The following is a 144179-nucleotide window of genomic DNA, read 5'->3' as shown; positions in this document are numbered from 1 at the left end:
AGTGATGAGAACAAGATTAGCCACTATGCTAAATACCCAAGTCTTTCTATAGTTAAAACCAGCACCTCAGAAAGGCACCTGAAGTCTTTTGGATTTTACTAGCAATTGAAACTCTAAATTGTCCTTGGGGTCCTTTAAAATGCTTAGCCCAAACCCCAAAGCCAGGAGAAGGCTTGAGGTGCTGTGGTGTTGTAATTCCCCAGCAGGAAGACCCTGAGGCTCCCAGGCACAGCAGGCAGGGTCTGGGCTGCGAAAGAGCATTCATAGAAGTTGTGCTTCCCAGTTTTAGTTGAATGGGTTGTCTTGTTCAGTGAGGGAAACTTGGGAAGTGTCAGCACAAAATTTCTTGATAACTTGGTAACTGGAAACATTTGAACTCTGATTGCTTGCCAGTGAGTATGACAGTTATCAAAGAAAGACAGAAAGAAAGTGAATATCAGATAACTGTAAACAAGTAAGTGGGGTTTCTCAATTCCGTGTGATGTGGGCAGGTTTTTCATTTCTGTTGAAGACTAAAAAGAAATATAAACAGGGCTCAGCAGAAAGCATCACTGTTGATTTTCTTGCATGATAGATTAATTGAATATTTAGAGCCACAGTCCTGCAACAGCATGACTTGTGTGACTCATCCCATGAAGTCACCTGAATTTCTCCCAGGGCAAACCTGGAAGTCTTTCCAAGACAAGTGTTTTTGATTGACTTTGAGAGCACTTCTAAAAAATCTCTTCTTTTTAACATTCCTACTGTAAGGAGAACAGGTGGTAAAATATTCTGACCCTACAGTTGATCTCTACATTCATTCAGATTATTTTAATAAACTGAAGAAATGATGTCTTAAGAAAATAACACCAGACAGTATGAGGTTTTTTGTTTGGGGGATGATTTTTTTTCATAAAAAGCAGAACAACTTACCTTATGACAGAAAGAGGACAGCTAATTACAATCTGGACAGATAATCTCATTCTTTTTGAAGAACTGCTTGGTAAAGCGCAACACCATAATTAGATTGTTCCACCAAGTTTAATGAAGTGGGTCAGTTAAACCAGTGTCTCTCTGTCTGTTACAAAATATAGTGAATATCTGGAGTGACTTTTGGAAGGAAATAGTGTTCGAAATTTAATTTTTAATAAATATTATCTAACTGTGGGACAAAAAGACTGAAAGAGGTTGATAATATTTTTGATAATTTGAAAATATTTCTTAAATCCTCACTCGGGAAAAGAGCACCATCTACTGATCATCACTCTGAAATTCCAGTATGATGTTTCATTTACATGGGTTTTACTTATATACAATATCATAATCTTAATTCCAGAAGCTCTGGATGAGTCTTGAACACGTGTGAAAGATGGCTTACATATCTTCAGCTACCAGATAATATCACTGTGACGTTTTATTGGTTTAGAAGCCAGCCACACCTTAGCAGCAGAAAGCATGCTTAAGAACTTCAGAACCTATGGTGATATTAAATAAACCCACATTATCACTAAAAGAATAGCACATGCTTTCTTAGTTCAGTTGCTTGTTTCAGATGCCTGCTTCTTGCTGGCACTTTTTAGTCATGTGAAGAACTAACGTAAGCAGGAGAAAGGTTGTTTTTTTTAAGTAGGACCTGTTTTTCAGCTGCCCCAACAGGGAGAGGACAAGGACAGTCCTTTCTAGTCCCAGCACAGATTTATGCCAAATTACAGTATTGTTTAGCATCACCTTAAAAAACATGCAGCTCTTCTGCACTAAAGAGAATAGTGAGTTCTTGAGTTCACCTTCAAAGCTGCTTTTGAGCTTGTTTTTCTGCCAGAGAACCAGCTATGACAAAGAACGTCACACTGAGGAGTATTCACCAGAGAGAGCAACACTCATCCAATGCCATAAACACTCTCCCAACTCACACCCAGAAGATGCAGCTATACTTAAATCTCAGGCCATTACTCAGGTGTTCTGCCACACACATTCTAATTATATTCTTTTAATTATATGACGTGTGTCTTCTTTTTATAGCTGTTCTGAAGGCACTGTCTTTTCTTCCACAAAGGTTGCTCAGCCAAGTTCCTTTATTTTCTTTCTCTCTTAGGAATAAGTGTTTGCACTCTGGCTAGTGAGAACAAAGTAGTGCTCCAGGAGCAGCGGTGTGGGCTGCCCAGCGGTTGTGGGAAGGCTGCCAGGCACTAAGGGTAGTGGTCCAGCAGGCCCTAGTGGGGCAGAGATCTGTCTGACCAGGCAGCTGGGCTGTGACAGTGACCAAGACAGCTGCAGCCTTGCTTTGGACAGAACTGAGGACTGGAGTGCCCGTCCAGCCTCAGACCCAAGGCACAAAGGCCCCCAGTGAGGTTTCTCCCAGCTCTGTCTCACAATCCCAGGGGTGGCAGCAGAGACTGCAGAGCCTGCTGGTGCATTCAGGGCCCTAACAGCAGCAAGCAAGCTTAAGGTATAATGTTTTTTTTCTTTGCTCATTTTCCTGCATATTTGATAGGACTTGAATTCTTAAAAAGGTCTAGTGCTGTTCTGAAAAGTAATTTCAGAAAATTGGTGTGCTAGTGATTGCTGTCATCCTATGAGTGACAGGGTTACTTTCCCAGTGTCCCACATCGGATTTGATTGTGACAATTGTCTCTAAACCAGAACGTGAGGAGCTGAACCAGGAGCTCCCACAGCTGCATGCACAGCTACAGCTTGAAACTGCCAGCTAAATCTCCATGGCTGGCACTCAAGCCCTCTGCAGGTCTGGCACAGAGAGGAATTCATTACATATCTATTATCTGCTCATGCAATTATGCCTCTCTGTGAACCACAGGAGAATTAAGGTCCTTTTCATACTACTGCCCTTGTCAGGCCGCAGCCCAGCAGCTAGAGTAGAAATGTATCATTGCTCAATAATTTCTTGCTTGACTTCAGCTTTCAGTGTTCTTGAATTCCTTGTCCCAGGGGCATGTGATCATGGGAACATCTCAGTTGGCTGGGGGAGGAGTTGTTTAGAGAACACTTCTAGATCTTGTAGCTTCAGGGTAAAAACTTAAAACCATGACTCATTCGCATTCAAGATACTCCATTGCCCTGCCTAAATATAAAATTATCAGTCTTTTGGGTTTGAGGTTTTTCTTTCTTTATACACTGGAACTTTTATTGGACAGGTTTCTACTTTGCCTGGAAGGGTAGATGGCTATTTCATGATTTTTGGATGCAAGGCTTGGTAAGACTGAAAAATCTGTTTCCTCCATTAAAAGGAAGAAGAAATGAATGAGTGGATACAAACAGAAAGCATGGTAAAATCATAGGTTAGGATAATTCAAGTGGGAAGTGACCTCAGAAGGTCTCTAGTCCAACCTCCACTTCCAAGCAGCAGCTCTGAGCTTAGACCAGGTTGCTGAGGGCTTCATGCAGTTGAGTCTTGAAAACATCTAAGGATGGAGGTGACATAGCCTCTCTGGCCAACTTACTCCACTGACTGACCTCATGGTAAAACAGTTGAAAGCTAAGTGAGTCCAAGTTGAAATATAAGTTGCCTATACATATGTATTGAAGGAATGGAGAGAAAAGAATAAAGTAGAGCCATTTACTTGGGGGAAACCAGAGCCACTACGGTGTGTAGTCAGATATTAAGCAGGTAAGTAAGAATCACCTGTAGGCTGTGTATATCCTAACTACAATTAGGTAATGTAATTCTAAGGTATATGATAATTTCATAGATAGAGCTTGCAGATGTCCTTTTGTGGAAATGTAGAATTAAGTTGCAATACTAGGGTGAAATGAATGGCTGAACTGGTCAGGAAACGCATTTTCAAGCATCTACAAGAATAAAAAAGTGACGTTGAATTCTATTTTTTTTTTTAAATTCAAAGTATTTCTCTGAATTCACATGGTTGGTTTGTTGTAGGAGCATCTCATTATTATTACTTTGCATATAAAGAAAATTCAGCTGGCATTTCGGGTTTTCTAGCTATTTCTCAAGTCCCTGTGAGTCCCTTCCTTTGTGCCAAGCAACTTGTGGTGTTAGTCTAAAGAGGAACAACTCATAGATTTTTAGGTTCACAGGTTGAATTAGGACATCCAACATCAGACCATGCCACAAGAATACAGACCAATTTCTCATTTTCTTGGAAAATGCAGAAACAACTTTCAGTAAAGCTAGGCCAGGCTCCTGCGTTGTTGTGTCATCCCAGGACTGTGACAGCACCTCAACTCCATCATGTAAGTCATGATGCCCTTCAGCCCTGCTGCTCAGAGACCTTCTGTAAGTTCTCTCTTCTGTTTCTCCTGGGGCTCATACTCCTCATGCTCTAAAGTTTCCCTTTTTCTGGAAAAGAGAACTTTTAGGAGAAGGGAGAGCTCTGGAGTTCACTATGGAGACCCCTGGGCCAGGTGATGTCTGACAGAGTCTCCCCGTTCCAGCTGTGGCTTTGGTGATGGACCACTGCCACCAGGGCAGGAGAGAGGAGCAAACACTTGCAGGTTGTCTGAGGGCTGATAGGACGAGCTAAGCTGCTCTCTCTGCCCCTGACAAATGATTCACACAGAGCTGCGCAGACTCAAGTGTACAGCTAACACAAGGAAGACTTTAATACTTTCACATACATTATAAGGAAAATGTAATTTTGTTTTTTCAGAAAAAAAACATTTTTATTAAGTAAATGGTTTGATGCTTTTTTTTTTACTTTTTTTTTTTCTGCAGTAAACTACGTCAACTGTCCATGTTTTGTGGTGTCAGGAATTATCTTTGAATCTCATAGTGCTCTGTGTAAAAATTACACTTTAAAAGGGTCAATATGAACCACCATGAAACGACTATCTCTTCTAGTCAGTAACTACACTCAAAAACTTGGCCTTAAACAACTTATATACTGATATACTAGGCTATTGATTGGAGAACTCCAGGGAATCTCTGGGATACAGCATCTAAGAGGAGAGAGGAGGGAGTAGAAGGTATTTTGAAAAAAATGTTTTCAACAGGTTTAAATTAACAATGAACTGCACCTCCACCTGAAAAGATTTGAGGAGATGCAAACTGAAAGGCTATTTAGTTTTTTTCAGGCAGGCAATTACACTTGGAATATTTAAAGGTGGTAAGTTCGGATAAGTTTTTGATAAGCTGATTCCCCTGAAATTACAATTTCTTGTTTCATATTGTTCTATACATATCATGTGTTTAATACATTCTGTATCTATTGCGTACCAAAATGGTGCATGTCTCCATGGCAAGACAAAAAAACGTCCTGGATAAGTACAGCTCCTCAGAAACTATTCAACCACACCACAGATTATAAAAGATATTTTACTAAGGCCAAGAAAAGAAAATGTGCAGAATTGAAACTAAAATCTAAGGATTAAACATAATAAAAAGTAAACAGAATTTTTAATATATGGTTTTCTGGCTCCATCTGGTGTTTATTTTACAGAATTTCTAGCTCAAGGAAATCTGATTTCCACTCTTCAGCTATACATTGCAAATGAAGAGTGGTACTAAAAGGACACTTAAATTTATGCATCCTGAAGGCTTATATTCAAAGTTGTACATTACCTACTGTGAAGGTACAAGAATACTTTTTTTAAATTTTAAGTATTTATATCCTGTGACTTAAATCATATTCAGATCTAAGAAAGGGCTTCTATGGTTGACAGCTTGTCATTTTCCCTCAGAATATCAGTTATACTGATAGAACACCATTCCTCCCTATGAATCTCGCCTCGCTTACATCCTCATCATGGCTAAATCATCAATACTACTGCTTTATTCAAACTAACTCTCAAACATTTGCAACACAATTATCACAAGTATTCATCAAATCTTTTATTGTTGCTGCTTTCAGGTCAGAGAACAACATATTTGTACAGAAAATGCAAGTGGGAAAGAAGAATGAGAAGATCACCTCTTGACCACTCACTGGGTCAAATGTTTGTGGAGAAAGTACCCATATAGTCTGGGACATAAGTCACTTTTAGTATCATAGAATCATAGAACAGCCCAGGTTGGAAGGGACCTCAAAAGATCATCTGGTTCAACATTTTTTGGGAAAGAGAGCCTAGATAAGATTATCTAGTACCCTGTAGTCCAAGTAAATAACATCCACGGCTCTCCCCATGTCAACAGAAAACGTTATTTTGTTGTAGAAGATGATCAGGTTTGTCAGGCATGATTTGCCTTTGGTAAATCTGCGCTGTTTTTTCCCAATCACCTGCTTCATTTGGTTTGTAATAGTTTCTAGGAGTATTCATTCCATTACTTTCCCAGGGAGTGAGGTAAGACTAATGAGCCTGTGGTTTGCTAGGCTCTCTTTTGGGCCCTTCTTGTAGATGGGTATGACTTTTGCCCTCTTCCAGTCATCAGGGATATCCCCTGATTTCCATGACTTTTCAAATATTATAAACAGTGGCCTTGCAACATCAGCCACTTCTCTTAACACTCAGGGGTGGATTCTGTCCAGGCCCATAGATTTATGTGGATATAAGAGTATAAACTCTTCTGTGTTAGCACTTCTCATGATATAATGGCATAACACCCTTCTTTTTATGCTGGGCCTAACATACAGAACTGTCTTGTCCCGGTATGTTCATACACCCTCAAACGTATTGTAAAAACTGAGTAAATTAAATACTATCCTTTAAGAAAGGGATTCTCATGTTCCATAGAGTGGAGTATACATATACCTGCACATGCAGGTTGAAAACAACATGAAATCAACATGAATGCATTTTCAAATATGATTTAGCAATTGAGAATAATGCAGAATAGCCAGTACTTCCTGACAAACAAGCTTTCTGCATGCCTCATGGGCTTGACTATACTTGTAGAGCACCTGAGTAAACTAGATAACATTGAGAAAGTCTTCTCCAGCAGCAAATGTATTAAAAATTATACCTCTTTTGTCCCTGTCTCAGTTAGAAAGATGAGTTTTCCAACCTTACTCATTTTAAGTAGCTTACTCTTCAAATTCTTGGTTACAAGGGACAATTTGTTTTCAAAGATGTTGTTCATTATATGTATGGGTATTACTGCGGCTTTTACAACTTGCCTGTACATACCTATTTGTTCAAAATTATCAGACTATCTGTATGTCTTGTCTGCAGGTAACTGAAGAACTCACTGTACTTGATACTCAGCATTTCAACTTTGGTTTTGACTGAATGCAAGCAGTAGCTCCTTGGATCTCATGGGTGCTCCGACTTTTATATTCTTCTTTACGCTGCAGATATTCACACTTCCGGATTCAGACCTGTTGTTTTCCCACACAAAAAGACTCCATTTCCTAAAACGTGTGTGTGATGGTAAGGCAAAGATGCTGTGAATCAGTTGTCAGTCTCACTGAGCCCAGGTTTTCCTGGGGTAGTCAGCCGAGTGCAGCCAGCTCGGTATCACACAAGCTCAATGCACTCCTGTTTGGGCTGCTGCTCCTCATCCCATCCTTATTCTCCACACACTGTGACCCATCTCTATGGTAACAGCTGGTAGCTACAAGAGAAGAAGCTGCAAAAGCTACCTTAAAGAAAGACCCAGACAGCCTTGAGCCCCTGGTCTGAGAATGAATATGACTTCTATCATCCTCTGGCAGGACAAGCAGGGAATGAAAAAAGCAAAGCAAATGCAAAGCAGGCCATGTGACCAACCCATCCCCAAGCAGGCAAAACAAAACTGCTGCCATGTAGGACAATGGACTCTTTCCACACCCTGAACATCGCCCAGAATAGTATCAGTGGTGTTAGAGGCAGGGAGTCTTGTGTGCCTCTTTCTAATTCCTTCTCTTTGTCAAGATCAAATAAATGCACTCCAACCAAGTCACAGCCAATTCCCGGGCTGGAGTAAGTGCTGCCTGCTTATGAGACTCTCTGGTTTGAGGTGAAGGAATATTTGGGGAAGCTCAAAAAAAAGAAGGGCTGTTTTTCTTTTTTTTTTTTCCCCCAGCTATAAAAGTATGATAGTGGCATTTATAGCTGTCAGGCCAAGCTCTTCCTTCCAATAACATATGCCATCCACCATACTCATCCTCTACAGTCTCTAACTCAAAATGATTCAGTGCTGGATGATGCAAATGGAATGGATTTACTTTAACGGAAAAAACGATTTTTGACTGCCCATTAAATGTCACAGAGGAAATTCATGGCATGTAGGAAAACAACTGTCTACAGTACTGTTGAGCCAAGACTGTCTAACAGATGTTGTACTCATTACAGTCTAAGAATAATAACATTTTTAATGAGCAGAAAACAGGAAAATCCTTATCTCCCTGTGGTGATACCATGGAGGCATTATTATTACTAAAAGCCTTGTTTCCTCCTGATTTCTGACATGTGCTCACACTGGAGTCCATAATATTATCTCAGTGCTCTGATCCTGCACATGTTTAGAAGGCCTCAGCATTAAGAAAAGGGTTATTACCAGGTGATTTGTTCCTGTTTCCAGAACAAAGCTCATTTCCAAGACTCCTTGGAGTGCCATTCCAGAAAGCAAGGAATCCTAACCCTGGCTTTTGTGCCACATCCATCCAAACCTCTGCATGCCATTTCCAGATGTCAGCTCTGGCCCAGGGAGGGAAGCACAATAGAGAAGCTTTGGGATAGCCTGAATTCAGGAGAAGGTACCTCAAGTCCAGCTCCTCACTACAGTATCACCAGGACCAAAAAAAGAAGTTACTCAGTATCTTTCTGTGCTTCCTTTCCTAAAATGTTTAGAAGATACTTTTTTACCTCATCAAGGTACCTGCACCAGAAAGGCAGGAAGCTACATGTTTTCTATTATATGGAGCATTTGAGCTTTCTGAAAACAGAGGCTTGGTTTGAGTGAATTTGGTTTCAGGGTAGAGTTGCCTAATAGTTCCACAATAGCCATGTGTTTTTGTTTTTTTTTTTTAAATCTGAAATGGTATGTGAAAAAGAGATTTGTAATGCATTGCAACAGTCTCCAATCTCTTAATGACTTTCAGCAGGAGAAATCTCCCTCATATTTACTGCTCAAATCTCAATTCATTAAGTATAGCCATTAAAAGAAACTAAACCCAGTGTTTCACAAAGCACAATTACTCTTAATTTTCTAATCATGCTAGTAATAAAAGAAAAAAGGGAACACAGGTTTTTTGAAAGCTCTTGTGGGATTGTAGAAGAACAGATGAATAGAATCATAGAATAACTTCGTTTGGAAAGGACCTTTAAGATCATCAAGTCCAACCATTAACCTAGCACTGCCAAGCCCACCACTAAACCATGTCCCTAAACACCACATCTACAGGTCTTTTAAATACCTCCAGGGATGGTGACTCTACCACTTCCCTGGGCATCCTGTTCCAATGCTTCACAACCTTTTTGGTGAAGAAATTTTTCCTAATACCCAATTGAAACCTCTCCTGGCACAACTTGAGGCTATTTCCTCTTGTCCTATCGCTTGTTACTTGGGGGAAGAGACTGACACCCACCTCACTACAACCTCCTTCACGTAGTTGTAGAGAGCAATAAGGTTTCCCCTCAGCCTCCTTTTCTTCAGGCTAAACAACCTCAGTTCCCTCAGCCACTCCTTGTAAAACTTGTGCTGTAGAATCATAGAATGATTCAGCTGGGAGGGGGCCTCAGGAAGTCCCTAGTTCAACCTCCTACTCAGGGCAGGGCCAGCTCTGAGCTTAGAATGGGTTGCTCAGGGTTTGACCCAGCTGGGTCTTGAAAACCTCCAAAGGTGGAGACAGCACAATCTCTCTGGGCAATCTGGGCCAACTGCCTGCCTGCCTCCCCTAAGTGACAAAACAGTCTGTCCTTAAATCCAACCCAATTCTCTCATTTCATCTTGTCCCTGCTGCCTCTCATCCTCCCATTGTGCACAACTATGAAGAGCCTGGCTCCACCTGACCAATACCCTCCTCGTAGGCCCTGGGGGGTGCTGTTAGGTCCCCCTGCATGGCTGAGCAAGTCCCGCTCCTTCAGCCTCTCCTCGCAAGGAGATCTCCAGCACTGACGAGCTCCAGGGCCCTCTGCTGAGCTTCCTCCAGCTTGTTCAAGTCTTTCCTACTCTGAGGCCCCAAACCTGGCCATGGGTACCCTAGATGTGGGGTTGGCATGGGAAGCTGAGATTTTCCATGCACTGAGGCAGGGGACACCCAAATCATACAGGATTTTGCCCGCATCTAGATGTCTAGTTCCCCTGATCCTTCCTGACCCCAGCTTGAAATTACTCGTTACTTTAACTGCCCGGCACCCCCCCTGCAGCCCCTTGTGAACGGCAGGCTCAATGGCCGGCCCCAGACACCTCCCTGTGCAGCGGGAAGGAGGCCTTAAAAGACGGCCCGTAGCCCTCTTTGTGCGGTGCCTTATCCCCCAAAGCGGCAGGGAGCGGCCGTCCCAAGCGTCGCCCTCCGAGGGGGATGGTCCCAGGCCCGGGCCCTGGCGGGGCACAGGCCACGGGGCCGCCCAAAGGGTGCGGGCGGGCGGCGCTGGGTGCACCCCTCCCCGCGGCGGCGGTGAGGGCGGGCCGGCACCCGGAAGAGGAGCCGCCGCCGCCCGCCTGACTTCCCCGGCAGGCAGGCAGGCAGGCAGGGAAGGAGGCAGGCGGGCGCCATGCTGCAGTTCTTGGTAAGGCTCCGCGGGGCGGTGGCGCCGCCATTTCGCAGCGGGGCGGGGCTGGGCTGAGCGAGGCGGGCGGGGGCGGCGGGGCCGCTCCTCGGCAAGGGGAAGAAAGCCGCTGTGTGCGGTCACCGCCCGCACCCGCGCCCCGCCGGCGGCTCCGGGGAGGCCCGGCGGGCGGCCTTCCCCTGCCTGAGGGGCTGGCGGCAGCTTCTCCCCTCAGCCCCACGCTCGCCTCGGGTGCTCCTGCCCCGGGGCGTGGCTCTGCCCCGTGGCCGTGAAGGTGCTTAAACGGGACGACTGCACCCAGTTTCGGCTCCGCGGCGGCGCAGCATCCTTGTGGGTGCGGCTTCAGGGGGTTTCCCTTCTCCGGCTCCCCCAGACCCGCCCTGACCTTTCGAGTCCCCTCGCCCCGCGTTTTGGTGCAGCGCTTCGTGGCTGTCCAGCCTCGTGTGCTGCCGGGCTTGTCCCTGCTCCCCGCAGAACAGTGCCTTAAAACTGCTTGGAAAATGAAGTCCCTGCCTTTTTTTTTTTTTTTTTTTCTCCCAAGTCGTGCCCTTAATTTGCTTTGGAGATTCAGCAGATTTTGCTTGCTCACGGTGATGGCCTCCTGCTGCTCAAATTTCTTTGTATTAGCATGTGTACCTCCCTCTTCAGTGAGAGCAAGGACTTCAGCCCTTGCCATTTTGCTCGCCTTTAAAGATTTATCACTGGAGATGGGGATTTTTATATATAGAAGTTAAGGCAAGGCCTCATGTTTCATTAGCGCCTTTCATTAAATCCCCTTAACAACAGCAGAATTAGACTAAATGGTTTTGTACTTTTCTCATTTTAATATTCCTTTCTGTATTTTTGTATGTTCCCCTAAACTCTTCTGGGTGTCTGAGGTTAGATGCCTGGCTACTCTTCATTAAATACTTATTTGATGCTGGTATTTTTACTGCCAAGTGTGGAAATAAATTACCTGACCAAAGAAGATGCTGGTTTCTGCTGTAGCAAAGCATGGAAACAGTCCCCTGTTTTTCATTCTAGTGATGTGAAGGATACTCTAGGGTTTTAGTTGTGTTCAGATATGTCCCAGTAAGTACAAACAGCAAGTGATATTCTTTCATCTTTTATTGGGTGAAGAGTAATTTAGTTGGCTAATAAGTTTCATACCAAGTGTTCATAGAGAGCAAGAAGAGGTGGCCTGTTGTAAGTTGGGAGAATCTTGTGTGTTTTTATGAAATGAATAAATAAGGCCTATTTCTTATCTCAACTTCAAAATAAAATGTATGAAAGCCTCAGTCATTTCTGTAGCTGTCTTCTGTAGTCTCTCTCCACTCCACTGAAAGCACTCGGTACACTGAGTAAACACGCTTAGACACTCTCAAAGTTTCTGTGTTTATCAACTCTACTGCTTCTTGCTAAAGTTTTTTTGTTACAGTTCCTTCATGAAAACCTCTTATTAATTATGACTTCTTGATTAGGGCCTGAAGGTTAGAAAAAAGATATACTTATTCTGGGTTTCTTCCCTCTTTGGGTGTAGACTGGGTATTTGACTCGTGTTCTCCCTTGTTAGGGCTGTAACAGAGAGATAAAGGGATAATCTTGCAAACCGTGTATTTTTGCTGTCCAGAGTTAAGCATAAAATAAACATTTGTTTAAAATGCAACTTGAAATGCTGAATAGAAATTGGAAGACCCTGAACTCTCATCAGCCCTGTTGTCCTTAATTAACATGCACATTTTAATTGGCTATATGTTTTGCTATCTACATAACTGAAGTCTAAACAGTGAAATGTTTCCCTCTGCTTGAATTATCAACCATAAAAGTAAACGTAGCTGGGTGAATTGCTCTTGAATGCAGTGCTAGACTTTTCAATAAAGGAGTACACTTAAAGGGAGTACTGATGCCAGTACTATCTGTACTGAATAAGTCTTACCACACAGCAGAGTATGATAGTTGTCTCAACTTTGGAAATATTCTAAGGTGAAAGCCTAGAAAACTGCTCATGAACAAGGACCGGGTTTGTGTTTTCAAGTGAGTTCTCGGACAATGCTAAAGATACGGGAAATTCTCTGCTAGACTGATGCTCTGCATTAAGAGGAATCACAAGCCTGGTTTACGTCAGTGCAATATTTGTTAATATCTCCCAGAGTGCTTCTTTAACTGATAATTAAAACCACAGGAGCAATTCATAACCAGTGCAGTACGCACAAAAAGAACTCTACTTTTTCTTAAATTGTTAAAGCTAAGCTCCCTAAGAAGTAATAATAAACAAAAAATAAGACCAAAAATCTGTTTAAGAAAATACCGAAGTAACTTGCAGTCATGGTTCATTTGGCAGTTTTCAACCAATTTTAGTTTTCTATAGCTAGTGATGCTTACGGAGTCTGAATCACTGAAAAGATGAGCTGTACTGTATCCTGCTTTAGGCATAGAAAAGATGTCTAGTCAGTATGTGATGGCAAAATTGTTATTGTGGACAGTGGTTTTATTTTGCTTAAAATATCTTTATTTTGACAGCAGTAACCATAAGCAATAACAAATTTCTTAAATAGAACTGGCATCAGCTGTCATACAGAGTGATTTGTTTACTGACAATGAATGAAGGCACAATATTAGTAGTGTCCACTTCCAAAATAGTCAGATGAGGTTTCATAATATAGGACATACTTATTATGAAACTAACAATAAAAATAAAGTCTAGGATCTTGGGGAGCTGCTGAATGAAAATCTCATCACCTGTCTTTGAAGAGAGGAATCTCTTTCACTTCAAAAGTGTTGTTACGCTTGAGGATTTTCCTCAGCTGGCAAACAGGATCTGGGCCAGGAATTATCCTTCTGTTTTGCTCTTGCTCTCCTTCGAGGGTGCATTTTCACAGACACCCTTCAACAACCATGAGTTTGCACAGTTGTAAAAAGAGGTTGTGCCCTGCTTCCAACCAACAGTGTTTTCCTGCCTTAGAGGAGCCCCTAGATCAGAGTGGATTTGGCTGAAGACTAATCTCTTGGCGTCAAAGGAGTCTGGAAGTTGTTAGTTGTTGCAGAAGAGAAGTAACAGGTTTACATCAGTTTAAGTTGATGGCAGAGCTTTACTCTTAAACCTTTTAAGGTGAGACTGGGATCTTCTTGCAGTTAGAGCCCCTGTTCTGACTTTCAAGCATGTGAACCTTTTTTTTTTTTTTACTGTATATTACTGTGCCATATCTTTGTACATGGGTGTCCCTCTCCAGCCTTGAGCATCATTTTAGTGGGGTGTTGCTTTAGGCTTTCCAGGCATGGACCAAGAGCTCTGTGATATGTAGGTCCCTGCTGCTATCTTCCCCATTTTTGTAGGAGTTACTGCCTTTGTGGATGTGCAAAGAATTCTACAGAAACGATCATAGCCTGATCCAAATAGTCTTGGAGAGGTGTATTGAAAATACAACTGTACTGTGTTTTGGAAATGATGGTAAGGCTTTCCTGATGAGGAAGATGGGTAAAATTGCACCTCTCTGGAAGAAAGGTGAGAAATTAAGTAGGAGTGCAATTGAAACTCTTTAGTCTTCACATGACTTGTAATATTCCTTTTTTTTTTTTAATTTTAACCAATATGTGTTTGATGGAAGAATGTTAACTACTCTTTTCTCCCTTTCTTCCTTTTCAGCTTGGTTTTACTCTTGGCAATGTGGTCGGGATGTATCTGGCTCAGAACTATGATGTGAGTATCTTTGTATTCTCAGAGTTAAACCTGTTCTGAACTGAAAATATAAGGCTGTTTTACCTCAGTCAGAACTGAATCAGTCTTTATTTTGATGGTTTATTTTATTTAAACAGAATGCAGATCGTACTGACTTTAGTTACAGATGAACTCGAATGTAAATGGAACCAAAACATCTACCTCTGACATCTTCTCTGTGATAGAGTAATGCTTAGAGCCTCAACTGGTGTTGGGGCCCTAGAGCACAGGTATGGTAAACAGGCATCTACATAGACAGAGACAGGGGAAACACACAAGATTTAGCAGCTGCTCAGGGATTGTACTGGCATTAAAATACTGGTTTCCTGACTGATGGTCTGCTTACAGTGTTTTCCATTCAGTATACCTGTTTGTTACTTAAAAATCCTTCAGAGCATCTGAAATTTCTGTCTTCTGTACAATAATGAAAATAAGCTTTGCCAGCTTTTATTGAAAATTCAGCACCTGCTCCTACTTCAAGCAGTATATTGTCCTGCAGGCTTTTTTTTCCTTTTCTCACATCGAGAAAGGAAAGAAAGTGAACTTTCCTCAGCTCTCACAGTGAACGGAGATTTTTCACTGTGAGAGTTAGCACAGAAGAAGAAGATTTAGAGCCAAGTCAAACATTGGAACAGGCTGCCCAGGGAAGTGGTGAAGTCACCATCACCGAAGGTATTTAAAAGACCTGTAGATGTGGTGCTTAGGGACATGGTTTAATGGTAGACCTGGCAGTGCTAGGTTAACAGTTGGACTTGATGATCTTAAAGGTTCTTTCCAACCAAAATGATTCTATGATTCAATACAAGCTTTTAATTTCTGCAGAGTCAGCAGAATCCCTTGTAAGAGCAGTGCCACTTAGCTGTTTACAGGCTAGAGGAGTTAATGAAATTTAGTATAAATTTTTTTCCTTTCTCATGCAATCTGTATTAGCCTAGTTTTAAAAAAAAAAGCTGTTGAGGCTCAAATCTCTGATGACATTTATGTTTTGCTTTCCTCTCATCTTCAATATTGAAGTCATCTTGCTTGCAGAATTCTTTTTTTTTTTTTTTTTCTCCTTGCTCATGCTCAAACTTTTGTGATGCTTCCTGTCCAGTCACTCCAGTAAGAATACTAATAAAAGGCTGTTTTTTCTTTCCAATGTATGTTTTACGGTGTTATGAAAATGTAGTCATAAGAACATATTTGGGTGTATCAATATGTTATCGTAAGCGTGGTATAGTGCTTTTCTGGCAGCACTAATAAAGTCTTGCCACAAGAGGGGGACGTACGCTTTTGATTTGCAGGAAATAGTTCCCTGGAAATGTAACACTGACTTGCAGGACGAACATGGTAATTTTATTGCTGAAGTTGAAGATGATTTGTTTTAGATGAAAGGGAAGGTAAGAGAGAAACTTATGATATTACCTGTACTATGAGCCTCAAACCATCCAATGAGAGAACTGCAGCATGTTTGGATTAACTTTCCTTCTGCTCTGTGGCCACGTTACATATGAAGTAAAAGCCCATGATTCTTTTCACAACTACCAGTGGGAACTTTGTTTTACTTTCACTTTAATCAGTTAGCTTGTAAAATCCTGTGTTGTCAATTCCCAGTTTGAGCTAGAGTCATGAGATAATCTATTCCCTGCCCTTAGAAGTCACTTCTTTTTTTTTAAAAAAGTTGTCAAAATTTACTGTTGGAATACTTTATCAAAATGCTTTTATTTGCAAAAAAAAGCTGAAGTTTTGAAGTTCACAAGCGGTAAATTGAATTTTCATTCAAGTGTGAAACTTCAAAAGGTTGCCAATTTGCAATACAGTAGAATTCCCCAGTGGGGAATTTTGGTTCGCACAAAATGGACTAGAAGTATTTCTTCATAAATTTTTTGAGAACATATTTGCTACTCTTGAAAATCTCTTTTCTCTTGGTTTGTGACCACTATAGTGCAATCTAATTTCCCCTCTGAAAGTCATTATTAAAGTCTGTGCATCAGTGCTTAAATCGGATAATTCTTGGCAGTTTGTCCTCTTTCAGTGAGGAAGCCAGACTGGTCTTATTAAATTTCCTGTGAAGTGATCTTTTTCCTCCCTCCTGTTCCCATCACCACTGGCTAACTTTTAGTCTTAACAATCTAAAATATTTCCTGAAGCCTCTGATGAGGTGCTTTCATCTGCTGTTTGCTTGATGTTGCTTTGTTTTTAACCTCTCTGCAAGGTAGCAGACCCTGAAAGCAATCTTATCTTTTAGAAACCAGTTTAAACTTCATAGAATTTCTTGCTGTGTTTATGGTACTGTCTTTCCTGCTGAGGCTCATGTAGCTCAGGTTTTTTGTTAATTTGTGTGGGGTTTGTTTGTTTTTTGGTTTTGTCTTTAAAGATTCCTAACATTGCAAAGAAGCTTGAAGATTTTAAGAAGGATGTGGAAGCTAAGAAGAAACCTCCCAGCGACAAGTCCTAAGAGAGCAATGTTGCCCAGGTCACCTCTGTGCATGCATCAAGGATGCAATTTACCTTTCAGGCAACAAAGATCGAGTAGAGGGTTGGCGTGGGAGGTTCCTCCACTTTTAGTCTCCTAGAACTGGAACGTCCTTCTTTTGAAAGAGCAGCAGTGAACCTGTCCTGGGACTGATTTTCAAGGGTTTCAGAATTTGGATTTGCAGCTGATGTGTGACTGGATAAGATCGTTTGTATTTTTTGTTACCACTTTTCCTGATATTTTGTAACCCATTTTTACCTGATCCAACTGGAGTCCTGTTAGTCCTGTTACTATGTGTACCTCACACTTTGTAATACGATAGTTCTTAGAACATTGCAAAAGAAATTAAATGCATCAAGAAGTAACTTTCAGGGTTTCTTGTCATTTGTTGTGAGCAGCGGTACTTAACTATCCTTAAGGTCTACATGCCATTACTGGAGATGGGAAAGTTCATTTGTCAAAGTATGAACCTGGGGGACGGGGGGAGTTCCTGCTTTTTCCATTATGTTAAATGATCACTTCCAGCAGTGTAAACTTTGCACAAACATGACTGATTTCAAAAAGTGTAAAAGGCCATCAACTTTAACCTACGTTTCAAATTCATTGTTTCTTCTGTTATTGTCTCTTCCTCTTCTTTCCTTTCTGCTGGGTTGCTTGAGTATGTTCTGGAGTAATGGGGGTGATGGGAGAAGAGTTATCTTCCATAAATGGTAATTGGGGCATGTGGAGGTCAGCAGTTATGTTGTGAATCCAAACCATTCACTCCACATACTTAATGGTCCAGTTTCTGTAATTGTTGTAAGTATGCCTTTTTACTGCCTCTTGGTGTGGAGCAAGGGCTAGAGCTCAGTGTTTCTGTCAAATATGTCTGGTATTCCCATTACTTCTTCATTCCTCTGCATGATCTTCAGCCTGTTGCCTTTGCATTTGGTTCAGTGGTCTACCATGCATTCTGTTAGGATTAGAACCATTTATCTGCTGTCCTCCTTATTGTCTGTCCAGTATAATCCTCTTCATCCATTGCTGCCACTGAAAACCCTGGTGTGTGAGAAAATACACATCGTATTGCAGCCCTGTCCTCTTCTGTTTGAATGGAAAGCAAATTCTGCATTTGGAAACCATAGTTTTGCACAAATTCTGTTGTAAATTCTGAAGAAGATATTGCAGTAGTTTGAATAGATGTAAGTTTCATTTGAGATTGTTGAATTAAGATAATTTACCTAACTTTTTTTCCTGTAAAATAAGAGAGTCCTATGAACTCTGTAAGGTGACTTAAATCACTGAGTCCTCTTGACAGTCTTTTGCAGAATGTGAAGGACAAATTTTCTATCTTCGCTACTAAATACACCAGTCACAGTAAAGTTACTATGGACTCTCTGATTTCATCTGCTCTACTGAAATTGAATTATTCTCCTTCTTGTCATTGCTAATTTTGAGGAAGGTACCAGAAAGATATTCTCCTTGCTTTTAGTAACAATGCCTGGTGATGGACTTTTGCAGACAAGTAGGAGGAACAAGCACAGAGAACGACCTCCTCCACTCTTTCAGGCTCTTGATTAAAGCATACCTAGAGTGCTTCTACATCCGTGTTTTAGTTAGAATAAGGAGTGTGGCTTCAAAGTGAATTGTCCTTTTACCATGTTTTCATTCTCATCACAGTAAAACTGTAGAGCACGTGCATTGGATTCCTTTCAGAAGAGACTAAACCAGAAGATGTGCTTTGATCTTTAATGGGTGTTTAGTCCATGAGGCAGGCCTAAAGATATTCAGAGGGAAAATATCCCAAGCTTTGGGCACTGTTTTGCTCTGTAGACCCAGTGGACTGCACTGTTTGAAATAAACATAGCCTGAAAGCTTTTAAGTACAGGACTCCTCGTGTACCTGCTGTAATTTTCACCCTCTACCCCAAAGCCTTTGAATCGGACATATCTGGGTGGATTCCAAGCTCAGAAGTTTGCACTGAATCAGCAAAGACACATTTACAGATTATGTTATGCCAAACTTTTTCTTCCTTTTCTGAAGTTTAGTGAAGGCAGAGTTCTTCTGCAATGCGCTCCTGCAATTGAGGAAAATATTTCTCATCTAAAGATTCTCCTTCTTAAAGAATATATATATATATACACATGAGAAATATTTCATCTGTAATTTCCCATCCTTCCTTTCACCATCTGCCCTGAAATGTGTAGCTGACATAAAAGCTTTCTGTCTTCACTAATAAATATTTGACAAGTTTAAAAGCCACCTCAAGTCAGACAATCTTAGTACCAACTCTCCCTATAGTAAACACTCAAAAAACTCGAACAAGGAGAAATTATTTTGACAACCTACCACTAGTTGTCAGAAACCTTATGGTAGCAGTATGTGTTAAAGATAGATACCAAGAACGTGCTTGGTGAAGGGAGTTCACAAAAAAAGTACAGCCATGTTTAGCTATTACTGCAGTAGTAGGGTACACTCTGGTCTTTGAAAGGGTTTTCCACTGGCTTTCATGGACTTCAGACCAGACTGAAGGAACTGTCTTCCACACACAAAAACTTTTCCATAGAGTGAGACAGCACTGCACAGCTGTTCTAATGCTGTCATGAATGTGATGAACTTAGTTTTCCCCCGCTACCCCCCCCCGCCTCCTCCTTTCTTTCCTATTCTTGAGCAGAGTATTGAAAAATACTGGCTCTTACCCAGTCATATTTCTTTGCTTGTCATATAAAATTATGTTAGTGTTTAAAATTGGATTATTTCTTTCCTCAAACATGCTTTATGTTCTTCCTTTTCTTTTCAAACAGGCCTGCGTTACTCTAAAAGTGTAAATTGGAGCTGAAACTTTCAGCTGAGCATTCCAAGCAGATGTTGGGATTTTTTTTTCCTATCGGATTATGAAGTGAGCCAGCTACAGCTGTAGTGCTGTAGAAAGAAGATATGCTTGTTGATATTAAACACAGGACTTCTTAAGTGTTTCACACTGTTTGCAATACTTTCCATTTTAGCTCAGGCTGTCTTTTTTGTCCCACATGGTAAGCTGGAGAGCTGGATAACATTGTAACACTTTGTCTACTTTGCAACTACTGTATAACACTTTTTGCCTAACTGATTCAGCCTGAGGCTATCCTAGATCATACTAAAGGTTAGCCTTATATTTCAGAGGGCAGAGAGTACACACAGATAATACTGCTTGATACAGATCTTGCATCTGAGGGCTCAGAGGGACTATGGATGCAGTGGTGTCATAGCAGGTCACACAAGATGAATGCACCTTCAAGACACTTAGGAGCAAGTTTCCCACTTAACATGGGTAACGTGAATTTCCACACCTTCAAAATGCATATGCAGATAGCTGGAATTGGCAGATAAAATATACAGTCTTCCTTACTTTGGTAAAAGCTCTTAGGATAAATGCAGTCATATCCATTTTCATGTATTTGAATCTTTTTGAGACATGTCCTAAGAGCTAAAGGCTTAAGGCAAAATGGGAGGAAAGCAATATATGAGCTACTAACAGACTTCTAAAATACTTACTGTGGATTGAGACTGTTATCTTGTGATGGAAAATGCTGCCCTAGCGCTCTTGTAGACCATCTTCCATTGAATACAGTAGAGTTAATAACTGAAAATATACAGAATGCCAGATAGCAAAGCTAATTATTGGCTTACTGGGCACCAGAGCTCAAATAAAGGTGGTGTATTTACTTCACAGAACTTCACTAACATGAATGCTCAGTGCTGCCATTTTATGTCACATAACCACAGCCCTTTGTCTCATGATGTGTGCTCCATCCCTTGATCTTTGTGGCCTCTGGGTAGGACTCGCTCCAGTGTGCCCATGTGCCTCTTGTACTGGAGAGCCCAGAACTGGACATAGCAGTTCAGATGTGTTTCACCAGGGCTAAGAAGAGGGGAAGGATTACCTCCTCTCTAACCTGTGAAGGATACTCTGCATAATGCAGCTCAGGCCTTCTTTGCCTCAAGGTCACGTTGCTGACTCAGGTTCAACTTGTCTGCCAGGACCCCCAGGTTCTTTTCTACAAAGTTTCTTTCCAGCTAGCTGGCTCCAGCTTGTACTGGTGTGTGGGATTATTACTGCCCAAATACAAGAATTTGCATTTCCCGTTGTTGAACTTCATGAGATTTGTGTCAGTCCATTTCTCTGGCCTGTTGCAGTCCTTCTGGATGACAGCACAGCCATCTTGTGCATCAACCACTCCTTTCAATTTTGTATTGTCTACAAACTTGACAAGGATGCACTCTGTTCTGTTGTCCAGGCCATTAATAAATATGCCAGTGTTCAATAATTCAATATTGGGCCTGGTATTTTCCCCTGGGGTACACCACTAGAGATGGGCCTCCAGCTGGACTTTGTGGTGCTGACCACAACCCTTTAAAGCCAGCACTTCAGCCAGTTTTTGATCCACCTTACCGTTCACTTATCTAGTCCATGCTTCCTCAATTTGTCTGTGAGGTTGTTGTGGAAGGCCATGTCAAAAGCCTTGCCAAACAACATACCTTGCTCTCCCCTTGTCCACCAAGCTAGTCATTTTTTTGTACAAGTGCCAGGCTGGTCAGGCATCATTTTCCCTTCACAAATCCATGTTGATCACTCCCAATCAGTTTCTTGACCTTCGTATGTTTGAAAACAAATTCCAGAAGGATTTGCTCCATCACCGTCCCAAGGATTGATGTGTGAGTGACCAGCCTGTAGTTCCCCAAATTTTCATTCTTGAAGACAGGCGTGACAGTTGCTTTCTTCCACTCCTCAGGGGCCTCCCTGGATCACCATAACCTTTCAAAGACAATATAGAATGGCCTCACAATGACATTGGCCAGCTCCCTTAACATTTCTTTAGATTTCCTTTTGCAGCTGGTGTGCCTATAGAGGCCCTTGGCTCCCAATTTTGTAACAAGGAGCACCTCTAATAGGCCTCCCAGGTGAGGCTGGCCAGGGCCATTAAGGCACTCGTGGCCCTGGCGTTGTCTTTCCTAACCCCATTGAGTCAGTTAAATCACTAATACCTCCAGCTGCCTTCTATAAAAATGGGTTATACTGCAGAGGAATTACTCAAAGACAGGGAAAAGTTTAATGAAGCCAACACTTTTTCTTTATGTTTTTACATTAGGTAGCATCTACATCAGAAACTTTTGTTATGAACTCGGGTAAAGGTACTTGACTCCTGTTAACATAGAGTATCACTCTTTACAGTGGTTTCTGATGAGTAAAGTAACGTAGTGGTGATCTGACAGTGCAGGACGTTTCTCAGTGATGATGCTGCAGGGAGTTGTGATATCACTCAAAAAATTTATTGCCTTTGTGAAGGCAGAATTTTTCCACTGTGGTTCTCCTTCGTGGTTCTGCTTTGTCCTGTGGTGCTGACAGCTGTGTGCACCAACATCTGTTACAACTCCTCTGCGTGCTTTCTTGGAGAGATTTGTTATATATGCCAAGCATCTGGAAATGTGCTTTGAAGGGCCCAGACTACTGTTGGCCCAGATTACAGATGGCCCTTAGATTACTGGTGAAATTGGAATGTTGCAAAGGAAGAAATTGGAATTTTCAAAATTAATAAGGAGTTGATTTCATAAGCCTGTATCTGTGCTTGCAGAAACATGACTGTGAATTGGTATTTGTATGTAAAAATCAATATCCACTGTATGTGATGCAGAATTATTTTGAGTATTAGCACATGATGGTGGATATCGGAGTGCCTATGTTACTGGTAAACTCAATAGAAAAATTTCCTGTACAGCTCTTCTTATTTTTGCCTCAGAGGGACAAGAAAGAGATATTTAGTTCTATTTTGTTCTACTGAGAAATGTCTCAGTAGTATATGCTAGCCTTTATTTTACAAAGTCCCAAGCCAAGGTCATTTTTATTGAATGTGTACTGAGATAAAATACCTACAGAGGTTATTTGCTTTTTCACCTGAAACATACATTAATCACAGACAATCAAGTCTACTTTCTTGAAAAATAAAACAAATTTCAGAAATTGCCTTCAAAATAGATGTTCCCACCAAAGTCGATTCTGGCTTTAGTGTTTAATACATCTGGAAATTACCTAAATACCCCATTCCTGTAAATCACTGACTCAAATCATAACTACACTAGTAACTTTCCTACCCTGTAAGCCCAAATGCTGGAGTGGAACAAACTGTTGGTTTTCTGTGTGAAAACGGGAATTCTGCAACCTTTCATCCCACTGATCAGAGCCTTTTTCTGTCAACTGCAGAAACCCAACTTTGGGTTCAAAGATGCAACCCAGGTAGTAAGATACTAATCAATATATGAAAAAAGAATATAAGGGCCTGTTTTTAATTCTGTTACTCAATTTTTCTGCAAACCAGAGAGAAATGAACAATGCCTGTACTAGTATTAAGTACAGCTATCATGCTCTGTTTTTTTTTCCTGAGAAATAAAACATTACTCTATCAGGTACAGAATGAAGAATTGCTCAGTATAAATCACTTCAGTTTACTTCAGTGAAACTGTTCAGGTTTTATATCACTGTGAAAAAGATATGTATGTAGCCTTAACAGGATTCTAACAAAAGGTAATACAAAACTGTAAGATAAAATAGTATACTGCTACTAGTTAATGTGATTAGACTTTTTGGATAGCAATCTTAAATTCTGGGCTGAAAGCAGAACTTGTGTTTTTAGGCCTTGATATATCTGCTGAACTTTGAAAGCATCTGGAAATCACTTAATTTGAAATCAGGCTTATCTCCCCTCTGAAGAAAAGACTCCAGCTTTGGTTATCAGTAGAGACAAATCTGAATTTGAGTGAGAGTATGCTATAAATTACTAGAGAAAATTTCCCACTTCTTTGACCGCTTTCCATTTATTTTATTAAAAAAAAAAAAACAGCAATCAGCACCAATTGCTGTCACACTATGAGCCATGCAGCTTCCCAACCCTAAGCTTGTTGTTCATCTGCTGCTATTTTCCTTTGTGATATTCAGATTCTGCCAGTAAATACTTTTTCACGTGCTTTCTTATGTCTTCAGTGAAATTAAGGGAATCATACGTGTATGTCTAAGGGCAGAATCTGTCTGTGGTGCATTCACTGACTGATCTGACATGGAAAAAGGGCCAGTACAGCACACGGCCTTCCTGCAAATGCCTGGTGGGACATGGCAGTGACAAGTGCCAGCAGCTGTGGACATCAAAGTGTCCTGAGAGCACTGAAACAGAAGGGAAGGCTGTGGGGGAAGCTCCTTGCCCGAGTCCACTCCAAATTTCTCTACACCAATCTCGTGAGACATAAACTAGACTCATGCCAGAGACTCATGGAAATTAATCTGAAGAAATATTGCCTGGGATGAGCAACACAGCACCAAGCAATTTCCATTTACTTAGTGCTATTGGTGGCCACCCTATTTGATTTGTGAGTAATCCCAGATCTCCCTAAAGCTGATTGGCATGCCAGCTGCTCATCTCTCTTGGAAATGAGAATATCCCATGTTCATATCCCCTGGGAAAGCAAGGCCTGATGGGAGCTGAGCTGAGAAATAAGTATTAGGAGGGTGGGGAATGATTTTGTTGCTGAGCAGCTAAGCCATTTGAAGATGGTGGTGGGTGAAACGTGAAGTGAAAAGGATTAGAAGATGAGGGCACAGTAAATGGTGCAGAGCAGATAAAGCCTTGGGAAGAGAGCAAGTTGGAAAGAGACTTTCTTGACAGGAGGAGAATGATTGAAAGTCACTTTGGGGACTGTGAACAAAGAGATGTCCTGCTTGTTGTGCGTGGGGACAGGACCCTTGGTACTTCAGGCACTCACACCTGCTGAAGTGCTTGTTCCCAGAGAAAGTTGCCCATCTTGGTAGACAGGTGTTGCAGCCTCTCTCTCCTGCTGCAGCGGCTTCAGTGCTGGGTGCAGCTTGCTGTGGGACTGCAGCTCATTCCGGGAGGGAGGCTGGGGTGCCTCTGCTTTGAGCACCATGTCATGGTCTGTGCCCTGCAGCAGCTGCTTGCTGGAGAGCAGGAAGACACCCAGGGAGGGAAGCTGGAGTGGTGTGGAGGATCTGGATCCCAGAGGCAGGCGTGAGTTTTGTATGCTGGGGTGCAGCAGAGTAGCAAGCTCGGGACAGGGGGAATGCAGGAATTGGGGAGGTGAGAAGAGTTGAAAAAGTGAGGCCGAAGTCGTGTTTCATGGATTAGGAGGGCATGGGGATGCACTGAGCCATTGATTCACAGAAACACTTTGTTTTTCAAAACCAAATTTACAGGAACTACTATGAATAGCAATTGTTTTGCTAAAGGATGCTATCTTCTGCTTTTGATACAAGGGCTAAGACATGCTTTTGTGATTTTCCCATTTTGCTCCCCCTCTGCCAACCTGTGACCTCTTACTGTATCTGTTTATTTCCAAGACAGAAGCAGTAAACCAACACCTCCTGCTGTCTCAACACTACTTCCCTAAGGGCTTGGTGGGTTATGAGGTGAACTATATCTTATTCATATTCTTATAGAGCACCAGAATATGCAGTAGTGAATAATTTATTTTATTGACATTTTATTTTTGCAGAATAGACATTTGCACTAACATGTAGAGAGCCTAGATTATAAGTGGAAAACATAAAAATTCATTAAAGTATATATATAAAGAGTGTGATTACATGAGATCCAATCATGCTAATATACAGCTTAAATGCATTGACATTAAAGAAATGATTAAAACCAGGACATAATACAAGAGTAGGTTTGCTGAGCATCACAGGGATCCAGTCAGAAAAGCAGGGCGTTCACTTTGCAGATGATAAAAGAGATTAGCCTTTTGCTTTGGTAGTTCTCCGCTCCATGTCACAGCTCCTTACATGTGAAGTTCCTGTTCTCCGGGCTGCTAGAGAGCAGGTGGGTGTGTTCAAGTGAATGTACATGATGAGGAGATACACCAGCACCACTCCACTTCAGCCCTCTCCCTTCTTTCTCATGGAGCAGCACTGAGTGTCATCTTGGATGAGATTGTACTTTCTCTGTCAGGAGAATCTTACGTGCATAACTGTCTAAACAGCAACCAAAGAGAGAGAGGAGACCAATGGGTCTGTTGGCCTAGTAAGGTTTTGCTGGTCACAGCTTCCTCTGCTGAAAAAGCTCCCACTGCAGTACAACGATAAGCAAAGAAGGTATTGAACAAAACTTTCTATGTTTCTGAAACTTTTCCTTCCAAAGCAGAGATTGCAAGTACTGCAATATTGGAAACTTTATACTAATCTGTGGAAAAAAAAATATGTTCTACTTCCCAGGAGACTTCTCCTTCCTATCTGTTTGGTGGTTTCTGTCATCCCTTTGAAGTGCTGTAGCTGGTAGTTGGTAGCTATATTTCTGTCCTGACCATATGGGTTAGGTGGGAAAGTGTTTTTTTCCAACACAGTGATGAATGACCTCAAAAGAAGAAGAATAATTTGCCTTTAAAAGAAGCAGGCTTGTAAAACTCTTGGTTTGGGAATAAAACTCACCCTTCTTTCACTGTAGGAGTCAATGGTAGGACTGAATATTCTACTACTGAGTACACCAGTGTATGTATATTTGTTGTCTGTCTTTGCAGTCCTATATCCCCTGTTTTACAAGTCCTACATAATTGTTCTAGGGCATGAAAAAGCTGTAGGAAGAGAATTTGGAGAAGAGGGTTTTTTCATAATTATGGTATCACAGGGAAAGCAACAACAGAGAAAAGCTAATCTCTCCTTTTAACTCACACTGATTTTCAGAACTGAAAAGCATACGCAGAAGACCTCCCTGTGGATTTTCTTCACGGTTTTGCTATGGATCCTGGTTCTATGTATACACAACTTTTCTCCTTTCTTTCATATGTGCAACGTACATTTAATGTTTTGTCACAACTCACTTTGGTCTTGCACTTTTTTCTTTTTATTTTCTTTTTTTTTTTTCATTGGAGATTATGTTTGGCTAGTGACGTTGCTGACTGCTGCCCATTCTGGAAAAGTATTCAGCTGGAAGAGTCTAATTCCCCAAGTATTGATTGCCACCATGACAACAGCCAGACCAATCAGATTTACACCCAGGCCAGCTTTCACCTGCAAAAGCAAAAGGCATCAGAGCATGATCAATGACAACTTGATCAAAAACAATTAACATGGAAAAAAGAAGGCAGTAGGGTGTATGTATGTATGTATATTGGCTTATATATAGTGTGATAAATTATGTGTACTGATTTCTAGAGCCAAAAAAAACACAGTGAGTATTATGTATCAGAGTGTACATTGTGGGAGTATTCAGGAGTAATAGTCAAAGGTTGATGTAGCTCATTGGAAAACTGCTCAGTTTGTCACTTGAACTTCTCAGTCAGATAATCAGAATGGGGAGTTACACCACAAATAGCAGGGTAGTAACCACATGACTTACTGTGGAGCTATGTGATAAACCTAATTTCTCATGCTCTCCTGTGCTTGTCTTAACAGGTCAATGCAAAGGATTGTGTACTCCTGTTCTTTGATACCTCTTTAGATCATTAGATTCATAAAAAATAAAGATGAGAAATGTGCGTATCCTACAGCAAATATGTGGACATTCTTAACCTGACAGCTCCGTCACATAACAGTAGTGCAGACCAATATGATTTTATATTAGCACCAATATCATCATTATCATTATTTGCTGCTGGATGTGGGGACAAGGTGTTGAAGTTGCATAAAGCATGGGAGGATATACCCAATCTCAAGACTCACCATATCTTTAATCTGGCAGTGCCCATAACTGAAGACAATGGCATTTGGAGGATTCCCCACTGGCAGCATGACCGCAAATGAGATACACATGGTGACAGGAATCAGGGTGTATAAAGGGTTGATAAGCAGGGTTTCTGACTGGAAGGAGAGAGGGAGAGAGGTGTTTCACTTTAACCAATAAAAGCCGCTGTTCATAAATAGGATGAAAGGACCCTCTCTGCTTTACATGATGAAAACAGATTGTGTGAAACTCCCCTCCTTGGTTTCTAAACCTAAGTATGGAATTTGGTTTTGTTTGTTTTGTAGAGTATGGTAGTGCTATGATTTGGAGCTGGTCATGCTCCAGGGATTTCTTTTCAGACATTTCACACTGAAGGAGGGTGGAGGTTGTTACTATTAGGCCTTCTTTGCTCTATCCACCTACTTGTTCTTTGTGTCATTCTGTGTTGTGTCTTCTGGACCTTAATGCTGACTGCCACTTCAGTCTTATCCAAAAGAAGTCACAACAGGTTGGCACAAAGAACTTACTTCCTTCAGTTGCTGAAGATACTGAGACCTTGTCTGTATCTTCCTGAACGGTGGTTAAGGAAACTAGATGTTCATGGTCCAAACTTGCATGATGGTGTCCTGATTTCAGCTAGGATAGAGTTAATTTTCTTCCTAGTAGCTGCTATAATACTGTGTTTTGGATTTAGGATGAGAATAATGTTGATAACACACTGATGTTTTAGTTATTGCTGAGCAGTGCTTACACAGAGCCAAGGCCTTTTCTGCTTCTCACACCATCCCACCAGCGAGGAGGCTGGGGGTGCACAAGACATTGGGAGAGGACACAGCCGGGACAGCTGACCCCAACTGACCAAAGGGATGTTCCATACCATATGATGTCATGCTCGGCATATAAAGCTGAGGGAAGAAGGACGGGGGGGATGTTCAGAGTGATGGCATTTGTCTTCCCAAGTAACCGTTACGTGTGATGGAGTCCTGCTTTCCTGGAGATGGCTGAACACCTGCCTGCCGATGGCAAGTAGTGAATGAATTCCTTGTTTTGCTTTGCTTGTGTGTGTGACTTTTGCCTTACCTGTTAAACTGTCTTTATCTCAACCCACGAGTTTTCTCACTTTTACTCCTCTGATTCTCTCCCCCATCCCACCAGGGGGGAGTGAGCGAGCAGCTGTGTGGTGCTTAGTTGCCAGCTGGGGTAAAACCACAAGGAAGGCAGTAATGACAGAATATTCTTTACAGTGGTCTAAAGAATTGTTCTTCCACTGCAGCCTTCAGTGGTGGTGAAATTTTGCATTTTTCATTTACATTGCTATGGTTTAGTTTTATGTCAGAGGGAAAGGGAAGGGTATTCACAAGGATAACTTCATTTTGGAGAGGGAAGTGTCTCCGGGTTACTTTTACACTCAAAAAAAGAGAGACTGCCTTAAGATGTCAGTTCAGACTACTAAAAGTAGATTGCTGCTCTAAATTTCACTTTAGGAGAGTCTCTTTCTGTGTGGAACAGAGGTAAATTTGAACCCATAAGCCATACAAACATAATTACTTATTTTCATCTGACCATATCTTCATATTACCTCAGAGCTGTTCACATAATGTACTTTGGAACAATCCCATAGAATTGTTATAATAGGGAAACATGACCTGTGTTCTGCTTCACATTACATAAAAGAAAAGAAATAAGACAGTTTTCTGTAACTGCTGCCCAATATAGAATGAAATTTGTATGTCTTTCCTCTGCCTTTGTCACCAGTCTCCTGATTTTTTTCCATCCCTTGCAAACATCTCTGCTTTCCATGTTGGATGATAGTACGCTTACCAGGTCACCCTCTTGAACACATTTAAATCTGATATAAAATTCACTACTACAGTCTTTTCTTACAAGTAATGAGTGGGTGACTACTAACTAATGAACAACACATTTAAAATAATATTGATAAGAGTATCTCAAGCTTTATGTGGACTTCACCTATCTTGTTGATTGCATCGTCACCTTTACTTGTCCTTAAACTATGATTGCCTCAGCGCGGGAGCTATGTTTTCACTTTGTCTGAGAGGTATTGAATAAATTTCTTGGTGCTAAAATATGCTTTTGGCTGCCCAAGTTTATTATTTTTCCTAAACCCGAGACTGCAGAACAGTAGCTTGGGAACCGAGGCTGGGTTTCATGCAATCAGAGTGCCAATATCCTGACATCCTGAAGCATTCCTACAGGCCTGTCAGGAAACAACAGACTGAAAATGTCATTGTTTTTACTCACCAGGCTGCATAAAATAGGCAGAAAGATGGTTATGGTTGCTGGATTGCTAACAAACTCTGTTACCAGGGACACCAAAATGCAGGCCAGCAGAGTTACAGCCCAGTAGGGAAGGCTACTCAGGGAGAGCATTTGGCGTCCAATCCATGTAGAGAGGCCAGAGGTCTGGCGAAAGGACAGAAGCACAAGAATGAGTAAATACTTAGTATGTCCGTAAAACAGATTATTCTCTTTGGGGCAGTTTGCATCAGAGAATCCCACCAGCAAATAAACAAAGTTCAGGTCAATGCTTTCTGCATTTCGTTTTGTTCAGTAAACTGGATTTCACTGCAGTGCCTAATGAATAGTTGTCCACAGTAACAGAGAGATACATTTAGTGGTTATTAACATTAAAAAGGCACAAAGACTGATCCCTCTTTCTTCAACATGTGGAGTATTGCAAATTGGTGATGAAGGATTACACAGTCTGGGTAGAATTCATTTTGAGATTAAAATACACAAATTTAGTTGTCTACATGTAGGAATCTATAGGAGACCTAGGTTTGTATTCATGAATTATACTGAGTGTAGATATAGTCGGTAGAGCCTAGAGTATGATTTGTCCAGTCAGTGCTAGGAGCTTGATTCAGTTGCCAAAAAGAGGAGCATCCATGGCAGATGCTTACACAATTGACTTGAGCCCTAACCATCTTTTTGTTAGCTAGATATCTATTCACTAAGTGCAGGGAGTAGGGACTCCTGTACCTACAGGAAGTTGAAAGTACCCACATTGTAAATCCAGAGTGGGGAGCATACAAAGGGATAAAATTGCAGTTCATAATTTTTTTAGGAAGAGGATAAAATCTAAATCAGTACCTTGCATCCAGCTGCTAAGGCATAACCTCCTCCAACCAACACTACAATCTCCCAGGGCATGGTCTTCTGGAAGTCCTTCCAGGTAATGATGGGATCCAGTGAGTTAATGTCTGTTGACTTTTCACCATCTCCTATATCAAAATAAAGCAAATGTGTGACCAGCATTACACTGGCCTTTTTGCAAAGATCTTCACGTTTTTCACACTAGTAGGAATAATGTAACGTCTATGGGAGTTATCTTGAGAACTGTCTGTGAGAGGTGAAGAAGAAACATGTAGCCTGTTTCTCTGGTTAGCTTGACCTCAGAAAATGCAGCATATTAGTTCCAAATGTCCTAACTTCCCCTTGGCTGCTCTGTTGATGTGAATAGTTATAAACCCCTGTGTTTCATTCTATAGCTTTTTGAAGGACTGTGTACTCTATTGTGTATATGCATGTGCAAATTATCTGTAGACTACAAAGATGGAGTCACAATGGGATTATTTTCTCAAAGATGGGCATTTTCTCTCTCCAGTAGGCCATGAAGCTTGATAAAGTGCATTTATGTCCCTAGGTTTTATCTGAGGACATTATTTTTTTAGATGCCTGAGTATTTTCTTGAAGTAGGAGTTAGAGAGTGTAATTTTTCCTAAATGCTGCATATATGTCAGTATAAAAAATAAACATATCTATGAACATTTGTAATCTCTACATAAGACTCTATGCAGACTCTGTTTTCATAAGTGACTGCTGAAAGCCTGTCACAGCAAACTAATCAATACCTCTGAGTGCTGCCCAAGTGGGAAAGTGAAACAACAATCATTATTATTATCGAGAAGACTGTGAGAGAAGCATTGCCCAAAATCGGAACTTTGTCTGACATTTACTGACCTCTTTTTTGCTTACTTGATCAATGATTTCTGCTGTATAAATGATGACTAAATTATTTACTAGAGCTTATCCTCAGCCAATTTTGCAAACATCTGCTTTATAGGACTCTATATGGAATTCCATCTCAATCTTTCCTAAAACTCCATCCTAAATTTTGATAACTCTGTAAACACAGACGAGATGGTGTCCTCAGATACAAGATCTGGATGAGACAGTATGAATTAAAGCAAGAAAAAAACAGAGGTTTGATGTAAGAAGGGCTGGTATCAGAGGAGAAACTGAAGCCTGACCTTTCACAATGAAAATATCGTTTTGGAAAGTTTTACAGGGAACAGAGAAGTATCATTAAAGGCACTGGAAAATGTGTCAGATCTCTTTCTTGCTGCATGCTCCTTACCTTTTTCCCTTTTTCCAAAACATGGCTTTTTTGCTGGAATGAGGAAAAGGAGAAAACCAAGAAATACAGAGACAGTGGCATCTGTCCGGTAACCTTTCCTAGGAAAGGAACAGTGAGGTTATCATAAAAACACACTAACAGAAACATTTCCAAACAAGGTACATGGCTCCAAGCAAATTGTTGTAGGTGAAGTTGTATTTCCACATCTGAAATCTCACTAACAATCTACTAGAAAAATATGTCTATGTATCAAGGGTACAGATTTTATTTTTATCCCATTTATTAAACTGACTCCAGTAGCCAACTTCAATCACTGCTCAACAGTTTTTAACACTCCAGTGAAAAAAAGCAATCCCTTTTGTTTTACAAATCTATTAACTAGGAGGTACAGAAAAATAGTGTTTACTAGAAGCAAGAAACACTAAACACATTCTGGGGAAAGCCAAACCCAAGTGATCCTTTAGAAATGAACTGTAGATTGATTTTAAATTAAATGTTTAAAACTCAGTTTGAAAAAGTAATTTGAGGAGTGCTGAACTCCAGAGATCCTCAGGAAATCGCAATATTAGAAATTGTTTTTCTGTCAAAATTAGGATGAAAAAATAAAATAATTTTATATAGCAGAAACTTAAAGAATATTTAAGTTCAAGTCACTTATTCTTTGATACGCATTGTATGTTATAGTTACTTTTAATATAATTTCTTTCAACATTAATTAAAATGAAAAATTATTTGCTTCAGTCACCATTCTGTGTAATATTTAATTGAAATGGACATTTTCTTGATGAAATTTATCTTCACAAAAATACACATTTTGTCAACAATTATTCTTCCAAAACAAAATTGAAAAACAACCCCCAGGTTTTAATTTGAATTATAATTGCAATCTATTCCAGTGATAGCTTCTATATGAATGCACTAAAATGTTTTAACTTCAGAATCTGACTCTCCTATTTTTTCACATTTGAAATATGTTTATTTTATTTTCTCTAGTTAATTTACTTTTATTACTGAGAAAGAATACAATTTGCCACCATGTGGACAGATGCAGTTTAAAAAGCAAAAATCCTAATTTTTGAATAAATACTTAATTTTTTACCACCTTGTTAAAAAATCGGCTGATGATGTTTTATGGCCAAAAAATATTGCAGAAAGTCAGAAGATGCAAGGCCATATTCCTCTGCAGTTGTTTAAGGAATTTCACTTACTTCTCAAAAAGAGATGACCATCCTGATACAAAACCAGGCTCACGAGTAAACCAAAGCAAGGTCATCAGAATGAAGAAAAATCCAGTCACCATCTCAGGATAGCTAGAAATAAAAAGAAAAAACGAAAAGCTAGGAATTCAATCCAAGGTCTGTCTGAAAACCCCAGAGCAAATTCCACAAGAAATAACAAAGTAGAAATTGGTTCCAATGAAAAGGGTAAAAAACATATGGAAAACAGAAAGGAAGATTAGTTTGAATTAAAGAATTCTACATTTGGCTCCCCCCTGAGAACCATCTAAACCCAGTAAAAAATAGGCTAAAAATATCAGTCTGTATTTGCAATTCAATCATTCATGGACAAGACCTGAAGGAAATTATTTGTAAATGCTTGTTTTGTATTTGCATTATTATCTGATTAAGTGTGGTAACAAGGTAAAGCTCATGTTACTATCCCACTTTCTGTTGCATATTTTAAAAGTGTCTAAACCATTAGAGCAAACGACGATATAGATTAGCACAAATATTTTAAGCATGTGGAATAAGTATAAGATTAAAGGTGACTTGAGGATACTGAGTAGATAGATGTAGGATAGATTTAAATTAGTATGGTTTCATATTTAGGTACAGTAACAATGGTCCAGATTCAGAGTTCATCATATTCAGCAAGTTGATCTGTCAAAATTTTGGTTAAACACCACAAAAATGTTTTGGGAAGAATGGATTTTATGAGGTTTCATTCCTTTTGAAAAATGAAAATTCTGCAAAATGATCTTTTCAAGAGAGATTTCTTGCCACCATAAATAAAGATTATGGGAAACTGAGAGGGCTGGATATCTCATGATGTGGGAGATTGCTGCAAAGCCTTTGCTAACAGTGAACTTCTATCCATGAAAATAAGTATGTGACTGAATTGGGAAGGGGGGGTCCTTTAATGATTTAGTTCAAAGGTAGAGACAAACCTTGACTCAGATGACCTTTGGACCCTGATATAAACCTGAATATTACCTTTTATTTCCTCTTTCTTTAGAAATAAATAAATGAGTAAATAAATGCATGCTTGTAACAAAGCCTTTGATTTTAGTTATTTTTGCATTTAGTTCTACTCCTATCCTGGAACAGAGGAGAAAGAGCTGACAGTTTAGGAATCATCTACATGCGCCAAAGGCACCACGGAGGGCACTATGAAAGGATGGTCCTGCCTAGAGAGGCAAATTCCTGAGGAATGCAGGTCCATTTTACCTAACATTTCCCAGTTTCTTATATTCTTCTTGAATTCGTCTCTCTGACATTTCTTCCCGTTTGGTCTTCTTCTTCTTGCTCACAGAACAGGTCTCTCTGAAACTGAGGTAGATAGCACAGTAAAATTAGACAAGGGCATCGAGTGAAAAAAAAAGTCATAAAAATAACAGCAATGAGGCAAACTGAAAATTCCAGTTGTCAGAGGCTGTTGGAAGAAGATATGACTGGGGCAAGGCCTGATGGCAATGGGAAGGGAAATTATTGCTTGTAATCTTTGCATAGACTAGTTTCCAGATCTTCTGAGAATCAATCCTAGACATAGTAGGAAGGTCCCCAGGGTGCTCAGACTAATACTGACTGGTATCACTGAGCTGTCCTGAGCTGTATCTGGGCTCCCTTTGTGTAGGCTTCCTCAAACACCTGGCAGTGGCAGTGGCCAACCTCCAAAGGCTATGGCTAATTTCTATCATCACATGGAAATACTGTGACAGAGGCCAGCTATCAATAGATTTTTTAATGGGGGAACTGTATGCTTTTCAGTCGGATCAGGGGTATCCAAAACATATGGGGCCCAGTCTGGCTTTTAAGCCCAGCTTTGACTTGAATATTCAGGTTTCACTAAGAGTAAAGGGTGAAAGCTGTGCTGTGGGTCCCAATACCTTTCATCACCTATCTGCTTCTACTAATATTAGCTGTTTCTAAACCAGGCACAACAGTGTAGCGCTGAATTGCCTCTGCCACACAGGTCAAGGCAATCAGCCTAATGATTTGTCCTCGTGAAAAATGCCTGTACTTCTGCCAGGGACATACAAGCACAAGCACATTTCATAGCCAAATACATTTAAACCTGCTATACATTTGTATGAAAATTAGGTGAAGTCTTTTGTTTCCAGATTGCCTTCATACTATAACAAAGCCTGGACATTCCTGCTTGAAATTAAGATACTTGCAAGCTCACTTTAACCTTTTCCTTTTCTTCTTTCCATTACTTTGCTGTGCTTTGAGCCACAGATCTCTGCTTTTCCTCTCCAGCTGTACCCTCTGTTACACAGAGGTGTCTGAGGTGGGTTGAGAAACCTCTGCAGCTAAGCCAGTCTAAAATAGGCTGCAGCAGCCCAGACTTCAGTGACTGAAGTACCATGGGAGCACAATGGCCTGCTTTTATAGTTCCTGCTATTTTAATATCTCATTTGATACCCTACTAGAGATCCATGCCATAGCACTGGCCAAACCATGGACTACGATCTCCCTCCATGTGTCTGTTTATGGCCAGATTCTCAAAGGAACTTGCATAGCTCAAGATGCAGGCAGGCTCTATCTGGTTAATAAAAAGTCTTACACAGGCTTTTCATTTCAGTTGTAAATGGGTGAGACATATGTGACACGTTTTTAGCCACTTCTCACTGCACTGCACCTATAAGTATTTAAATTCCCTTTCAAACCTTGCTGTTGGACTCCACTAAAATCCACCAGCAGTAATGCAGCTGCTGGAAGAGAAGAGCTATATGGTTTATAACGGCCAGTTCTATAGTAACGATTCTACCCTTAGCTCTGCTTTGCTGGCAAAAATTGTTTGGTGGGTCCATTATTCCTCCCCTTTGACCTGGTCTAGAGCCTAAAAAGCAAGTCTGACGTGTTGCTCCAACTGAGCCAAGTAAGAACAGATTCATGACACTGGGCTTCCTATGAAAAGAACATGAAAATTACGGGAATTCAGTAAACATTTATGCACAGGCATTAAGCAGCTGTTTCAACATGTTACAAGTGTTTCTAGGCTTAGGAGGATGTAAAGGCAGAGTATTGTAGCCAAGCTCCTACCATAATACGTTCTTTAATGAACTACAGTGAACAGGAGTCAGAGATTAAGGAGGTTTGGAATCAACCAGTACTTTCCAAAAAGTCGATAATGCTTTAGTCTCTGGCATTATTTAGAACAACTTTAATCAGCATGAGATCTTGGAAGCAATGTGGAATTTCAATTATATTTATTTTTTAAAAAAGTAAGGTGATTGAGGGTCATGTTAGGGCCTGTTTCCTCTCAAGATTGAAAAAAAAAAAAAGATTTATTTTAGCCTTTTAATTTGGAACTACAAGGCTCAGGAGACTGACTGAGAGAAGGACATGGAGCTATTCACCTCTAAACTACCTTTTCAAATCTAGTCAAGGTCAGCAGCAAGCAGAAGTCATTATCATTTTATTCGTTGTCTTAGGTGAAATAAATTTGTGATGTCAGTTCAGCTTACTTTTAAGAGTAAACTAAATCAAATTAAGGCCGTTTTAATTCTGAGTAAATGTGTCTGCACCACAATTTAATGCAGATTAACTAATCCACTCTAAATGCACACATTTAGTCAATTTTCATTAACTTTGCTGAGTGCCTCTGCAAAGAGAATACGTGGTACAAATGAACTAGAAGACTGAGTCTTGTACTTATTTGGGGGCTAAGGGACTTATTGGTATCAAAAGGTATTTGTCTTTTAGGCTGTGAGTCCTTTCCACTTTAAAGAGAATATGGAGTCTGTTTACCTTTAATTTTATCTGGTCTTACATTAATTTCATTGAGCTGGGGACAGATCTGAGAAGTGACTTGTTAACTTGCAGTTATTTTTCTATTAATCTTTTAAGATGTTCTTTTCCAAAAGCACTTTTAACAAGATCTTTCATCCACAACGGGATCCTCATGGTCATGAGTCAAAAAATCAGTTGAATGCATCGTAAGGATTTCCATCAGGAATACCTAGGCACTTCACTCTCAAGCAGCAATACTGTAGACTGCTAAGCAATAAGATTTCCTCTGGTAATTGTTCTAGCAAGAAGGAGGAAGTTGTGCCTTAGTTTTTGTCATTTTCAACTGGAAACATCTTTATGAGACATGTTCTAGAGGAGCCACAGATGCCCTGCTTTCAGAATCCATGCGTCTTGAACAACCTGCACTCACTTGCAACCCAAGAACAGCCAATGCATCCAGAACCAAGTCAGAACCAACATGATGAGGGAGATGGGGAAACTGAACAAAAACCAGGTTCCAAAATTCACCACTTCAGCATTTGGGTAGTGGCTGTAAAGGGAAAAAAAGAATGCACAAGAAGTTAGAACAGTAAAAGGACAGGCACCTCCAGTATGCATAGATGCACACACATATATATGTATATATATTTGTCATGGCATGATAGAAAAATTGCATTAGTATGTATTTGGAACAGGTGCATAACATGTGCATAGTGAAACCAATTGTCAAAGAATGTCAATCATTGACCTCACCTGACCAACAGATGAGCCATATAGCACTTCACACCTTTAAGACCAGACGATCTGGATTGTCTAGCCAGCTTCAAAAATCCTTAGAGTTACCAGGAGTGAAATTCTGTCCCTACCTGTGGTTTTTGTTAAAGCCCTTTTTAGTGTCAGCAGACTTAAGAATTATTTCACCCAGAATCCCTTTGTATGTCTTATCGGGGACTGCACAAATAATTACTATAGTCTGCTGGGCTCTGAGAAAGATGTCTGATATGTGCATTTGATGGAACTGTCATAACAGCAAAATCTTTGGAAATTCTGTAAAATCCAAGTCCTTGAGTTAAGGATGGCTTCCGAGATTAGTCGTCTTTGCTAGCACCATTTCAGGGAGAGAAATGAAGGATACCATGGCAGCAGTGGCAGCAGTAGATGATCAGAATCAGGTTTGAGCTTGGATGCATATCTGTGCATGAGAAGAAGTACCACCAGTGTTCTGAGAGAGGTAACATTCATGTATTTGAGAGCCCTGGACATATATTATAATTGAAATACTTAGCTGTTCAGAGAGCTGCTTCCCATCTTCTCTGAAGCAAAGGTGTAAGGCCACATTTCTAAGTTTGTTTATTTTTGCACTACATGTTGAGCAGCCCAAGTATCACTAGTGATGCCTCTAAGTTCACCATAAGAACTCACTTTCTAAGAACCCATAGAACACCTTGAAGTTGATTTTATGACATTTCTTCTTTTGTGAGTATTTCTCTCTGTCTTCTTTGCTATATCTTCATGGCATTAGTGTTTACTTTTCCAGGGTGCCTGTTGCCTTCATGATAAACAGTTTGTAAAATCAAAAGAAGTTGCTGAAGAAACTTAAATGTTACCACATGCTGAGAAATTTTTATTTTGCATGGGAGAAAGACATGGATATGTATTAACTTAAACTCCCTGTTTCAACCATCAACCATAGTAATAACATTAGAGTAATAATGTTATACTAATAACAATCTACAGGCAGCTGAGAGCAGTCTCGCAATTACAGGGCCTGGTTGTCATGGGGGATTTCAACTACCCTGATATTTGCTGGGAGGCCTACTCAGCCAGCCATCCTCAGTCCAGGAGGTTCCTCCAGTGCATTGATGATAACTTTCTGATGCAAATGGTGGATGAGCCAACTAGGAGAGGAGCGCTGCTGGATCTTATCCTCACTAACAAGGAGGGTCTGGTTGAAGCGGTGAAGGTTGAGGGCAGCCTTGGTTGTAGTGACCATGAGATGGTAGAGTTCAGGATCTCATGTGGCAGGAACAGAATAGCTAGCAGAATTGCAACCCTGGACTTCAGGAGGGCCAACTTTGGCCTTTTCAAGCAATTGCTAGGGGAAATCCCATGGGACAGGGTACTAGAAGGTAAGGGGGCCCAAGATAGTTGGTTAGCATTCAAGGACTGCTTCTTCCGAGCTCAAGATCAGAGCATCCCAACAGGTAGGAAGTCAAGGAAGGGTACCAGGAGACCTGCATGGTTGAACAGGGAACTGCTGGGCAAACTCAAGTGGAAGAAGAGGGTGTACAGATCGTGGAAGGAGGGGCTGGCCACTTGGGAGGAATATAAGTCTGTTGTCAGAGGATGTAGGGAGGCAATTAGGAAAGCTAAGGCCTCCTTGGAATTAAACCTTGCAAGAGAGGTCAAGGACAACAGAAAGGGCTTCTTCAAATACATTGCAGGTAAAGCCAACACTAGAGGCAATGTAGGCCCACTGATGAATGAGGTGGGGGCCCTGGAGACAGAGGATAAAAAGAAGGCGGAGTTACTGAATGCCTTCTTTGTCTCTGTCTATAATGTTGGAGGCTGTCCTGAGGAGCCCCGGACCCCTGCGGCCCCAGAAGAAGTCAGGATAGAGGAGGAATCTGTCTTGGTTGATGAGGGCTGGGTCAGGGACCAATTAAACAATCTGGACGTCCATAAATCCATGGGCCCTGATGGGATGCACCCGCTGGTGCTGAGGGAGCTGGCGGAAATCATTGCTAGGCCACTCTCCATCATCTTTGCTAAGTCGTGGGCAATGGGAGAGGTGCCTAAGGACTGGAGGAAAGCAAATGTCAGTCCAGTCTTCAAAAAGGGCAAGAAGGAGGACCCGGGTAACTATAGATCGGTCAGCCTCACCTCCATCCCCGGAAAGATGATGGAACAACTTGTTCTTGATGCTGTCTCTAGGCACATCAAGGATAGGGGGATCATTAGGGGCACTCAGCATGGCTTCACCAAGGGGAAGTCATGCTCAACCAACTTGATAGGCTTTTATGAGGATGTAACCCGGTGGATAGATGATGGTAAAGCTGTGGATGTGGTCTATCTCGATTTCAGTAAAGCGTTTGACACGGTCTCCCACAACATCCTCGCAGCTAAACTGGGGAAGTGTGGTCTGGATGATGGGGTAGTGAGGTGGATTGTGAAGTGGCTGAAGGAAAGAAGCCAGAGAGTGGTGGTCAATGGGACAGAGTCCAGTTGGAGGCCTGTGTCTAGCGGAGTCCCTCAAGGGTCGGTACTGGGACCAGTACTATTCAATATATTCATTAATGACTTGGATGAGGGATTAGAGTGCGCTGTCAGCAAGTTCGCTGATGACACCAAACTGGGAGGAGTGGCTGACACACCGGAAGGCTGTGCAGCCATTCAGAGAGACCTGGACAGGCTGGAGAGTTGGGCGGGGAGAAATTTAATGAAATATAACAAGGGCAAGTGTAGAGTCCTGCATCTGGGCAAGAATAACCCCATGTACCAGTACAAGTTGGGGGCAGACCTGTTGGAGAGCAGCGTAGGGGAAAGGGACCTGGGGGTCCTAGTGGACAGCAGGATGACCATGAGCCAGCAGTGTGTCCTTGTGGCCAAGAAGGCCAATGGCATCCTGGGGTGTATTAGAAGGGGTGTGGTCAGCAGGTCGAGAGAAGTTCTCCTCCCCCTCTACTCTGCCCTGGTGAGGCCACATCTGGAATATTGTGTCCAGTTCTGGGTCCCTCAGTTCAGGAAGGACAGGGAACTGCTAGAGAGAGTCCAGCGCAGAGCCACGAAGATGATTAAGGGAGTGGAACATCTCCCTTATGAGGAGAGGCTGAGGGAGCTGGGTCTCTTTAGCTTGGAGAAGAGGAGACTGAGGGGTGACCTCATTAATGTTTATAAATATGTAAAGGGCAAGTGTCATGAGGATGGAGCCAGGCTCTTCTCAGTGACATCCCTTGACAGGACAAGGGGCAATGGGTGCAAGCTGGAACACAGGAGGTTCCACTTAAATATGAGGAAAAACTTCTTTACGGTGAGGGTGACCGAACACTGGAACAGGCTGCCCAGAGAGGTTGTGGAGTCTCCTTCTCTGGAGACATTCAAAACCCACCTGGACGCGTTCCTGTGTGATATGGTCTAGGCAATCCTGCTCCGGCAGGGGGATTGGACTGGATGATCTTTCGAGGTCCCTTCCAATCCCTAACATTCTGTGTTTCTGTGATTATGTGATTCTGTGTGATTCTGTGAGTACAGGAGGAAACAAAATTGCCTTCAGAGAGACTGTCTTACAGGGTTCCTTGAGGTAGTAATTAACCCATGCGGAAAGCCACAGAGGTGATAATGATCCAACCACCATTCTCACACAATCACAATATCACTTACTTGTTGAAGTGCTCTAAGAATATGAGGCTAGTGGAGGTCCCTATGATAGTTGTCAATCCTCCAATGGTTGCCGCGTAGGAGATACTCAGTGAGAGGCATTTACAAACCATGTGGTCGTGTCTGGTCTGATACCGGTATTTAGTGCTCAGGCCCAGTTCTGAGGGCTTAGGAGGCAGGACCAGTATCTGAGCCTGTGAGGGGATACATTCACCAAAGAAAACAAGTGATTAGAATAGCAGCCCAACTTGCTCTAATGCCGTGATGATACAGGTCCCAGAGAAACAACAGATTTGCATAAGAGGGGAGAGTTTTTTTCTTCACAGGGATTAATTGGGATCAAAACTAGAAACCTGTCCAGGGGCCTGAAATTGACTGGTCTGTGGCAGAAATGTAGGACAAACAGTAATCGGACTTCTGGCTATGGTTTGGGCCAGCTCCAGTTCTGACTGAATCTCAGTGAGATACTGAAAGCCTTTGTGGGCTCCAGGGGCAGAATGCCAGCACTGCAGCAGTAGGAATCCGTAATCCTTGAGGTTTATGAGCAGCTATCAGACAAATTCTTGGTCCACCTTTTGCACTTATACTGGCTCAGGGCCTCTAATTAGGAATGGAGTGCTAGGTGTCAGAAACTGCATGAAAAGGGCCGGGCAATGGGAATATGGAAGAAAAAGCTGCAGGAAAATATTGCTTCAAAAGAAGCTTTCTTAGCAGTGACAGGACAGTCTCCACGTTGGTAAATCAAGTTCTTGTACTGGGAAAAAAGGTACAGTACTTCAAGGCACTTCACATGCAAGCCAAGGTTGTAATTTAGGATCAGGAAAAAGGCAGCAAGTGATTCAGATAGATTTGTTAAATTTATTAATTTGGATTTGGGTTTATGTAGTAAAATCAGTCATGCTATAGGTTCATCATCATCGTGAGGGTACCCTGGCTAAAATCCCTGTAGCTTAAAAGTGAAGTGAGTATATCTGTTACAAAATAGCCACTGAATGTGTATGGGAAGTGGATATAAGAGGAAATTAAGTATTAGGAGCAGCATATTAGCCTTTTGTGGAAACATACACTCAGATACTTTGAACTGTGAATGCAAATTTGTATGTTGATTTTAGCCTAATCTTTCCTGGACATCAGTTTATGCCATTAAGATACTACGTAATTGTAGTCCAAACAGCAATCCCTTCTTGGATCCGCTTAAGAGGAGTAGAAATACTGGAATGTAATGGAGGATTTTGAGGGTGGATATTTGGCAAGACACAAAGGAGGTGGATACTAAGACTACCTAACAAACTGGCTATACAGTTGAATGGTCCATGTCTGCTGCTAGTTTAGTTCTCAGTGGGATATTGTGTGTCAGGAATCGTTCTTTTTGAGTTGGGCTATTTTCCAAGGAGGCTTTGCAAAAATAAAAGTGTGTAGAACAGCCAAATAAGAAGGGAAACTTGTACATTATATACATTATTATTATTATATACATTATTATAAAATACATTACTGAATGTAAAGCTAAATGAATTGTACTAGCCATTGTGGGAGGGTCTTCTGAAAATACGTGTGCTCGGGGTGTCTAAATGGGAGTAAGAACTATCAAAGCCACAACTGCTGTAAGATGATGGAGAACGACACCATGTAACACAGCTTACAAGGAACAAGTATGAAACAGTGTGGAGCAGGTCGTGTTCACGTCTGTCTTTTCCCTCACCCCCTGGGTCTAACATCTCCTTACCTGAGGTAGGTGCTGCCCATTGCTCTTAGAATTCATCGTTCCAAGAGGGTTGGCTATCACGTGCACACCATTCATAGTCTGTAGGGAGGCAAATGCCTTTGGATTAGCCTTTCTTCTGTTCCTAGGGGCACTTAGATTAGAGTTGATGATGCTTTGTAAAGGTCATGGGTAGTGAGCTTTTGGAAAAAAAAAAACCCACCACTAAAATTTCAGCTGTAAAATTTACATTGGAAAAAAAAGATTTTTAAAAAAACAACAACCTGATTTTATTTTAAAGTGATCTTAAAAGTCATATTATAATAAGTTTAGGTCATCTCCCTCTGCCATGTAGGTGAATCTAACAGATCCCTTGCTAGAGGCTATGACTTTGTGATATGTGTAGATTGTTCTAGTACCTGAGGTGTCTCAGCTGCAGAAGCTGGCAATACCTGGACAATAAAAGATCATATCTGAACTTGCTCGAAATCATGTGGAATTGTTAGTTTGCTGACTGGATCTCAGGATCTCCAGCAACGAGCATAACACTACAGAACTAACATTCCCCAACTTGATGCGGGCTGATGGGTTAACTACAAAGCAGGACATTCTGCAATATGTAGTCTCTGCCAACAACCACTACTTGTTTAAAGTAAAGGAAACAGCAGTTTGTTGCAGAGCTGTGCGGACTCTGCTCTGATGGTTCCTACATTAGAAGACAGTGTAGCTCAGAAGATACTACCTATGACAATACCTTTGAGTGCATCAAGGAGCTGAAGTCAGTAGTAGTAGCACTAAAAACAAAGAAAGGAAAACATACTTTAAAAGTGCCTGTTCACCCAGCTCCCTCAAAAGGCACACATCATGGGTAGGAGGGCAACATCTGCAGGAGAACTAGTGCCTACTGAAATGGTGAGGAATACCATTTATCAGTACCTCTTATATGGTATCTTGGCCAGATACTTAAGTCGTCATTACATTTCACAGCTCTGTCTCTAGCTGTATCGCAATGGGGTTCCACCTCCGTGAAAGAAAAAACATGTATTCTAGGTAGTATATACCCCATTCTAGGAATAGACTCCATTCACAGTGGAGTGAATCACCCGGCAATCCAGCACTACCACTGTCTTGTTCTACTCAAGTTCTTCCTCTGCCAACTTCTCCAGTGCTGTTTCTGAGCACCTACCTGTACCACATTAAAGCCACATTTAGCCACACTAAAATCTGTCCTGTGTGGCATGTGAATCATGCAAGCAACCCACTGAACTTTCATTCGACATTGAAAACAGATTTAATTCCAGAAGATGTGCTACTTTTCTTTTGCTATCAAGTTCTTTTTCAAGTAATTCTATTTTAATAATAGTTCTGTTATGAAATATCCTACACATACTCTTCAATAGGTTTAAGGGGATTAATGGCATAATGCCAGACTGAAAATTATATTCTATACTGCACAGGAAACATGACTGAGATAAAAAGAGATAACAACAGAGGGAATATTGGAGAACGCATTAGTCTCCAGAGTAATGAGAAAACTATTTACATCTTGCAAGTTAACTTAAAGTCATCAACATGGGCTGTTTGAATCATAATGTTTGTTTTAAAGTAAATTTTTAAAGGTGTAACAAGAACTTGTTTCTCTTTTATTTTGAACAATTGTGAAAAAATATAAGGAGCTCAAGAAGGGATTGTGCAATTTATTCTCACACCTTATAAGAAGATGCTCCTCAGGATTTAGCTTATAACATAGTTTTAGGACAATTACTTCGTATATTCTCCTGAGTATCTTGAAATGCTGGTTAATTTGATAATTTGACAAAGAAATTAGTCCTTTCCTTGATTTGCCCATTTTACCCCAAATAGAGATCTGGTTGAAACTGTTAGTGATTCAAACTTCTGAAGAACTTCATCTATATTAAAAGAAATATTTTACAGGTTTTTTGGGGGGATGAGGGGTGGTTTCTGTTGGTCCCCCCTGCCCCTCCTTCCCCCCCACTCTCATCTCTCTCTTTAATGCTCTTGGCAATTCAGGCTTTCCTTGGGAATCCTCTGTAAGTGCTTTCCCTCTGGATATGTCCTGTGGGCACTCTGTACTGTGCTTGGATCCTCTCCATCACTGTTCCTTCAGGGGAACAGAAGTAAAAATCTATGGACAGCACTCTCTTATACAGCACAAACACAGACTTCAAAAGAAGATCTTTCAAACCCTGAGAAACACTTTCCTTCTCTCTGAAATGGCCATAGTATTAAAAAAACGTGAATCCTGGGAAGCTTTAGTGAGATCCAGACCATTACATTAATCCCATTTCTCATACAAGCCTTCCTCGTCAGTCACATCTAAAACATTCACTTGCAAGCTTCTGCTTGCCCTTCCTGGCTCTACTCCTGGGTTCATCTCATTGCAACCTGTGTAGGGTTCAAATCTCCAGTCGTGATGTACAGGGTTCACTCTTACTCCTCATTGATGAAGATAAGCTCCAGTGAAGGTTGGCCATGCTTTTCGCTGAGACCTGCAACAAAGGAAGAGAAAGCAGCCCTTGGGGTAAGAACTGAGCTGAGCCCCTGGGCCACACCACTGAATGTGAAGAAGCTACTGCAAACAAAAGCTTGTCCGAACCCTCTCAGGTACTCTGTGAACCTTATGCAATATCTTATTGTGTCATATTATCCTGATCATGCGCCTCTGGCAATTAAAAGATATAATAGGCAAGGTTAGATGACATAATTTTCAGCTTGGAATCCATGAATTGAAAGAAAAGATATATTTGTTTCTTCCCAAATCCTTTCTTTCTGGGAAGGAATGAACAAAGAGAAGCTTAGAGCTCTTTATAAATATTTTTTGTGGCACTTGCTCTGATCTGGGCATGCTGGAAGAGCAGGTGTAGAATGGGTAAGCATGAGATTGTCACACAGCACACTTTTGGGCCTCTTCTACAGTTCTTTGACTTTCTTCTCAGAGGTTTCCTTCCAACTCTGTAAAATCCTATGACACACAAAAGTTTATGACACACAAACTCCAGTTCAGAGTACAAAAAGAAAGAGTACGGACCAGTGTCTTTGGCACTACAAGTCATACAGCTCTGACTTTGATAGAATTTGAATAGTGTGTATCAACAAGTCTGGTTGCTGATGAACAAATGAGAAAAGAATGGCCAATAATGTCAAATACCTATTGGCTCGTTTTCTTCAACAATGGTGCTGCCTGCAGTACTGGTGACCTCGTGCGCCTCCTCAGCATTCACTAGTTCCTGTAGCACTGCCTCCACGATTGGCATCAACATGGCTGTGGTGGATGTGTTGGAAAGCCACATGGAGAGCACAGTGGTGCAACACATAAAGCAAAGAAGCAACCTGGAGTACAACACAATGAAACCTTCCTGAGACACTTTCAGATTAAAGGCCTCCTTGCCTAACATTTTCATTAGTCAGCTAATAAATACACAGGGTCATTGTCTTTTTGTGGGTGGGAAAATATCATGTTGTGCACAGATAAAATGCTGCTTTGTGCTGAGAACTGTCATAAGACAATGTATCATTAGAAGCCGTTTGCTGCCCCACTTGGAAATCAGCATGTGACACGAGAAACAGTGATTTTTCAGCATATGGAGGATTTAAGCATCCTCTTGTGCTTGCTAAATGGGCAAAGAAGGAACAGAGGGACTAAAATCTATATCAGTAAAAAATAGAAAGTAAAGGGACAACAAGCCAAGGAGTAGGAGGTAGCAGAAAGAGAATGAGAAAATTTGTAAGCTTTCAAACTCTGAAAGGAAAGGTGGGTAGGAAAAAGAGCCCCATACCATACTAGCTTTTGCCCATGGATGGGAAAGTCAGAGTTGTTACTTGCTCTTTCAAGCTGCTGCCGTCAGCCTCAGACTACCCCGAAGTCAAAGGTTCACTCACATGCCTGGCTTTGCTCCAGCCATCATGACCATCCGCAGGGCAATGCGCTTGTGGAGGTTCCACTTTTCTACAGAAGCTGCCACACAAATCACACCCATGAGGAGTAAAGTTGTGTTCTTGAAATATTCAGCAGCTACCTGCATTAAAGGCAAAGGGGAAACAGTCAGTTAAAAGAGCAGTAACTACCCTACACAGAGAGCATGCTGAATGAGAAGTAGTATGGTATTGTGGATTTTTTCCTCCTAGAAAAAAGAATGACAGGGAGCTGAAGAAAATGAAGAATTCATTAGTCAAAATGTTCTCTTTAATCTCTTTCATGTTATGTTTGCAAATAACAAGTCTCTATACCCACTTGTTAGTAGGTTTCTCAGCTTTGAAGAGATCAATTTTACTTCTTTGAGCAGGATGTTCACTGCCTGCAGTAAATCATACTCAGCTAGGCCCAGACTGTAACAGCCACAGGCAAACCTCTGCACTGAAGGCAGCTAATTCATATGCTTCATCTGCTTTTTCATTCTGGAGATGTCATTGTCTATCTATCTTGTTTGTATTTTTTATGTCTTGTTCAACTGTTGGGCAAAATATGGCATCCCTTAGAACCTACAGCTTCAGGAAAAGTCCTTTGGGACATGCTCTCTGCATGCAATAAAGAAAGGTTAAGATATTGCTGTGATGATCCACAAGCCCTGTGCCAGAACTTTTCACAATGGAAATCCATCTCCATTTTATCAGGAAAATAGGGCAAAGTTTCAAAAAAAAGAGAACTTTAATTTAAAGGGGATGAGCAAAAAACATCAACTGGCTCAGGAAAAAATTCAAAGACCATGAATGGTCCTCCAAAGCAGCATTCTTGAATGCATGGCTTGCTATGATACAAGATGTTCTGTGAAGTGACTGCAAAAATAACAAATGAAGCAAACCAAAACATTCACACACACACACACACACACACTCTTTTCTTGTGTGAAAGCAAACAAAATGGGAGAAAATAAAAGTTATAAACACATGCTTGGAGTCTGGTGAAATTTTTCATTTTGTTCTGAGGCAATCTTTCCCAAGCTGTTGCTGGAATATTTTTCCAAAAAAATAGTTTCTTCAGTTTAAAACTATTCCTCTAACCAAATGCAGGCGCCAGCATTTTAAAACAATTAAAATCAGTAGAAGCACCATTTTTTCCATTGTCCTCAGTTATACTGACGCTCCTCCATAAAAGTGCAAGAATGACAGTAATGTTATTTTGTGAAAGCTGCAGCAAGTTAAGTATTTAATTATATTTATTTAGCAAATCCCCATGGTGACCTAAATAGACTTGGCCATCATAGTTGTGTGCAAGAACTTTTAAATATCAGGTTTTTGGCTTTCTTCCACTGGTTTCTTTCTCATTAACTTTCTTTATTTTCCTGCTACCTTGTTAAAGTAAGGTCTTGAACTGAATGAAAAGAATCCATCAAGCCAGCAGCACAAAGAATCTGTTGTTCTCCTTTATTCGTTTCACAGTCATTTTGGAGAAACAAGTGAATACTAATATTCTTATTAATACACACGTACACATATACGACACACTGGCTCATGTTCTTAAGCCCCTTTGAGTTATTTGTAGCTTAAACTGCTGGGCAAGAGCCCTGGGTTTCTATGGCATTACAGAACAGCAGACGAAATACTGCAGCATCATCAGAGTTGTTTATTTTAAAATACAGGGCTTATTTCTGTTCCTAAAGCAAATAATACATTTTCTGCAGTAGTCCCACTGTCACTTAATTTGATATTAGAATGAATTTCTGTCAGGCTGCCCTTAAATTTTCCTTCTCCAATATGCTGCTGAATTTTGTAATGAAAATGCGTAACTACTTTATGTTAGAAAAAAAAATCCTGAAAATAGTTAACTGTGTTGGTATGGAAATGTATCCAATTACATTATACGGTTGTTACACCACTGGGAGGAATAAGACAGGTCATAAAACTCTTGGTTCATCCTTGACTCCGTCCATTTATGGGTATGCCCAGTGCTAGACTGTGTTAGAAATTCAACAATTTTATGGTTGCTATATATTCTTCTGTGTTCTTATCTGTATTTCTAATCCTCTTAAATCAAGTGTGATGCCCCCCTGAAAAAAGCAGGGGAAAAAAAGCTGTAGGTGAAATAAAATAAATTCTTGGCATATCATGAAAGAAAGTAACATGAAAAAAACTCAAGTAAGCAAACTCAGTCATAGATTTTTTTTATATGGCTACTCCTTTGCCTTAGAACTCATGGCTACAAGGCACTAAGGTTATAGATTGGGAAAAGGACTAGACATTCACCTGGATAACAAAATTATCTAGTCTTATACAGTAAATGGCAACTGTTTTCAGAATATGCAGCCTCTTGCCTTATACATCAGCTGTAATAAATATAATTGGAAGGAAACTTTACAGTTTACCCCATAAATGCTCTTTACATGGTTTTGGAGGAGGGGAAAGGTGGGGTACTTTGATGCAATAGGTTTTGGGAATTGTTGGTGATGCAGTAGCTGACAGGATGAACACCTCTCTTGGCTAATATAGCCTTTCCTATATCTATCTTCAGTAGAAGAAAGAGCTGGTCAGCCCAAGTTACACATTACAAGACATACACTTCTTCTTCCCATACCATTTAGTCTTACTAGTCCACTAAGATTAGTTTTATTCAAATGATTAACTGAGAGTAAGGATATTAAATGATAAAAAAGTGCACACTGTTCTGACCTCACTGGACTTCATGACTCCAAAAAGTGGGTATAGGAAAGCAGGAACTAAGGCTGCTGCACCAAGAGGTACCGCTTCAGAGACCCAATATACAGCTGTCACAATCAGCACGTAGGCACATGAGGCTTCCTGTAGGGAGAAAGCACAGAGGTTACTTGTTACTGCCCCACCACTTGCTGTGGAAGCCTTGTGAACATGTTCATAGGACTCATCAGACTGTGGGTGCCTGGACTTAAAAAACTCGATAAAGACTGCATACAGACCTCGTAAGGTGCAGCTGTTTGGGTGTGAAATCTACCATCTGAAAGGCCAGTTCCAGAAGATGATGCTAAAAAAAGCATTTGCACATAAGCTGGGGCCAAACATTGGAATAAACATATTTATTAACAAAATAGTGGTTCCAAGTGCATTTACAGATTTGTTTGATTTCCATAATCCAATATGTACTAAGTGTTCAGCCATGACTCCTCAGATTGGGCCTGTGGAGATGGTATTTCTACACGACTTTCTCTCCAATATTGTACAAGAACAGGAACCTGTAGTTTTCAGGATCAGATAAGAATGTTCACATTTGCCATAGCATGGATAAAGCTACATTGTGGTTCTTTTGGAAAATACTCTGAAAGATTGCTTTTTTTCAACACTGTGCAAACCTACGTTTTTTATCAGTTGATTTTATTTTCTCAGGTAATTTCCACAGACCCTTGGAAGAAGATCGTAGACCTGAAGGGCTTAAAGACAATGGGTTAACAGAGTTAATCAAACAATTTTGCTGCTGTCCAAGGTTCTTGTAGAGAAAGCCATGACAACATTGTGCTGAGCATTCATGGAGAGCTGGTATATGGTGGAGAAAGGTGCTACCTGCTGAATGTTTTTACAGAAAAACATAGCTAGTCCACGAAAGTCTTCTGGTCCATTTTTTAGATAGATTTGTCTTTATTTATGGCATTCAATGGAGTTCTCCTTAGCCTCAGTTTGTTATGCCTAGAAACCTGGGGATATTTCCTGCTAATAATTACAGAAGTTACCCTCAGGAAAATGTTTTTCCTTTCCTTTTCTCAAATTTGAAGCCAGATCCTGTACTGGGTCTAACTGACAGTTCTATGGAAGCTAGTAGGTCTGCACTGATGTACACTAGCTATAATTTTACCTGTCCTTCATTATTCACTGGATGTTCCATATGAACTTATAGAGCCATATGGATTCACAGCTCATAATGGCTATTGTTTAGAAAATTCACCTTTCACAAATGCTGTTTAGGTGTATTAAAATATAATTTCATTACTTTTTTTTCCTGACTTGATGACTCCCAAATTAAGCAGCTTTCAAGAAGTCACACAAGCAGTTCCCACAGATCCTTGTGCAAATCAATGAGCATGTATTACACTGTATTTTTTCGCAAGCAGTTTTGTGAACAAGGTGGTAAAGTCTAATGTAAGACCATACAGGGATGTGAGTTCAATGGAATGAATCAACAGCTTGCTTTTAAATTCATGTTTATACATGTCCTTTTTACATTACCCCTAACAAAGGGTCACAATCAGCTGTTCCTCTTTTTTAGTACAGCTTATAGTAATAACAGGCAGAACACAGCCCAGAGAAAGTTAAGATAGATTACTGTGTACCATTTCCTTTCCTTGCTTAAAAATTGCATCCAAGCTTACTCAGAAGCTTGGGTTTAAATTAGCTGCCAGACCTTGCTCTGACTCCTATTTCAGAAAAATGTAACATTAAACAGTTCTGGTTCACATAAGCAGGGCCACAAAAATAACGGAAACAAGGTTATCAGGAAAAATAATTTCCTTGAATCAGATAAACTCCAATTCCTTCAGAGATTATAAAGAGTATCTGAAAGGCTGTTGGAGAAATTTAGCTCTAGATTGTTCCTTTATGAATGGACAAGTACTCTGAACCACACAGAAATGCGCATAATTGTTTGTCTTCCATAACTATTATAAAGAGTGGTTTAGGTTTTCAGCTCTCCAGTACATGTTTCACTAGTCTTCTATGATCAGGTCCTTCAGCAAAACATTACAATGAAAGATTGTATTGCAGTTGTAGCGTCCTTGCTACCAAGAAAACATTATAAGAGAGACTAGAGAAGGTTGGGTTAGAATGGATGAGATTAGAGGGAGTTTTTTTTATATTCATGGATTATGAAGCATGCTTTTTATAAAATGGAATTGCTGTGCTGTTTGAAATTCCAGACTGGTGTTCAGTTTGTAACAACTTCAAGTGATCACTCAGTAAAAAAACAAACAAATAATTTTGACTTAAAGATGGAAATAATTTAAAAAGTGAGATGACGGGCATTAGAATTTTTTAATAATCTCTACTAGGAAGACAAAACTATTTCAGATGAGGGTCACGGAGCTGATGGATTGGCTCATAAACATTAGCCAACTTGCTGCTCAGTCATCTTTAACTATTTTATACTTTGTGGTTAATATTCCACAGGGAGCAGAGCATAGGGTCATTTTTGTGACCTAGTGACTACTTGATACATTTTTTATATTTTAACTGATTAGTTTCTGCTAACAAATTACTATGTTTGCATGGGCTCTGTATGACACCCAGCAGTTGTCTGAGAAAAATGCCTTTTAATGAAAAAACATTGATTTTTATTTTAATGCAGTGCAGATGTAAGATCCAAGAGATATGTTTTGCCAAAATTAATAAAATTAATTTCATCCTAACCTGATTCCAAACTATTTTCTCACTCCAAAAATATACTTCTCTTTAATTTCTTTGAGCATAGATTGTTATTTTATGTTGCTCCTCTGTGTGTAGCAATAAAGTAGACTGACAGTGATAACGGAATACAACAAAGGGAAGTTGTATCTCTATCAAAACCTATCTGGGATGAGCACTGAGTCTCTGTGTTTCCTGTACACTAGGCTGTAATCAGTTACAAACAAAACTAAAATAAAGCACATTTTTGAATGTTATAAAACTGGGTAACAAGTACTAGGAAAGCCAAGTTTGATAATCTCCACTAAAAACTTAATCAGCTTGTCTAGCAGCTTTCTCTGTTTATGTTCTCAGTGCTTTAAACCAGCTTGTTTCCAAGAGAAACCATATTAAGCTCTTCTATTTAATTGAACTGAATTTATATATTTAATTAATGGTTACCAGAGCTATTAAGTACTGGACTGAACTAGTGGCTGTATAATTTTAACTGTTTCATCCTTCTCAGCTCTTGTACAGCTGAAAATTACTGTTAAGTCCACCTCAGGGCTTGAATCAGGGAACCAGAAAACATGTGATGGTTGGAAGGGCTACTACCTATCTTCAGTCAGTCCCTTAAGGGAAAAGAAAAGAGGAGCTGAAAGGAAGCCATGGCTAAAAATTCCACAATAAGGGTCATGCATAAAACTGTTGTAACTAAAACATCTGAGGAACTCAGAGTGATTAGAGAGAAGAATAAACTCTATCTTGTAGGTTTGCCCACTTAAGGAGGTGCATTGCATATCTTGTATGCAGGCATGTGGTTAAGCTGTGCAAAGAAGAGGCTGTCTAGCCTCCGGACTACCATCTTTGAGCTGATGGGATCACAGTATATTTCCCTCCCTTCAGCTTGTGTACAAAAACACCAAAGGTGAATGAAAGTATGCCACCCATGGCTGTTCAGAGCATGTTCTGTGCTTCAGGGTCTGTTCTGCTGATTTAACATGTCAAGGTGTGAACATCACCTGATTCTGCAGGTCTTACAGTTACAACAACTCTTGCTGACTTTTGAGGAGTCACCCACATGTCCTTGATTGGGTCGAATGTGGCCACACGATCCGTGATCATAGGAGACCCTGCCCACAACTGACTGAATTCACATGGCATGCTTTGTGGCATCACCAATGGCTTTATGAAAAAAGGTGGATAAAGATGAAAAAAAAGAGGCAAAAATGCTCCCCTGTCACTGTTAACAATGAAGGAAATAAGGACAGAATGAAAAAAAAACACAGTTTGTAAAGCTCACAATGTTTTTTTCTGTATGTTTCATGACCTGAAAGGCACTCATGCATGTCCCAAACCTGCTGTGTAAGTCGTAGTTCAGGTATAAACTTTGGAAAGGGAAGAAGAATTCAAGCAAATTTTCTTAGGTTTATTTTTTACCCAACCATTTATTCTCAGAAAGTAATAGAAAAGAATCTGTGGACATTATTCCCATAAGGCATATTTACAAACATTTCTGAGTTCTCATGCTCCCTTTGATCGCTCTTGCGATTAGACATGTAACGCTGCTTTGACATTTCTAGAGTTGTGCTGATATCATCAAAGAAGCTGCAAGTTGATTCCCTGCAGAAATGCAAATATAAACCACCTGGTAATTCCAATTTCTGTAAGAAAGACAGAAAACTAATATAATTTTCTGATAAATGAAAATATAAGTAAGTCAGCAGGTGACAAATTTAATCTTCAGGTTTAAGACGTAATCAGTCAATGGGTTGTAACAAAGTAAATACTACACTAAACCACTTGAATAGTGTATTGTCAACTGAGTTTATTTGGTGTAGATGTTTTCTTAATAGCATTATAAATATTTGTCCAACTCTGGGTCAGATTCATGGCTGTACTTTATCATTTACGGTCATTCATGTATATATAAAGTGGATGCAAAACATAATCTGATGGCTTTTCACATCACTTTGCAGTAAAGCAACACCATGAGCTAGAGTAATAGCGCAGAGGAGCTTGTACTGTGTAATAGCAATTCTTGCAGCAATACTGCCAGTGAACTTCTGTTTCAGATCCCATATGATGCTATTACAATTCCCTTGGTTATTAAAGAGTTTCTTTATTGCATCCTGTGTCTCTGAATACAGTAGGGAACAAATATGAATGACAAATTTTAGTGCAGTGAATCTCATGTTTCCTAGGAGAGGTTCTCAAGGGACGTTGAGCATGATGCAATTACAGTGCCATATGGGCATGTCAGGGAGTATCTGTTCTTATGTCGCCCTTCCAGTGACATTGGGGGAGATTAAAACCTTCTTTAAAACAAGTCTTCAAGAAAGGGTGAGCCCTACTGTTCTCTGAAGAAAAGTATGATTGTCTGTCATTCCTTCCCTCTCTCGAGAGAGAAGAGATGAAAAACTACTGTAAGAGGGCAGCCAAGATATACATTGAAGTTCAGAGCAGGAAAACTGTTGCATTCAAAGTGCAACATACAGTTCAGTGGTGTTCTATGAATCTTGTTTTTCTTTCCAAAAAAAATACTACAGTTTTATTTTTGAAAACTGCTACACAGTTACTAATCTTTTGCACTTCTATTTGATAAAGTAATAGTATTCATATATCCTCTGGTACTAGAGAGAAGAATTAATCTTTATCAGAGTAGAGGAAAGAATGGAAATTGCTGCACCATTTGGCCAGATTTATGTCTAGTACTATGGAAGCACCAGCTGCAGAATTTTTAATACATTGCAAATTTTGATAAGGTAAACATCACCATCTCTATAAGGTAGGAAAACATTGTTATTTTATAGTTTACAACTGCAGAGACATGCATAGAGAAGAGTTAACCACATGGCCAAGGGTGCTCAGTAGCTCCAGAAGAGTGTCAGGAATGCAGACGCATTCACTCCCATTCCCTGGTCTGCATGTTAAGCACAGGCTATTCCCTCCTTTGTATTGTTGTGTATGTCTCTGAGCCATCATTTATTAGCCACTGTCAGAGCTGCAATATTTCGGTAGAGGTGCCTACACCTTCTTTAGAATAATGGATGCTATATATGGTCCTACATGTCTGTCACTGAGTCTTAGCTCCTGCCTCACTTGAATTGCTGTCCTGTAAACCCACACTAAATTGAAAGTCCCTCCATACATACTTATTATTAAAAAATGAAGACACTAAAAGTGTTCCTTTTAAAGACCTTTCCTTAAAGAAAATTTTGTTGGATATGTTTTTTTTGTTCCCTCCTTCCACACACACATTATTGTAGAAAAATAAGAGATACAGTATTTCTGCTTTAAAGTAGTGCTTTACTACCTTCACCTGGTTCTTCAGCTCTGCTTGTGACATGACTAAAGGTAGCTCTGCTCCTTACTGTGATGACTTCTCAGTGACCTTCCCAGTCCTTCGAATTTGAGTCCTTGATTTTTCTAAGAGCTGTGCTTATTTAGGTCTTTGCCTTTCTTTTTGTACACTGCAGACTTATCCAGCATGATTACCTACTGCACTCCGAGGCTTTGTTAAAAAGAAAATGAAAAGGTACTTACGCTGCTGGGGTATAAGAGTGGCAGAGGAAGCAGCAGAAGTGGAATGAGAACAACGAGCAAGAGATTTTTTGATCGGAGAATCTCCTTCATCATTGCCATACTCTTTTACTTTCTGGTGGCTTTCTTCTCCTTGGGTTTCTTCTCCAGTTCCTCAGATACTCCAACTTCCACTCCACGTTTTCCTTCACTTGTGCCTGGATTTCTCTGAAAGGTTTCTCACTGCTTCATTTCCTATCCCCACCCAGTCACCTAAAATAGCTATTTTGATTTATTTATTATTCAATCAGTTGTTTTGAAAAGATTTGTCAATTAAAAAGACATTTGGTTTACGTAGGGCTCACCAGCACATCCAAATTATTATCACACTATAACATGCAGAGATTTGCAAGTTGGAGCATAGTGATCTTGTGACAATTTTTCTTTTTAATTCAGAGTCACAGGTGTAGCTGTGTGGCATCCATATCCTCATGTTTTGGAAAGTTTTTTTCTTCCATCTTCTAGCAATGTAATTCCTGTTTTCATAAACCAGGTGAGATATATTTCGGGCTGCTTCTTTTCCTCCTGTTTGATAGTCTGAATGTCTCAAATACAAGTTTCTTTGTTGCTGGAAAATTATTAAAACCAACAATTTATTGTTCAGTGCACAGAAGCAAACCTGAGGTATTCCTTCTTAAAAAAAAATTTAAACCATCTGCAGCTCTTCCAGATTTTCTCTTTGCTACAGTTTTGGCTCCTACTTTGTATCTACCTTTACCCTACTTTTGCCCTGAGCTTGGAATTCACAGGGCTTGGAATTCCAACACAGATTATACTTGGTCTCAAGACAAAAACTTGTTAAAAATCTTCATGCAACTCTAATTCACCAATGAGGACTGCAGAAGGTAGTAGTTGCTCCACCCATTATCCAAAATCCAGTCAGAACATTTGAGAAAATCAGCAGCCTCCTCTTTCTGACATGCACACAAACGGACAAATAGACCTTTTTAAGTTGCTGAACAGTTATGTTTCAAGGTCCCAGTACTGATGATAAATAAATAATCATTTTTTTTCTAATCAGTATATTTTGTCTTTCATGTTTCTTCCACCCTGATCCATGAATGTCACTTATTCATAAGGCATGGGCTGATCTCTGTACTGATTCATGTGCCTTCAGTAACTGTAGGATTCAGACTCAAACTGAGAATTTTTAGGCCTTCTACTCTAGTCTTCTAGTGGAGAAACATTTTTACAGCTCTGCCATTGTTAATGCTTTTTACGGGGCAGAAAGATTTAGGACTGAATCCCTTGTCTGGTTGCATGCACAACCTGTAAGATGGACATCCATTTGCCCTGTATCTCATAGGAAGCCACACCCCTAGGATTTTCTATGCTCCCAAGCCTTGCTTGCCTATTGTCTCCCCACACTCTGCTAGTCAGACACAAACTGAGCTCCCCAAACTTAACTGGGGTGCCTCTGTGACACTGAGTCCTGGAGAACTGGCAAAGGCAGACCTGCAGAGGAATTTGATGTGCAAGGTGAATTCTTCCTGAAATTAGTAATTGTACCTAAGACCGTGTAACTTTTCTATACCTTGAAACTTCCATCAAGCAACAGAACCTAAAGACCCTTCAGGCAAATTTAGCAATTAGTTCTGGAAGCAAAAATATAGTTAATGTGAAGATTTTGGTTTGGCCAAGACAGCCAGGGAATTTATATCTATTTAGTCAGTTGTTTCAGAGAAAGTAAAAGAATGTATAAAATACTCAAAAAATTGAAAAATATTTTAAATGAAAAAAAATCTATGTTTCATTTCACTTTTTTATGATCTGTAAGGTCAAAGAGTGGATAAAATGTGCCATTTAGAGGCAATGGCTCTTTACTCTGTGAGGGGATTTTCTATAAACATGACTCAGTCTGAAGTGATGAGGTGCAAACTGAACTAGGGAGCAGGCAACCTACGCCTGCATCTTAAGCAATACTGAGGGAGGGAAGCTGCCCTAAGCCCAAAGAACTGCCCTAAGGCAGAGTGCTCATACCCGCTTGAACTCTGGAAAAAGGAGGCACTCTTGTTCCTATTTATTTCCTCCTCCTGCCGGTCAGAGAGAACGGCTGTTCCCTCTTCTCTCCTGTACCATTGTTCCCATGAAGAGTTTCGCAGTCTGAGAAAACCAATTACTGAAGCTGCAAGCTGCTAAATAGTAAATCTGCTGCTGAAATCAATACAATGCAAAACCAATTAGTTTTGTGTAGAATATTTTTATTATTACATTGACAGTCTCTGTTAAATTAACCTGGGCAGTCCAAGCACATTCCCAAGGAATAAATCTTTTTCCTACACTACACATAGTAATGGGAGGAAGGAAACAAACTCAGAAAAGCTTTATTTTCTGTTGAGGAGATAGATGAAGGTTTCAATCACCTATTTGTAAGGTACAGTAATATATGCATGCCATAGAGAATTATCTGTAATTCTTTTCTATGGGATACTTACTGATGGGTAAACTCAGACTGCTGGACAGTCATGTTGTGGGCTGAGCAGAGTAGCTGGGAAGTATTTCTCTGGATGGTGACTGCTAGCAACTAATATTTGCTGTGGTGCTCTTTCTTGTTATCTTTGCAGACATGGAGTCACTGGCTGTAAGGGATTTATGAATTGCCCTAGTTCCAGGCTCTTCCGGCAAGTGGTGCTTCAGGGAGCCAAGAAGCAGAGCTGGAAAGGCATGAGTGCACTCCATGGCATTTCCCCTCCATGTGTTTATAAAGCACGGTGTGGGAAGAAAACACAAACAGATTATCATTGTTTATGCTGAAGGCTTAAAGGGTATCTGGACTATAGCACGAGGCTGCTTTGTGGGCGCTAAGCTCTGTGTGCAAGTAGAGGAGACAGAGATACTTGTGGCTCATAGCTTTGGTTAAGATTTTCAGTTTCCTTTGCCATATGCCAGCCAGGCTTGGAAGATTGCCAACAAAGATCTTCAGGTATAAAAGTGCACCTACACATATGTGCATCTAAATGCAAGCATGCACACTCATCCATACACATACAGAAACTGCAGAGAAACAGGACTGACTCTGCCTTTTATAAGCTCTTTGTCCAGCTGCTTATGCCATTGCCTGCCTGCCTCTAAGGCTGCTGTGGTTCCACATTCCCACGAGTGATTGCCAAACCCGGTGTGCCCTGACTACTTGCACTATTTGCTGTTTGCTGCAACAAGGTGGTGCTGGATGGATTTTTTCAGCTCCAGTCCTTGCAGTATCCCTGTCAAGGGACACAAAGGAGTTCATTCCTTTTGCTCAAGTGATGCAAAAGCACTTCAACATGATTCAGAACTGGGCTGGAATCCTCAATTCTATTTTACAGCCTCAGGGATTTGTGATTTGGGCCTGTCTTCTTAAGGTATTATGCAAATAAAGAGATGGAGAGTGTTGGTATGAAAGGAAGAAATTAATATTCAGCTGTTTTCCCATGCTCTGGAAGTAGAAGCGTCTCTAAGATCAGCAGAGAAACAGAGATTCTATAACTTGTTCACAAAATTTAAGGGATTTGCTTTAGAAGAGTGTGGATTTTTCATTGATAGTCATCTACCTGACAAGATATATCTCCTTTTTCTGTACATTTTCTGTCCATGATTTTTCTGCAGTTTATAATAATCAGTTGCACTATTTCTACAAACAATTTTTGCTGCAAGTACTGCTTTTCTACTGCTCCCAAATTCATAATTCCCACCACTGGACTGGTGAATGGCCTTTTCTGCTAAGTAAGCGGATGCAATTCCCTGACTGAAAAATTTAGGATTCTTCCACGTACTCAATACTTACATGCACACACATGCATGAACACACACATACATATATGCACGTGAATATATAATTTACCATCAAAAATGAGCCACACTGCTAAATTCAGCACCAGGTATGTTTTAATGCATCTTCCTCCCTTGCCTCAGGGGGATTCTGAAGCACAGGTTTAGATGATCTACCTTCAAGTGATAGAACAAGGAAAATGTATCATCATTAAATTAAACAGGGCCTTTGTCTTGCCTTTGATTCTGTTGAGGACAAATCCCTGTTCCCTTCAAAAAACAAGGAGCAGAAACAAAGTCATGTGCAAATAATGAAAGAATCAGAATCATTGCAGACTGTTTGGGAGGGAGGCTCTAGGAAGCAGGGAATATGTTCACAGGCATTGTTTGCTGCTGGTGGTCACAATACACTGCCCTTTGTCCTCTGCAAATGTTATTGCAATTAAAAACTGGCTCAGCCAAATGAAGTGAATCAGACAGTGCTTATTTAGAAGAATATTTGGAATGAATAATATTTGGCATAATTTCTGAAGGCTGACAGTTATGAAACCTCTTCCTTTTACAGAGGGCCTTTGCATCTCTTTATAACATTCTTTTACCAGCCAGCCAAAATATGAACTTGTTTCCCCAGCTAGGAGAGCAGCATTCTCCAGCACATACACATAAGTATGTGAGCATAAGCATAGTATACTTAAGGACTGGTTATAGGAAACCCACAGGATGAAACAAGGGCATGTCTGTCTGGGGTGTACACCAGACTTCTTTCTTTGCCTGTCACAGAATGTGCCTCCAAGCCAGCACAAAAGTCGAATTCCCAGCACTGAAGATAACATTTTTCCCCATTTAACATGGAACTATAAAGTGGATTCCACAAGAGGGAGCTAGAAAACCAATAAACTTTCATGAAGCAGGCTATTAAACTCTTTACAGAATAAAGTGGAGGACGTGCTACATGTGTCCCTTATCAACCAGAAGACGTGGCTGAGTTGCTGTTGCATCAAGTCTCCCACTATGATGGCTCTTTGTTGTATGGGAACATCAAGTCATGCTTCAGGGCTTTGTAAAGACTGACAAAGGATTCAGCCCAAGCGTCTTTCTGGTGCCCCTGGGACTGAGCAACCCTGTAGGCCGCGTAGACCATGGTCAGCACTGTCCTTTCAAAGTCTTCTTTCTTGAGGACCCTTGGGTAGGAAGATAGCCTGCTACTCAGCCTGCGGATCTCTGTGATGCTTTTGGGGATAATCTCATTGCAGATGGTGTCAAACTCAGCAGCCTTCCTCAGTGAAGCGAGCTCCTCATCTTTGATGGAGATCCTCTGACTTTTGTCAATGTCAAGCTCAGCTAAAAGAAACTGGTACAAAATCAGAACACAGAAAGCTATTTATGTACTCCAAGAGACTCTAGGCAGAGTAAATGTGAATTAACAACATGTCCTTAGGTCTTTACTTTAGGTCAAATGGAGACAAAAACTCTCATTGTGCTGGCTGGAGGTGGGGCAGACCAGAAAGTCTCTATGTGAACATTGGACTCCTGTGTTACCTACCTGGGAAAATTAGAGACAAGCTATGGGGAAAGGAGAGAGGAAAAGGAAAAAGCAGGTAGGGTAGTCTTCTGTTGTCCAAAACAGGCATGGGTTGCTGCTGGTGCCACATGGGGATTGGAGAAGTGTAGACAGCAGCACAGCTGGGAAAGGCCATTTACCCTGCCAGGGATAGCAGTGCTGGCCTAGCTCTGTGTGAGAGAGCACAGCAGTGGCTTCCCAGCTCATCTCCCCTGTTTGGACATCCAATCCCAGTTTCTTAAGGTGTGGGATAGATAGATTTGACCCATGTACCTTCTTCAGGTGGTTCACTTTCCCTTAGCTAACCATATGACACTGTTCCAGACTGTGCATTAGATGTGCAGTCTCCTCTGCTGTTAAAGAGGGGACCTGGATAATTTTGAAGTCAGTCAGTCATGCCCTTGGGATTACTTTGCAATGACTGATACTCATGGCTTTAATGATTTGAACAAATAATTTGGGACTGAGACTTAGATCACAGAATTTAAATGCATTATGTTGCTAATACGTAACTGTTCTGGAAGAAAGTTGCTTTCTATGGAAAGGCACTTGCTCTGGCTTTCAGTTTGCCTGTCAATGAGGTAGAACCCACACTTGAGGTACTGCAGGCAACTGCTGCCTGCTTAAGGACTGAAAGAGACAAGTTTGTCATATATATGTCTGTTCCCTCCCTTCTGGTGAGCTATTACATAGTCAACAATACTTTTACTGCTGGGATGAGTGAAAGTGACTTGAAGATAGATAATAGATAACCCCAGTATGAACAGTAACCCCAGTCTTGGTTAGGGCATAAGGTACCATCTGCTCCCATATACTGAACCTCATAAAGCAGGACCACATCTTCCAGCGAGTTTTGTAGCACTGGGTTAAGGAAGGCAGCTGACGACCTCTTGAATCGCTGAGCAGCTGGGAAAAGCACAGCTGGAAAATAATAATGGGAAAAGAGAGGTTCCATAGGGTGGTAAACACTGGAAAGAGGAAGCACTTTTCAATAGTAAATTCAACCAAAGAACAGCATCTTGCAAAGACTTATTGTACAGTATGACTTCTCACTGTAAATAAAATGGGTGGCATGGACTGCTTTGACTATAATCTACTAGGGATGGAAGTTAGCTGTTTGTCCTGTATCTATACAGTATCTGACAGAGTGGTTTATAATCAAAGCCTGGGACTCTGAGGTACAGCCACGGTGTAAGGAATAATAATGATAACTGCAACATCAACATTGCCTGAAATACATGTTCTTTCCCTGGCTCTGCAAGGGAAAATCAATATGGACCTCAACACAGTCTATTTTCTTCAGGCCATTCTCCTACTGATGCACTTCTAAGACTGTACGTTCCTTCTGTCTGAAAGTTGATCTCTCTCCTTAGTTGATAGAGACAGCTTCTCCAGAGAATAGATCACCTCGTCTGTCCTGGGCATATATATCTAGAAGGAGTAACTCACCCTTTGGAGATGCCTGTGTCTGTTCATTGAGACTGTTACCAGCTTAGACAAGACAGATACATTCAATGGGGCGAATCCCAATTTATTATTACTTTAATACTTCACAGTGTTATAGCTAGAAAAAACAAAGTCTGCTATGATCAGTTATTTATTCATCACTGTGAAGTGTACTACAGATATTGTTTCACGGAAATGAGACAGAAGACATATGTATAGCCACTAAACTCAGCACCCCAGTGGGGTAGAGCGTTTGTGGAATCAATGACCTGTACAGTCTGGAGTATAAAAACATCTGATGCTACATTACAGACCACCTAAATGCTAACTAGGTTACTAACCAGGTAACTAGGCTAATATTAAAAGGTGTTGGTTCATTTCAGAGCAGAGGGGAAACACCCTGTTTTGTTTAATGTTATGTGTGTATGATTTAGATGTTGATGTTTAGGTAACCAGAGTTTGGATTTGTTGGATTTTTTCTAATGATCAGGAACAGGAATTTTTTTTAAAGTGCGCTTAAGTGACTATCTGTGCATTTCCTCACAAAATTCACTTCTCAACTTTAACTGTTGTTTACCAATAGATAAATTTGGAAACCAGTTTAAAAAGGGAAAAAAATCCCACCCTTTGAAAGACATAGACTGTAGCCTAAATGCAGTCCTCTTTCCTGGGCAGTTGCCAACTGTTGACTTTGTTAAAGTTTGACTTGTTAATGATATTTAAGTTCAAGTAATGCAAGGAGAAAGAAACCAGGCCCTCAGAGATTGTATTAATTAGGACCTTTACTATTTAGCATCAGGAAATTTAATTGGGATAATACTAGGTATAAAGTAATTCATGCTTGACCCAGCAAAGGGCATTTTGACCTTGAATTAGCTAGGGAATATAGTACAGGTAAAATAGTTTGTTGAATTACAATAAACATGCTGCAGCTGGGTACTACTAACTGCAAATGTATCCTGCAGTGATGGGTTTCAGGCATTTTGGTAAGACACCTACAGAGCTAGGTGCTTCCTATTGGATTCAAGTGAGTTTAGATTAAAACTTGTTTAAATAATGAAATAGTACTTGCAGGGGATGTGACTAAAAGCCTGAAGTAAAAAGCACCAAGTAAAAGAATAGAGGTGTTGAAAAGGACTTTCCCCAGCATGATACCTTTACCACCCAAGCATCTTGTCTGGCCCAGCTGAGGAGGTAGTAAGTTTGGGAAAGGTCATAAGCTTCCTGCATATTCTGCTCTGCAAGAGTGTTTGTCTGGCTGACCACAGGCAACTGGGGCTATACCTATTTTCTGCTGCTGCTCCATCACTGATGTTCACCCCTCTTGCTCAGAGCTTTGCTGAGACACACTGGAGCTATTCCATCTTTCGCTCTTGGCAATTTAAGAACACAATTGAGTGCATGTGAAGCACTTGAAACTTCAAACACTAATTGCTGAGTAATTAAAACTTTTATTACTGGGCAATTAAAACTCTAATTACTAAGCAGCTGGCAGAAATCCAGTCCATAATGATGACGATTCATTTTTATTTGTTTTAAATGCCCTTTCAGTGGAAACAGCCTCAGAGTGCAGAGTACCTCTACATGTGCAGATGGTTTACATCTCAAATATTCCCTGAGCCATGGAAAAGGTGTCTATGGCATCTTGCTTCAGTGCTGTCATGCTTATTGTCATCACATCAGTTGCTTTTAGCTTTCAGACCAAGTGCAGATTCCTACCATGGAGCTGAGCTGAGCTAGGAGTCATCAGATTCAGCCCATCACCACTCACCCAGAAAAGCCTCAGTGAAGGACTTGCACAAAAATGAATGCCATGTTATCAATTTAGTACTGACCAACTTGCTGCATCACAGGTAACACCTGGGTTTTCCTACCCAACTGTTCCCAGGATGACAGGGATTAGGTTAGGAGATTCAAAGGGACAAGAGCCTGAGCTGCTATATTGTGAGAAAGGACTTTGTATGCTTATCAGAAACACGCCATCCTCTGTAGGGACCAGGCTAGCACTGGCTCCCTGATCTCATTATCTTGTTCCCAAAACATATCAAGCTTTGTTACAGTTCTTAGAGACTCTACTCAGAAACACTTTCAGAGCTCATTTGTATTTGTCATGGTGATCCAATTTTCCTGATCCACATTTTATTTCAGTCCTTCCCTTCCTCTGTCTTCTTGCATAGTAGTGAAATCCTTCCACGATCACTTGCTCCACAGTCCTCTCCATGAATTCACGAGTTCCTCTGAGATTGTGTGAGCATTTAGAGCAAGCACCCTCTGATTTTCATTACACTGACTTAACACACATTTAAGTTAAACACAAAAGTTGAGATAGAGAAAGATTTGAAACAAGTTTCTGCATTTAGTGACTGCAAATTCCACTTGAAACTTTTCTGCTGACTTTACTTCTTCCTGCATTTACTTCCATCTGACATGAGTTAGCCGGGCAGTATCGAAGAACAGCAGAGGAGTATTACTGTGACTTGTCATCTCTTTACCAAGGGAGTTTTCTGTAAAGCTATCAAGCGATTATTTCATAGGAAGATGCAGCAATGTGTGTCACTTTTTGGTTATGTTGCAGCCAATTCATTTCAATGGCAGTAGCCATGAATGTCTGAGGAGCAGAACTCCCTAAACAGTATTGAAAGAGAAGGCTGAATCCAGTGATCTCTAAAGTCAGCGGAGAGACTCCTATTGATTTATTATTTTTACTTGTCTTACAAATGTGTCAAGACATCTCCAATGGAGACTGGAGTGCTTCTGTCCTAAGGTCTGAACAGTCACATAAAAAAAAGCTTAAGATCCACAGAGATGAGGTAGGAAAAATAAGGTTTTGATTATCCTTACTGAAAACATTTTCTATTATATATATGCTTATTACCAGGGTCATCCTCTTCCAAATCCCTTCTTCAGAGGGGCCTTAGGAGTGCTCCCTGATCTGACCTCCCTCGCTGCCCACTGAGGCCTCAGGGATGGAGGTGGATAGGAGAAGTGTGCCTGAGCACAGCCACTCACTCCCAGCCCACCTGCCCAAACTTGAACAGCCTCATGCTGTGTCCTGGAGCCCACCCCTGCTTGTGCCTGATGATTCTTCAAGATGAATTCAAGCATTTGCCAAAGCAAATTAAATCAGCACTGTCCACAAGGTGATTGTAGAGGCAGACACAGTGGCCATTATAATGCCATGCAAAAATTATGTGTGATCTAGACTGGCTGAACTTATTTTGTTGCAGAAACTGCTGGACCATTCCTAGAAGTCATTGTTGCTTTGGATCTTAGGGCAAATGCCTGGAGTGCTCACAAGAGTATTTTCTTTAACAGTGTACGGGAAACATTGTTTTGAACTCAGTCTCTACATTTCTCCTTGACCATGTACTGCAGAAGAGAAGAGAACATGAGTGTCAAAATATGCATACCTTTGATATAGGCTTTTTGTTTCATAGTCCTCTCTGATCACCATGTTTATGGGGGTTTACAATCAGACCAGAAGTATATTTTATACGTAAAGAGTTTTATTTCTGTCAGTTGACTCTTTGGTGGGTCCTTTTGCTGAGTTGCTCCATTGCTAGAGTAACAATTCACTATCCCCAATTTACTGCCTCAGGCTGTGAAATACCTGTCCTTACCATCCTGCAGTCAATAAAAGTCACTAAATGTTTTGCTGCCCTGAGCAACTGCCTACTTTGTACCTGCAGCAGATCTGGGTACCAGAGGCAGTGCCTCCTCCAGGGTGACGTGGTGTTGACCTATGAGAGATGTGTGGTGGGCAGTGAAAGTAGTAATGTAAATCACAAAAAGTACAGTGTTAATAAGTGATGGACAGGTTTTATGCATAGTAATCCTATCCTTTACTTCTTGTCCTGCACTTGCCTCATGCCCAGAAGGGTGCGTGTTCACCATCTGCAAGGTGTTTATACTGCCTTGGGCTTGCAATCACTACCAGGGCACACAACCTGAGTAGAACCTGGCCAGCCCTGCAACAGAGCATGCTCAGGCATAGCTCCTCTATGCTTCCTGACTTTTTGCTTTTATGTATCAAAACTGCTATATCAGAAATGATTGAACACTTTGCCCTGGAACTGGAGAAATGGAAATAGCGGGAAGCTGCAGGAAGAATAAGAGGAATAAAATAAGGGAAACACGCACAAAACCCTAGAAATACAAGGAAAAAAACACTGCAGTGCTATAGGCTAGATTCTGAAACTTCTATCTGGAATTGCAGTTACTCACATAAGTAGCTCCCATGACAACAAGTGCAATGCAAAGCCTTGTGCATTCCAACTTTAATACATTTAAATCTCCATTATTGGGAGATTAAATCCCAATGCCCCTTAGGAGGACACAGCAGCGAGATGGAGAAGACATTTTAATTACAAACCAACATGAACTAGTATATTTTTAAAAGCAGCTACCAAGAGAATTTGCCTCTTTTTACTTTCAGCTCCATATCCTTGCTATCTGAGCTCCTAAGTCTAAAGTTAATAGTGGCAATGGTCTCTCATTATTTTTGTCTGTTGGCTAAAAGTGAGGCATTTGTTTCTTCTTTAGTTATAAAGAGAATGGTTAAAAGAAAAAAGCTCCATCTTGAAAGTCTAAGTTTTGTCAATAAGAATGTAGGAAGTAGGTCTCCCTACAAAAGTTGGCAACAGGAAATATTGTTCATAGAAAAAAAATCAGTTTAAAACACTTAGAAATAATAACAGATTGTATTCAGTTCCCTATTTCATCACATAATCAGTTTTTTTCAAAGTTACCTTTTGCTAATTTATCTCCTTTTTAAGAAACACACGTATTCTGAAAGGGTGTCTCAGTTCCGTAGAACAGAACCCACTCCAGCCTACACTTCTGTGCTTCATAAATGTCGTGAGTTGTATTAGATTAGATTAACGTGCAACAGAGTTTCTATACAAAAACTAGAGTAGTAGTAACCTTTCCAGCTATCTGGTATGAGTAAGAAATGTAAAGGTGTATTAGAAAGACCAAAAAAAGCCTTATGTTTACAGAAATGGATATTGCTAGAGAAGGAAATGGTGCATCTGAGCCTGTGTTTGTGAGTGGAGGAGGATATTTTTTTCTTTTATGATTTAAGTAAAATAGTTTCAAAGATATGACTAGCATCAACCAACTAAAATGATCTGACAATTCATTCCCTCAGATGAAATTTCCATTATGCAGCATTTTCACCTGTTCCCAGCCTGGAGCAATGTATGCTATGTTATTTACTCTTCCCTTTGCCATAAGGAGGGGGTTCCCACGTGGAATTATTTAAACTTACAAAAAAAAGATGCAGTCAGCCAAGAGAGGCCTTTAATATGCTGGAATAAAGTTGCTGCAGAAGGGGTGGAGAGAAAAAATGCAGAGACACTGAAGGAAAAAAGAAGTGGAATATATCGTTATCCTTCAGTTTGCTGCCATATTACTAGGAACTGGGGATAGGCTATGGTGAACACTATATGAGTGAAGGGCAGCAATAAAGAAAGGAAATATCAACCCTGTTCCACAGGTTTAACACAGAGGCAATAAGCAATTTTGGGAATGCAGGAAATTTCAGGCAGACTTGGGAAATGAACCAGTGCTTTATGTCCCTGTCTTCATTGCAGGGTCACCTCTCCTTCCTTATCTGTGTTGCTCACAATAGCACTTATGTGAGAGGAAGTGTCTTGGTTTTGCAGGGATAAAATTTATAGAATCAATTTTCTGTTGCATTTTGTTTCAGTTTGTGGCCAGCTGTGGTATGGTGATCAAGGCCATTAGCAGTTAAATCCAGGGCAGCTGACCCAGGCTGGCCCACAGGTGTATTCTATAGCATTAACGTCAGGTTCACTATAAATGGGAAAGCTGCTAGCAATTAGAGGGTTTTTTTGTTCTGCCATGTTTTCCCTCTCTCTCCTTCTCAGCAGTAACTGTCTCTGGAGGGACTTGCTACCACTCTATGAGCTAAGTATAATTTTGTGTCCTTTGTATTAGTATTGATATTGGTTCTCTTATCTTAGTAGATCTGTTTAAATTTCAACCCACAAGTGTCCCTTCTTTTCCCAATTCCCTTTCTCATCTGAGGAGGGGTCTTGGGTGATAGAACAACTGGTTATTGTTTAGCCCTGGGTGCAGGCTAAACATAGACAGGAAGACACAAAGCAATCTTAGTTAAATACACTGGAAAATATTTCTTACAAATTAACAAATGAAGGGACATAATGATGATCCAATCTATTTCCATTTCTCCCTGGAAGGAGCAGAGAAGTGAGGGAAGAAATACAGCTGGTTTTTGATGATTTGCTTCTGAGCTTGTAGGGAAAGGACCCTAGGAGCACAGTGAAATGGATGACTCTCCTGTTGAACAATGGAGCAAGAGCAATGGCAATCAGAGCTCTGCTTTGTGGGAAAAGACAGCACTGCAGAAGCTCCAAGAGCCCTATGCATCATGCTATTGCTGCTCTGAAAGGAAAGACCTTCAAAACCAAGCCTCTCTTTCTGGTTCTCTGCCCTTTTAATATTAGCATCACAGAGCCCAAAGGGGTGGGCTTGAGCCGTGCACCACCTCCGAGGTACCTTTTTACACAGAGATGAGACACTGTGCACAGAGGAAAAGCATCCAGTAGTTACGAATGTCCTTTTTACACTTTGTTGTACTTTCTTTTTCAGTCAGGCTTCCTTGGTTTCCTGGCAGGCAAAGGCGACTGAGTAGCTAGGGTTTTGTTGAGGCTGACCTAATCACAGCTGCAGCTGCAAGGGGCAGTCCGGTGTGCCTGTTCCCAATCGGACTCTCCCTCCTTCCCTTTGTGCTGACACCACTTTATGTGGCCACACAGTGAGCTAAGCCAGGGATCTGTCTTGTCATGAATGAAGGGAAAAAGAAAACAAAAAAAAAAAAAGTGGTAGGTTTTAGCTGTCTCACTCTCCATCACAGCTGCTACACCAGCAGTGCTCCTACATGTGAGAAACTCCCGGTGCAAGTGTGGTCCAACAGCTCCTGGGATATTTGGTGATGATTGCAGTTCTCACATGACATAAGGATGGATGTCAGCCCTGGTTAGGAAAAGTAGAAGCCTTTCCTCATGCCTATACACCCTTGATCTAACCACCAAGCTCATGAGCTCCTTTCTGTGGATGGCCACCTCAACTAGTGTAGTCATTGCTCCTGCTGGAAGTGAGGACCAGCTGCAGGACCACTAGCTGCCAAACACTTCTTTCTCTTCTATGCTTACACCCCCCTGAACTTTTAATAGAGTAAATTCAACTGGCACAAAGAATATCTAAATTTTATTCCAAGATTGAATGGTGAAAAAGGAATCAAAGGTCCAGTTTGAACCACAGACCTAGCAGTGACAAGTATGAATTTTATTTCATTGTCTTGAATGACAGCTCAGATTCTTCAGTCCAAATATTAACTGTTGTCATTGACTAGTTCCATAAAACATCTATTCAGAGAGTAGGAACAACGTCATGTTCTTTATCTAAACAACCAATGCTATGTAGATTCAGGAACTCTCTTTGAAATTACCTTGCCTTTTTATCTGGGAGAATGGCAATGCCCTGCTACATGCTAACAAGAGAATTAGCTGATTTCCATCTCATTATGTCTTCCGGTTCGAACAGTCTGCCTTTTCAGAAAATATGCATTAATCATAGAACCATTTGAAACACAACACATTGGATCTGTTGAAAGGGACACTACATGAAATTCTGTGCAGGTGGACAAATTGAAAAAATACATGGGCATTCTGACTTTAAAATCTATGGCCATATGATCTGCAGATTAACAAAAATAATAAAGTTTTCTTGTTATTGCTGATGGAATTGTCCTGTGCTGAATTATCCCATGGGAACTGCCCCACTGAGATCATGGAGCTGTTAGTTGAGGTGAAGAAAAACAGAAGAAATGATGGGGACCTTGGAATTATTCACTTAAGCCCTCTGTTTCAACTAGCAAGAAAATTCAAGTGTTTGACGGTGGATCTAGGAACTGTTATTTAACTCATAACAAGCTATTTATTATTTTATTTGTCTATGAACTGCTCACCCACATATAGTAGCACACATGTGAAACAACAAGCTGTTCCTCAAACTCACTAAGTACCAACATTGCAGCTCAACACTGAGGAGGAATAAACATTATATTGACCATTTCTTCCCCCTCAGGCTAGAAAGAACCAGAATTGTCTTCCCCTTTCCTTCAAATCTCCACTCTAGTTGATATAAATTATTAGGAGGAGAATAAATAAATCCCAGTTTTCTGCCTCCTCTGATCTGGGATTTCACTTGTTCTTCAAAAACAGGGAAACCTCAGCTGCCTTTCCAGATGTTCATTGAGCTCCAAATGTCAGTGCACCTGCTGCTGGTTTTCTTAATGGCACAAATGTGTGCTGGATGGAGAAAGCGTATAAATCAGCCTTGACAAATAAACAAAAAGTAGGGGGACGCTGGGTCCTTTTTGTGAGGAAATTAGTTATTTCTGGAGACAGTGCCTTTTCAAAACATTGTGCATTTTCTAGTAGTAATGATAAAGACAAGAAGTCTGAGAAAGTAACTCAGAGCTGAAGATGGATTCAGGTATGTGTCTGAACTGGACTGGTACAGCTGTTTTGCCACCTGAGCAAAACATGAAGGGTGAAAAGCTGTGCTATATCCCTGTGTAAGAGGCAGGGGAACCACATGTCTCTCCTGGAGCGGTGAGTGAGGGTCACCATGAGAAGCCATGTATTCTGTCAAGTTCACACCTGCATGAATGTCTGGGCCCCACTATGTCAGTTTCTGCATCTACATGAAAATAATATTTAAAAATTAATGAAACTTAAATATAATCAACCACAAAATCTAATCGGTGGATTTCAATGTATGCAGATGCAATGGTAGGCCAAGACAGTCTTTGTGATATTTTTGGAAACATAGCAAAGGAATCTGAAGGATGAATGCAAAATGGATTATTTTTATAGCTGCCTTCCCCACTCCACAAACACACATATGGGATTTCCATTTTACAAAGATGTCATTTTTCCACTGTTCCTTGTTATTTCATGCTCTCCTAAAATCTGACTATTCCTAGATCTTTCAGGTTTCACAATATGCTGAAATAAAGCTGAGACTGACATACAACTGGATTCACCATTAAATACAGAAAGCCCTGCCAGAACCTTGAGTATTGCAAATTGCTAAAGGCAGCCGGATACTGTGGATGAGGTCCTCAGATGACCTGAGCTGGCACCACCAGCCCTGTGATGCTGCTCTGTGGGCAGTCAGATCACAGAGAGCCCTATGCTGTGAAAGGCACACTTGGGATCGGAGGGAAGAGAAGAAGAGAAGCTTTGGCCTTACAGAAATCTTACAGCCAACAAAATAACCGAAATATCTAGTTTTCTGAGGAGCAGGACCTGAAAGGCACAAAATGCTGACAGTTGCTCCTGAAATGGATGGAAATTCAAAACTCAACATCTTTCGCTGCTGCAGTTCCTGCCCCTACAGATGCCACCTCTCAATGGCTCCCAGCCCAAGAGGACCCTGCCAATTTGTCCCGTGTATTTGATTCAGTGCTGTTCTTCCTTACCATACACTCTCTTCTCCTCGAATCTGTTGAGCTGAGCTTGTGAAATAGATTTTGGCTTACAGGAAAATAGCCTAAGTAAATGTTTAATGAAAAAATGTTAATGACCTCATGCTCTAAACTTAGGAAGAATAAGTTTGGAGAAAGGGAAGACGATTTCCAGTGAAAACCTCTAGCATATTGCTGACTGAAACCAGCTGGGAGCCTGTTCTTTGATTTAACTCCTCTGTGTGTGGGGACTGGTAAAGAAGGCATTATTACTGTGGAGAAGCACTTTAGATAAGGTGCTGTGATACTCACATTGTAAATTTCAACCTGTCTTTTCCTGGATTTGGGTCTTCTTCTCACTAATTCAAAAACTCTGAAGCTTGCATAATGGAATGTGTTTACTTAGAAAAGTTTTTGCCAGCATATATACACTCTGTGGGTTGTCATTATAGGCTGCTAATGAACAATTATTTTGATCAATCTGACATCTGTTGTCTTGTGCCTAGAGAAGCACTCCTTGCAAAAACTAGATTTCATCGTATGATAATTCTGCGTGACAGTTCTTCCTCACCTTGGTAGTGATGATGATCTCTCAGGTAAGCTTATAGGGATCATCTGTTTGTGAACATGTAATTGATATTCATCTTACATTGTCTTCATATGACTTCCTTTTGTCATATTAGGGGAATTTTATTACTGGTCTTTGGCCTATAGGTAAGAGGTAAACATTGTCTGAGATACTGGAGCACACTAATACAACAAACTAATCATTTATAGAGGTAGATTGACATTTAGCATGGCCACAAAATAAGGCAGGGACTACTTGTCCCCCTATTTATACTTCTAAATGCTAGCCTCAGTAATCTTTAATTTCTGTTTTGACCTCTGCCCAGTGGGCAGATACTAAGGATGAAGCAGAATGCAAACTAGCTTGTCATGGCTGAGCTCCTCAAATACACTGAATTAGTAGCTGTTAAACCTTTGTGTTGGGTTACAGAGAGAGGCTGGTGTGAGCGCTCCAGTTTGTTGTGAAAGGGACACTCAGAAGATGAATTATAACTTTATTTAAATAATGCACACACTACTTTGTCAACAAAAGCACCCAGAAGGAAATGCACTGGGTTTTGAAAACAGATAAGTAAACCACAATACATTCAGGTAGCTGCTCCCAGCTGAACTGCAGTGAGAAAGACTAGCACCCTCTTTTCCACCTCAGCCGGCAGACATTCAGGGGGTGCTGAGGTCCAGCCTCGGGTTCAGCAGCATTCATATACAGAGGCATCAGGGGAGATACATTTGCTTCTTTGACAGTTTATGTCTTCTTTGGCAGCATGAATTCAACTAGGAGTGAAAAGCTCCTGGTAAACATCACAGATGGGACTGAAAAGCCAGCTGGACATGATACACAATGACTTCTTTGATCAAGTAAATAGAAAGGAGGGAAGGGTATAGAGTATTTAAGACGTGATGAGTTGGTTACTTCCACCTCACTGAGAAATCTGTGCAAGTAGAAACTGATCTCTTTGCCTTGATGGTGATATTTTGCTTAAGAGTCCCCATCTGTTCCTTTGGAGGATATATGTGCACATGTTCAGCTTTGGAGTTCACCTCAGCTGGACCACACTGGCTGTGAGCAGCATGCACAGAGATTAGAGCTGACATAACCGAGTGCTGGATTGATGGTCTGTGGCACATGCAGTTAGTCATTCACGGTTTGAAGGGCATCCAGAAATTCCCAGCAAATGTCCAACAGCCTGCTCCCTAAATATGATTTCTGGCTAGAAAAAGTGTCTTTCTAGGGAAATACCATTTCTTATGGTATCTTTGACACTTAGCTATTTACCAGACAGACCCTTTAAAGACAGACTTTTTCAACAGCTGAAACCCACAGCATTTCCCTGCTGTGAACATGAGAAATACAGCACCATGGCAAGACAAGCCCCCAGTCTGCGTGATTGACAGCTTGTGACTGCCTCATCTTTCTTAGTCCCATTGCTAAACATCTAAATCTCCCTTCTCAGCTCCCTGTGTTCCTCGAGGATTCCTTCCATACACCACATGCAACATTGCCCAGACCTCAGCCAAGCAGCTACTGTCTTCCCTCTGTGCAGAAGGGCTGGTTTTAGGGAGACATGGGACACAGTGAGAGACAGAGACCTGGTACAGGAAGGCAGGAGGGTTAGATAATGAAGGTAAAAACCCCAGGCCTGGGCCAGAAAACAGGTTTTGGCTGTTCTTGGTGGTTGACAGAGGAACCTGGTATCTGTAGTCCATTCATCAAAATAGAAACCCTATGAGGTGAGCTCAGACACCATGCTGTCAGTTTATTTTGTCCTGGCTTCTCCCAGGCATGCTGTGTGGAAGCATAGCCATGTTACTGTCTTCCTTCTGCTGCAGAGCCCAACATGGCAGTCACAGACTGCCCTTCACTCTTGAGCCTAAACTAATTGTATCTGATTCCTGTTATGGGGCACCCCAGTGTGGAAAAATCTTTGGGTACTTTTCTATCCTTGTATCTTTGTGAGGACCCAACTAAGCTTTAGATTTGCTATGTACAAGGCAAAGTAGGTCAGCCCCTTTGAGCTCTGTTTATTAAAAACCCTGGTGCTAGAAAGCAAGAAAACAAGCAGTATATACATTTTTATCATTAGACTTATTATCTTCCAAAACTTCACGCCAAATTGGAATGGCAATCCGGAAAACCAGAAGTTGCTGCGACTATGACAAATGAATGGTTTCACTTAACACACGCTGTACTATATTAGGATGTCTACAAGTAGTGTTTAACTGGAAATGGAGTTTGTTCAGTGCCAAGCCATGAACAATTGCAGTAAATAAAAATGAGGCATGCCTTAAATGCCTTTTATTTTAGGAGGGGGCTTAAGACACAAGCAGTTCCCTCAGACATAAAATCTGCGTTTAATAAATACATTCAATTAACAATTATTTTGTGTGTCTTTAGAGTCAGGCATAAACAAAAATGTAATGTCATGGCTGTGAGCATTATGAAAACTGGGGAGGAAACCGAGGGCCTGCAGAACTTGATCTGTTCCTCCAGGGACTGATAGGAGGAAACAGGGACTTTGTGTAGCTGTGGTGCTGTTACTACAACTGATGTTAAAGGGAAAGCTTGACTGGTATTAATGGGAAATGCTGTAGCCCCATAGCCTTGTAAAAATGCAAGTTACTTGAAGCTTCTGTGGAATAAAACAGGCTGTTTCTTGGGCAGTGGGAAGAGTCTTTTTTCACACCTACATAGTTTAGAAAGCTCAAAGGGAGACAAAAAAAAAAAAAAAAGAGATGTGCAGAGACCTCGACATATTGCTGATTCAGTAACAGTAGCTTTAACTTTCATACTATGACCGGTGGTGAATTGCCCAGACTAGTGTATCACAATATCCTGGTGTGCTGAGAGGCTGCTGGGGACCAGAAGCAAATATGAGTCCTGCTTACGTGAGAAAAAGGCAGTGCCAGCTCCAAAGAAATGCAACCATCCCATAGGCCTGAGAAGCAGATGGATAAGATGAAGACCAGCTGTGACAGATAGACATCTTCTGAAGGGTGAGTTCAAATGGGGATGCATACCATGCTGACAAGGGGGTGAATGCCACCCTAATCTTAAATGTATGTGTACTTTAATCTTTCCTATCCACCTTCATCACAACTTCTCTCTCTCCACACTTTTCCTTTCTCTTCCTCTTTTCCTCTCGTTCATACTACTTCCTTCCATTTGCCATTTTTACCTTCAGCTTTTTCTCTGTTCTTTCTCAGCATCTCTGCCTTTTGCCTTTGCCTCTTTTGTCTCCCTCTCTGTGGCTCAAATAAGCCCTGCCAGATTGGAGAGTTTGTACTCTTTCCAAGACAGAGAAGAGATTAGAAGCATCAACTCCATTTTGGGGTATGCTACCACCTGCCAAATAGATGGATGCAATGAAAACCTGATGTTCTGGCTTGCAGCAGATATCCACATGCAGTCTGGTTCAGTTTACTCTCTTCACAATTAGGCAAAGCCTAACCAAAAGTGCTCTGGTCCCCCAGTGCCGTGCCAGGGGGTGGGGGGTCATGCAGGCATTGCAGAAGACCTTGTGCGTTTGGGTCTCCAACATGAGACTGCAGCTCAGCATTGCCCTTCCACTGTCCCATTTCCTGCCAAGTAACCTCTGAGCTTTGAACAACTTATTTTTCCCTTTCTCAGTGGCTTTTTTAACCTGGTTCTGCCTGAGAGGAGAAAGACTGAGCGAGTTTTTAGCCTGGCTCCTGGCTGGTGACCTGTTTCCCTGTGGCTGGGGAGGAATTTCCAGAGGACGAGTGGTATGTGTGCTGATCTCAGGGGAACTGGGGAGCTGCCAAACCTAATTGGCAAACTGGGCCAGGAAAGGCCCCACATACACTTTCACCAGAGGAAAGGAATGTTTGTGGAAACTGGGAGTAGTGGAGCTTATTTAACTCTGCTCCTCTCCTCCTCACATTCTTCTTAGTCTCAAGCCCAACACTGAGCTTGCCCTGCCACAAGCACCTCAATAGTGAGACAAAAGGAGCCAGGTAATAGCTGCAGCCTGGAGCACCTCAGGGAGGATAAAAAGAGTTACTGGCTAAGGATTAGCGACTGAGTAGGCAAGGGAGCCCTGTGACTTGTGGTGCAGACTCAGGCTGGTTTAATGTCTCCGTATTAGCAAGTATGCTGTGGGGATGTATCATAAAGCTGCCACAGCAATAGCCAAATAAAACAGGATTTCAGGGTAATGAGAGACACAGGGACAACAGAGGCATACAGGATCCATTCCTCTGCTTTCTTTCCTTCCAGTGGGAGAGAAAACCCCATAGATGACTGTCCCCTTGGGGACTTTTGTCCATGCATCTCCCTACAAGTGTTGTTTGCAGCTTATCCTCAAGTTGCTTTTTTTTTTTTCTGTTTATGATGCTTTGATACATTTCCTCCTCTGTTTCCCACTGTCAATTATCCATGTAGCTGACCTGCATGAGCTTCACCCATGCCAGTGCTATTTTGCTGAAAAACAATTTAACCAACAAATCACACGTTTGGACTGGGAGCTTTTAAAAATCAGGGTTACTACAAGAAGTCAAATTCCAGATAATGATTGAGATTGTAGTCTCACTCCTGAGAGTGCAAAGCTCTCATTGACTTCAGTGGTGCTGGTTTGCAGATTTCAGTGGTATTAAAGTTAAAGCAAGAGCAGACTGGTATGCCCACTTCAAACCAAGACACTCGCACAGCTCCCTGTTTTACTGCAGCCAGGTCCATGTACCCAGCTAGCTTCTCTCCATCTTGGATGGACTCAGCTCCCTTCTGCAGAGCCACTGGGTTGCAGAGGGGGAGTGCCTGGTTTTGCAGAGTCCTGATTCAAGGTGGGTGCAGGCTGTGCACGTGGGCAAGCACCACTGTTTGTCTTCAACACCCTAAGCCAGCACTACAGGTCCTGCCCTGCCTTGAACCCGAGCACAGGCACTGTGTGCGAAGTTAATTGCTCCACCACTCAGTGCTTTACCTCAGCAATTTACATTTTTGCCTGTCACTATTTGAGTAATCAGAGGCTCTGCAGCCTGATGAAGTTCATTAAGACCTTCTGACTTTCCTTTCAATGACATTGTACTATTCAGTGCTTCTGACAGGATTTCTTTCTGCCTGAGAAGTCATTACGCTCCTGCTGAATCTGGCATGATCTACCCCAAGAAAACAAGAAACGCACTTTATGCTTCAGAAACAGAATAAGAAAAAAAATCACCACTATTAACAACATACAGGACTACGTGCACACAGTCATCCTGAAGAGACCCGGGGGCAAGTTATTTAATTACTTGGTGCCTCACAATGAAAAGGGATGCTAATGTTTCCTCTCCTTAATTACACTGAAAGTTATTTGGAGAAGGAAAGATTTTTTTTACTCTGTGTTTGCATAATGCCAGGTACCAGTGGGGTCTCTAGGCCCAGCAGACGAGTATAAAATAAGCAGGAGGGAACTCACAGATTGCCCTACAGACTTTCATTCGTACATGAGTTATTTCATTTGTAACAGAGCTGCTTCGCCTATGGAAGGGAACATTGGCTTAAGAGCATGCATTAAGAGCAGTGAGGTGGTTGTTAAAGGTAAAGTGAAGGGAGCTATTTCCATATGAAAGTGTAAGGAGGGATTTGAGTGGCAGGAGGTGCTTCTGAGCTGCACTTTGGTTGGGACATGAGGACCATTGTGCAAACTGATCCGGATCCCATAACACTTCTATACCTGGGACTGAGGCAAATAGATGGGACACTACAGCATGCAGGAATCCTAAAAACATGACCAACGCGGCAGTAAATATCTTACTGACTTGCCAGTCCTCAGTACTGGGATGGAACTGGGATTACTGAGAAGATTCTACTGGTGCCACTTTCAGCTCTTAGTTCTTACATAGTTCAGCACATATCAAAGAGAAAACAGCTTTACCTCATGTGTCTTCCTCTTGTTGCTCACCCAGATTTCCTCTAGCTCCTTTCTCTTTTTAACTTTGATTGTGAACCAGTTTTGACTGTATGAGCTGTAAGCTTTAGTCATTTTTTGCCTGCTTCCTGTGGTGAAAAGAGCCTCAGAATCACTTAGATCCTTCCTTGCTAACATCATGACTGCTTTTATAGAGTACAATATTCATCTGTGATCTAAACTAAAATGTGGAAGCTTCTATAATCTGTCCTCCTGATCTCATCACATGTAGGTAGATTAGGGTACGGCGACCGGAAAATCTCGGGCTGTAACGGAAGGCAGGCGTGGCAAAAGGAGCAGGATGTGTCATTATCATGTGAGTTCGTACGGGACAAGACGACTATATAAGGCTGTTGCGCAGTTAAATAAACGCCATTTGTTGCATCCTCACATTGGTGTCAGTGCTCAATGGCCCTGGGGTGCGGATAGCCTCAGGCCAGCCAGCAACCGAACGGAGCTTGCTGCAGACAAGCGGCAACAAGTGGTGACCCCGACGTGATTGCTGGGCTGGCGGACCGCAGGCGGTCGGAGTGGGTTCGCGAACCGTGGAAACCTTGATAAAGGTGATTTCGTTACTGGGCGGGGAATTTAAGATTTCTGTGAAATCGAAAGACGTAGCCCAGTGTGTGGACCGTCTCGTTAAAGGGGGGGGCGGTGGCAGGACCGGCTGATTGTTTACAGCCGAATACCTGGGAGCGGTGCTCGATGCAGCTCGCTGAGCGAGCTATGGCAGCGGGTTCTGCCAAAGAATTAAAAACATGGGGAGTTATCTTGTGGCTGCTACGGACTGCGCGGGAGGACTGGGTGACATGGGATGCGGCTCGGACGTGTTTACATGGGGTCTACCCTGACCAAGACAGAAGTGACAGTGGTGAAACTCCTCCAACATATACTCTCTGAGAGAGGAATTAAATATGACGAAGCTGCATTAAAGCAGTTACTGTTTTGGGCAAAAGATAAAGGACATTTTACAACCTTTAATGATGTCTTTGAAGTGCCTTTATGGGAGAAGATTGGTGACTCTCTCTGGAATGCGGTGTCAAGTGGTGATAAGGAAGCCTTTAAATTGTCTGCTACATGGAGGCTGGTTAGTGAAGCGTTAAAAGGAATAAAAGCAGAGAGAGAAGTCACACATTCAGCTTTTATGGCTTTAGGACCGCAGACGTCTACTACCCCCTCACTGTTTGCAGGACCAACACCTCCCACGGCCCCGGTGGCTGTACCGGTGGCAGCTCCTTTATCACCGTCGGTGCGGACGGCTCCGAAAAAAGCTGAGGAGTGGGGAGCGAGTAAAATAGATACAGATCCATCAGGACTGATAGTGCGCCCTAAAACACGAGCTCGATTTGGACTAATTGATTCAGACGCTGAACAGGAGACTTGGCAGAAACCCCCTCCGAAACCCCCTCCTCCTCTCATTGATCTCTCTACGGATGAGGCTGAGCAGGACGACAAGAAGGAGGGTAAACATGCTTTGTACCCACCTTTACCGGATTAGCCATTTACAGAGTCAGCAGTACCAGAGTCACAAGGACTTAAAGGACTGTTACCATCACGAAATGGACACGAACTTGACATGACAGAGCTTGGTAGACGACTGGAAGAATTAAAGACGGAATTGCAGCAGCATCGTTCAGCCAACGCCTCGGGACACGTGACTATGTCTCCCCCAAAAACCCCCCTCTGTGTTCGAGACAAGTATTAGGGCCACCTCAACCTCCTTTACAACTCCCTACTCCACCTTTAGATCAGGGCGAGGGGGGAGGTTTGCATCCATCTGGTAATGTGGGAGGTGAGGGAGAGGGTCAGCTTCCGCCCGCGTATACAAGGGAAGGGGGGGGAGATGAGGGAAGAGTGAAATGGAAAGGGGTCATTCGAGATGTGTTATTAGAAGGAGTTGTGATTCCACGGGCATATCCGGTGATTGTGGGTGCGGGTCCTGAGGGAAGAAATATTTGGCAACTGTTAGATTGGAAAATTGTAAAAGAAGCATTACCACTATAGTTAGCGAAAGACAACACAGGTGAGGACTGCAGAAAAGTTGTTGCAGGGATGGCAAATAGTAATGCCACCTTAACTGAGCTAATGGATGCTTGTGAGAAAGTAGGAACCACCACATTTCAGATGGAGCATTTAGCAAAAACTTTTGCGGCGGCAATTAAGGTAGTTCATCGTTGTTATACATGCGAACAGGAAGGTCACTTTAAGAAAAACTGCCTTAAGAAGTTGAAGCTGAGTGGGAGAGATAACTCTGTTTTGATGTGTCATTGCTGTGGGAAGCTGGGGCATTTTGTGAAGCTGTGCAGGTCTCAGTATAATGCTCAAGGTCAGCTGATAACAACCAGCTGCAGAATAGAGGGAAACTGGAGAAAGAACGTGGCGGGGGAACCGTATGCTGACACAAATGAATCTTCCCAACCAGTTCCAGGCCTATGCAGTTAACTCGCAGCCCAAACAGCAGGGAGCGCAGGACTGGTGTTTCCACACGGGGTTAACCTGTGCGGCTGCCAAGCCTTGGACCTGTGGCAAACAGGGATAATGCTAATGCTGATTGTCAAAAGATCATTGAAGCTTTACCTGGAAAAACAGATTTGAATGCTATGATAAAGGCATGTGCAAAAGTGGGTACCGTGGAACATAAGGCTCAAGTTATGGCTGCGGCCGTACTTGGGGCTTACGTGGTCACAAATGCAGTCTCTATTCCAATTGTTAGCAGGGGACACAACTTTAACAGCACCACGACACACTATTTCAGAGATACAGCAACTGATTACAGAAATAGAAAGCAGGCTACATTCCAAATTTGTACATCATATTGATTTGAATCAGGAAATACAAATTATCACTTTGTTTGATAGGCAAATTCCGTATGCAATAATTGGTCAATGGAATTCAGAATGATCAGATTCGTTACAGAGCTATTGGCACAGATTATTCATCAAAGGACGGATGCGATGTCGGGAGCTTGTGGCCAGAGATCCCTGCATCACTAACCATTCCTATTTTGCAGCTCAATATTTAGAGTGGTGTATGGCTAATAGCTTTGCTTTGCAAACAGCTATGGAGAATTTCTCGGGACAGGTTGTTTACCACTTGCCCTCCCATCCTGTTATAAAATTGAGTGTGGAACTTCCAATTGCCACAGGAGTGTGGTGCGCAGACACTCCTGTGGATGGAACTACCATTTTTACGGATGGATCTGGGAACAGAGGCAAGGCGGGCCTTGTCTGGTATTCTGATGGCAAGTGGGAATCTATGGTAATACAACAAAAGGGTTCACCTCAGGTGGTAGAATTACGAGCTGTATTAAAAATATTTCAGAATTTTCCCATTCCCTTTAATTTGATTGCTGATTCAGCATACGTAGCTGGCATTATAAAGCAATTGGATAGATCTGTTATAGAGCATACATGTAATCAGTGTGTTTTTGAATTGCTGCGAGCTCTGTGGCAAGAAATTCAAATCCGAACTGCATTGTTTTATGTTTTACATGTAAGAAATCATACTAATTTGCCTGGGTTTATTGCAGAAGGCAATGCTCGAGTGGACTCTTTGGTTTTTCATCCTAAAACAACAATTTGTACCAGAGTGGAAGCAATAGCACAATTGCTTGTCAAAGTGCATAAAAGGATTACAGACATTACCGGACTAGACTCAGATGCTATCTATTTACCTATCAGAAAGGAATATCTATAGTGGTTAACAAATCAGTCAACTCTTTTTCAAATAGCCTTACAGGACTTTACTGGACAATTGTTAACACATTTGCCAAGAGATATAAAGCTACAGTTTATTTGAAAACAGGATTGGGAAGAAAAACCTATCAGATCAGAGATACCTGTGACTGGACTAACTGTTTTTACTGATGCAGGAAAGCGATCACATTCAGCAGTTATTACCTGGCAAGAGGATGGACAATGGAAACATTGTAAATTCTCAGGTCAAACTGAGGACTCATTGCAGACACTTGAATTTTTTGCGATATACCAGGTTTTTGTAAAATGGAAGGATTTACCTGTAAATATTGTAACAGACTCTCTTTATGCAGCAGGCATTGTAAATCGAATTGAAAGAGCTTTTATACGACCAATAAGAAATATGCGACTTTACAACATTTTGCTACAGTTGCATCAAGCAATAAACCTCAGAGAGATACCTTATTTTGTCACCCACATTCGTAGTCATCAATTTGATCAAGATTTGAGCATTGGAAATAATAAAGCAGACACACTTGTATCCTATACACAAATATCACCAAATTTATTTGAACAAATACACCTATCCCATCAATTCTTTCATCAATCAGCGAAAATGTTAGCGAAACAATTTCACCTCACCATGGCACAAGCACGTGAATTAGTTAGTGTTTGTCCTAGTTGTCAGAAAATTGGCATGGGAATTGGAATAGGGGTAAATCCTCGAGAGCTGAGTGCGTTGCAACTGTGGCAAATGGACGTTACTCACATTGCAGAATTTGGAAGGCTCAAATATGTTCATGTATCTGTTGATACGTTTTCACATATAATATGGGCAACAGCACAAACTGGGGAAACAGGTCGTCATGTCAAATGACATTTACTTGCTTGCTTTACAAGTCTTGGGGTTCCACAACAACTTAAGACTGATAATGGACCAGCATACTGTTCATAAATTTTTCGTCAATTTTGTCAACTATGGGGTATTACACATGTCACCGGGATTCCTCATTCGCCTACGGGTCAGGCGATTGTGGAACGTGCTCATAGTACATTAAAACAGCTTCTGCAAAAACAAAAAGGGGGAGAGGTGACTGAACCTTCTGAGAGACTTGCAAAAGCTGTTTGTGTACTTAACCATTTAACTTTAGCAGGAGATCAGGAGCGACCCCCAATTGTAATACATTGGGAGGCAGTTCGACAGGGAGCAAGCTATGTGAAAAACAAAGGCAAAGTGTGGTATAGGGAACCAGGTACTAACGAGGGGTTAGGACCAGGGGAACTATTACTAATGGGTCGAGATTATGCTTCTGTCTCTACAGGCACAGGAGTACGGTGGTTTCCGATCAAGTGTATTAAACCATATGTGGAGGTGGGATTTAGATCCGGAGATCCGACAGAGAGTAGTAGAAGACAGCAGGGCAATCAGGGATGCAGCAGGAAATAATTGGCTCAACAAAATCCTGCAAGAATTAGGTGGATTGTCTCTAAAAGGATGGTTAGCCACATTATTAGAGGGAATAGTTTATATAGTTGTGATTATAATTATCATAGGGATCTGCGTGGGTTGTGTTGAGGCAATAATTGAGAATAGTATATGGAAGTAGTGAGATAATAAATCTAACTACTTCCAAAGGGGGAAATTGATACCGGATGGTTTAGCAACGGTTTAGCAAGAGTAGGCCTCAGAGTAGGCTCTAAAAGGCCTGATCTGTGTTACCTTTAAACAGAATCAGCTTTCCTGTCAGTAATTTTCCTTTCAGCTAGAATAATAGAGAATAACAGTGTGTTCTGAAGTAAACTACATGTTTTGTAGATAGAGTCTGCTTATGGGAATGTTTATAATAGGCATTATCCTACTTGTGTTACCCTGTTTGTTTGCATGTTTGCAGAAAACTGTGCAACGAATGGTCAATACAACCTTTGTGGCTCAACAACAGAGAGCAGGATTTATGGGTAACCAAGGCTGGGATTCTCTGACTGGGCTCTGCGAGACACAGGGAACCAGGTTTAAGTAAGAAACAAAAACACAGAATTAAGATTCTTGGGGAGGGGGAAGGATTCCCAGACGTAATTCCTGTCAACTACCAATCTCACATTTTACATCGCGCTCTTTATTCTTTAAATCATTTTGCCCGGGGAGACCAAGAGTGTGCCCCAGTTGAGCGACACTGGGGTCCAGGGGTGCCAGAAGTGGGCCCCCCAGTCAAGGTTCGGTTCCCTGGGACAGCGGAGTGGGAAACAGGTTGGGAGCTGCTACATCACGGGAGGGGGTATGCCACCATCAAACGGGATGATGTTATACAGTGGGTCCCTACACGCTGTTTGCGCCCTGATTTAAAACAAAATCCTAACCCGAAGTAATATGTACGCTGTCCGAGCTTTATGTTTTGCAGGAGTACCTGTGGGGGAAGCCGAAACAGCACCAGCCTCGACCTTCAGACGTGAGGAGTCATGACAGTACAGAGTCTGTTAAAGTGGCAGGGTGCCAAGAAAGATGAGGAACGGCGGCCGTTGCTGAGTGAAACAAAAGCTTTGAACAATGCGCTTATGATTAGCTTGCTTTTGCTTTGCATCTCAGGAGTTGCAGGGGAATCTTACTGGAGAACCTGGGCTCGGGATGTTGTATCCGCCAGCTACGCTTACGCTTTGATGCAAGGATCCAGAATCAGCGATACGCTTTACTTTGCATGACTTGAAGCATGGGGAGGGGGAAATGTAGGTAGATTAGGGTACGGCGACTGGAAAATCTCGGGCTGTAACGGAAGGCAGGCGTGGCAAAAGGAGCAGGATGTGTCATTATCATGTGAGTTCGTACGGGACAAGACGACTATATAAGGCTGTTGCGCAGTTAAATAAACGCCATTTGTTGCATCCTCACATTGGTGTCAGTGCTCAATGGCCCTGGGGTGCGGATAGCCTCAGGCCAGCCAGCAACCGAACGGAGCTTGCTGCAGACAAGCGGCAACAATCACAGTTTAGCATCATTGCCCTAGAAAAGTTTATAAACTTTGATATTTTTTTTTAAGCATCCTTTGTATGTCTTTCAGTTTCAGGTATCCACTGTGAATTCTGATTCAGGGATCAACCGCCATGCAGGTTAAATTAATTAAGTCTGCCCCTAAAGGAGCATTTGGGGAATCAGGACTTGATGGAAAGGATCTTGATAACAGTCGCAGTCCTACACTATTGGATATTTATCCTATGCAGGTTAAATCCCTTCAGAGACTGTTACATTCTAGCTACCTTTCACAACACCAGGCATCTTTCCCAGGTACTAATAACTAATCCCTTTTCAACCCCTTCTTCAGTTCTCTCCCTGCTCTTCCTGCAATAGTGCCAGACTGCCACCACAGCTGATGCCCAAGGGATCTGCCACAAGGAATGGGAGCGCCATGTCTGCACTGCACAGCAAAGCATAGGGCCAAGATGTCAGAGCCAGAAGCAGTAAGGCCATACCTGTGTGGCACTGGGTCCAAATAGGTGATCCCTGTTGAAAGGCAGAGCTCGTTCCCTCAGGCACATGCCATGCACATGACTATCACCCTGCTGGGACACCAGCTAGAGTCCCTGCACTGTCCTTTGCCGTGCAAGGCAGGCAGCTTGCCTTGGCCCTGGGTCTGTGATCTCTGCTCCAGATGCCATTGTGCCATGCAGATATCCTAATTGCCTCCTTATTTCATTAATTCTCAAATATTTTCCAGACCTGCTTGAAAATATATTTTTGTCTTTGCTGTGTTCTAATTTCTTAAAGGGCAGAAAATATCCTTCTAATGCCTGCTTTCTACTACTTAAAGTGTAGAACAATTTGTTTTTTAAGAATCTATTTTTAGGTATATGATGTACGTTTATTCTCATCTCTTATACAGCTCTTTGCAAAGGAATTCAGGAAGTAAAAGCATAGTTATATGAATTGTCTTCTTCAGGTCATCAAGCTGCAAAGCTAATTCCTCTGAATTTCAATCCCAGACTGCCCTTCAGGCAGTGCATCCCTCACTTTACAAGTACAGTTACAATACTTGGTGTAGTAATAATTTGCATCAGGCAAATCGACCTCCAGACCAGGAGACTCCAGCCTGCAAACATGCATTCCCAGGAACTGGTACAGACTTATGGAACAGACTTGGGGTAAGTGGGAAAAACCTCTGCAGCAGATCGATCAAGCCTTTTGCAGTTCCAGTGAGGTCACTGGAATGGGTCCAACAAGCAGGGAAGTTCAGGCAGTTGAGGCAATTTTCCAAGTGATCACATGGAAGCCAGAGAAAAGGGAAATATTGCATTTTCTCCATAAGAAGAAACATTCTTTACACAGCCAGGCTTAGACAGAGTTGGCTCTGTTTCACAACATTTCATATCTTTCATTGTTTAATGTGCACTACATATTTTAAGAATTGGATAACAATGGCTTTATGGGAATTAAAGTAAGTTAAATAGATGTTGCATTTTCAAAAGTTCTTGTAGCCAGTCCAGCTGGTGTAATTTCTTTTTACCCTTGGACCAGACCTTTGAAAACCTTAGCATGTCCTAAATAAGCCAAGACCATAATCTGGTATACCCAAGGCCTGCTGGGTTTATATGAGTGTATGTGTTTGACCATTTCTGTTGTAATTACGTGCTGTATTCAGGTCACATTCCCTTTGCTTGCGCTATCCGAGCCAACAAGTGTAACTGTCAGTGGTGGAATCCCAGAAGTTGCTCAAGAAGGCAGTGCCTGGCTGTAAGGATGCAACAAGAGAAGGGAGGAAGAGAAGTAAATAAGGTCAAAAAGTGTGGGGATGCAGTGTATCCCCTAATCTCCAAGGCACTCATCCTTTGTCCACACGGCAAGATCACCAGCAACCTGGCATGTAGCAAATGATCACAGAGTACAGAATATGTTAAACACTGCTTCCTTATAAAAGGACTGTCTGGCTTTCTAGCAACAGCCAGACTCTCTTTCTCTTCTTCATACTCCTCCCTCTCCTGGCACTAGAGAGCTGCCATCCTGCTGTAGCTAAGCCCACAAGCAGAAACAGCCTGCAAAAGTGGCTCATGTAGCAGCTGCTCCATCAAACTCACAAACTCAGTTGCCACAACACTAAAGGAAATGCTAAAAGTTTGCAGAGTTGTGGGGAAATCAAGGAGGATGGGCCTTCTGTTCTTCCAAGTAATTCCTTCTGCAGAAAGCCTCTAAGGAGAACAAACTCTTCCCCGGGTGTTATGGAACAACCATTTGACTTTCACCAAGCACTAGATACTGGGTACAAAATAACGCATGTGGACCAGATGGATCTGGATGTGACTGTAATACTGCTTTTGAGGTCTGGAAGGCACAGCACAGCCATTCCCCAAAAGCATGAAACCTCAGTGGTGCTAATATAGCTAATACATCCTTTTCTTACTGATGGGTGAAAAGAGGTTTACCTTCTTATTTTGTGTCTTTCAGCATCTCCTTTTCCAGCCTGCACTGAGGGGCGAACTTACCATTGCAGCAGCTTCCCCACTGTCCAAGAAGCCACAACCACAAGAAATCGTATTGCATCTTCACTCCCTGAGCAACCGTGTAGCAAGCATGCTACTGTTTGTGTGACATTTATTTGAATCAGGAAGCCCTTACAACAAATAAACTACAGCCAGCTGAGATGAAATGTGACAATAAAGGTTTCTGCTCAGGAAACAGACAATTCTTATGATGCAGATCTGAAGGTAACTTCTGCTCTCCAATGTATTAGTACTCATCAGAGCAGTTTGATGAAAGCAGACGGGTGGCAAGCAGTGACACTGTCTCCAGTTACCACAGCTGCATGGTTTTTTTTGTTTATTTTTGTTGTCAAAGAACAGGATTTGTTCCTTGTTTTCTCCAGCAAACACATCTCTTAAGACCTGGAATTCTTATTTGGGCCCTTCAGAAATTAATATGACCTCACCTCTACCATCACACAGGGAATATCACTCAGTAGAGACCTAACATTACCTTTTCTTCCTAGACAGGTGCTTCACAAAATCTGAGGGGGTAATACCATGCAGCTAAGCCTACAGGAGGCTCAAGGAAACCTGAGATGATAACAAGCAAATCATTTTGTCACCATTCAGGATCTTTTCTTTATTATTCTGAACATGTCCATCCTAGCAACCAAGCTTTGCCTGTGACTTCTGGACCAATGTCCACAGTTGGATCTAGGCAGGCTGAGGAGAGTGTGAGATTTTTAACGCAAATGGCTGAGGGACTAAAAAAGAAAAAAAAAAGTGTTCAGTTTTCCTGCCAGAATTGCCTTTTTTTTCCGTTCATTGATGCTTGTAAAAGCAAAGGGAAAAGGGAGGTGGCCGTCTGGAGTCACTCACCAGTCAGCACAAGTATGTTCATCTTTCCTCACATTTGACTTTTTTCTTGGGCCAAAGCTTGGTTACAAGGGCTGGGCATCCAAGGCTGCCCCAGTGCCCCCTAGTGAAAAAACAGTAAAAGCTAGACCTAGTTTTATCCAATATTGACTGTTCATATCTATTGCAACCAACAATTGTTGGTAATTAAAGCAGGGCCTTTTGTCCTGTTTTGTAAATCTGGACTACTAGTCAACATGGAGATGATATGCAGATCTGTCTTTCATTTCCATCAGACCAGATGCTGATCTGTCTTTGCTTTTCCATTGCAAAACTCAGATCAGGAGTTGGATAAGACTTAAATGACTGAGGTTTAACCTAGACAAGAGCCAGTTGTCATTTGTGGAGGGAGGGAAGAGCTCTGAGTGTGTAGAAGGGTGTGTTGTGCCTCAGTACTCCAATTTCTTCTTAGGTTTATAAGAAATTCAAAAATTAACACAGTGCTTTGGCCATCTAGATACTGCGGATTAGGATGGGATTGATTGAGCTGACACATAGATAGTTTAGGGGAGTGGAGGTTCTCTGAAGTATCTGTTGTAGAAGGAGTCATGCCTCTAAAACATATTTGGAGCTGAATAGTCCCAGCAGCTGTGGAGAAGAAATCTGGTTTTCTCCTCAGCAGATATCTGTATACAATATTTGTGAGAACTGAACTCCTTATCACAATACGGAATGAATCTTCTTTTCCCTCTAAAGTCTCCAAAAACAAGCTCTAGATCTTCCAGCTTGAAAACAATCTGCTTTCTCAAAAGGCACAGTAGAGTTCTGATGTTTTCCTTTAAATATTCATGGTGATTAAAATTGGACTTTAATAGTTGCATGGATTCCTTTTAGGATTGTAGTGTTGTTCTTTAATTAAAATAAGTGTGTTAGCAAAAGTGGAGAACATCCTGAAATTGCATAGTGATTATTCCATGGAAATGAACCCCTTTCTTTTGTTTTTTTTTTTTCTATTTCATGGGCCAGGTGACCTCATTCTTCCAAAAGGTAGTGTTGGCTTTTTTCATATATGCACATCTAGTTCTGATTCCCTCACATTTTTATCTGTCATCCCTGGGAAGACAAGCTCTTATCTACAGAATTAAGGGATTTTATGATGACAATTGGTGTTATTACCTCTATTATACAGTAAGAGAAAACCAAGGTACATGCAGGTATAATGACTCATCCAGTATCATCCCAGAGGCTGATGGAAATGCTGAGGAAAGAACCTGCCATTCTGAGTCCCAGGTCAATGCCTCGTCAGTGAGCCTCCACCAACTGTAAGGAACAACCAAGCATTCACACAGCCTTAGCAGAATTGCATAGCTCTTCATTGCTCGATTCAGCCATTGCCTTCCCTACAAAATCAAAACAAAACCCAAAGAGCAGGCTAGAAGGGAACCAGTTATAATGAGGAAGGCATGGGAGACTGGGGTGGGGAGGGGGGCATCTGAATGCTTGATTTTTTAACAGACTCCAGTTCCTTTAAATATCTGTGAATTTCAATATCAGGACCACAGAAATCTTTTGGGAGGTGTTTTGTTTCTCCACTTCCAGCAGCTACTGAACCCGTGCCAAATACCGACAGAGAGAATAAAACAAAAAAGGGAAAGGACATCATCACTAGCTTTTAAGCAAGCATCTCCTATGCAATCCAACAGTCCCAAACAATTTCATATGTTATTGTCACACACTTGAACATAAATATGTCACAAATATATATTGTCATATTGGCAGCTGAAGCCTGATAACACTGCAGGTAGCTTTCTCTATGTTGTATGTGCTAGTCTGTCAGGGTAGGGTCGTAGGCATTCCTAGGCACCTTGCACAATCCAGGCATTGTTGTGTTTACTGTTACTGGGTATCTGCCTGGTGGAGCAGAAGATTATGCTGCCTGTGACTGCAAAGGCTTTTGCTTTAAGGTTTCATGACCTACAATTTTTGTTAATGCAGGAGAAAAAGGAGAAGGAGAGAGAAGGAAAAAGTGAGAAAAGAACGTAGTTTTTGTTCTTGGGATATTTTATACATATATATTTGTATTATAATAGAATACTTATATAATTTTACCTTTATGCACTTATGCATGTGTATTTTTCTATTTATCTATATAATTTTTTAGCTGACCTGTTTAATGGAGAAAAGAATTCCAGAGTTGGGAGGGACAAATTGTATATATATATGTATATATATGTACAATGGAACATAATTTCACATCAAACCTACAAACTCAAAGTTTTCTCTTAAATAGTTTTTCATGTTTAAATCTTACCTCTGCTCCATCTGTGGGTCACAGTGGCATGAGCACTGTAATAGAACAGCAGTAGCAGCACTGTCTTCCAAAGCATCCTTCTCTTTAAAATATGTATGCCTAGCTGTATAGTAGCTTTTTAATTTCCTACCTCCTTTCTTTTCAGGAATAAATAAATGGCTTTTCCTCTCCCCCTCCCCCTTTAAAGGAGAACCTGTCTGTTCTTCAGAGTACAGCTGAAGTCAGTGCACAGCTCTTCTCTCAAACCAAGTCTCTTCGGGATCAGGAAACTTACTTTCACAGACAGACTTTGTTTTTATCCACATCTGGAATGACTCATGGTGCATGTGAGTTTGCTGGCAGCTGTGTGAATAAATATCATTACATTTTTGTAGTTGAGTTTCATTTGTTATATGGGCCAGTTGGAATTTATTTTTGTCCAATAAACAGCCACAAGTAACTTCTTTAAAGGACACTCTTGAATCCTAGCTCTGTAGCTACTCCTCTGTAATGCTATATGCTACCCCATGTCTAAGGCAAAAGCCTCCTCTGGAATGATGTACAGCTGCCCTTGGACGCTGAAGTCAGGGAGTGGGGCATATGCTCTGCAAGAACATTTTGCTACTGTGATTCATATAATCACTCCTTTATTAAGAACATATAATACCGCGCTTAGACTTCAGTTCTGCAAGACAAGTCCTGCCCTTTTCCTCCGTTTGGCTGGTGCAGAGAGCAGGAAAGTCCAAATCCTTAACTGTCTCTCTTCAATCATGCTACAGGGAACACTAAGCAATCCTAAGGAAAATCTACAATAGCCAGGCTGAATGAGTAGAGGTGATGCTGAACAAAAAGGCTACTGATTGATAGACATCTCCTTGCTGACACTAGCCCCAGGAAGACAACACTGGAAGCATTCATCCCAGAGCAACCCATCTGGGAGGAAGCTGCAGGTATGTACTGTCCCTGGCATAGCTTCAGCAGCAGCATCAGGGGGTGCTTTATGGGAATACAGCACTGGAATAACAGCAGGTTGCTGTGTGTTGAAACAGACTGAAAGAAAATAGGAACACAAAGAGTATTTAGCAGAATCCGGGGACAGGGGATACTCCATTTGGTGCCTAGAAGTGATGAGTCTAATTCTCTTCTTTTATAGGTGAGCGTAAGCTGGAAACAAATCCACAGACATCCATGAATTTACCCTGGTGTAAAACTGGCACATAAGAAAGCAGACTCCAGCTCAAAAGGTATAAATAGAAGAACTAAGGGAAAGGATCAAGAGCTGGAATGACAGAGGGCACTGTGGCTCAAGATTAATGGTCACTGGCAGGAAGGCATGGAGAAAACCTGTTCAGCTCCTGTCTGCCTCATGCCAAAGTTTGGCCTTAGCCTCAGTTCCCTCATTCTTCACTGTCTCAGCTTCAAGTAACACCAGCTGCAAAGGAAGGAGGAGGGTCAAATAAGGTTGTCTTGCTTAGGGCGACTCCACTTCTTTTCCTACATATACAGATTTTCCTATGCTCAGACTGCTTCAGGTTACTCCCACATGAATAGCACATGAATGTAAGACAGTATTTCACATGCCAAGGAGATTACAAAAGGTATAATTCAAGCAGAGGGTGGCTAACTAGCTCTCTTGCTATATACTCTTCTTGTTACCATAACATATTAGGGATTGGTCTGAAAGCAAGGGTAAAGCTAGGAGTGGGCTCACTCTAATGTATCTGTCCGGAAATTATGGAGCTGGAGTAAACTAGTTTTACATTCCCTAGAGAGAAGCAGGCGGAGGGGGGAGAGAGAGAGAGAGATGCCACAAGAGGGTGATTATTCCTATTTGGCTCAGATAAGTCACTTAGGACAGGATGAGTTGCTCTCTGGAGCAGGTGTATCAGCATGGCCAATTCTGAGATGATGCGCAGCAAGATGATTTGCATCAAGAAGGTGCAAGTTGCACCATAGTAAGGGGATAATGTTCTGTCAACTGCTCAGGAAAAACATTGTGGTATAACTCCTACTAACTCCTGGAAAGACTTAACCAGTAGGGAGAGCTTGAGGAAGTACACTTTAATTTAGCGAACCACCTTAGTGAAAGCCCTCTGGCAAGAAAACACAGTGGGTATAGATGCCTTCATTAACTAACTGCATCAGCCTTGCTACCCTGGCACGATGATCTTAATGTCAGCAAGGTGGGTCTGTGAACAAGATGTTTCAAAGTCAGGTAGACAAGGGAGAAACAGCACTTAGGATGTGCATTGCAGGCTTGAGAAAAGGAAGAAAATTATGAGAAAACATAAAATCCTGTGTGGTAACAAAGGAACTCATTTTCAGTGGTATTTGGGGAGGAGGAGTGGAAACTTTTCTGAGGTGCTGTATCATTTCATTCTTTACATCTAAAGAAATAGCAGCAGATAAGAGAGGATGAAGGAGGCCAGATGAGCTCCATCCCCCTCTAAAAGAGAATCAGAACTATTTTTCAGAAAGAGCCCTGCGGCATGGCTCTGCCTTCTGGCTGCCAGCAATGGGACACTTCCTCTGCTCCTTCATTGTCACTGCTTAATATATCCAGCCTAGAAAGGGAGAGGAAAAGAATCCCAGGAATTTCCTTCCCTAAACCTCCACTCCACCTCCAGCCTCTAAAGCAAGCACCCTAGGAGCAAAAGAGGAACAGCAGCTGAGAGAGACAGAAGAGATGTGTGATAAGATTGGCATAGGGGTCAAAGGGATATGCAAGTGTGAAGTGACTACTGATCTCCCCTTTTTCAGACCCTGGAGATGTTGTTGTGAACCTACCTTATATATGATATTATTATTATTATTATTATTATTATTATTATTATTATTATTATTATTATTATTATTATTATTTATTTCTCCTTAATCTGAGTCTGGCTACAGAATCCTCTCTAGCAGCCTTTTCCTTATCTGAGCTCAAATACAAACTCTCCCTATCTGTAGTTCAAGGCCCCACTCCTCAATGCAGTCTTCAGGCGTTTCGGCTTTGACTGCCTCTCTGCATGTAAAACAACTGTAGGGCAAATTTGACTTTGAGACCGTGAATGATGCACTCGCATCTGTTTTCTTACAGGAAATGCAACTGTAAATATAACAGGTCCATGTAAAATAAAGAATGCTTTCCCTGTGGCACCTCCTCAAGAAGTGTAAATGCCCCTTTCCCCCCTTAAAACTGTAGATCTTTTTCTCACCCATATGGTTGTATATACACAGAGAGTCATATCCTCCCTATTAAAAAGCCCTCCAGATGAAGCCAGGAAATAAATCTTTCAAGCATGCTCAGGGCACTTCAACTATACAGCTTCTATTCATCTCATGACTATATTTTATTAGGTAGTTGCTCAGTTTCAGCTCAAGGCAGTTTCTGCCTATGCTGGAGGTTTGAATCACTGCAACTATAATGAATGCTGAAGCAGGGTAGAAATCCTCACTGTTTATAAATATTAAACACTCCTAGATTACTTTGGAAGCATCAAGCAGAGGAGCTTTATGGTGAAGAATTCATCCTGAAGATGTGTCCAGCAGGAGAGGGTGCCATGCCACTGAAGCCAGGAGGCTCAGAGCTTGTCTGCTGGCTGGTTGATATTCAGGTCTTAAATCAGTGGTAGCGCATGGTGGAAATAGTGGAAATAGGGCAGGGAGGAAAGGAGTGGGTGAAGACCAAACAGGGAAGCTGCCAGCTGCCTTTTTGTGGCCCATGCACAGTGAGAGCAGAGAGCTGGTAGTGGTATTCCAAAGCAGTCCTTCCCATCACAGATGCTGCACTGTGAAAGGACAACTTCAGCAGGCTGGGAGTGTAGAAACCCTGTATTTCCCAGGGGATGCTCTGGAGTGACCAGTGCTTCAGGTGAGGTGCCCCTATGTGTCCTCTTTAGTAGGTCATCGTGTGAAGTAATCTAAAAAAAGAATAGAAGGGGAAACAAGGCAATGGGTGATCCAAGATCAGCAGCCTGTGGGTCTTCCAAAATAAATAATCTCTTTTTCACTGGAGAATACCAGCTCATGATGTCAGTTCAGCTTTGGCTTTGATGAGCTTCTGCCAAACCCAAGGCGAGGTTGCAGTCTGCCCCGATGTCTCAGTCGCTGTGAGAGTCCCTTGCAAATCTTCTATCAAACAGATATTTTTTAGACTTACCCTGTTTAAATTTGAAAACAGAGTGTGTGTTGGGAGGAAGTTCCTCTGAACCAGAAACTCTGCTCTGCAGCCAGAGCCCTGCCCTGCACCATAGGCAGGGCTGCATCTGCCTGCTAGTATGCCAGCACAGAGGAACAACGTTGATTCATGACACAGACATTGGTCTTCTTCCCACCATAGAGATGGATAAATGGAGACATACAGACAAAGTGACTCACCCACTGAATGAATTGATGGTAGAGCTGATCTGTTCCTCTGCCCAAAATATAAGGCCCTGATTTGGCACTGCAGCAGCTCATGCAGCAGCAGTTCCATCTACCAAAAAGAGAAAGTAGCTTCCACAAGAGGCCAAGAAGTATCCTTATAATGAGGAGCACAAATAAAAGAAAAGAAATAGCTGTACACAAGCTCCTAGGAGAACAAAAGTTCTTTCCACAGTGGACTACTGGCCACTGAACCTCATTATCCATGATGACTCTTGCTGGCACCTCAGCTGAGTTGCAGCTTGCTGCAACAACAGTTTGGATGGCAGAATCTCACCAAGCCTCAAAGCAACAGCAGCCAGGATGAACCTTACATAGCCATACAGTGCAATTGCATTGTAAGTTGGAAGGGACCTTGAGGCATCTTCTAGTTGTCCTTCTGCCCCAGAGCTCCCTTGCTACCTTGATCTAACTGCCTGTGCTCACATTCACAAGAGCACTTAGATGCTGAGCTCATACTTTACAGATCTACATTTAAATAACCAAAATTTAAATTCTGCCCATGCAACTTTGCAGATATCTGAATTCCTTCTGTGCCTAAGCTTCCTCTGTGAGGCTCCTTAAATCTCTGTATCACTGTATTTACCTTGAAAATATTGAGCTGCTTACATCCTATCTTGTATTTCAAATAAAATATTGAGATTTGCCTTAACATTTACAAAACTGTGACTGCAAATGTCCCTTCTCAAGTCCCATGTTGCACATTTCATTTTTTTTCCTGCAATCAGGAAGCAGATGGGGGACATATTTTGCTCTGTGACTTGATTGTTTGAGAAGTCATCTGCTTTATAAGGTGTCCTGGCTCAGATCCTTTCTCTGCCTGAGGAGAAGTGAATACATATCATAGGAGATGACTCTAAACCCTAAATTACAGGATCTTCTGGGATGAAGCTTTTCAACTCTGTTGCTGAATCTGTTACTATCTGCAGGAGGTAATTAAATATTCATTGTGGCAGAGAGAAGGAATGCAAGGATGACTCTTTTACCATGATCACAGCACTCACACAGGAGATGCAGGTCTTACTACCTACTCTGATATCCCATCTTTTTTATTTGAAAGTGGCATTCATTCCATTGACAGAATAACATTATCCTAACATAATATTATTCAACAGACTCATATAGAAGATGAAAGTTCAAGCTGCCTGAGGAAGAAGAGGTATTTGAATCCAGGTTCTTCCATCCTAGTCAAGTACACTAACTAATTAACTAAGAAAAAACAGGAGAGGATTCACGTTTACAAACCCGAGCAGAGACAAATAACTCCCACTAGCTTGAAGCTTCAAAGAGACACAAAATTGAATATGCCCCTTTCTCCTTGGTATTTCCTCTTGACTGCTTAGATAATCTCTGTGCTTCAGCCTGGATTATGTGAATCATTCTCAGACATCAGACTCTCTCCCCAGGCACTGCTCAGATAGACCAGATACTGAAACTGAGGCTGTGGATATGGCTCAGAGCGAAGTTAAACATGCTCACATTTAAGCCAGGCAATATAGGGTCTCTCCTAAATCAAGTCTTGATAAAACCGATGTGCTAGTAAGGCTGCTTTGGTCAAATGCTTGTTGCACTATCTGAAAACTAAGGATTCCATTTTTTCTTCCAAAATTTTTGAGCGAATATGCAAGGGTTTTCGTTCAGTTCCTTGAGCATCAGTCAAGGTGGTGCTACTCACACCAGCCCACAGAGGAAGGAGCATGAAGATATGGTAGTCAGCAGAAGTTAGCATGGAAAGTCACTGATGGGAGTCTGGCTTCTTTCTCTTGCTGCGCCTTACAAAATGCATACTATTAATTTTCCTTGTGGCTGCTAGGACAGTTGCTGAGGTAAATCACTAAAGCTACACCTACCTTAGAGAACCTGTGCTGATTTATACCAGCTTATAAGTATGTAGTCCTTGCTGGGTAATGCAGCATAACCCTTTTGGAAAATTAAACTTTTAAAAGATTCCATCAGTTCTGCTTTTTTGCAACCTGTCGGCCGCCAATGTAAGCTCTAGTGGCACAAAGCCAATGCAAACACCAAGGCCATGACTCGCAGTTAAGCAACAGAAAATGCTGTAGCAGTGCTACTGTAGGACGAGGTCTGAAATGAAGCAGTCAAGGATTTTCTGTCACAAATCACTGCTAATATCATAAAGGAAGGTCAGCTATGCAGAGGATTTCCTGCCTTTCAGCCTAGAAAGTCAATAATGACAGCGGTGAGTATTCACAGGGGGAGTTTTATGATTAAATACCTGAATAGCAGGAAAAAAAAGTCTTTTCAGTAAATATAGCCCTGAAATGTTAAATCCGAAACAAAAACAGAGGTTGACAATAGAAAACCAAGAATAACTGATGCCATCTCTGGGGCAGAGAGAAACAGCAAATGATAAACGTAAGCTCATCACCACAAGTCATTACCAAGAAGAGCCAGACCAGAGCTTTCTACAGATTTTATGTTTTAGTTCAGAGTATAACCCTAGATTCATCAGTTTGTTGAAACTGTCCTGGGATAAAGAGAGAGGCAAAGGCTCCAGCTAATAATTACAAAACTAAGTGATTAGAGACACAGTAAATATGGATTATGTGGTGATAGTATTAGGGGTGGGGTGTAATGCAGTGGCATTACGTAAAGAGTCAAACGGGAGTGGGATGTGGCTGGATCATACAAAGAGGATGGCAGAAGAGGGGGTGGAATTAAGAATGAGCGCCAGGTGCAGATGAGGTTATGGCATCAGCATAGAGGCACATGAACTTAACAGAGCTGGGCTCTTTTTTTTAAAAGGCCTGAGATAAAACTTGAGTCACTTGGAAGTGCAACATGAAGAAAATTAGATCCCAGTTGTTCCTGGTCTGAAAATTTCTTCCACCAACTGCTTCTACCAGTTAACACACTGATATTCCCACTTACTTACTGCAGTGTAGCACTGCTAGGGCTCTTCAGTGGAGTGCAGGTGATCTAAACCAGGAGTCAGATGAGAGGACAACTCAACTGATTCCCTCCAGACAGAAGCAGAAGAGTAGTCCAGCTCTTCCTTTCTTCTTGAGCAGCCATGTGGGCAAAGTAATGAGAGATGCAACAGGTGACCTACAAAGCAAAGTTTGAACCTTAAGATACGCTAGTCTGTAGACTGAACATTCCCCTCTGCAAAATGAGCATTCCCCACCCCATCAAGCTTTTTTTTACATTGAGAAATCACAAAACAATTGCATTTCTGCTGCAAAATGAAATCTCGCTAGTCTCTAGTTTCCTAAATAAGCCCCTTAAACAAGTTTGCAGGTATGGAGGATGCAGGGAGTCAAAAGATCCTCAAAAAATGGGAGGCCTGACATGTGCTGAGACCTCAGACCCACTAAGAATGTGCAGATCTTCACAGATGCAAGAGTTACTTTTCCATGCTACCAGTATGCTTGGCTGTCAGACCTCCAGAGAAGCAATTAATCATTTTCTCAAGCAGCAAAGTTTTCATATATGAGAACAACTTTGTGGCAAAGGTCTTCAAGAGGAATTCAGGGACCCTTCTGTTTCTTTCTCTGTGTGATGCAAGCTTCAGGCAAAAGGCTGACTCTGAGTAAACTGTTGACTTTTCTCTGCCTTGGCTCCCTGTGTGCAGAGAAGGGAATACAAAGCCGTCCTTGTTCCTCGTCTGTTTATCCCTTTATACTGTAAAATCTTTTGGCCAAAGACTGTCCGTGTCATACCAAGCACACAGGAGCCTTCACCTCTGCTGAGGCTCTGGGGTGCTTTAGGTGTCCAATCAATCCACTATACTGTGCCTCTGATTGTAGTGAGCCACAAAGACGAAGGAAGAGAGAAAGGAATTTTCCCTTTATTTTATTCAAACAGGTCACATCCTGATTCATTCCCAAACGACCTAACCAACAGAGATGTTTAGCTCACAGATTTGTTTAGCAGCCTTAGGAGGTAAAATAATGACCGGCTCCTCCAAGTTAAAAATCAAAACACCTGTTTCAGTGGTGGGAGGACACACAAGAGTGGCAGCAGATACTAGCTCCTCACTTCTCCAGGCCTTTCCTCAGTTCCCTTTTGTGAAACAGAAACCTGATCATAATGATAAGAGCTGAGACACACAGCTTTACTGACAGTACAGAAAATAATACAGAGGTTGGAGAGGAAAAGGAGGTCAGAACCAATTAAATCTCCTAGGCTGCATAGACTAAAGTAACAATCAATACCCTGAACACACAAAATGTTGGGTGGCTGTTCAAGACACACTTTTCCCACTTGTGAACCAGGATTTTTCTTGATAAACAGTAAAGTGAATAGTGCCTTAAAGCCCTAGACTGTATCTTAGGCTTCAGGAGGAGAGAGAGCTCATTGATTTAACAACTCATGCTTATAGCTAAAATCTGTCCAAGATGGCAGATTCCTTCATGGATAAAGGAGCAAAGGTGAGTGTAAACCATGGGTATTGCCCTTGATTCAAAAGAGCTCTCACAGTTGCTTTAAACCATTGCAGCTTTCAAAAAACTTTCTTCCCAGCTGCGATCCCTCTCTCTCTGCTCAGGCTCGCAGGGCGTCCACTCACCTTGTGTGTGCCTACATGATGGGGCAGAGGTAGGTGCAAACTTCCCGGCCATCCTGCTGGGCTTGAGGAGCTGCCTGCTGCTGGGGTATGTCCTCATCCCCAGCAGGCTGCAGCCACCCAGTGCCACGTTGCTTGACAATCTAAAACACGACAATGGGGTGATTAAACTGGCCCCAGGCCTTTATAAAACTGTTTTCAATAGTGCCAGTTTCCTAAAAAAAAAAAAACAAAAGAAAACCAAACAAACATATTGTGTGAGTGAATAATAGGCGCACAACAGAGTTCCTTCTTCTCCAGAAAAATAATGGATGCATACAGCAGTCTATTCCCTTGCTGGAGAGGTCCACAGCCTCTCAAGTTAATGTATATTCCAGCTAATGAGAATTGTAATCATTGGCACGAGGCCCACATTTAGCTCTCTACCAGCCCTAGCACAAAGGAGGCATTCAGAAGCAGCTCACATCCAAGGGCAGAAGAAATGAGCTGCCAATTGTGTCAGACATGTTGCCTCAGGGGAAAATCTACTTTGTGGTGCTGCTGCCTGCTACATTTCTCTGATCTCTTCCAGAACAGGCTGCCTTTCTTGTGCCTAGCACCCACAAACCACCGAAATTAATAGTTTAGTGTTCTTATTATCTGCCAAGATTTCTTGATTGTGTATGGCACAGTGCACGAGTAACAACACAATCAAATTACCTTTCTCCTTGCTGAGAAGGGTGTGGACTGGTTTCTCTCTGAAGGGCTCTCACTTTCTTCCTTCCTCAGCTTGGCACAAAAGCTTGAAAGCAAATGTAATGGAAAAAACAGCAAATTCTCACCTCCTTTATTTTTCCTTGAAGAACTATACATGTGTATATGCATGTGTGTGTGTATGCACATGGAGGGAGAGATCATACTGCTTAGAGCAGCTCCCTCAGCAAGAGGGAAAACTGTCTTTCATACCTGCAAAGCATGGTAGTATGGAATCGCTTGCAGTGCAGCGACCTTACCTCTCTGATGTTTGCACTTGTCATTCATCAGAAGCTGTATCAGCTGCTCCTTGCATCCTGGGCTGTGCTATCAAGTGCCAAGAGACCGCGAGAACAGTTTAATTAGCTCCAGACTTGCACCAAGCCTCCAGTGAACTAATGGTACTGGCCACACTGAGAGAGACCTAGCTCTCATCTATCTGTAAGCTGAATAATTCCCTATTGCTAAGTTGCTTTAGTTCTGTGGAGCTGGAACCATTACCATTGTTCCCAACTGTTTCTGTAATATACAATAGCAAAAACTGTAATGAAGGCCACACTGACCCCATTTCCTGTACATCACCTGTGGCTAAAACAGGTGAAGTGTTTGCACATAATGATAGCCATACTGCAGAAGAGAGGGAGAAAGTACTGTCTCCCTTTTCTAAACAGTAAAATCATAGAGATTCAGGTAATCTAGAGGTGGTAAGGAACTGTATGATGAGTGTGTTTCTTCTTGGAAAACATCGGTTAAATGAAACTGAAATTTTCCAAGATATGGGAAAATATGTGTACCAGTTCTGTAAGGAAACATTTCTAAACCCCTAAGGGAACTGTTGGTCAAACTTGAGAGAGCACCCAGTCCTCAGTGAATGAATGAAGTCTTACAGCGCATTGGTAAAAGGTATGGAAAACTTGGATTCAAGTCCTTGTAACTCCCACATCTGAGATGAGAGCCTTATCTGTCTATTGACTACACGAGGAGAGAGTCTTTTAGGCTCCCCTATTGTAAGCACTTCATTTCCTTCAAGCAAACCAATATTAACTGAGGCAGGGATCCCAACTTGGCTCCTCCACATCCCATGAGAATGTTATAACTCTAGTTAAAGCCTTCCTCACTCTTTTTAATGAGTAATTATGCACACAAAATGAAACCACTTTAACAAAAGAAGAAGAGCGAAGTCAAACCTCTCTTTCTCTGAAAGGTGTTGGATTTGTCTTAACACAGACAGAACATTTTTGACAATGGCAAAGCTTTTGCAGGGCAGGATGCCTAGTTTCCACTCAGCATTAATTTTGCCCCTGTAACAGGAGATATGATAAGCAGAACTAGGCTTAATAAACCTCATTAAGTGAGGTTTGGGTACTAAAATCCAAACCAAGAATGGCTTGGATTTAGTACTTCTTTTAGTTGAGCTCACAAAGCTCAAAAGGATTATGCAAACCGTTGAAGAAATGCTTCCAGTTTGGCTTCTCTTGGAGCCAAATCATTATGTCAGGCTCCACAGAAAGCAGTGGTAGGTTTTTATCTACAGATACGGGTTTTATGAATATCCTCTTTGGAGAAACATGCAAATGCCTAACACAAAACAAGATGCCTATCTATCTCTCTTTCATACATCTGTGTTCACACGGCTGTGACATCCTGTCTTTAAACCAGGCTTCAGATATTAGGTTTCATCAAGCAGAACTTATGTCTCCAATAATGTGGATCTGCCTGGAAGAGCTTGGCATCAAGAGGATGTATCGATATCGCTATCCAGAGTGCAGGAAAGGCAAATGCATCTGGTCTACAGGCTGCAGAGGCTAGAGGCCATCAACAAAGTCAGAGGAAGGTATGATGCAAGTTGGGCAAAACCACACCAGACCCATCCCACTATTTGTACTAGGTCTGCACTTGTAGGAGCCCACAGTAGGACAGCTATGCAACACTACTGGCATGGTGGGATTAACTGATGCAGCAGAGGCTGGAAAGATCTTACAGTGCTCTCATGCAGAAACAAGGTGGTCAAGAGAGCATGGAGAGGTGTAATGGGAGATAAGGAATAACCCCACTGGTGCACTACTGCAGGGCAGATAGTAAAAGGGAGAAGAGAGCGCAGAAGAAGTGTGGAAGAGGTAACATACCGACAAGTACATGTGCAGTTGTAGCATGGAAGCAAAGGTTTGAGCCAAACTGCAGAGCATGGCGGGAGATGAGTAAAAAAAAAATACAGAAAATCTATCTTAGCACAATGTTCTGAGGATTTAGACACAACATGACTCAGGAGCTTTATAGCCTCAGGATACTAGGCATTCCCAGCCTGATGTTTCCACTGATTATTACGGGAGTTGATTTACCGAGGGGCTTATTGGGCCATGAACATCCCCATCCCTCCTAGACTCCAGGGGAAGCCTGTGCTCCATTTTGACGGATGAGGACAGGCTCCTCTTCTCCAGCCAGCATGGCTTCATTCACTCCTGTAGCCTCATTATAACTCTGGACTCCTAACTGCTCTGTCTTCCTGGCCATTTTGCTGGTCAGGCCAGTGCAGCTGAGAACTGCTTGGCCTCGCTGGCGTGGAGCTGGTTCCCTCCAGGATCCCTCCAGAAATCCAGGACAGATCTCATGCCTTGTGCTAACAAAGGGGTGCAGGGCTGGTTAGATATGGAAAGCATGTGTTGCAAATTTGATCTGAAAACAGGTAGGCACAACTACAGTGATAACAAGAGTGTTGTGCATAGCACGTGCTAGCAGGTTGTTTAGGAACCAAACAGCACTTGAAAAAAGAGTGGGAAAAAATGTCCAGACACAGTCCTCTTGAGAGCACTTCTATGCCCTAGTAATCTGAATGTAGAGTCTATATCACTATTAAGGTCATTATTAGGTAACCTCCTTTTGTGACCTGTGTAACTTCTTCATCATTAAAAGAAAACAACAGGACCAGATGCGTGGAGTGTTCCAAAATTATGTACATTTCGCTTCTAAAAGGTCCCTCTGTCCCCTCACATAATGCTGGCCATTGCCAGCATAACTTCAGGAAAAGCAAAATGTGACCCTGTGCCTTTAAGAGCTGGATCTAATGATTGTGCCACATTTTAATCAAAAAGGGAGAATGAGGGAAGGAGACAGATTATGCTGAAGCAGATTCTGGTAAGTATCAAAGTGAGATTAAATGCAAATGTTAGCAAACTGGGGAAGCAGGAAAAAAAAGGAATTTAACATAATCCTTTTTGAAATTATAAAATAAAGATGGTTGATCCCTTCTCCTCTTCCTCCTCTCTCTCTCTTTCAGCCACTATCTTCCTTTTTTATTTTTATTTTGACAGTAAGCCTAATGGAAAACACCAACAGCTGAGCTAAGTTTCTGAAACTTTGGACAGCAAAGGGAAAAGACGAAGGCAGCTTTGCAGATTTTGCAGGTTACTGCCTCTGTGACAATAACCTCTTTTATTCCCTCCACCCTGTCCCTCCGGGGATGTGCATGTCCTGCTGTCTTTAGTTGGAAAGCAGAAAGAAACTAAACAGATAAATGGGTTCAAGCACATGTCCCAGGGAGATAATAGCTCTGACATTATTTTGATTTTCTCCTAGTAAACCAGGGCTTGGTTCTGAAACATCCTCTCAGGCAAGGGGCCCATACATATTTCAGGAGTCCCATTTTAATCACAGAAGAATATTTGCAACAGAGCTGTTAGGTCTTTATGGATATCTGAATGGCAAGGAACTTTATGTTTGGTGTCTGACTGCCGGAAAGGAGATACGACAGTCAGATGCTGAAGCAGAGACTGTTTCCCCCAGTGTGTTGACCCACTAGCAGTCACAAAGAGGGAAGGGTTTACATTCTCTCCAGCAGCTACGGTTGCTCTGCCTGTTGTTCTTACCTCTCCCTACCTCCTTGTCCCACAGTCTCCTCTTATAGCGACCCAGTGTCTTGTTTTGTGCTGGTATCAGCACCTGGGGCAGGGGGAATGGCAGGAGCAAGGGAGATTTGGGACCCAAGTGCTGTATGCCAAGTTTGTGGCTTTGAGAGGTTTACCTGTGGTTGTTTACTGTGCCTCCCTCCTTGTCCAAATGCTCTCATTAGTTTACTCCTAATTATAGTATCCACAAGTGCCTACTCTCTGTGGTTCCCTGTGGCTTGCTAAAAAGTTTGCTAAGTCACTGCTGAATTCCAGGAGAGGCAGTGAAGACATATGTGCCAATGCCTTCTCAGTGCTCTCTCTCTCTCCCACATGCACACACATCACCACAGAGGAAGCAGCTGACCCCACTGGCAGAAAAAGGTAACCAAAATGTCCAAGACCCCACCCAAGGTTACTCAATTAATTAGAAAGACGCCCAGTGGGCTCTTGGTCAGGCTCATAATGAGCACATACTTTTAAAATTAGTTTTCACCATCGTGACACAGAAAGGAAAAATTTGTTTTATTTAGCTTGTGGCTGTGTCTTAGCCCGCATCTCCTCTGCACAGTTAAAGGAGGCTTCAGTATGGAGCAGCCTCTGACCTGGATTAGTGGATTTCTGTGCCTGGTGGTCACACCCTGGGATCTGCTTGGGCTTGGGCTGGCATCCCCTCTCCCCGCTCTGATGGGACAGACCAGCCTATATGAGTGCAGAAGGACATGTGCAGCCCCTCAAGCCTCTTCCCAACGGTACACTTTCTGCTCCCATCCCCACAAAGGGCGGAATAGTTTTCCTGCAACCAGCTGGGAAAGTACTCTAGACCACCCCCCATGACAGACATGGAGTTAGGACCATGGGTGCTGCTGAGGGGTGCTGACACCCGTATTAGGCTAACACAGAGTTGCGCACCCAGGGGCCAAATCAAACCGATCGGTTTGCTGTGTCCAGGTACATCATAGCCCATCTCACTGGTGCAACTGAGGTATACAACGGTGGAAGGAAAAGTGTAACCCTTCAGTGGCAGAAACAGTCTGTACTGGAGAAAGAGAAGCTCTCTGAAGAAGCCAGATGTGCACTAGTGCTCTGCAGCCGCAGTAATACCTGGAAAGGGAACACATGGCACGTGTTCCTGCTGTCACCACAGTAGGTTGTCTGGGACACCACAGGAAGAAGTTTCACCGTGGTTTGGAGGCCCGTTTTTAAAATGAGGACAATAGTATTTAGGCAAGGAAAAAAAGCACACTTCTTCCTCCCACATAGAAATTAAAATTTCAGGATCTTAAACTTGGCATGAAAGCTATGAATACTATTTAAATGAACTGTTTGTTCTTAACAAGGGAGCATTACATAGATTTTTTTTTTTTTTTAATTAGCAGTTTGTGGTGAGAAAATGAGACCATTGATGGTTGGTGTCCGTGCTAGCTAGGAAGGTATGTTGCTGTTTGCTATGAATTGCACTTGGTTTAAATTGTCTTGAGAAAATTAATGTCATGGTCTTTAGAGCCTTATAACCATTAGCCTGCGCCTGGAGCTATTTCTGTGTAGATGGTTATAAAGCATTTTTCAAAGACATGAGAAGGAAAGCACCTCTGTAATACATTTAGGAGGTCTATTTTTAAGCTGGCTGTTGATTTATTTTTACATAAATATTTATTCTTGTATTTAAAGTGCCTTGCCCCACAATTGCAGGCAAAGATTTCCTGTTTTCTGAAAAAAAATTTCAACATACCACTGACTGATTGCAAGACTGAAATTCTGCCTGCAGGGTAAAAGCCCTTCTAACAGTCTAACAGTACGTGAGGGTGACATATAATCAGAAGAAAGAAAATATTTGCTGAGTACAGATCAATATTTGGAGAAGCAACGAAAAAGGTTAAGAAATAAGAAATGAATGTACATTGTGAAAAATTTGTGAAAGCAAATCTCAAATTGTGTGGTAGAAAGAAAATAGTGTAACTCAAGTGAGCAGGCACTGTGCTAGGAAAATATTTCCTGAATTCATCACTGGGAAGGATGGCTGCTACCAAAAAAGGGTGAAATGCTGGTGTTGCTACCTGAGTACCACCTTCAGTAGATGCTTCTTCTACCACCTTGGTCAGTAGAGACCTGAATCTTGTAACACCAGAGGAGAAGGAAACCTCACACAGGAACTCACAGCCTTTGCAACCTCTTCCTCTCCCTCCTAGGGCTTGTGCTGCCTGTATAAAAGGGGCTGCCCAGTGGCCATGGGGCTGTGGCTGCTCCTGTCTCCACCAACCCAGCACAGGGCTGAGGGCTATGGAGCACTGCACAGCTAGGTCTCTGCTCTGCCAAAAAGTGATTTGCCTTCCAGTTACTCAAAAATGGAGAAAATAGTCATGAACATTTTGTCCACTTTTTTTCTGAAATTTTCAAACTCTGATGAAATTAAAGAGGCTGGACTTTGAATTTAAGTACAGATGATAGAGCTGAGGTTAACATTTCATTTGGATGCTACATTTCCCACCTTCTAATAGTGCCAGACTTTAGAACTTCCTTAAAATGTTTCAGTTTTTGTACCGAGTGTTTTTCTAGCTTTTCTTGAAATAGGAGAAACAAGTCATGTTTCTGCTATTTCAAAGTTTAAGTAAGCTTTAAGATATCAGTTTGAAGCTAAGGGGAAAATAAAAATAGCAAAGAAGAAAAGCTATTTGAATTATTCTTTTGGACACCACCATAAGCATGCTTTCTGAAAACACGAAAAAACTTTACAAACAGTATTTCTAATAAATACCATAATTAAAATGTGAAATGACTTAATCTGAAATACTTTCTCAGTCATGAAACATGATCTATATTCTGGACATTGGGACCACAAAAAGTCTGTTCTGCTAGATTTGCAGATTCGGATGATTTCTTTTATAAACACTTAAAGAAATTACCCTACATTCCTCATGGTCTGCATTTTCTTTTTACTTATTGCATTGTAACTACTAACCCCATTTAAGCAGAAAGATAATTTACCTTGCATTTCTGGTACGCTAGGACTTCTGTGGTAATTTAGTTTGTGTTTTGCAATAGGTAAAAAGTAAAAAGTTTAACTGAAAGCCAAAAAATTTGCTAAGGAAACTTAGTAGCAATCCATGCTCAGTGAAGAAGGTGTACATTTAACACAGATAAAACGTACTGAGGTTACCTATCAAGTTGGGGGAAGAATAGTTATTTTGTGGTGATCGAGGCTCTGGACTGAGACCATAGACATGACTTCAGAGATGTTGCCCTGCCTTTAATACATCATTATCCTGGAACTCTTCAGCAAGACAGGATGAATACAGCCACAGGGCAGAGCTACAACCACTATGGAAAACCACCTCAGTATAAAGATTAGCAGGTATGCTAGAGCATGGAAAAGTTTGCATACTAGTAGGTAAGAGGAGGACAAGGATTAATCCTTTTGTGCCTCAGTTGAACAGATGCTCCAATATTGATTTACATCATAAGAGTCATTGTGAAACTACATAATACTGTCTTTGAGGCTCTGAAATACTTTGTAAGAAGCAGCAAATCTGCCTGTGTGAAAAACGAGATAGTTCACTTCTGAGCTAGGAAAAGGGGACATTATATTGATGAGAAGAGCTTTTGTTATGCCAGGTTGGAGACCGAGCCTTATGTTACACTTTCCATTTGTTAGTTCATTCTTCCTGGTGAGTACTGGCATTTTGATGCAGTTCCTGGTAAAGAAAACATCACTTATGGGCTGAAGAATGGGTGAAGAGAAATTTTAACAGTTAGGAAGTCATTACATTCTTTAGTTTCTCAGCAAGGGGGTTTGTGTCAGGAGACACACTCACTCCTGCATGGAACAGCTTGACCGGCCAGCATCCTAGGGGAATATATTGGTTTGGATCAAATGGCATCCCCAGTGGCTAAATGACACCTTTCAAATCACATATATAACCTCATTTTCCTTCCAAGGTGCTTTTTGTTTTTCCCTTTTACGAGGTCTACAGCAGCAGATATTTCTTGGTGCCAGCTCCAATAGTTATATCTATCTGAGATGTTTAAGGCCTTCCCCTAATCCACAAGCTGCCAAGGTCTAATGTTCTCCTGACAATCCAGCTTCCCTTAATGTGAAAATAAAACAAAGCCAATTCACACCATTTCTGCAGTCTTCATGGCAATATAAAGAAGCCTGAAATATCAGTCTTCAATACAAATAGGAAATCTCCAATTTGGATGGTTCGAAAGAAAAACATGAGATGATACACTCTGAGCTATTTATTGGTCTGTGTTAGCAGAAGAGTAGCTAGCAAGCAGAGGGAAGTGGTTATTCCCTTCTCAGTACCAGTGGGGCCACATCTAATCAGTGGCCAATTCCAGGCCACAGTACAAGAGAAAGCAGTAAACTGGAGAGAATCCAGAGGAGGGTCAAGGGGTGAAGGACACGAGATATGAAGAAAGGCTGGGGAAACTGGGCTTGTTCAGTTTGAAGAAGAGAAACCTAAATGGGGATCTAGAGAAAACTAAATGGGTCTTCCCCCACCTAGAGGGAGGCTATGGGGAAGATGGAGCCAACCTCTTAGAGATGCTCAGTGAGAGGCCACAAAGCAGCCATAGACACAAATTGCAGCAAGGGATATTCTGGTAGGAAAAAAGGAAAAATATTTTCTCCCAAGGATTGCGCTGTACTGGAAGAGGTGCCCAGAAAAGCTGGGGAATCTCCATCTGTGGTGATATTTAAAACTTAACTAGACAGGGCCTTGGAGTTAACTTTGAAGGTATCCCTGTTTTGAGCAAGTGATTGGACTAGATGATCTCCGAAGGTCCCTTCCAGTTGGAATTTTTCTATGATTCTATGATCTCATTTTTTTAGGTGAGGTGTGTGGAGACACTGAACTTACAGTGTCTAAACTGTCAGGTTACACATCCATTTTTCTGACTTTTTAGCTGTTGATGTAGTTGGTAAATCTTTTGATTGTACACACTTTTGTATTATAGAGGAAGTGCACAAGCACAAAGAAGAACAGATGACATTTCCTAGACAAATACTTCCTGCATGGGAAATGCCCCTTTTATCAAACACACCTTGAATAGCTAATGATTCACACTATGTTTCTGAGAAGAATCCTTCTGAAACATGGGAAACACAGCTTCTGAAACATGGGAAATAACCACAAACACAGGAAATTTCATGAGCTATTTAAAGGCACTCTCTTCATGACAGTGCATGACAGCATTCATAAGGCTGATGGTAAGCACAAAAGTTTTCAATAATTTTCCACCGGCTAAATCAGTTGCTTTTAATTACAGTCATTCCTAGGCTAACTGCACTGTGTAAGACTATTACATGACAGCAAACCTTTACTATCCTTTCCAACCATTCAACAGATGCTTTTTTTAATGGCACAAAATGGCCTCAGTGTTTCATGTCAGGGATGGCTGCCTTTTAGTGATAGCAGTAATTGCTGAACACACAGAGGTAAAGAGCATTTTCAGAATGTAATAGGAGTAGGTTATGATAAAGCATTAAGTGTGGACCCTCTTAAGGGGTGTCTCAGATGCCACAGAATTGGACAGAAATCCAAGATGAGTAGACAGTTTCATGTGAGGCCATTTTTTCCCTATAGACCTTCTGTGTTGCAGGATTATTTTTGTTGCCTGCCACATACTGTCGTGTTGATAGCCTAACCTTTCTTTTAAAGTGATATTAAAGAAACATCAGAAATGCAGAAACAAAGAGAGAATATTCCTATCACTGCCACAGTTCATAGCCTGGGATTAAAGTAATTTATTTCTTTTTAAATCAGAGGGCTTGTCTGTTTTTGTATGAACCTTGAATCACAGCAGGATGAAGTATTTCCTGCATCATAACCCTGGAGCATAAGTTACACAGTATGAATAGCTGTGACAGTCCAACAGTTCACTCCAGGCTGATATGGGGGGGAGGACTGACTCCTGCTACCACTGCTTATGAGTGAGTGGCCTTGCTCCTCTTCTTCCACCACTTCTGGTACCTACTGGACCCTTTGCTGAGGCAAATGAGATCTCTGGTCCTCTGTGTTGCCAGCAGGCATGCAAACTCCCCTGGTGTGGCCTGGAGTAGAGAGTATGCAGTTTAGACTGGGGGGGTGCAGTTTAGGAGGCAGGGGAAGGGAAGGGAGAGCTTCTCATCTCAGTGGTAGGAAGTCATTAGATCAGCTTAAGCCTTAAGTGTAATTTTATCCTCAAAACCACTCTTATTTTAGCCTGTAAACCATTCATTGAAAACCATCTTAGTGCTTCTTGAAGCGATTCAAGTCCCTAGACAATGCTGTCTTAAAATGGCATCTTAGTGGGAAAATTTTGCTGACACAAACTCCACAACAAATTTAGACCAAAACACAGGTGCAGCATGGAAAATAATCTGAAAATTATGTTCCTGTGGCAGGGAGGTGGCTATTTGTCTTTCAGTATCATAGTGTCTTCTCCAGTTCTCCCTCCTTTCTGTCATTTAATGCAAAGCAGCTACTCCTGCCCCAGGCCTTCTGTTTTCATATTTGATGTGGTAGAATGAAAAAACATGGTTCAAAACAAAGTATCTTTTTTTTGGTTAATAGGTTTGTTTTGTAAAATACTTTCATTTTTTTCCCTCTTTTAAGACTGATCTGCATTCTAGGTCTGTTTCTGCTCCCAGATGGTACATTTTTCACATATGGTTTACTGACCATTTTAAAGAGCCTTTTGTTAAGTCAAAATATAACAGGAAAAAAAGAACAGTATGTAAAGAGCATAAATAAAAGATTTATTTTTCCTTATACATAGATGCCACTGAAAGGAATAGGAGCAAAGATCAGTGACAACAATATCAAATTCTCATAAAACTCTTGTTTTAGTAAATGAAGGAATGAAATGAAAGAAGATATAGTATCTGCTACGTGCTGTCAAGCATCTGTAAGCCTCATTCATTGCAAAAATATCAGGCACCCCTTCTTGTGATCTTGAATTTGCTGTCAAAATGTTTACATGTTGTGCCTGTCCTCTTCAAACAGCACTGAAAATGAAGGCAGTACAAAGCTGGAAATAACTGTGCTCTTTATACGTCCTTGATTTCAAGTAATTATACAAACATACACACAGTGCTACTCTGCAAATACCTTTTGACTTTCACACTGGGAAGTCCAAGATGAGCCTTTGAAGTGAAACTAGATATAACATCTCCATTATGTGCATGGAAGAACGGAGGACTAATCTTTGCTGTTACCTTTTAGTACTTAGTAATTTATTTTATACATATAGAAGTAATTCACTGTATTAATTGTTATATACATTGCTATATTGCTATATAATCATGTATTGCTGTACATGAAAGTACTTAGCCATTTAGTAATTATTTATTAGGTCATAATCAGTGCCTTGTTGTCTGACACAGACAAATACACGAAATTAATGGGCTGGACAATCTTCATTGCACTGGTGTCTCATGGAGAGCTTGTCTTTGCTGCAATACTATTTTGCACTGAACCTCAGGTGGGGACCTGAGCTCAGAGGGGTTTCTTCCTAGGACGTGCTCACCTGCTTGAGGATGTGAGCTGACATTCAAGTGCTGCTGATACACATACTGGTAATTAAGTCACAAAAACTCATAAGTAGTGAATCTAGCCACTCTTAATTGAAGCACTGTTAATAAAAATTGCTGTGTTTTCCTCGGTGGTCACTCCAACTCAAACTAACTAATTTCTTGGGGAGCTAACTACAGAGCACTGACTCTACCTGTTACAGAGTAAACAAACTATGAAAGCCCAGTATCTGGAAAAAGAATGCTGGAAAGACTCTTGAACAAGAACTTAACAAGATTATTTATTTTCGCTGAGCCAATCAATCAAAAAAAAACCCCAACCATAACTGCTTCATATAAAAAGAAACAAAACAATAGTATGTACATGTACATTGATGGGAGAGATGGAGAACATAGTGACTCTTGCAAGATTTTATTTTTTCCACAGAGTTGTAAATGTAACTGAACACAGAAATATTCTCATTTTCACATCCTGAAAGTAATACTTCTATGCTTCACATAGAAATGGTACTTGATGCTTTACATAAGAACAGCTTCTTGGATAGTATGAGTGGCTGAAGCTCTTACCTAAGCAGAGCCACGCCCTGAACAGGACAATAGTTGTAGTCAACAGACTGATGTGATATATTTATAAAAGCAAAAATATCTACTGCTGGCGGCAGCAGCGAAAGCGGCGGCAGCGACTTGAGGTTAGTGCGGGGGCGAGGGCGACATCGGGCTTAACCGGGCGGTTTTTCGTACTCTGGGCCCCCCCGAGCCCCCCGCGAGCATCAGCCCCGAGCTGCGAGCATCAGCCCCGCGCTGCTTCCCCCCAACCCCGGACCCGGACCCGGAGGTTCCCGGCAACGAATCAGGAGAGGAGGGGGCGTAGCCGGAGGCACCGCGGAGGCACCGCGGGCGATTTAAGCGACTTAAATGCTCCACCCCCTGTTATCGGGTGATAAAAAGTCTCCTGGAGGACAGGGACTAGTCCCTGCCCAGAGGGGAGAGGGAGACTTAGCTGTGACTGGGTGTGTCCCAGGGCGGGAGAGGCCGCAGCCGTTTGCAGCTCGCTGGGGAGGGCGCTGACTCCTTCACAGTGCACAAGGCGAGGAAGGTGCCAAGGAGCTGTGAACCAGGGGTGCCACCAACAGGTATTTCCCAGTCCAGTGAAAGAACAATGGTATCTACCCTGTGGAAGAAGACCAAAATGGATGTGGGAACCCAGACAGAGCTCCCATGGAAGGAGGCGATGGTGCAGGTTGCGGGCTGCAGGGAATGCTACACCGTCTCTGTGGTGTCAGGGGGCTGTGTGCGCTGTGAGCAAGTAGATGATCTGCTCGGCCGAGCGGCGCAGCTGCAAAGCCAGGTTGAAAGGCTTCAAGCCGAAGTAGAAAGGCTTAGGAGCATTCGGGAGGCTGAAATGGAGATAGACTTGTGGAGCCAGGCTCTGCCCTCCCTGCAACAAAAATGGGAGCCCCTGCCGGAGAGCTCCCAGGATCGAGGGACCCCTGTACTCTGCCCCTCTCAGGTGGAAAACGATAACCTAGAGGAGAGGAGTGAGTGGAGGCAAGTCTATGGCTGTGGCAAAAGGCGAGTGCCCTCCTTGCCTACCTTGCCTCCACAGGTGCCTCTGAGCAATAGATATGAAGCCCTAATGGAATACAGCCGGTCCAACGGGGACGTGGTGGAGAGGCAACCTATATCAGAGGTCCCACCACAGTCAGAAAAACCTGACAGACGTATAGCTACCTCCTCCACAAGGAAGAAGAGAAGAGTTTTAGTGGTTGGAGACTCCTTCCTAAAGGGATCTGAGGGCCCAATATGCAGAGCTGACCCCCATCACAGGGAGGTCTGCAGCCTGCCTGGAGCCCAAATCAGGGATATCACCAGGAAACTCCCCAACCTGGTGAAGGCCACAGACTACTACCCCCTGCTGATCTTCCAGACAGGTGGGGAAGAAGCTGCATCCCGTAGTCTGAGGGGGATGAAGAAAGACTACAAGGCCCTAGGATGGTTGGTGAAAGAGTCTGGGGCACAAGTTGTTTTCTCCTCCCTCCTTCCATTTTCAGGTGATGACGTGGGATGGAATAGTAGGATTCTCTCTATTAATGCCTGGCTACGAGACTGGTGCTACAGGCAGGGCTTTGGGTTCTTTGATAATGGCTGGTTTTATAAGACAACAGGCGTTACAATAATACATGGGAAAGGTTTATGTCGTGGGGGCAAAAGGGTTCTGGGACAGGAATTAGCAGGGCTCATTCGGAGAGCTTTAAACTAGATTCGAAGTGGGATGGGGTAGTAGCTGGGCTTGCACCACTGGGGCAACGCTCTAGTGTTGAGGTAGACCAGGAGGCCTCCCATCCCCCTGGGGTGAAATCGGTGTGCCCAGCTCGCTCCCTGAAATGCCTGTACACCAATGCACGCAGCATGGGGAATAAACAGGAGGAGTTGGAAATCCATGTTCGGTCGGGGGGCTATGATCTAGTGGCAATTACAGAGACTTGGTGGGATGCCTCGCATGACTGGAATGTGGTCATGGATGGCTATGTCCTATTCAGGAAAGACAGGCCGCTAAGGAGAGGTGGTGGAGTTGCTCTTTATGTGAGTGAGCAGCTAGAATGTATTGAGTTCTGTCCAGGGGCGGATCAGGAGCGAGTTGAGAGTTTGTGGGTGCGAAATAAGGGGCAGGCTGGCAGGGGTGATACTGTTGTGGGTGTCTATTACAGGCCACTGGATCAGGATGAGGAGGGTGATGAGGCCTTCTACAGGCAGCTGAGAGCAGTCTCGCAATTACAGGGCCTGGTTGTCATGGGGGATTTCAACTACCCTGATATTTGCTGGGAGGCCTACTCAGCCAGCCATCCTCAGTCCAGGAGGTTCCTCCAGTGCATTGATGATAACTTTCTGATGCAAATGGTGGATGAGCCAACTAGGAGAGGAGCGCTGCTGGATCTTATCCTCACTAACAAGGAGGGTCTGGTTGAAGCGGTGAAGGTTGAGGGCAGCCTTGGCTGTAGTGACCATGAGATGGTAGAGTTCAGGATCTCATGTGGCAGGAACAGAATAGCTAGCAGAATTGCAACCCTGGACTTCAGGAGGGCCAACTTTGGCCTTTTCAAGCAATTGCTAGGGGAAATCCCATGGGACAGGGTACTAGAAGGTAAGGGGGCCCAAGATAGTTGGTTAGCATTCAAGGACTGCTTCTTCCGAGCTCAAGATCAGAGCATCCCAGCAGGTAGGAAGTCAAGGAAGGGTACCAGGAGACCTGCATGGTTGAACAGGGAACTGCTGGGCAAACTCAAGTGGAAGAAGAGGGTGTACAGATCGTGGAAGGAGGGGCTGGCCACTTGGGAGGAATATAAGTCTGTTGTCAGAGGATGTAGGGAGGCAACTAGGAAAGCTAAGGCCTCCTTGGAATTAAACCTTGCGAGAGAGGTCAAGGACAACAGAAAGGGCTTCTTCAAATACATTGCAAGTAAAGCCAACACTAGAGGCAATGTAAGCCCACTGATGAATGAGGTGGGGGTCCTGGAGACAGAGGATAAAAAGAAGGCGGAGTTACTGAATGCCTTCTTTGCCTCTGTCTATACTGTTGGAGGCTGTCCTGAGGAGCCCCGGACCCCTGAGGCCTCAGAAGAAGTCAGGATAGAGGAGGAATCTGTCTTGGTTGATGAGGGCTGGGTCAGGGACCAATTAAGCAATCTGGACGTCCATAAATCCATGGGCCCTGATGGGCTGCACCCGCGGGTGCTGAGGGAGCTGGCGGAAGTCATTGCTAGGCCACTCTCCATCATCTTTGCTAAGTCGTGGGCAACAGGAGAGGTGCCTGAGGACTGGAGGAAAGCGAATGTCAGTCCAGTCTTCAAAAAGGGCAAGAAGGAGGACCCGGGTAACTATAGACCCGTCAGCCTCACCTCCATCCCCGGAAAGGTGATGGAACAACTTGTTCTTGGTGCTGTCTCCAGGCACATCAAGGATAGGGGGTTCATTAGGGGCACTCAGCATGGCTTCACCAAGGGGAAGTCATGCTCAACCAACTTGATAGCCTTTTATGAGGATGTTACCCGGTGGATAGATGATGGTAAAGCTGTGGATGTGGTCTATCTCGATTTCAGTAAAGCGTTTGACACGGTCTCCCACAGCATCCTCGCAGCTAACCTGGGGAAGTGTGGTCTGGATGATGGGGTAGTGAGGTGGATTGTGAAGTGGCTGAAGGAAAGAAGCCAGAGAGTGGTGGTCAATGGGACAGAGTCCAGTTGGAGGTCTGTGTCTAGCGGTGTCCCGCAAGGGTCGGTACTGGGACCAGTTCTATTCAATATATTCATTAATGACTTGGATGAGGGAATAGAGTGCACTGTCAGCAAGTTCGCTGATGACACAAAACTGGGAGGAGTGGCTGATGCGCCGGAAGGCTGCGCAGCCATTCAGAGGGACCTGGACAGGCTGGAGAGTTGGGCGGGGAGAAATTTATTGAAATATAACAAGGGCAAGTGTAGAGTCCTGCATCTGGGCAAGAACAACCCCATGTACCAGTACAAGTTGGGGGCAGACCTGTTGGAGAGCAGCGTAGGGGAAAGGGACCTGGGGGTCCTAGTGGACAACAGGATGACCATGAGCCAGCAGTGTGTCCTTGTGGCCAAGAAGGCCAATGGCATCCTGGGGTGTATTAGAAGGGGTGTGGTCAGCAGGTCAAGAGAGGTTCTCCTCCCCCTCTACTCTGCCCTGGTGAGGCCGCATCTGGAGTATTGTGTCCAGTTCTGGGCCCCTCAGTTCAAGAAGGACAGGGAACTGCTAGAGAGGGTCCAGCGCAGAGCCACGAAGATGATTAAGGGAGTGGAACATCTCCCTTATGAGGAGAGGCTGAGGGAGCTGGGTCTCTTTAGCTTAGAGAAGAGGAGACTGAGGGATGACCTCATTAATGTTTATAAATATGTAAAGGGCAAGTGTCAAGAGGATGGAGCCAGGCTCTTCTCAGTGACATCCATTGACAGGACAAGGGGCAATGGGTGCAAGCTGGAACACAGGAGGTTCCACTTAAATATGAGGAAAAACTTCTTTACGGTGAGGGTGACCGAACACTGGAACAGGCTGCCCAGAGAGGTTGTGGAGTCTCCTTCTCTGGAGACATTCAAAACCCGCCTGGATGCGTTCCTGTGTGATATGGTCTAGGCAATCCTGCCCCGGCAGGGGGATTGGACTAGATGATCTTTCGAGGTCCCTTCCAATCCCTAACATTCTGTGATTCTGTGATACTTTTACCGTGATATACATAGAGTCACTATGGAGTCACCCAAGTGTTGAGGAAGACCATCAGCCTGAAAACAGCTGCGCTTTACTTAAAGAGCAAAGCATTCGCTTAAGAACACTGCATTGAGAATAGTTCTTGCTTGCTTTTGAGATAAAGGAACCGTGACCAGTTCACAGGGCTCCTTGAGGCATGAAACAAGTAAACATGTGCTGAAGGTCAGTTCTGAACACAGAACTGAAAACAAAGAATGATTGTTGGTGTTTTGAGCCCAGAACACTGTAGCTCCTGCCAGACTGGGTGATGGGTGCTTAGCGTGTGAATGTTGATGTTGTCTTGAACTGCATAGTCCGCTTCCTACTTGTAGCATTTAAATAGGGTAGTAGAACAACAATAAACATCTTTGCTTCCTTGAGCAGCAGAGCCTGTGCCTTCTTTCCAGCTCGTTGCAAAGTGTGACTACTTTTAATACTGTGCATCAATTTTGGTTGATAAAGTTACAAAAGACTGAGAGACTTCGCTGTGAATATGCTGTTCTGCCTTAATAGAGGATGAAAAAGGCATAAGCTGGAAAAATACGATGCTATGGAAAAGTTCTCTCTCAGCAACTCAGTGGAAGGATTATATGTGGATAATTGCAGGATAATGGTCTATTTTCAGGTACCAAACCACAGTGCGACATCTGCTCTGCTAGTACTGAAATCAGTCATCAAAAAGCAGTGAAGCTGAGGAGGTTTGTTGAGATCCAGGTGAGGAGGGCACAGGATTTGCAGTGGTCTGTTGTGACCCAGAGACAGCCTGAAGGAGCTGAGTTCTCCGAAAAGCAGGAAATTGTAAGTCCTCAGGTATCAGCTATGCACATAGACTGACTAGTTTGATTCATTCTAAACACTTTCGTTTGGGGAAGCCATTTGCCTACTGAAAATCTGTTTCAGTGCTGTTGGAGGGAAGAGAAATGCATTGCTCAGCCTGTGTTGGACCTGCTGAGATAACTGCCACCGATAATACAAGGACTGCAATGCACAAGACCTGTCAGAGAGCAAGAGAAAATTGTGATGCCTCCCTTCTACACATGGTCATTTAACCGAGGTGATGGCTAGGAAGGGTGAGCTGGGAAGGCTAGAGTTAGCCAGCCCAGGGTCCATGTTACGTTGCATTAATCTCTTTAGATTCTGAAACAATGTGCTTGTATTTAAATTGCAAGCTCCTTAGCAGAGGATTACTCTTTGTCACATTTTCCCTTCTTACTGTTGGGTTTTCACATGGTTACAAAAGCATCCCTCCCACCTGCAGCGCATGATTACTGATCTAAACTGCAGCAGGACAGGAGAGCTTAGCTCACGCTGCTTCTAAAGAAGCAGCGTTAACAGGATTTAATGTGCCACCTCCAAGGACTCCTGTCCCAAGAGTTTCCTGTTCCAAAGCTGCCACACTCAGTGCCCGTTACTGTGCTGTTGGCCATGCAAGAGGGTAGCATCACCCTGCCAGCGGAGCGCATAGTCTGGCTCTCTGCTTCTCCCAGGAACAGGAGCAACAGTGAGGTTTGATCTAGCAGGGCAATAAGCCAGGCCAGGAGCCTGAAACCTCTCTGCCAGGCATGGATTAGGCTGGAAATTAATATTTGAACTTTACATCTTCTTCGTCTTAAAAACAAACAAAAAATCCCCTACCCACACACATTTCTCAGCAGCCTGCCTTGTGAATGCTCACTGATAATAAGCCCTTGCTCCTTTCTTTATAGCACCTCACCAACAATTACCAAAAAAAAACCCCAGCTTCCCCTCACTGTTGCAACTGCTCATTACCAAGTCTGTGTAAGTAAGTCTGTAAATAATGTGGAAGACCACGGCAGGTGTTTCTCACTCTCTCTGCCTACTGAGATCAGGACAGTAGAGATGGGATGTTAAATCTGGATTGCTAACCTGGCTGTAAAAAAAAAGCAACAACAAAGCAGCCCTTAACATTAAGTAGGTATTAGCTTATTAACTGCTACAGTTAGTATTGTTATAAACAAAGACAGAAAGATACGAAAAGACTTTTAATAAGGTTTTCAACAATAGCAATTTCTCAGTGACACTAAGCTGTGAGAAAATAAACAACTTCACCCCCTCAGGAAGTAAAGAGAAAACCAATAAATAATTAACTGTAAACCAAATAAAAATATGCTTGTTAACATTGTCATAATGTCCTGGTTTTGCAGGGATAAAATTTATAAAATCAATTTTCTGTTACATTTTGTTTCAGTTTGTGGCCAGCCATGATCACCAAGGCCATTAGTAGTTAAATCCAGGGCAGCTGACCCAGGCTGGCCCACAGGTGTATTCTATAACATTAATGTCGTGTTCACTATAAATGGGAAAGCTGCGGGGGATGGAGAGGCTCTTTGTTCTGTTTTCCTCTTCATTCTTCTCCTCAATGGTTATTATCCATGGAGGCCTTGTCACCACTCTATGAGCTAAGTATAATTTTATGTCTTTTCTGTTAATATTGATATTGGTTTTCTTATTTTATTAAATCTGCTTAAATTTCAACCCACAAGTCTCCCTCCTTTTCCCAGTTTCCTTTCTTAGTTGAGGACAGGACATTGGGTGATAGAGCAACTGGTTATTGCTTAGCCTTGGGTGTGGGCTAAAGAGAGACACATAAATAAACCCTCGAAGTGGGGACTGCTGATTTATTGTGTGCATGTCAAAGAGCAATGCTTGTGGGAAGAGTCAGGTCTATTGTGTATGAGCTGGGTACTTATTCCAGGCCTGAGAGCAGAGCCCCATTTTGCCCCAGGCACAACAGCAGTCCAGTGATACAGGAAGAGTGATGGCATGTGCCCTTTTGCTCACATGGGCAGAAGAGTCTTGACTTGGGTCACCCAGCCAAAGCTGAGGGGTGGGCATCATGATTTTGACCTGTTAATAGAAGTAGAAATAACCTTGGAATTAGGAACTGGAGCCTTGTCTCTTCTAGCTGAGTGCTTATACTTTCACATGGGTCCTAAGACAAATTTGATGAGGTAGTTATTCCTTTATAAAGTAACCAGAAGGATTTAGCATTCACTCTTTTAGATAGTAAATCTATTTTTTTTTTTTCTCAGTGGATTCACTTTGCCCCCTTTAACTCAATGGGGGAATCACATTTGCTATCTTTCTCTAGCCCGGCATAGTTCAGTCACTTCCAAGCAAAATCACTCCTTCAACAGAAAGAACTGACTAAACCTCCTGTACCTTAACACCTACTTGTCAGGAAACTCTGTTGGAGCTTCTTCAAACAGGTAGCAGATGACCAAGACCTAAGTTTCGGACTTAGGTACCTAAATTTCATTTTATGTGTCAACATTCTTTTGCAGACCTGGACCTTTAAAAGCTTGCTTTCTTGTTCCCAACCAAATGGAGGGGCTTTCAAAAATTATCTTTGGTCTTCCTCTGTGTGTTTACATATCTAAATAACTTAGCAAGTTCAGCCTGAAGTCATGTAAACTGTTTTGACGCTCTTTGTCCTTTGTCGCACAATTCATGATTGTCCCAAGGCTTTGATCCCACAGACTGAACATTCAGCACATTAGCACTGCAACTGAAATTGTGGAATTACACATGCATAAACATTAAGGAATATTTATAAGATCAGGACACTTGCTTTAGGGATATCTTAGGGTGAGAAGATATAATGCCATCTCTGTGTGAACAAAATAATTTTTGTCACTGCTTGTCTCATTTTTGGTGAAAGGGACAGTGAGTCAAGTCAATAAGCAACAGGGAAATTATTATCATCTGTTTCTTACAACTAAAAAAGTATACAGAAGAGCTGAAGCCAGGCAAGTCTCAGAAAGGCCTTTAAATATGCCCATATTCTTTAAACCACATGCTTTATATATGGCCATGTTAGTTAAATTAAAAATAGTTATGTGAAACTAGTATTTAGTATCCTATACACTTGGCCTGTTTTTTCATCCCACTGAAGTTTGAGCAGATACATCATCTAACCTGCATCATTTTAGTGATTCTCCAGAAATTCCTGAAGTCACACAAGTACTGAAGCCTGGAACAGGCTCTGAAATGGTGTAGTAATCATCTTTTAAAATTCATTAATAATGTTCAAAGAATGACTAATAGTGTACTAGAGCCTTCTTGTAACACTAGATTCACAGAACTGCAGAAAAAAAATAGGGTGGAGATCCTTGGAGATCACCTGGTTCAATCTGCTCAAAGCAGAGCCAGCTACAAAAGCAGGTAGCTCAGGGTCTTGTCTAAACAAGTTGTAAATATATCCAAGGATGGACACTGCTTCTAGTGTCTGTTAGAGGTTTGCTAATCAGAATCACAATCACTGATCACTTTGAGAGGACACCCTCAAAGTGTTTTTTCACTGTCCCATTTCCCAATACCAGGCCTTTCAGTAGGCTGAGAAGGGCTTTTTGATGAAGTTGGGTTAAATCTAAAGAGATGATTGTCTAGCTAAAAGTTGAGAAACTGACCAAGGTGTCTTGCATTGTTTAAATTGCTTGGGCCCAATTCAGAAGCCCTTCCTTGGGCCAGACTCCCACTTAAGTCAGTGCCAGTTTAAATATGTAGCTTATTTGTGGCTGTCAGATTCATCCCCTACCCCAGCTCCTGGTCTGGACTCGCTGTTGAGGTTCAGTCATTATAACTCTTGTCATTAGTTAACAAGAAGATTTTTACAACACTTCTCTCCTTCCTGAATATGTGTTACCAAAGGCACAGTTGAATGCATTTATTTTTATAAGTCAGGCTGACTTGAACACTCAGGAAGCACGGCAAGAGCAATGAATGAATGTTTTAAAGGACAGTTGTCCATCAGTGACCTTCTTAAGTGTCTGGTCACAGTTTCCCTGTTTGTGTCCCTGTTTAAGAGTTTCACAGCATGTGCTTCAGAGCAATGCCTCTAGTAGCTGCTTCTTAGTTGCTTCTCCAGCGTCTTTCTTTGCTGACTCCCTCAAAGAGGCTCAGGTCTCACCCATACCTGAGAAGCCAGCTCCTGGCCAAACCTCAGCCTCTAATAAAGGCAATGGAAAGGGGAAGCTTGAGAGCTTCTGCATTCACTGGGGTGATTAGACAAAGGGAGAGAGTGTTCTCCCATTATCTTTAATCACCTTAGGGCCTTGTGGGGGAACAGTTGCAGCACTGCTGTGCAGCCTTTTTCCTTTCCTCTGCTCATCTATAGATGGATATGGTTCAAAGAACCAGCATGTGGAAGAAACATGGATCCAGAAGAAAAACGTCCAATCAGCAAGCAAGAAATTTGGCAGGGAGTGTACCTCTGATAGGAGAACATAAAGGAAATACTATAATCTATGGTCTCTGAGGAGGTCTGGGGAACGGCACAGAACGGTACTAAATAGCACAAAGGTTTAAGTGTGGATGTGTGGTGTTATAAAAGTGTCCATATGACAAATAAATCCAGCACAGATTTTTTTCAGCACAAATCCTGAATAACATTCAGCCTTTGGAAATGCATGGGCCCTGAGCTTGCTTTCTTTACAGAAGGAAATAAGTGCAGTGAAAAATTTCACTGATCATGATAGCAGTATCTGGCAAAACCAAAATCTTGACAGTCTGGCAAACTCCAGCCAAAAAAAATACTGTGGGCTACTTCTTAAAAATGATGTGGTTTTAAGGACAGACACAGAAAACTGCCTGTGCAATCCATCCATAACACATTCTAGCACCAACTAGATCCAGGTTCAGAAAACAGATGTCGTCACCAGTGTGGAGCAGGGAAAAGCTTTCTTACACAATGTGTTGTGGCTTGAGAAAACTTTTAGGAGCTGAAATAAGGTTACCTACATTTTCTTTCTGGAAAATAATAAAAATGATGAAAAATTGCCAGCCAGGGTTTTGGAGTTCTGATCTAAAACCTCCAGGGACTGGTTTTAAACCATACAATAACTTCTTTCCTTCATCTGCTGGTGGTTGCTCTAGGCTTACACTGGCACAAGGTGATTAGTAACACACCTTTATCCACCCCATGGGACCTTAATTGGCTCACATCCTCCCTCCTCCACCTCATCATATGTGTGTGTAAGGAGGAAAATACAGTACACACCATGTAAAACAACTGCAGTTGTTTTTGTTTTTGTTTTTTTTTTTAAGCAACCTGGTATGCAGGCAGAACTTGTCACTAGAAAGAGTAGAGGGGAGATTTCCTAGAGAGATGGGGCAGGGAGGAGAGATGATCTGCCTTAGAAGTGAGCCTGTTAAAAATCATATGGCTGGGAGTTTCCAAGGCTCCTGAGGAAATTAAGCAATAAATCCAGCTGAAGGTCAGAGGAGGCAAGTATCAGCAGAGTTCTGTGTCAGTTCTTCTTGGGAGTCTGGGCTAGACTGAAAAAAACAAAGAAAAAATCACTGAAATAATGTCATATGTGGATTTTTCAGCAACATTTTGTATATTCTAGATATTTGAAAGAAGTAATTTTGTTATGAGAAGCAACCTTCTAACTGGATATGGGACGAAAACTCTGTCCCAAGCTTTGGGAAATTAAAATTGGATCCAATTTTGAGGTTTGGAGCTGTCTCAAGTTGAATAGTTTGGACCGGGAAAGAAGCCAGTAGAATGTCTATTGCCAGGAGAAACAAAGAGCAAGAGGTATGTGGTGTAGTCAGTGCACATCACCTACTGGCCCATGACAGCTTATGCTAATGGAAGGAAGGATGGGTTCCCACCCTGTAAGTATCCTTTTTTCTCCAAAGAGCTTTCTGTCTGCTCCCCAGCACTGCCAGAACTCCTCACAGGTCCCTAAGTTCAGCGAATGATCACAATGTCCTGTTCTAGTCAGGGACTACAGGAATCAAAAATGTTCCTTAGTCAAAACTCAAATGTAAGTTATATTTTTAGAAAGGTCAAAACCAATTGGGAGGAATTTAGAGTAAATATGCAAGAATGTTACTGCAATTTTTTTATGACACCAGTTAGACTGTGCATAAAAAAGAAACCGAGAAACCAGGATGCAATCAAACATCTGTGCCGAATTAACAAAGAGGCCATTCAGCAGTGGGAATATGAAGTTGCTATTGGCCTGGTTAGGCCTTTATTCAAATACAGTCACCTTTCCTTCACTGGAGTTGATGCTGTCATCATAGGAAGCCCCAATTAATAAAACTAAAAGCCTGAGCCTTCCCAAGTGAAGCTCACCAATGGATGATGTGATCAGCATATGTTTACATAATCCATCTTTACAAGCAAAATGCCTACAGGAACATGGTGCTGATGTTGATTCTTTGCTACTTCTCTCTCCCTTCTCAATATTAAGGCCTGATCCCACCTTTGTGGCTCATTTTCCCTTCCATTTGCCTTACCAAAGCCCTGCTGCATCCTGCTGTGAAGGATTTGTTGCTGCTATAGGCTGACATTCTCCTGCACCAGCAAAAACAACAGCCTTCACAGTTGCTGTATTAAGGCTGCAGCTGTGGGTAGCCTTGTTGCTAACACTGGGCCCTGGTTTTCCTGCACATCAGCCAGTGGGTAAGCCTGCATGCCACAAGGCAGGGTGTTGAACAACTGCTTTGGCTATGTTGAGGGGACAGTGTGACTGATGTTTAGCATTCCCTGCTCTTCCTAGCAATCCCAGGCAAAGGAGATGCCTTGCAAAAAATATCTTCTGAGCTATCTCTGCATAAGGTAGCCTGGGGACAGTATAACTGTCTCTACTCAGCACTCTGTCCAGGCTGACTTTCTCTGTTGGGTGCTGTATCAGCAAACACATGCTAATGTTTACACGAGCAACAGTTTGGCACAATCAGGGCAGATCAATAGGTTGAAGAATATGTTGCTAGGGGCACTCTAACTATACCACGTGCAGTTTTACTAGACTAGATATAGTCTGGTGTCCTGAACCAATCATCCCTAATGTGAATATGGCCACAGCAAAGTCCTGATTCAGCCTGCCAAACTTCAGACATTGAACAGAAGCCGTCCTCTCTCTGGAGCCCCTCTCTCTTTGTTGACTTCCAGGGAACAGAATGCCACCAAGCTCCACATTTTGGCTTCTGAGTTTTAAGTTCAGTGATGTGAAACTTGCCCCAGTCCATGGACCTACTCTTAATCAAAAGAGGTTCTGCCAACACTCTGGACATATCACATGAACTTGCTGTTTGTTCTAATGCTTGATCTTCTCCTCATTTTGTGAATAACATTCTTAATGTAAAAATAACAAACCAGACTAAAAATTATCTCCTTGCTACATTGAACACTGTTATATCTGAAGGGGCTGTTAATAACAAAGGAAGCTTTCCAAGCAGAAAAAAAAGAAAAGTTTTCAGACTTCCTTTTTTGCTGCTTAAGACTTCTGACAGTCTTTTTTTCTTTTTAATATCCTTTTTTATTCCACTGCCTACCATCTCTCAGTCATTTTAAAATTTAAAGCATGTGTGTCCCAAATATGACTTTATGGCAATGCATCTTGCACTAACCTGTGTTTTTGGTTTTGTTTTTTTTTTCTTTTATATTCAAGTCAATAGAATTTTCTTCCATATTTTGCGTTATTTAAATGGATATGGGAAAGCAGAGCAGCTAATGAGACACATCTGACACTTCTTCCAGTCAAAGGGTAAACCTAGCTGTGAAGCTTGAGCAGCTTGGGCTGTAAAGAGCTCATTAACCTCATACTTTAAAAGCTGTGTGCCACAGTTATTGAACCAGCTGTGAGCAGAGGGACTAAGAGGTGACTTTGAGCTCCCTCCACACCAGTAGGGCTGTGGGTGGGCTCCACCAAAGGAGGTAGCACTCACTCCAGCTGCTAGGGAGGGAAAGGATCCAGCGCAGCCCTTTTCTTTCACAAACTTCTACTACCTGTTCTTTTCTTTGATAGAGAACAACTTCCCCCACCTTTCTTCTCTGCCTCTATGCTCTGACCCCACAGATCATGTGGCTCTTCTCATGTTCTCTACCTCATGCTGCCTCTTGTAGCAGGACTCCTGAGCAACAGCAGCCTGGTAATACTCACGTCCAAATGTCTGTTTGAAAAGCATCACTCTTCCGAACTGCATAAATAATCCAAGGATTAGCTGTAGGGCATTTGATCTCTGATCAAGACATTTGTTGCTATTGTCTAGTTTTCATTTTGTACTGCTAATATAACAGGATTCTCTTGGATATGAAGTCTTTCAGGCTTGCTCTTTGCCAAGAATCACAGAGACTGAGTCTCTGGTGATAAAAGTTTTGTTCTGCAAGTTATGATTTTCTCCTTTCCTCTTAATATTCATTTCCATCTCTTCTGATCAGCCTGCTACTTTCCTTAAAAAGCTCACAGATTAGGATGGTAAAAGTTAGCTGGGCTATGCTGATTTAATTTGTGTAAGAGTTAGCCTGCTGTGGAAATCCACAGCTGGCAGGGAGAAGCCTGCCAGTCTGGCATTTTTCAGTAATAAACTCCTGGTTGAGTTTATCTTCTCAGTCTTAGAACTACAAAGCCCACGTAAGTCTTCAGATCAGAAAGTTGAACTTGTCTGTTGAAGGTTTTGCGCCTTCAGTGTTCAGGCTGGAGACTTTCCTTTGGATAGTGACCTCCTGAATATTTCTCAAACCTTTGTTGATGGAGGCACCTGCCCTTCATTTTGCATAATATAAGCAAAATGTATGTGAAGGGATGGTTTGATATTTTCTGCATTTTCCCACAAGATGGCACACTTTTCTTATGATAACTGTACAGCGCATGCTAAAACAGAGTAATGCTTTCTGCATATGACAGTAATACAGCAAATTAACTTACTTTATAGAAGTCCATTGCTTTATTTCACTCATAATTAGTTGATTTACCCTGGTTAGTTGCCTTAGAGAAACGCCTTCTCTCCTAACTTCCTGTTCTTCTCCCATTGCTTCTTTCCCAGCTCTCAGAGGACCTGTGTCTATGCCATCACAAGGTAGGCTTTCCACAGGCTTGAACTTCAGTGTGTGATGCTTGAAGAACACATTTTAGGAACTATGCCCGTTAGCTTAGTGACCACTTCAGCTTGTAGGAAAACCATTTCTGGTGTTCAATGAAGCGAATACTTTGAGCTCCACACTGACCACGGAGAGAAGAACAGAGACAAGAGAGTTTCTCATCAAAATATGTGTAGAAAATTTGGAGTTAGTTTCTGGCTTATTTTGGTTTTGCGGTGGGGTTTTTTGGTGCAAAATGCGCAACCAGTTATACCTTGTTTCCCATCTGTGGCAATGCACTTAACACACTCCAGGCTTACTGACAAACTAGTTACAATCTGCACAGGAAGGTGCTGTCACCCAATATTTTTACCAATGATCTACGCACAGTTTGGTTGACAGGATTGGAATTTTTTCTGGAGGTATGCTCTAATTTAACCAAAAATAGATTTGAAATTACTTTTAGTTTCTGTTATGAAGCATCCATCAGAGCTCTTTCTTTCTGGCTTAATAGAATCACAGAATCACAGAATCAATCAGGTTGGAAGAGACCTCTGGGATCATCGAGTCCAACCGTTGCCCTGACACCACCCTGTCAACTAGACCATGGCACTAAGTGCCATGTCCAGTCTTTTCTTAAACACATCCAGAGATGGTGACTCCACCACCTCCCTGGGCAGCCCGTTCCAATGTCTAATGACCCTTTCTGAAAAGAAATTCTTCCTAATGTCCAACCTGAACCTCCCGTGGCGAAGCTTGAGGCTGTGTCCTCTTGTCCTATCGCTAGTTGCCCAGGAGAAGAGACCGACTCCCACTTCACTACAACCTCCCTTCAGGTAGTTGTAGACTGTAATACTCTGAACCACTCCATGAACAAAACTTTTATCTTCATAGATAAAATTTTGGACTGGGCACTAGGCAACTTAGATGGCCAAGGAAGGAACTTCATAGCATGAAATCCTTGGCTCAGCTTAGTTTTAAAAAATAAGCATTGTGTTAGTGACATGAAAATGCCTACAGGAACTTTCAGAAATTATTTTTCCCTTTGGAATGGGAGAAAAATAGTCTGAATGTTTCATAGGATAGTGAATCTTTGACTCTGTTCTGGACAAGTTATTAACTGAAGTCATGCACATTGAGTAGCCATGTTAAAGCAAATACAGAACCCTGCAACAGTGTCAGGAGTCAAGAGCAAGGTGTTAACATCCCTCAACCCCTCTACTTGCACAAACAGTTTATTCCATTTTTCCCCTCCTTTAGACTCAAAGACTTATTTTTCCCTGACAAAAACAGTCAATTACAATGAGTGAGAAAGAACCACCTTAGGTCTTAAAGTCTATCTTAAATCTTAAAAAGGAGTCTTAAGATGTCTAGGTGGAGGGTTGGTTTGGTTGCTTTCTTTAGTTTTTTCACATAAGGGAGGTGGCCAGCCAGCATGCCTCAACCTTTTTTCCCTGCATAGCTCTGCCTCTGTATTCTGTAATTAAACATAATAAAAGGTATGCTTCTATTCTACACACTCCTTATATGCTGGGCATATATCTCTTTAATATGTGGCAAATGGCACTACAGTTTCATTCTGTTGTCCAGAGAAAATAAAGACAGACCTCATGGAGATCAGTTTAATAGAAATAATCATAAAATAAGCTGCCAGCCTACCTTATTAACTTAGCTGAAATATTTTCTATCATATGCTTGCAGCATCATAAACGTACTAATAAATGTATGCAATTGCTACATAGGATTATGGGCATGTAGTGAGAGGACAAGGGGTAATGGTTTTAAACTGAAAGAGGGTAGATTTAGATTAGCTACTAGGAAGAAATTCTTTACTGCGAGGATGGTGAGACACTGGAACAGGTTGCCCAGAGAAGCTGTGGATGTCCCCTCCCTGGAAGTGTTCAAGGCCAGGTTTGATGGGGCGTTGAGCAACCTGGTCTAGTGGAAGGTGTCCCTGCCTGTGGCAGGAGGTTTGGAACTAGATGGTCTTTAAGGTCGTTTCCAACCCAAAGCATTATATGGTTATAGTAACTGAATCCAATGAAAGAAGACACAGAAAGAGGGAGTTAATGTTTCAGCACCCTACCCAGTGCATAGGTACAATGAATCAACATGTTCAGTAGCTGGAGAAGGACCTGGGAGAAGCAGCCAGCTAATCAGCTACTCTCCTACTGTCTGCAAGTCTTTTTTCCCTTAGAGCTGATAATAGATGCTGAAAAGCAGGCTCACTGTCAGTGCTCTTTGTAGCATTTTTTTTCTTTTTCTTGCATACCATGAACTTGTCTTTTCTTCCTTAAAGTTTGCTATGGATGTCTTTTGGAAAAAAAAACATGCCAACCTGCAGCAACAAGTTTCACTGTTAGAGAGTCAGCACTGCTTCTCTCAGGATGGGAATGTCCCATTCGTTTGCCTCTGTCATGCCAGTGGATCCTGTCTCCCAGACAGAATGTCTATAGGGCATAATCATCTATTCAGAAATATCTTCTACTTGAACACTTCAAATCCTATTATGTCAAAAATCATGTGACTTATTTCTCATGCTCCTTTACAGGCCAAGTTCCTTCATCCCACCCTATATTTCCCCTAAGTCACTGCAGATTCATCTCAAAGCCAGTGGCAAGCCAGGGACCTGCAGCACCATTGGCAGAGGTATGTCCATTTTGAATTGACTTCAAATAAAGTTTCAGCTGACTTCAGCCAACCAAGCATTCTAATTTGGGAACATCAACACTATTCATTTCAGTCAAAAATGTTAAAACAAAATATGTCAACTTTTCAGAATATTATTTCGAAAAAATTATCAAATATCAGCAATTCCTCTGGAATGGCAATTGTGATTCATAGTCTTGTCTATATATAGGCAAAGAGAATCAGTGTGTGAATGAGATAGAAAAAGACTTTCTGAGCAAAATCAAGGGAAGGAATATTAAAGAGCCCTGCTGTTCAAGCCCTCCACTACTGAGGGTCAAATATGGAAGACAGTATCAAAGTCACCAACTGATTGTGCATAATGCCACATGGTAAGATGATGTCAGCAGTCCAGGTTTTAATAGTCTCTGGCACTTATATAGGCATAAGTCACCACCATACAACCCCCTGTATATTTTTTTGAGGTGAATGATAATTGTTGAGCAGCCTAAGAGAGATGCAACATTGCTCCCTCCCCCTCACAAGTCTGTCAGCTAGGCAGAAGACAGGGAAATGTTGGCCTTTATTGATTGCTTAGAGCAGTCTAATCCTTGGTCTTGCTAAATCATCATCTTCTGACACACTGCTTGTATTTTCTTGGGGTTTTATAGATTTTCCTGTTGCTGTTTTTGTCTTAAGTCTTCGGATGAGTATAACTTACTGAATAATTCCATGTCTGTCTTTGTTCCATCCTTTCTTCTGTTGCAAGGCTTTGGCTTATGCATTCATTCACAGATCAGACATGACTTTTTTGTTCAGGAGAGCTGAGCCAACTTCACAAACAAAAGAACCTTACCAAACTGGGCCCTGTCTCCCCCATTCCATTGGCAAGGACAACCACAACCCCTAAATCAACACTGGACTGGCTCATGCCCAAACTGTTGAAGACTAGCAGCTCACAGCCTCTAGAGCACACTGGCTATGTGCATGCTGCCTAAGCCTTGGTCAATTGTAGTACGGGGAAAACCGGGGGAGGCGCGCTCGCGGGTGCTGGGGAACGGTCTGGAGTAAACTTCACGATCTCAATGTGAGTATGGAAGCTTCTCGTTTATTAACAAAGAAAGCAGTAGTTATATAGGCTATGCATATGTTAATCGCGCGCCCCGATCGCACTTGTGATTGGTCCATAGGTTTACATATTCAGAGCCGTGACCGCCCCCTCCCCTCCCGGACGTAGTTTTGCTTCCCGCGAAGCAGGCACCATGAGGTTCTTTGTTCTGCTCCGTGCAAGGGGAGTGCAAGGTCGCTAGCTCTGGGCTTAACCCTTGCTCAAAGCCTGGGTTGCTCAGACTGCTCAGTGACTGACACAGGATCGTGCCCCTTCTCACTCAACCAAACCTCTACAATTCCCCCTTCTTGTTTGTGAGCAAGCCAGGCCTGATTCACAAGTTTCATTAACGCTTTCTGCAAACAAGAAAATAAACATGGTAACATTAACAAGATAACTGCAATCACAAGAACTCCTGTAAGAACCATTTTTACCAGTTCCATCACCCATCCGATTTCTCGGGGAGGTGTGGTTTTACTGATCGGCTCGGCACCCAAAGTGGTCCCTGGTCTGTGGCCACGCACATATATCCCCGGCCACTAGGGATCACTGGCACCGGTCCTTTCCACTCCCCTGTAGCAGGTTCCCGATAAATCACCTGTAACTGAGGTATAATGGTGTTGTTATTAAATTTCAACTGCTGGTGATGTACAACAACCGGTGGTTCTTCTCGGTCCCCTGTTAAACACAGAAAATTCAAAGTAAACAACACTTTATGCAACCGCGATGTTGGATCAGTATCTACCTCCTTCTGTCTCCTTAAATATTCCTTTATGGTTCTATGGGTGCGTTCGATGATCCCTTGACCTGTCGGGGAGTGTGGTATACCAGTAACATGTTTCACTCCCCAGCGTGTTAAAAATACACGAAACTTTTGGCTGGTGTATGCTGGCCCATTATCTGTTTTGATCTGTTCTGGCATCCCCATAATGGCAAAACACGCCAACAAATGTTTACAAACCTGTTGCGCCTTTTCTCCGGACATCGCAGATGCCCAGATTAACCTCAAGAAAGTATCTACTGTGACATGTACATATTTTTGTCTCCCAAACTCTGGAATATGTGTTACATCCATCTGCCATAGCTCAAGTGCTGCCAAGCCCTTCGGGTTTACACCAATACCAATGCCTGGTCCCTGAGCCCCACACCTCGGACATGCTTGAACAATAGATTTTGCTTCATTTTCTGTTATTCCAAATTGTCTCTGTATTCCTTTTGCATTTTGATGGAAATGCTCATGACTTTGTCTAGCTTGTTGAAATTTGTCTAAAGGAGGAATATGGCAAGCAGGGCTAACTAGAGAGTCTGCCACCTGATTGCCCTTCCCCAGACCAAGATCCCATTGATGACTCCGCACATGTATTATGCAACAAGGCGCACTGCGTTGTCGCATAATAGACCGTAATTGCAAGAATAACTGCCCAAGGCGGGGATTTTGTGTGTTTCGGAGCAATGCCTCCTCCAAGCGTGGGATGACACCTGCTACATACATAGAATCTGTGACTATATTTATAGCCCCATCCAGCCAATTTGTTAAGGCCCAGCCTACGGCAGATAGTTCCAGAGTCTGTAAGGTATCATCGGTCTGACCATACAGCATGTGGTGTACCCAATTCCCTTTTTCCTGCCACACACACACTGCTTTGCGCTGTTTCTTTCCCGCATCTGTATAGACTGTTAACCCTTCCACTACTGGTGTTTTCTGTACTTTAGATTTTTCTATCCATTGATTTTTCTGTAATATCTGCCATAATTTACCTTTCGGTTGCTGTGAATGGACTCTTCCTTCGTACCCCAAAAACGCCTCCTGAATGGGTGGAGAATTGCGGAACCACCATTCTAGGTCTACAGCATTAACAGGAATACTAATGTCCGCTGGATCCAGTCCTGTTAATTCTACAGTCCTAGATCTACCCTTTCTCACTAGTTCCCCTATGGCTTCTGGTCTAGTCTGTATGCTTGTCTTTGGTTGTACACTAAGAAATACCCATTCCAACACCCAAAAAGCTTCATCTTTATCGTGGCATTTGTAGTGGCATTGGTTGTAACCCTGGGGGAGTTGCCCTTTTTGTTTTGCCACTGACAAACGACACCACAAACCATATTTTTACTGTTAATTACAAGCAGAGACACAGGTAGTTCACGAATGTGTCGTGATGACTATGCAGTTTGTAATTTGGCGATGATTGACCGCAACGCGCTTTGTTGAGTCTCAGACAGCTGTATGGTGTCAGCAGGGTGTGATCGTCGCAGCAGTTCAGTGAGGGGGGCAATCTCGGTGTTCGAGATACCGACACAGTTACGGACCCACTGAATATCTCCGAGAAGTGTTTGTACATCCCTCAGGTTCTTCAAATCTGTATATAGCTCCACCTTTTGAGGCCGGATTTGAGCATCCGAAATTGTCCATCCTAAGTATTTCCAGGGATCAGTTCGTTGAATCTTTTCTGGTGCAATCACGAGACCTTTCTCCGCCAACGTTGTTGTTAGTTTGTGGAGACTTTCTTCTGAAAAAGGAACAGCCTGACATAACAAAATATCGTCCATATAATGATAGATGATAGTCTGTGGCCATAGCTGGCGCAATGGTTTCAGTGCCCATGCCACATAAAGCTGACATAACGTAGGTGAATTTTTCATGCCCTGCGGAAGAACTACCCATTCATACCGCTGAGCTGGTTCCGCTTTGTTGATAACAGGAACAGAAAAGGCAAACCTCATGGTGTCCTGAGGATGTAAAGATATGGTGAAAAAACAGTCCTTCAGGTCTACAATCAATATATGCCATCCTGCTGGTAACATGTTAGGTGACGGAATACCTGGTTGCAATGCTCCCATTGCTTGCATTTGCTCATTAATTTTCCGTAAATCATGTAATAATCTCCACTTTCCACTTTTCTTAGGGATGACAAAAATGGGTGTATTCCAAGGACTAACTGAGGGTTTGATATGTCCTGCTTTTAACTGTTCCTCCACCAGTCCCTTAGTAATCTGCAGTCGCTCTTCAGTCATAGGCCACCTCAAAGCAGTTGTAACATTAGGTTGGTCAATTTAAATACTGTGGCTCCCTGTTGGATATACACACTCTTTACACCCAAACATTAATGCATACAAAGCAACAAGGCATTGTTGAATAAATCAGCAACAAGTTAATTACTGCAACTTAGGCCCTATAACCAATTACACATGACTAAAATTACTTCCCACATTCACATCCACAGTACTCCTCCACCATTTAACATCTCAACCAAAACCTTACACATGTAAAACATTCACTAACAGGCAAAAAAAGTACTAAACCTGTATATTTGATATTGCTACAGCGTCTGATTTTACTCCATACTGTGTAGCTGCAGCTTTTGTTTGTTAAAGAATTTTCCAATCACGTGATTCCCATGCCGGGAATCGAACCCGGGCCTCCGGGGTGAAAACCGAGAAACCTAGCGGATAGACCACTTTCGCAACGGCGCTTGGCGATCTTGATTGACAGGGCCAAGGCGGGAGGGGCGGGTACTCCGGCGGCGTGGAGGGGAGGGACCGGCCCCCCCTCTCCGGACGCTGGCTGAGCAGGGTGAGGGGCTGACCACCCCTCCCCCTCCTGTTTCCGCTCCCTTTGCCATGCGGTCCCAGGAGTGCCACATGGTTCTTTGTTCGCAACCTCCTCCTCTAAATTCTTGCTGCGCCATTTCTCCCGGGAGTTCGCCGCTTCTACCGCCGTACGAATCTCAGCCACGGATGGCTTTATGTTTGCCGACATGCCCTTAACCGCCGGTAACCCAAAGAAACGAGCCAGAACCCCAGGTTTTTCTGTTTTAGCGGGGGGGTTGGGCTCCGGCGGCGCCGGCCGCATCTCAGCAGCCGCGCGGGCGACCTCTCCTTCTGCCCTCATAGTTTTTAAAGTCTCTATCACGTTTTGCCAGAGTTCACGCACCTCCTTAATTTCTTTTTCCTCGGGGTCCCTCTCAACAGTCTTTTCCCACATAATGTCTCCCACTTCTTTCCATTCCTCCACAGAAAATACAAGCGCTGTGTCTTTAAAATGTCCCCAGCGCTGGCCCAACTTTATCAGCTTAATTAGCTGTTTCTCCACTGTCTTGCTTCTTCTCTTAGAGAAGATATATGCAATCAGCACCACTGCAGCCTCTATTTCCATGGCTGCCCTTTTTCCAGTGTCTGCTCTGCCCTTAATTGAACCTGAACATCACCTGAACTCTGGGAGCTGGGTGGCCAACCCTTCCAGTGTCTGTTCTGCCCTATTTGACCCGAACATCACCGCTCCCAGCCGTCTTTTTCCCAACACCTCCTTTTCGCTGCTTACCGCAGTCTCGGAGAGAGCACGCCGAAGGGAACCATCCTCTGCTACCAGTTGTAGTACGGGGAAAACCGGGGGAGGCGCGCTCGCGGGTGCTGGGGAACGGTCTGGAGTAAACTTCACGATCTCAATGTGAGTATGGAAGCTTCTCGTTTATTAACAAAGAAAGCAGTAGTTATATAGGCTATGCATATGTTAATCGCGCGCCCCGATCGCACTTGTGATTGGTCCATAGGTTTACATATTCAGAGCCGTGACCGCCCCCTCCCCTCCCGGACGTAGTTTTGCTTCCCGCGAAGCAGGCACCACGAGGTTCTTTGTTCTGCTCCGTGCAAGGGGAGTGCAAGGTCGCTAGCTCTGGGCTTAACCCTTGCTCAAAGCCTGGGTTGCTCAGACTGCTCAGTGACTGACACAGGATCGTGCCCCTTCTCACTCAACCAAACCTCTACAGTCAATGTTATCCCCCTGTTTGGTGCCCTTGTTGGTCTTGTATGCATGTAAGCTTTCAGTCCTGTGTCCAAAGTAATGAAAGCGTGGTGATGCAGTCAACAACGGGTTCTCTTCACAGCATGCTAAAGGTGTGTTGTGTATCCTGATGTACATTGGCAAGGCATATGTGAGGCCACACATATCTACAGGGAGGGTGCTAGAGGAGGAAACCAAACTTGTTCTGGACCACATCCAATCTTTCTAACTGGAAAGTTTCTGAAGCAAATGATCCTGCCAGTTGCACCCTACCTTCCTTCTGAAGAAAAAAAATTGACTAAGCCTAACTCTCAGCCAGGGGGTGAATGAGATTGTACACAATATGGAAAAGCAGAGGACAAGGATCCTCTGATGAAACAGTGTGGACATATCCCAAGACACTCTTATTCAGACCTAGGTATTCAAAACAGGTATTCAAAACTACTATTTTTTTCCAGTCTTCATTGGCAAGATGGAGAGAGGTGGGGATGAGAGAAGGTCCATTTAAAAAAGGACATTCAGAAGATGCTTTTGACTCTTGCACATATCATTTCAGGAATACTTTCATCCCTCACCTACTGTTTCTATCGCACCCTCTTTCTAGACCCAGGAGAGAGAAGCATATCAATAAGCAGTGACATGTTATGAAAACCAGAGAAAAGAGCATGTGAAGCTATGGCCACCCATTTTTTTTTTTTCTCTGAGTAGTGAAATGAAAATAAATATTGAGATAAAACTTTTAATGCAGACATCAGTGAAACAGTTTATGACCTCCTGCTTTGCATCTGTGGCTACGTCATGTGGATCAGTAGTTACCTTCCTGTTACTACATGATTTTTCCCAGCAAGCTCTGGAGGAGGATGGTGGCTGTGGAGAGGATAAGATGCCATTTTTAACTTTCCTTCACAGTATCTGAATTTAAGAGAGGTTGTTGGGGTTTTTTAAGTTGCCTTAAACAATCTTTCCTTCCTACTCTTCTTCATTCTAATCACTTGGGATTTAAATGTATTCAAGTCATGGAGAGATAAAAGAATGAATGCGATTGTAATATCATGTCTCCTGTCTCTCAACCTCAAGCAGCGAGCTTCCTCCTGAGCAAGGTTATTATTTTCAGGGTGGGGAAAGATAAGGAGAGATTTCATTTTCTTGCATGGGGGACCTGTCAGGCACACTGAAAGCCCCTGTGTTCCCATCACCCCTAGACTCCAGCTCTGCACACACTGCTAGTCCTTATCATTTCCCCATGCGGCTGCACTGCAGTCTCCTTTCTGATTTCCTTCTGTACCTACCCAAGCCCAAGGAAAGAACGACTGTGTAGGACGCAGATGATACTACAGGAGGGCCAGCAGCAAGACTGGCCTTTGCAGTAGGCAGCACTCGCTGCTGTGAAGAAACAGTTTTCCATGACACCTTTTCCATGGTTACCAGCCTGCCTTTCCAGTGAACCCTTGGCCATCCAAGGTGACTGCAAGAGGCAGCCCCTCAACTCCACCTGAGCAGCTGCATCAGCTCACCACGCTGGTTCCCAGCAGGGCCAGGGAAGCAAAGCTGGGCTACGGACAATCCTGATGAATCACTGATGCTAGCTCCAGTGGCAGGAGGAAACAAGGGGCTAAATGAGCCAATGAGTTCAAGAGGAGGAGCAGGGTGAAAGGAACAGCTGTCAACGTCTGCCCTCAGGGATGCAAAGGTAGAGTTGTAGTGTTTCATCCAACACTGTGGGTAGCAGGGGCTTCAATTCTTGCAGCCATCAATTCTATATAGGACATTGGACCTGGTAATCTCCTTGCAGCTGGGGGATGCCAACCTCCAGTCCACCTTGATGCTTTTAATAACATTAGAAGAAAATCTCTTTGTGATAGGATTTTAGAGACAAAATGCTTAAACACAAAGAAGAGTGATCAGCTCCTTGATCTCAAGCCAGTTTGCAGGGTGGAGACTTAGGTCTGTGCTTTGATCTAGTTCTGACCACTGAAAGGCACTTAATGAAGCAACTAGACTCTACCAAGGTGAGGAAATAAGGCAGTCTCAAGTGAAGCTCATGGAGCATGAATGATGCATTGGCATTGTCAACTTGGTAGAGCATCCAGAGTATTAAATTAAATACTAACTTCCGAGGCAGAAAGGAATATGAAACCTGATTTCAGAGACTGCAAAACATCATCTAATGTGGTGACTAAATTAATGATTTCGTTTTACAACTGGGAAGACCTTACTGGATAACCTCATTTTATCTGAGTTTTCAAGTGCAAGCATCATTCACTCAGACACATTATTTGTAGGCACATTTAGGCAATGCCGTAGCAAAAGATGAATGGATGTAGTGGATGGGTGGCCACTTGGCAGCATAGGAACTCCTGTCCCAAGGGAAGAGCTCCAGATCCACACTGTCATGGCAGCACCTCAGAGGCAAATCAAAAGTCATTGAAGCACTGAAATGTCGATCCACATTTAGAGTACTATGTTACATCACTGATGGTTGTTAATTATTATTAATGCTATGTTTGTCTGGAAGGAAGATGTGTTGATATTTATCTTCAAGAAATTTTTGCAAAAGCCAGTTGTGCTGAGTTGAGTTGCATAAAGTTGACATTATATGAAATTTATTATTTGGCATTTGGATACTGAGTGAACCAGACCACACCGAAGTGCCATCCCGTTTTTTCCAGTGTGACTCCAGCTTTGAGAGGAAGAAAGCTGAAATTGTGTCGAATAATAACCATGTCAACACTTTTTTTACATTGTCATGAACATTAATGGCTAAAAAACATTGTACTGGGCATAAACCCCAGCACTTTCTGGCTTGCAGAGAGAATAGATTGCCTAAAGACGGTAATTTAGTAAGATAAATTTGGATCTCAACTAAAGGGCACTGGAATAATGTAAATGCTAATACTTCTCTCTGTGGATTTTACCTTTAAAGAATACACATTTCTGATTTCTCTTTCCCTCTATAGGCTGAGGAATATGCATTGCCATATAGCTTCTTATTGTTCCCATTGGATGCTCAGTCTGAGAGCTGCTGTAACTAGGATTATAGTGAAGTTAAATTAAGTTTTACATTTGAGAATATATTTCATCTGTTTTTTTCAAGTTATCTTTCTAGAACCAAGCCAACTAAAGAGAAAAAAAAAAAAAGGTTTTGGTGTAGCATCAAATACTTCATATCGTAACATCCCTAATGTAGTAATCTAGACCACAGCCCAAATGCTAATTCAGTCTTTTACTGTCCCAGTGGGGAAAATTTAGCAATATTACAGAAACCATAGTGGAAATCTTATGAAAGGGAGAATATCTCATGTGCTGAAGAAGGTAAAGTTGCTCTGGGCTTTGAAATTGTTGCTCTTTATGCTTTTTTACATTAGAAATATCCAGAATAATGCAGCAATTTCTCTGCTGCTGTAAGGTGGGATATCGAAATATATCAATGTCCTGCCTGCAGCTTTCTCGTTCCTGAAACTAAAGTCAGTTTTGTGTTTGAGAATAAAATAGCAATGAACACCTTTATGTTTCATGACTCGCAATGGTAAAAAACTCCATATTTCTGTTCCATGGTAACTTTAAAATTTTCAATAGACGAAGTTGTATATCAAAATGAAATACATAGTGAAGTTTCCTATGGAAAAGGAAGTTTCTTCTAAATTCCAGAGAAATAATAAAACTTTTTGTTTTGAAATGAAATTTAAGTCAATCTCTGTGCTCTCTTGCAAAGCACACACTAGAGCAAAGAGACTAGCCACTGCAGTTTGCCTTTGACACCCTTCTTGAATAGTCAAGGTTTGACCTTCAGGGCTATATTTTTCCTGTTCTGTTTCCTTGATGATAGTTTGTACCACTTGCTTTCCTCTGCCAATATGATCAAAGATTCATAGTGATGTTGTTAGCAAGAGATGATTAGCAGTGACTGGGTGGTTTTTGGTTTGTCTTGGTGAGGGATTTTTTTTCCGATAATTGTTTTAAATTTGATAACAGAATATTTTCTCACTCACTTAAAGAAAATAAGAAGGGAGCCTGAAGTGTTTTCCTTTTTACATGAACGTGTAGCCATAGACACTGTCACTTAAATCAGTATGCTGGAAGAAGGAGAAGGATTGCAGAAAATTAAATAACGAAATAATCCAGAAAGAGAGATGGATGGCAAGGCATAGTGAAGGCCTCACGTTATAAAGTCACATTTATTTTGGGCAGTTATAACTAGCTCTTTGCTGAGTAATAAGATAGGAGGGAAAAGAAGATTTCTCCTGGCTCTGTGGTACTGAAAGGCAGCAGTTACACTTGTTGGAGGTGTATAACTTGGAACTGAAAGCCAGAATATTCAAGGATGTACTTAAAACTGAGCAATTAGTCCCAAGGCAATTTCCCAACTCCTCGTTGCTTATTATATATTTGTTTAACTCCCACCTTTCCTTGTGCAAAATCAGAGATTTGATTTTTTATTACAATTGCAATAGACTCTTGATTTCATCAGGAACCACATGGTTAAACAAGGACAATGCCACACTCAATGATGTTGAGTATTTCAGCCTCAATCTGGCAAAAACATCTAGTGGAGTTATCACTTCCAGCATGGGCACAGTTTCCCTGAAATAAGCAAGCTGTTCTTGTGTAGAAGACGTTTGTTTTTTTAGAGTCAGCAGCCTTCAGGAAAGAGTGCCAGGCAAGCAAATATAAGGGGAAGAGAGCAGGAAGCAAGCACAGTGACTGGGAGCACTGCATAAAACAGCAGTCACTGTGGTTTCACTACACTGGGACTAGACATATGTTCTCGATGCTCTAGGATACTGGAGACATCCTTGTAAGGGTTGCAGATATGGCACGGGAGCAAAAACAAACCTATGCCCTTATGGAGAGGTCACTGGAGGCCAAGTGAGGCATCCTATGGAGCCTCAAATGGCAATAAACACATATGTGTAGGCAACTGAATTACAACCCTTACTTATCATCACAGCAGATAATAAAAACACACAGCATCCTACTAGGTGCTCCTGGATGCTCGGTCAGTATACACATTTACTCATCAATGCTAATTTAGGTAACAAAACCTGCATTTGAAGAATTCAATACTCACCATCTTCACAGTGTAGGCTACAGGACACTGCTGAGTGCCAGCAGATTACATTAAGATCTCTTTAAAGGAGGAACTGACTGCTTTGGTATGCTTTGAGCAAATCTAGTGGATACTCCAGAAGAAATCAAGAAGAATAACCTCTAACTTTGCTGTTGACCTACTGCATGGTCTCAGACAAGTCCAGAAGGAGAATATAAGGTCATATTTTCAGGAGGAAAGAGAAGAATACAAAACCCAAACAATCTTATCTGGACTGTGGGAAGTAATACAAGATAAACGTTCGGGTGAAGACAAGTTAATATATAATTACTGCAGAAAATAATATCTTCTCTTACCAAGTATCAACATTGAGCTACTAACTCAAATGGCACCTGCAAACAGAACTGTCTTTACAAGGATTTTATTTTACATCAGTTACCACACTAAGTATCTCGTAGGAAAAATATATCTTTTTTGCCCCTACTGAAAATGAAGTGAAATGCATAAAATGCATTGAGACTAGAAATCTTCCTACAGAAAGTAGGTAGACCTCTTGCAGAAAGCAAACACTAAAAATGAGTGTGTTTTAATACCAGAGTAGTATCTCACTGTTACGTGCAATGTCTGCTCCTTGAAGAACAGTAGTCAGGATATGCTACATAATTTAATTCATATCTCAGTCACACATCTTCAGTCTAACAATCTGTCCGGTCATTCCGCCCTGAAGTAAACAAAACCAGAGTCTGCTGGAGTGAGCAGCTGCAGAGAAATCCATAGACAGCCGTGTGCATGCAACGACACTCCTCACTACAGCCTCTGCTGCACTGCTCTGGGTTGTTGTCTGGGATGCAGCTTGAGTGGATTTCTGCAGAATTTATCTTGTGAGATAGTTAAATAATGGGAGACCTTTGCATGTCAAACTGTTTTAAGGAGGAGTTCAAAACTGATATTTTAATGCTTCTTTCTATCATTTTTCCTTATCGCCTCAAGTTTGTAGCAGGGCCCAGTGTTCAACAAGATGCATGTCAGAGGAGTGGAACAGCAGAAAGGCAGGGAAAACCTATCTTATAGACACTGTCAGAGAGGAATCTGGAGGGACACTCAGCCTCCTGACAGAGTTTACTTTTAAAGAGATTGGAATTGTTTGATTAAGGGGCTGGATGACTGGATCAATATGGTAAAGTCAGCAAGCGGGCACATGAGGTGTAAAGGAAGAGCAGCTCAATATGCATCCTGGGTATTGGAGAGCAGGAAGGTGAGAAGCTCCAGGAGACTTCCAGCTTGCCTTTGCCTTTACTCACTCTTATTTCCACCCTGAAATTTCCTAACTTCCCAGAAGCAAAATGCTTATGCAGAGCCAATGGGAAGAGGAAACAGGTGGGGAGAAGCCAGATTCAATGTTGCTGGACCTTCAGGGGGAGGAATATGAGGACAGAAAGCAGGATGAGAGAAGGTTTGCACTCATGGAGGTGCAGGTTGCAGGAGACACAGAGGTTTGGAGGAAGCTGCTGAGAAAGATGGGGTACATTGGTCCAGAGTGTTACACAGAAGAAGATGGGTGAGAGACCAAGCAACTGAGAACCACAGCCATCTTCGTTAAGACACAAGAGTTCCAGTCACTGCCCTAAGCCAACTGTAAGCCAGCACCATGCGACCCAGGACTGCTGGTCAGTCACCAATTGTCACAGCAGCAGCAGCTGACTTTAAAGCCATGGATGACTCTTTGGGTACCAGCACCTATTCCATAAGAAGATCTTGGGCATAGCTGGGATTTTTGTTTGTCTCACTCTCAGGAGATTGTTTATACCTGTTCATGCTGCTTTTGTCCATTTAAGGGCCAGAGAGAGAAAGAAGGCACATTTTCCAAGTATTTTCTTCTGCCAGTAACTGGGTATATATAAGCTTTGCTCTGTAGCAGTGTTACATTAACACTTGAGGATGCCAAGTCTAAGGAATCTGACCTTCTAAGGGAAGCAATATCTTATGCTGTGGTTACTGATGTGTCAGTCTTCATTGCAGAGCACAGCAGTGTTTTTGACTAAAGGTAAGTATTGTTGCTGGGGACTGAGAAATTATTAGATCTTGGGAGCAGCTTAAAAGCTTTTACTCAAAGTCTGTACAATTAAATAGAAAATTTTCCAGGTGATAGGCAACCACTCCAGGTGTTAGGCATGCTGATGAATTATCATCTTCAGATGTGTCCTACCCTGTCTTCAGCTCTTGCAGAGGCTGAAGGTAAGACTACAACAAAGTATTTAGTAGGGAATCAGTTGCTGATATGTTGATAAATTGAGATTTCTCCATGACAAAACCTCATCGTCCCTCTACAGGGCATTACTCTATTATGTGATGACCTTTGGGACCATGTGAGTACACCTGTACTCATGTCTCCCCTCTGCCTTCTAGAGAAAATTGTTAATAGGCTCCCTGGGAGGCACTAAGGGAGGCACTAAGGAAAAAAGTGGCAGAGGAGCTTTAACTTCTTTAATGCATGTGTCTCCTACATCAGACAGAGAGAGCCCATAAGCACCTTTAATTGCTCCAAGCTAGGCACAGTGGAGGCTTGTTCTTTTCAAAGTTGCCCATGCTGAGTTGTTCTTTTTTCCCCTAACAGAAAGTGTTGTTCATTATCAGTGTTGTTCATTGTTACTGGTATAAAAGCTCATCTCAGAGCTCTGGCAGCTTTTGCAACGTTATCACAAATTTTCATGTAACTGGTATTTGGTTGCTTAAGGTAGAACTGTCAAAGCTACGGTAGGAACAGTGAAGTTTTTAAAGCAGAGTTCTCTGGGATATGGGCTCTTTTGACCTCCTTTATATAGTGTAGTCTCACCTAATGGAGTTTCTTTTGGGTCTAGACAGAATGGTATAAGACATTACCAGACTGGAGATTATGAGATGCTGTGAAGGATCATGCAAGGACTCCTATTCCATTTCAGAGTAATAGCAGGTAGATTACTAGGAAGGGCAAGTCATAACCCAGGTGACTTTGCAGTGAATTGGATTAGAGATATTTGCAGACCTTCTTTGTGAAAGAGGAGGGAACTTCCTGTTGAGAGGCTAAGGAGTACATATGGGGTCACTTGTTACACCTTTGCAGCTACTCTTGAAATGACTGTGTTATCACACGCCACCACATACCCTACTCAAACAATAAAGCTACTGCAAGTCACACAGCAGCTCCACCACTGGCTGCCTTGTGTTCCCCACGTGACAGGATACTGCTTGGAAGTCACCTTCACTGGCAGCTGTGTACCATTGACTTTGCCGTACCCAGAGGCTTCCTCTCTTAGAAGGGAGTTTAAAAGAAAATTTAGAAATTAATGTAAATATTGGCAAATCCTTAGAAATACTGACAGGTGTATGTCATATTTAAGACATAAAATGCATCTTGCTAGGCTTTTCAAAGTGCTTAAATATGAACATTTTATATTTAAAAACGTAAAGGAAGAACATTTCTATTAGAACTGAATGTGTGGGCTGGTACTCAAAAGACAAGAAATAAATCATTGTACCATTATTGTAGTTCTCCTCAGACCCAGGAAATTCAGAGTGTAAGCTGTATTTTAAAAAGTTAACGAATTTTCATATAGAAATATAAGGTAAGACATTTAAACAACTTCAACACAAACAACTGTATAGAAGTATTATTCAAAGCATTATTCAGGGAAAATCTATCATTCCCCCAGAAATAGCTTCTTGAAAAATATTTTTACCTCTGGAAGCACAAATATTGAACTTCTTTTATCATAATCGGTGGTGTTTATCACC

The 144179-nt window shown here is 42.0% G+C and overlaps 3 protein-coding genes across 3 annotated transcripts; 1 reads left to right on the top strand and 2 right to left on the bottom strand.

Moving 5' to 3' along the window:
• The first annotated feature begins 10366 nt into the window (after nt 1-10366).
• Nucleotides 10367-17053, top strand: STMP1 (short transmembrane mitochondrial protein 1). The gene is made up of 3 exons (XM_068401904.1): nt 10367-10539; nt 14162-14215; nt 16590-17053. The coding sequence occupies exons 1-3, from the start codon at nt 10525-10527 to the stop codon at nt 16668-16670; spliced, it is 150 nt and encodes a 49-aa protein (XP_068258005.1). The 5' UTR covers nt 10367-10524; the 3' UTR covers nt 16671-17053.
• Nucleotides 17054-26574: 9521 nt separating this feature from the next.
• Nucleotides 26575-55718, bottom strand: SLC13A4 (solute carrier family 13 member 4). The gene is made up of 16 exons (XM_068401156.1): nt 55620-55718; nt 49404-49532; nt 46680-46816; nt 45949-46130; nt 45235-45289; nt 43534-43573; nt 42804-42881; nt 41081-41271; nt 37131-37250; nt 34193-34294; nt 32954-33055; nt 31746-31843; nt 30479-30609; nt 29627-29788; nt 27364-27501; nt 26575-26712 (listed from the first exon to the last, which is right to left on the bottom strand). The coding sequence occupies exons 1-16, from the start codon at nt 55716-55718 to the stop codon at nt 26575-26577; spliced, it is 1902 nt and encodes a 633-aa protein (XP_068257257.1).
• Nucleotides 55719-60384: 4666 nt separating this feature from the next.
• On the bottom strand, nt 60385-90784 carry FAM180A (family with sequence similarity 180 member A). The gene is made up of 3 exons (XM_068402286.1): nt 90709-90784; nt 61784-61884; nt 60385-60753 (listed from the first exon to the last, which is right to left on the bottom strand). The coding sequence occupies exons 1-3, from the start codon at nt 90782-90784 to the stop codon at nt 60412-60414; spliced, it is 519 nt and encodes a 172-aa protein (XP_068258387.1). The 3' UTR covers nt 60385-60411.
• Between the last annotated feature and the right edge of the window lie 53395 nt (nt 90785-144179).

Source organism: Nyctibius grandis, chromosome 5 (assembly GCF_013368605.1).
Source record: "Nyctibius grandis isolate bNycGra1 chromosome 5, bNycGra1.pri, whole genome shotgun sequence".
Taxonomy (NCBI): Eukaryota; Metazoa; Chordata; class Aves; order Nyctibiiformes; family Nyctibiidae; genus Nyctibius; species Nyctibius grandis.
The sequence above is the reverse complement of the archived record's forward strand: the minus strand, read 5'-3'. Positions and strand labels throughout refer to the sequence as shown.

Bases quoted from the DNA above. Each gene is read 5' to 3' on its own strand.
- STMP1 (XM_068401904.1), top strand. The intron at 14,216-16,589 runs GTGAGTATCTTT...TTGTCTTTAAAG, and splicing joins ATCTGGCTCAGAACTATGAT to ATTCCTAACATTGCAAAGAA.
- FAM180A (XM_068402286.1), bottom strand. From the start codon at position 90,784: ATGCTTTGGAAGACAGTGCTGCTACTGCTGTTCTATTACAGTGCTCAT. The intron at 61,885-90,708 runs GTAAGATTTAAA...ATTATTTTCCAG, and splicing joins GACCCACAGATGGAGCAGAG to CTGTGCTTTTCCCAGCTGCT. The intron at 60,754-61,783 runs GTTCAGTATATG...ATTTTGTACCAG, and splicing joins ATGTGGTCCTGCTTTATGAG to TTTCTTTTAGCTGAGCTTGA.
- SLC13A4 (XM_068401156.1), bottom strand. From the start codon at position 55,718: ATGGCAATGATGAAGGAGATTCTCCGATCAAAAAATCTCTTGCTCGTT. The intron at 49,533-55,619 runs GTAAGTACCTTT...TTCTCCCTACAG, and splicing joins CACTCTTATACCCCAGCAGC to GAAGCCTCATGTGCCTACGT. The intron at 45,290-45,948 runs GTATTTGACATT...CCTTTGTTGCAG, and splicing joins TGAAGAAAACGAGCCAATAG to GTCTCAGCGAAAAGCATGGC.